Here is a 127,824-nt window from a genome sequence, read left to right on the forward strand (position 1 = left end):
GTTTCCATACACTCAATTAGAATTTGGTAGCATTGCCTTTAAATTGTTTAACTTGGATCAAACGTTTTGGGTAGCCTTCCACAAGCTTCCCACAATAATTTGGGTGAATTTTGGCCAATTCCTCCTTACAGGGCTATTGTTACTGAGTCAGGTTTGTCGGCCTCCTTGCTCGCACACGCTTTTTCAGTTCTGCCCACAAATTTCTATAGGATTGAGGTCAGGGCTTTGTGATGGCCACTCCAATACATTGACTTTGTTGTCCTTAAGCCATAACTTTGGAAGTATGCTTGGGGTCATTGTCCATTTGGAAGACCCATTTGTGACCAAGCTTCCTGACTGATGTCTTGAGATGTTGCTCTAATATATCCGCATAATTCTCCTTCCTCATGTAGCCATCTATTTTGTGAAGTGCAGAAGGGTCCTTTGCTGCAGGAGGGACCTCCTGCACCCCCACAACATGATGCTGCCATCCCCGTTTTTCACGGTTGGGATGGTGTTCTTCGTCTTGCAAGCCTCCCACTTTTTCCTCCAAACATAACGATGGTCATTATGGCCAAACAGTTCTATTTTTATTTCATCAGACCACAGGACATTTCTCCAAAAAGTACGATCTTTGTCCCCATCTGCATTGGAAACCGTAGTCTGGCTTTTTATGGCGGTTTTGGAGCAGTGGCTTCTTCCTTGCTGAGCGGCCTTTCAGGTTATGTCGATATAGGGACTTGTTTTACTGTGGATATAGATACTTTTGTACCCGTTTCCTCCAACATCTTCACAAGGTCCTTTTGCTGTTGATCTGGGATTGATTTGCACTTTTCGCACCAAAGTACGTTCATCTCTAGGCGACAGAACATGTCTCCTTCCTGAGCAGTATGATGGCTGCGTGGTCCCATTGTGTTTATACTTGCGTACTATTGTTTGTACAGATGGTACCACATGGTACCTTCATGCGTTTGGAAATTGCTCCAAAGGATGAACCAGACTTGTGGAGGTCTACAATTTTCTTGGCTGAGGTCTTGGCTGATTTCTTTAGATTTTCCTATGATGTCAAGCAAAGAGGCACTGAGTTTGAAGGTAGGCCTTGAAATACATCCACAGGTACACCTCCAATTGACTCAAATTATGTCAATTAGCCTATCAAAAGCTTCTACAGCCCTGACATCATTTTCTGGAACTTTCCAAGCTGTTTAAAGGCACAGTCAACTTAGTGTATGTAAACTTCTGACCCACTGGAATTGTGATACAATTGTTGGAAAAAATTATGTGTCATGCACAAAGTAGATGTCCTAACAGACTTGCCAAAACTATAGTTTGTTAACAAGACATTTGTGGAGTGGTTGAAAAACGAGTTTTAATGACTCCAACCTAAGTGTATGTAAACTTCCGACTTCAATTGTAAATGTAGCTACATAAAAATATGAAATAATTGATTTGGGAAATATCCAGTCTTTGCTCTTTTCTTCATTAACATGCGGATGATTTCAAGTTGTATTGGATTTATTTGTATCTGTTAAGACATTGAATGCATGTTTATAATATTTACTAGATTTAAAATGTTTCGTTTTTTCTCTGAGAAGTAAGTTCATTTAAAGATGTGAGATTTGGTTTACGTAGATACAACATTTCAATGTTGCACATTTGCGACAAATTGGCCAAAGGTTTATTTTTTTAGGGAGTAGATCAGCTTTAATATTGCAGATAGATTGTGGTTTCTATTGGCCAAAGGTTTACCACAACTGCTTGCCAGAAACCCGTTTTATCAGTAAGCCATTTAATTCGCTATAGAAATAACACCCTTACTGATCCAGTTCTACTGTTTTGCCTGTGGCTATAGAACCCTGACCTGTTCACCAGACGTGCTACCTTGTCTCGGACCAGCTGTTTTCCTCTCAACCTCTCTCGACCTCTGAATGCTCGGCTATTTATATGTATTATGGATCCCCATAATAAATGCCCCTCTTCAATTCAATATATTCACAGATTTCACAACACACTGTGTGCCCTCAGGCCCCTACTCCACCACTACCACATATCTACAGTACAAAATCCATGTGTACATGTGTGTATAGTGCACATGAAAAGCCAAGTGACATTTGTTCCTGAGGGGCTGACCTCTTGCACCCTCTACACTGTGCTGATTATTTGACCCTGATTGTTTGTGCATTGCCAGTCAGGGGTGCCAGTAATTTTGGAGCCCACTGTACATAGAGCATTAATGTGAATCACACTGCTGCTCTCTCATTTAGCTATTTGCGCCTTACGGATTGTGGTTGTTGTGGATGGCTGTTCACAAATCTAAATGTGTATTTGAACCCAACAATGGTTGAATTCAAGAAGTTCAAGCTGCCTATCAATCATTGTTTGTGAAACCAACAGACATTCATTGTGCAATTGCAACTAGGGTTAGACATTTTTGGGGAATATTCGGAGGTGGAAATTTTCCGTAGGAATTAACGGGAATATATGCAAATTAATATGAATACCATTTAAATGTAGATGTTTTTTTTGCATTGGATATATTTACCATATCATATGGAGACAGAAATATAAACCATTTACCTTATCATAAGTAGAGGTAATTCCAAATGATAATCCTCTAATATAATTTTTTTTAAATAAATTTGGTGAAGAATTGAACTTTAATAAAACGAGTTGACGCTTCACATGGGATGATTTCACTGAACATTTCGCTGTCCATATCGGCAGACTGTGATATGGCCATTTCTTAGAGAGACTCCTACCCCTCCAGGAGACTGTCAAACATGATGACAACACCACCCCAACGGGTGTTGCTGGGCAGCTTCAATGCCGTGCTCTTATTCTTCTCACTTTGCTTGGTGAGGTAGATTGCTGCTATAACTTGATGACCCTTCACATACATAACCATTTCCGTGGCTCTCTTGTAGAGTGTATCCATTGTTTTCAATGCCATGATGTCCTTGAGGAGCAGATTCAATGCATGAGCAGTACAGCCAATTGGTGTGATGTGATGGTAGGACTCCTCCACTTTAGACCAAGCAACCTTCATGTTTGCAGCATTGTCTATCACCAGTGCAAATACCTTCTGTGGTCCAAGGTCATTGATGACTGCCTTCAGCTCATCTGCAATATAGAGACCGGTGTGTCTGTGCTCTTGTAGAATACTGGTTTAGGGGTGGAGATTATGTAATTAATTATTCTTTGCCCACTAACATTCGACCACCCATCAGAGATGATTGCAATACAGTCTGCTTTCTCTGTGATTTGCTTGACCTTCACTTGAACTTTGTTGAACTCTGCATCCAGAAAATTAGTAGATAAAGCATGTCTGGTTGGAGGGGTGTATGCTGGGTGAAGAACATTCAGAAATCTCTTCCAATACACATTGCCTGTGAGCATCAGAGGTGAACCAGTTGCATACACAGCTCGGGCAAGACATTCATCAGCATTTCTCTGACTATGTTCCTCCATTGAGTCAAAAAAACTCCAGGAGGGCCATGAGCTGTTGCTATCGATAAGGTGTCCGATTCATCATTTTCACCTCGAATAGAAGTAGAGGGACTTTTGTCAGAGGTTGCTTGATGTGAGCGCTGAGGGAACTTTATGCACTTGGCCAAATTCTGTAATCTTTGTTGCATTCTTCACATATGATTTTGCACAGTATTTGCAAATGTACACAGCTTTTCCTTCTACATTAGCTGCAGTGAAATGTCTCCATACATTAGATAGTGTCCGTAGCATTTTCCTGTAAGATTAGGGGGAAAAATGTTTTTAAAAAACAAAACAATTCCATGTACAGATAAATAGTGAAGCTGTTAGATTAAACAACTTCTGGGATGTCGTTCTGCCCCTGAACAAGGTAGTTAACCCACTCTCCTAGGCCGTCATTGAAAATAAGAATTTGTTCTTAACTGACTTGACTAGTTCAATAAAGATATTCATCCCACCTAGTACTGTAATCAAAACTTACCAAAAAAGCATATAGTCCTGGCTCAGACAGTATTGTAATGTGGGCTCAATAGCATCTCATTAGTGTGCAAGATCTTGAGAATCAGTGACGGAAGAGTGCACTGCACATGTGATGGAAGAATGCACTGTGCATGCAGAGGGTTGCAATTCCATTGAATTGGGGATAGTTTAACCAAAATATGCCACAAGACCACTTATGTACCTTTGTGTGTATTGAGCATGTGTCTTGCACGTGTCTGCATTTGTGTATGTGCACATCTGTGTGTGTGTGTGTGTGTGTGTGTGTGTGTGTGTGTGTGTGTGTGTGTGTGTGTGTGTGTGTGTGTGTGTGTGTGTGTGTGTGTGTGTGTGTGTGTGTGTGTGTGTGTGTGTGTGTGTGTGTGAGAAAGACAGTCTGTGTGTGCGAACACGTGCACAGTGGTGTTGCCTGCCAAGTGAAGTAGTTTGATTCATCTGTTTGGTCCATGGCAATGTGAGGGCTTATTAATACCCCTGTTGTTTCGCCAGCTGGAGTCTAAACATAATACACGCACACACGCTCACACATGCAGGGTTGGAGAGTAATGGATTACAACAACAAAATAACACTAATCCATTACGTTACCAGCAAAAATATTGCAATCAGATTATAGATCTTTTTAAAACTAGATGATTACTTCTAGGATTACGCCTACATTTGACACCTTTCTGTTTTTAATAACATTCAAATCACTGTTGGAATATGGCGCAAGTTTACATTTGTTGGATACAAGCTTTATCATTGATATCTACAGTACCAGTCAAAAGTTGCCACACCTACTCATTCCAGGGTTGTTCTTAATTTGTACTATTTTCTACAATGTACAATAATAGTGAAGACATCAAAACTATGAAATAACACATATGGAATCATGTCGTAATCATGAAAGTGTTACACAATGCAAAATATATTTTATATTTGCGATTCTTCAAAGTAGCCACCCTTTGCCTTGATGACAGATTTGCACAATATTGGCATTCTCTCAACCAGCTTTATGAGATAGTCACCTAGAATTAAAGGTCGACCGATTATGATTTTTCAACGCCAATACAGATTAATCGTCCGATTTATTTATTTACAAATATATATTTGTATTAATGACAATTACAACAATACTGAATGAACACTTATTTTAGCTTAATATAATACATAAATACAAATCAATTTAGTCTCAAATAAATAATGAAACATGTTCAATTTGCTTTAAATAATGCAAAAACACAGCGTTGGAGAAGAAAGTAAAAGTGCAATATGTGCCATATAAAAAAGCTAATGTTTAAACTTCTTAGGGCTAGGGTCTATGCATATAATTGGTAACATTGGATAGAAAATACTTTGAAGTTTGTAGAAATGTTAAAATAATGTATGAGACTAACACAATTGATATGGCAGGTGAAAATCCAAAGAAAAACCAACCATGAGGACCACCACAGGAAAGGAAGACCCAGAATTACCTCTGCTGCAGAAGTTCATTAACTGCATCATTAACTGCATCACAAATTGCAGCCCAAATAAATGCTACAGAGTTCAAGTAACAGACACATCTCAACATCAACTGTTCAAAGGAGACTGCGTGAAATCAGGCCTTCATGGTCGAATTGCTGCAAAGAAACCACTACTAAAGGACACCAAGAAGAAGAAGAGACTTGCTTGGGCCAAGAAACACAAGCAATGAACATTAGACCGGTGGAAATCTGTCCTTTGGTCTGACGAGTCCAAATTTCAGATTTTTGGTTCCAACCGCCTTGTCTTTGTGAGACGCATAGTAGGTAAACGGGTGATCTCTGCATGTGTGGTTCTCACCGTGAAGAATGATCACCCGTTAAATAAAGGTTAAATAAATAAATACAAATTGGAGGACGTGTGATGGTGTGGGGGTGCTTTGCTGCTGAAACTGTCAGTGAATTATTTAGAATTCAAGGCACACTTAACCAGCATGGCCACCACAGCATTCTGCAGCGATACGCCATCCCATCTGGTCAGTGCTTAGTAGGACTATCATTTGTTTTTCAACAGGACAATGACCCAAAACACACCTCCAGGCTCTGTAAGGGCTATTTGATCAAGGAGAGTGATGGAGTGCTGCATCAGATGACCTGGCCTCTGCAATCACCCGACCTCAAGCCAATTGAGATGGTTTGGGATGAGTTGGACCGCAGAGTGAAGGAAAAGCAGCCAACAAGTGGAAAAGCATTCCTTGTGAAGCTGTTTGAGAGAATGCCAAGAGAGTGCAAAGCTGTCATCAAGGCAAAGGGTGACTACTTTGAAGAATTAAAAATATATTTTGTTTAGCACTTTTTTGGTTACTACATGATTCCATGTGTTATTTCATAGTGTTGATGTCTTCACCATTATTCTACAATGTAGAAAATAGTAAAAATAAAGAAAATCCATTGAATGAGTAGGTGTGTCCAAACTTTTGACTGGTACTGTATGTAGAACATTGATGTGAATCACACTGCTGTTCTCTCATTTAGCTACTTGCCCCTTACAGATTGTGGTTGTTGTGAATGGCTGTTGACAAATGTATGTGTATTTTAACCCAATAATGGTTGAATTGAAGGAGTTTAAGCTGCCTATCAATCATTGTTTTTGCGACCAGGGATGTATTCATTACGGAAACCATTTACTGTATAAGAACCAAACGGAAGCGAACAGAGAAAAATGACATTGGACAAATTCAGGTAGGTCTCTCCCAGTTTCGTTCCGTTGGCTTTCATTTAAGAAACGTTTTGCAACAGAATCGGCGTAATGAATATGCCCCAGTGGACAGCCAGTTAAAAATGCGCCGTTGCAACAGCTGCAGAGTGTGGATCCCAGCCTATGTAATAAAAATTGAGTTCCTCCCTTCTAAACTCCTCCATGGTATTGTGCTCCATACTGGGGATTTTAGAGCTCAATCTAATAAGTGCTGCCAAAAAAAAATCCATAGGCCTAACGGACACATGCTCAAACTCGCACAGCTGCAAATTATCGAGATATCAAAGTGTCACCAACAAAAACAAACAGTAGGCCTGCAGCAAATGGAATACATTTTTCACATGCAAATAGCACTTTTCAGTAGTGCTCAAAGCACCCCATTTCGAGAACAGCATTTATTTTCAACTCTAATGCAATGAGCCCAATCAGTACTCCATGACAACAAAACCATAAACAGAGTAGGCTAATTAGTCCTTAGTTTTTGGGTTATGATCAGGTGAAACAATTTGGCTAATCTATATTTCCATATTTCTACATCCTATTTTTAAAGATCAATGGGTCTTGAATTAATTGGAATGACTAAATCTGGGCCCGTGTTTTTTTTAAATGTAAAGATATAGCCTAATGATATTATTGTCTGTAGTACAAAGCAATGGGTTAGAAGAAGCCTACATTACCAACCCATAAAGTAAAATGCAACAACTAATTTATAGCCAGCTATGTAAACTCAAACATTTATTTATCCTGCTATAGATGTTCAATTGGTAATATAACTTTTTGTCTTCTAATGCCTAAGCAGGTTTACGTTTATTGAGATGAGTCCTGTCCTTGAGGCAGAACTGAGTGATTTCCGCTAGATGGGCCACGCAACATGTAGTGTTGGTCCCATGTTTCATGAGCTGAAACAAAAGATCTGAGAAATGTTCCATACGCGCAAAAAGCTTATTTCTTTCCATTTCAATTGTTTTCCACCAGACTGGTGCGGCAAATCAAGAAGCTGATAAAACATCATGATCATTACACAGGTGCACCTTGTGATGGGGGACAATAAAAGGCCACTCTAAATTGTGCAGTTTTGTCACACAACACAACGCCACAGATGTCTTAAGTTTCGAGGGAGTGTGTAATTGGCATGCTGACTCCAAGAATGTCCACCAGAGCTGAGAATGTAATGTTAATGTCTCTACCATAAGCCGACCTACAATGTCGTTTTAGAGAATTTGGCAGTTCGTACAACCGGCCTCACAACCGCAGACCACGTGTAACCACTCCAGCCCAGGACCTCCACATCTGGCTTCTGCACTTGCGGTATCGTCGGAGACCAGCCAACCGGAGAGCTGATGAAACTGGGTTTGCACAACCAAAGAATTTCTGCATATCCATGTGCTCGTCGTCCTCACCAGGGTCTTGACATGTCTGCAGTTCAGCGTTGCAACCAACCTCAGTGGGCAAATGCTCACCTTCGATGACCACTGGCTCGCTGGAGAAGTGTGCTCTTTACGGATTAATCCTGGTTTCAACTGTATGGCAGACAGTGTGTGGATGGCGTCGTGTGGGCGAGCAATTTGCCAAGGTCAACATTGTGAACATAGTGCCCCACCATGGTGGCGGTGGGGTTATGGTTTGGGTAGGACTACCGGACTCACGGTAATTGACCGTTAATTAACATAAACACGTTCATAATCTCCAGGCCTCCACACGTTGAAGCCACTGATGCACGCCTTTGGAACATCTACATTTCAAAAAGTATAATAAATCCATTTAATAGACACCATTACAATAAATTCAGGATTTATTTTAGTCAGGTCTAAAGAAGCATAATATGAAGAAAATGTATTTCAGAGGAACAGAATAGGAGTTGGCCTACTGAATGGCTATATTCCATGCCATAGGCTGTAGGCTTGTTCAATATATGCTTGAGTTCCACGCTATTATTTAATTGTATATGATTTTATAGAACAAAGAATATAATTGATATTTTTCCCATTACAGAGTGAGTATGCATATGACGTGGCTATATTGAGCGCAAAAGTGATAACTTTAAATCTAGCATATAGTACCCGTCTCAAGTTATTTGGCAACTTTAGATGTGAATAATACAAACCTTAAAATGTCTTAGAAATCAAAACATATAAAGGCTGCACGGTGCGACTATAGGCTATTGATGATTTGAGAAAGAAGCAAAAAATGCTTGACCTCTGATCCTTGCCTCAGGCTGCACAGCTGTTCTCTCATCAAGTGATTGTATTTTCACCCATCAGACTTTTCTCAATTTAATCTCGTCTTTACTAATATGTCAAATGTATTTCGATTTACAATGGGCCATTATCAAATGGGAAGGAACAGGGGCAGGGGAAAAAAACATGTCATCTGTATGCACTCCAATAGGGACTGGAGGCAAAGAGCTTTCCCGCCAGTCCGTTTTGTTGTCTACTTCCGTTTTATAGCGGCGCATGTGCTTAACATGAGCAGCTGAGGAATAAATACAACACTACCTATTATACTCCACGGATCAACCACTGTTTGAGGAGCATGCTCTCGCTGCCCGAGAGATGATATTCCACCCAAACGTTGTATGCCATGGGCTCTCCAACCTTGTTCCTGCAGCTACCCAGCGCTTAACTTGGGAAACCAAGTGAAATCTGTTCAGGACAGTGGCAACCCGTCATTCGGGGAAGGTGGAGCCCCACCTGTTTTGAGACCCACAATTTTAGCAATAAATAAATAAATCAATAAAATTGTACTTTTTGAGGGGGGGGGGGGGGCTTGCCTGTTTTGCATGTTATTTTGGCATTAATACATGTCACATATCAGTTCACAAACAATGTAACAAATATATATCATGGAGTTAAAACAGCCTCATACAAACGTGGTGTTTTTTTTGTTTTGTTGAGTAAGACAGCTCCAAAATGCAGGTGTTTCAGCCTAGCTCAGTGGTTTCTGTGGTGGAGGGGCAAGCCAGCAGAAAATACAGAGCGTTGTGCCGTGATTGGCTCAGTGTTCTGTCACTAATGGGGACACTATGTCACCGCCAAGTAGACATCGAAAATTCTAGCCCTTTCGGTCCTGCCATATAGTTACATTAGAAGTGCCTTTCCAAGAAGGCTCAAGGTTGTTGGTCACAGATAAAATTATGTCAAATCACATTATATGTACAGTAGCTTTGATTGGACTAATCATGTCAACATCATATTTTCAAAATCTTAGCTAGCGGTCATCATCATGAATCAAGTCGACAAGCTACTGGCAAATCCTTCTTAATCCTTGTCATATGAAGTGAAATAATGAAGAGAAATTACAGATAAAACGTATCGGTGCTCATCGGCCATTGGACAAAGATTACACAACAAGTTGGAAATGGCAAATTCAACAATGAGTGGTTTGGAAGGAATTGGTGACAGTGGCATATTGCAAGCATTGCAACTAGGAAGTCGGAAATAAACAAACTCAAACTGGGAAAATACGATTTGAACAGTCATCCAACTGGGAATTGTAAATCCAGGCCTCTTTCGCTTTCTTTGATGAGAAAATTTGCTCACGAAGGACCGCCGCACCACTTTCCTGTTCAAGTGAGCACATCACAACAAGGTGAGTCCAAAAATGTCTTATATGCTGCTGCATAAATGATGTAATATGCCAGGGAGATATATACTGTAGCTAAGAAAGTAATACTAAGTGTATGTTGTGTCGTAAGATGTTAGTAGCCCATATGCCTCACCCTAATAATTTGGTCTATTTTCCCCTCTTAATTTTGCCTAATATTCTGACTCAGTGATGCACATGTAGCCTATAACCTGTTTTTGAAAATGTAATCATTGAATATTGTAAGAGCTTTCATTGTCTGTTTGTATTCCCCCTTTATTTATCCTACTGTTCTGACTTGGTGTACAGGGAAAACACTAAGAACGGCCCATGTTCTGAATTCTGTCGCTGTACATTTCAAAAGTGCTGAACAAATAGTTATATTGACGACGTCCGTCCTACCTTGCTCATTAATGTCTTAATCGAAATTACGGATTGCCTCTTATCTGCTTGTCGTCCCCTTATGCCAGAGTTTGTACATTTCAATTGTCAGTAGAAACCACATTTGTTAAAGCAAGTCAGCCATATCAGCTATATTTTTTTTAAAGGCAGTAAATGAGGCTGAATAAACAGTTTCTCTGCCAGAGGCTCTGCTGATAGCCAGGTATAGCAGTGGTAAGATGTTGGGACAGCTTTATGTAGGCCCTAACAATTTGTGGGCACTGTTTGTGACCGTTATAGTGCAATTAATGTATTGTTTAGTGTTGTGTAGTGGCTATGCAGGCATGCATCTCACATATTTTATTTTGGGCCTCACCAAGATTTACATGCTAAAATCACCACTGGTTAGGGAACATTGATAGTAATATGTTTTTGCAACAAAACATATTTCACGAAACTGTTGACAGCCCATCTGTGCGCTCGAGAAAGGAGAGAGAAGAGGAGATGGAAACGCATGGTGGTGAGATATTCTGTATAGCTAAAAAGGTCATGTGTCACCGAATTAATTATGAAAATATAAAACATTTCCTACTACTAGGCTATTCAAATACAAAATTCACTAAAATGTAAGGAGCACTGCACAATCAATGAACCAACAGCATCGCCTAGGGATATACGTTCTCACCCACACTCATGCATATACATTTTGGAGCGTAGCATAAGGTAACCAGTCCATTCAGAATGCATAATAATACAGTCCACACTCAAAGGAAAGATAAATTATATATTAAAGACATCTTAAATCAGTTTTGTTTTATGTTTTTCCTTGCATATGTAATATGCGGTAGGTTATGTATTGCATAATGGCTCATAATCCATCAGCCACTCCTGGGCTACAATCACCTATCCGGACCCGTTTTACTGCCGATGCGGAGCCCCACCGGGCCTTCACGACTGGACTACCGACGTTATCTGCCCGAGGGAGTTATCCAACTGGTCCCTCCGTCGCGACGTAACCTGAACGCCCATCTGCGGCCCGCTAATCGTTAGCTGTCTTATCGGCTGCTATCTGAATAGGCCTATCGGACAATTTTCCTGGGCCACTATTACTATAACTATTTTTCTAATTGGATTGGCCCCCTCTACCACACGGAACCCCAATAATCTACCAACGGAAACACACGAGGTGGCTAAAAACAGACCTCCATCTTCTGCCAGTTTGCTACCCATAGCCCGGCTAGCTGTCTGAATCGCCATGACCCCAACCAACCTGACTACTCACTGGACCCTTATGATCACTCGGCTAAGCATGCCTCTCCTTAATGTCAATATGCCTTGTCCATTGCTGTTCTGGTTAGTGTTTATTGGCTTATTTCACTGTAGAACCTCTAGCCCTGGTCATTATACCTTATCCAACCTTTCAGTTCCACCACCCACACGTGATGACATCACCTGGTTTCAATGATGTTTCTAGAGACAATATCTCTCTCATCACTCAATGCCTAGGTTTACCTCCACTGTATTCACATTCTACCATACCTTTGTCTGTACATTATACATTGAAGCTATTTTATCGCCCCCAGAGACCTGCTCCTTTTACTCACTGTTCCAGACGTCCTAGACGACCAATTGTCATAGTTTTTAGCCGTACCCTTATCCTACTCCTCCTCTGTTCCTCTGGTGATGTAGAAGTGAATCCAGGCCCTGCAGTGCCTAGCTCCACTCCTATTCCCCAGGCGCTCTCTTTTGATGACTTCTGTAACCGTAATAGCCTTGGTATCATGCATGTTAACATTAAAAGCCTCCTCCCTAAGTTTGTTTAATTCACTGCTTTAGCACACTGTGCCAACCCGGATGTCCTAGCCGTGTCTGAATCCTGGCTTAGGAAGACCACCAAAAACTCTGAAATCTCCATCCCTAACTACAACATTTTCAGACAAGATAGAACGGCCAAAGGGGGCGGTGTTGCAGTCTACTGCAGAGATAGCCTGCAGAGTTCTGTCCTACTATCCAGGTCTGTACCCAAACAATATGAACTTCTACTTTTAAAAATCCACCTCTCTAAAAACAAGTATCTCACCATTGCCGCCTGCTATAGACCACCCTCTGCCCCCAGCTGTGCTCTGAACACCATATGTGAACTGATTGCCCCCCCATCTATCTTCAGAGCTCGTGCTGCTAGGTGACCTAAACTGGGACATGCTTAACACCAAAGCCATCCTACAATCTAAGCTTGATGCCCTCAATCTCACACAAATTATCAATGAACCTACCAGGTACCACCCCAAAGCCGTAAACACGGGCACCCTCATAGATATCATCCTAACGAACTTGCCCTCTAAATACACCTCTGCTGTTTTCAACCAAGATCTCAGCGATCACTGCCTCATTGCCTGCATCCGTAATGGGTCAGCGGTCAAATGACCTCCACTCATCACTGTTAAACACTCCCTGAAACACTTCAGCGAGCAGGCCTTTCTAATCGACCTGGCCCGGGTATCCTGGAAGGATATTGACCTCATCCCGTCAGTAGAGGATGCCTGTTTTTTTTTTTTATGCCTTCCTCACCATCTTAAATAAGCATGCCCCATTCAAGAAATGTAGAACCAGGAACAGATATAGCCCTTGGTTCTCTCCAGACCTGACTGCCCTTAACCAACACAAAAACATTCTGTGGCGTTCTGCATTAGCATCGAACAGCCCCCGTGATATGCAACTTTTCATGGAAGTTAGAAACCAATATACACAGGCAGTTAGAAAAGCCAAGGCTAGCTTTTTCAAGCAGAAATTTGCTTCCTGCAACACAAACTCAAAAGAGTTCTGGGACACTGTAAAGTCCATGGAGAATAAGAACACCTCCTCCCAGCTGCCCACTGCACTGAGGATAGGAAACTCTATCACCACCGATAAATCCACTATAATTGAGAATTTCAATAAGCATTTTTCTACGGCTGGCCATTCTTTCCACCTGGCTAACCCTACCCCGGTCAACAGCACTGCACCCCCCACAGCAACTCGCCCAAGCCTTCCACATATCTCCTTCTTCCAAATCCAATCAGCTGATGTTCTGAATGAGCTGCAAAATCTGGACCCCTACAAATCAGCCAGGCTAGACAATCTGGACCCTTTCTTTCTAAAATTATCTGCCGAAATTATTGCAACCCCTATTACTAGCCTGTTCAACCTCTCTTTCGTGTCGTCTGAGATTCCCAAAGATTGGAAAGCAGCTGCGGTCATCCCCCTCTTCAAAGGGGGGGACACTCTTGACCCAAACTGCTACAGACCTATATCTATCGTCCTCGAAAGCCAAGTCAACAAACAGATTACCGACCATTTAGAATCCCACCGCACCTTCTCCACTATGCAATCTGGTTTCAGAGCTGGTCATGGGTGCACATCAGCCACGCTCAAGGTCCTAAACGATATCTTAACCGCCATCGATAAGAAACAATAGTGTGCAGCCGTATTCATTGACCTGGCCAACGCTTTCGACTCTGTCAATCACCACATCCTCATCGGCAGACTCAATAGCCTTGGTTTCTCAAATGATTGCCTCGCCTTGTTCACCAACTACTTCTCTGATAGAGTTCAGTGTGCCAAATCGGAGGGCCTGTTGTCCGGGCCTCTGGCAGTCTCTATGGGGGTGCCACAGGGTTAAATTCTTGGGCCGACTCTCTTCTCTGTATACATCATTAATGTCGCTCTTGCTGCTGGTGAGTCACTGATCCACCTCTACGCAGACGACACCATTCTGTATACTTCTGGCCCTTCTTTGGACACTGTGTTAACAACCCTCCAGACGAGCTTCAATGCCATACAACTCTCCTTCCGTGGCCTCCAACTGCTCTTAAATACAAGTAAAACCAAATGCATGCTCTTCAACCGATCGCTGCCTGCATCTGCCCGCCCATCCAGCATCACTACTCTGGACGCTTCTGACTTAGAATATGTGGACAACTACAAATACCTAGGTGTCTGGTTAGACTGTAAACTCCCCTTCCAGACTCACATCAAACATCTCAAATCCAAAGTTAAATCTAGAATTGGCTTCCTATTCCGCAACAAAGCATCCTTCACTCATGCTGCCAAACATACCGTCGTAAAACTGACCATCCTACCGATCCTCGACTTCGGCGATGTAATTTACAAAATAGCCTCCAATACCCTACTCAATAAATTGGACGCAGTCTATCACCGTGCCATCCGTTTTGTCACCAAAGCCCCATATACGACCCACCACTGCGACCTGTACGCTCTCGTTGGCTGGCCCTCGCTTCATACTCATCGTCAAACCCACTGGCTCCAGGTCATCTACAAGACCCTGCTAGGTAAAGTCCCCCCTTATCTCAGCTCGCTGGTCACCATAGCAGCACCCACCTGTAGCACGCGCTCCAGCAGGTATATCTCTCTGGTCACCCCCAAATCCAATTCCTCCTTTGACCGCCTCTCCTTCCAGTTCTCTGCTGCCAATGACTGGAACGAACTACAAAAATCTCTGAAACTAGAAAACACTTATCTCCCTCACTAGCTTTAAGCACCAGCTGTCAGAGCAGCTCACAGATTACTGCACCTGTACATAGCCCATCTATAATTTAGCTCAAACAACTACCTCTTCCTCTACTGTATTTATTTATTTTGCTCCTTTGCACCCCATTATTTCTATTTCTACTTTGCACATTCTTCCACTGCAAATCTACCATTCCAGTGTTTTACTTGCTATATTGTATTTACCTCGCCACCATGGCCTTTTTTTGCCTTTACCTCCCTTATCTCACCTCATTTGCTCACATTGTATATAGACTTATTTTTCAACTGTATTATTGACTGTATGTTTGTTTTACTCCACGTGTAACTCTGTTGTTGTATGTGTCAAACTGCTTTGCTTTATCTTGGCCAGGTCGCAATTGTAAATGAGAACTTGTTCTCAACTTGCCTACCTGGTTAAATAAAGGTGAAATAAATAAAATAAAATAAGCCTATACATAAGCTCTAATATGCATATGCTTGTTTTAAATTAATCATCACCTTAGAAACTGCTGTCCATTTTGTTTACACTGTTTCAACCTGCAGTTTCACTTCTTTCTTCACAGTGAGGTGAGTTTTAAAAGTATGATGTTGGCTGATGTAGGCTGTTTTGATTGTATTTGCATGGATGTCAGAGTGGTTAGAGGGACATTATAAACTGGGTAGTTAGAGCCCTGAATGCTGATTGTCTGAAAGCCGTGGTATATCTGACCCTATTACCATGGGTATTACAAAACATTAATTTTTACTGCTCTAATTAAGTTGGTAACCAGTTTATAATAGCAATAGGGCACCTCGGGAGTTTATGATATGGCCAATGGATCACGGCTAAGGGATGTGTCCTAGCACTCCGCGTTGCGTCATATGTAAGAACAGCCCTTAGCCGTGGTATATTGACCATATACGGTTGAAGTCGGAAGTTTCCACACACCTTAGCCAAATGCATTTAAACTCAGTTTTTCCCAATTCCTGACATTTAATCCTAGAAAAAAAATTCAGAATAATAGTAGAGAGAATGATTTATTTAATATTTTATTTATTTCATCACATTCCCAGTGGGTCAGAAGTTTCCATACACTCAATTAGTATTTGGTAGCATTGCCTTTAAATTCTTTAACTTGGGTCAAACGTTTTGGGTAGCCTTCCACAAGCTTCCCACAATAAGTTGGGTGAATTTTGGCCCATTCCTCCTGACAGAGCTGGTGTAACTGAGTCAGGTTTGTAGGCCTCCTTGCTCGCACATGCTTTTTCAGTTCTGCCCACAAAATTCTATAGGATTGAGGTCAGGTCTTTGTGATGGCCACTCCAATACCTTGACTTTGTTGTCCTTAAGCCATTTTGTCACAACTTTGGAAGTATGCTTGGGGTCATTGTCCATTTGGAAGACCCATTTGTGACAAAGCTTTAACTTCCTGACTGATGTCTTGAGATGTTGCTTCAATATATCCACATAACTGTCCTTCCTCATTTAGACATCTATTTTGAGAAGTGCACCAGTCCCTTCTGCAGCAAAGCACCACCACAACATGATGCTGCCACCCCGTGCTTCATGCAAGCCTCCCCCTTTTTCCTCCAAACATAACGATGGTCATTATGGCCAAATAGCCTTTCATGTTGTCGATATAGGACTCATTTTACTGTGGATATAGATACTTTTGTACCCGTTTCCTCCAGCATCTTCACAAGGTCCTTTGCTGTTGTTCTGGGATTGATTTGCACTTTTCGCACAAAGTACGCTCATCTCTCTAGGAGACAGAACGCATCTCCATCCTGAGCGGTATGATGGCTGCGTGGTCCCATGGTGTTTATACTTGTGTACTATTGTTTGTACAGATGAACGTGGTACCTTCGGGCATTTGGAAATTGCTCCCAAGGATGAACCAGACTTGTGGAGGTCTACACATTTTTTTCTGAGGTCTTAGCTGATTTCTTTTGATTTTCCCATGATGTCACAAAGAGGCACTGCGTTTGAAGGTAGGCCTTGAAATACATCCACAGGTACACCAACTGAGTTCTGCCCATTGACTCAAATGATGTCAATTAGCCTAACAGAAGCTTCTAAAGCCATGACATAATTTTCTAGAATTGTCCAAGCTGTTTAAAGGCAGAGTCAACTTAGTGAATGTAAACTTCTGACCCACTGGAATTGTGATACAGTGAATTATAAGTGAAATAATCTGTCTGTAAACAATTGTTGGAAAAATTACTTGTGTCATGCACAAAGTAGATGTCCTAACAAACTTGCCAAAACTATAGTTTGTTAACAAAAAATTTGTGGAGTGGTTGAAAAACGAGATTTAATAAGTGTATGTAAACTTAAACTTTCACTGTACCATACCCCCTCGGGCATTGCTTAAATAGAGCCCTTATTACCAGGCCATTAGAACCTGATGGTAGTTAGCAAGTTGGGTACTACCAAAACATGTCCAGAGTGCATAAAAGGAGATTACGTGACTCAACAGTCACCGCAACAGCCCAAGGTATGGGCAGGCATATGCTACAGACAACGAACACAATTGCATTTTATCAATGGCAATTTGAATGCACAGAGATACCGTGACAAGATCCCGAGGCCCATTGTCGTGCCATTCATCTGCCGCCATCACCTCATGTTTTAGCATGATAATGCACGGCCATGTCGCAAGGATCTGTAGACAATTCTTGGAAGCTGAAATGTCCCAGTTCTTTCATGGTCTGCATACTCAGGCCCATTTAGCATGTTTGCGATGCTCATGATCGACATGTACGACAGCGTGTTCCAGTTCCCGCCAATATCCAGCAACTTTGCACAACCATTGAAGAGGAGTGGAACAACATTCCACAGGCCACAATCAACAGCCTGATCAACTCTATGCGAAGGAGATGTGTTGCACTGCATGAGGCAAATAGTGGTCACACCAGTATTCCCTGTCATGTGAAATCCATAGATTAGGGCCAAATTAATTGATTTAAATTGACTGATTTCCTTGTGAACTGTAACTCAGTAAAATCTTTGAAATTGTTGCATGTTGCATTTATATTTTTGTTCAGAGTAGCTACACTATATATACAAAATTTATGTGGACACCCCTTCAAATGAGTGGATTCGGCTATTTCAGCCACACCCGTTGCTGATAGGTGTATAAAATCGAGCACACAGAAATAGTTGTGAAAGGGCCTAGTCAATATGACCTGGTGACTCCCCCAGTCCCCAGACAAGACTCCGGTAACACTGAAACAAGAAAAGTCTAAAACCTACTGGTCGGTAAATCCAGAGATATTACAGACCATGTAAAAAACTGTTAGTCACTAAATCCAGCTAGAAGAACCACGTAAAAACAGTTGGCTGGTATGCCCTCACCCATCTGAGGGGTCGGCTGTGAATGTCCTCACCCGTTATATACTTAACTGATTAGTTTGGTTCTGCCCTCTATAGTTCTGTCCGGTTAGAACATGATGTTGAGGCCCATCACTGTACTCTTGATCGTCACACACAGACAGAGCTGTTTCCATGACTTGGAATATTGTTGGTTGGTTGGTGTTGTTTCAATACACACACACACACAAACACTCAGAAATTCGTGTTACTGTCGACAATAAAAAGTATTCTCCCTTCGGACGACGATACCACTCTGATCTGAGTGGGCGGTGCAGTGTACAGATGCGCATTTCCAATCGCTCTGATTGGTTGGGAATGGTAGAGCAATGATTGGTGAGGGATACCATTGATATGCTGAGCAGCCAAACTAACTGGACTTAAGGGAAACTGAAGGGACTGACTGTGAGGGGAAGATAGGTAGAGCGGAGAGGAGCAGGACAGCCTTGTTTACAAAAATATAAGCAGCTGCAGCCAGAGAGCGGCAGGACCCAGTCAAAGGCAAAGAAGAAATGATGGGTGCATGTAGACTGTATGCGAATGGTCAGCATCTATGGCGACACCACCGTCAGATCTCGGCCCTGGGATGGAGTAGGTAGAGTTGGCTGATGGCACGCGGGCTGACGCGCATTATACCGTGTCAAAAACTACCTGTGAAGTGTTAACAATAGGAAGGCGGGAGCTAACCTCTGTGGTAAGCAGAAATAGACCAAAAGGGGTGACCCGGGTTGATTAAGCGGAGCCCAGGGCTAACTCAGCCTTGGGTAGGAAGACCGGTAGGCCCCCCTCACCGGCGAAGAGGAGGGAGTTGACCCACCCCTGTGTGGTCAAGAGACTAGCCACTGGCAATGACTACCCGCGCGTTAGTGAACCTAGAAGGACCGTCTGGGAGGCGGTCCGTACTAGTCACCTCGACACCAGACAATCTCCATAGACAAACATTGGCAGTAGAATGACAATACTGAAGAGCTCAGGGACTTTCATCGTGGCAGTCACAGGATGCCACTTTTCTAACAAGTCCTTTTGTCAAATTTCTGCCCTGCTAGAGCTACCCGGTGAACTGTAAGTGCTGTTATTGTGAAGTGGAAACGTCTAGGAGAAACAACTACTCAGCCGTGAAGTGATAGGCCACACAAGCTCACAGAACGGGATCGCGAGTGCCGAAGCACGTAGCGTGTAAAAATCATCTGTCCTCGGTTGCAACACTCACTACAGAGTGAGTAAGGCAATAAATAGGCCATAGAAGCGAAATAATTACAATTTAGCATTAACACTGGAGTGATAGATGTGCAGATTATGTGCAAGTAGAGATACTTTGGTGCAAAAGAGCAAGAGGGTAAGTAATAATATGGGGATGAGGTAGTTGGGTGTGCTATTTACAGATTGGCTGTGTACAGGTACAGTGATCGGTAAGCTGCTCTGACAGCTGATGCTTAAAGTTAGAGAGGGAGATATGACTCCAGCTTCAGTGATTTTTGCAGTTCGTTCCAGTCATTGGCAGCAGAGAACTGGAAGGAATACCTGCTGGAGCCTGTGCTACAGGTGGGTGTTGCTATGGTGACCAGTGAGCTGAGATAAGGCAGGGCTTTACCTAGCAGACTTATTGATGACCTAGAGCCAGTGGGTTTGGCGACGGACATGTAGTGAGGGCCAGCCAACGAGAGCACACAGGTCGCAGTGATGGGTAGTATATGGGGTTTTGGTGATAAAACAGAGGGCACAGTGATAGCAAACTGGATGTAGTTTGAGTAGAGTGTTGGGGGATATTTTGTAAATTACATCGCCGAAGTCAAGGATCGGTAGGATAGTCAGTTTTACGAGGGTATGTTTGGCGGCATGAGGGAAGGAGGCTTTGTTGCGAAATAGGAAGCTGATTCTTGATTTAATTTTGAATTGGAGATGCTTAATGTGAGTTTGGATGGAGAGTTTACAGTCTAACCAGACACCTAGGTATGTGTAGTTGTCCACATATTCTAAGTCAGAACCGTCCAGAGTAGTGATGCTAGTCAGGCGGGAGGGTGTGGGGCAGCAATCATTTGAAGAGCATGCACTTAGTTATACTAGCATTTAAACGTAGTTGGAGGCCACAGAAGGAGTGTTGTATGGTGTTTTGGAGGTTTGTTCATTTGGAGGTTTGTTAGTACAGTGTCCAAAGAAGGGCCAGATGTATACAATGGTGTCGTATGCGTAAAGGTAGATCAGATAATCACCAGCAGCAAGAGCGACATCATTGATATATACAGAGAAAAGAGTCGGCCCGAGAATTGAACCCTGTGGCACCCCCATAGAGACTGCCAGAGGTATGAACAACAGGCCCTCCGATTTGACATACTGAACTCAATCTGAGAAGTAGTTGGTGAAGTAGTTGGTGAAGGCGAGTCAGTCATTTGAGAAGCCAAGGCTAATGAGTCTGCCGATAAGAATGCGGTGATTGACAGAGTCGAAAGCCTTGGCCAGGTCGATGAAGACGGCTGTACAGTACTGTCTTTTATCGATGGCGGTTATGATATCGTTTAGGACCTTGAGTGTGGCTGAGGTGCACCCATGACCAGCTCGGAAACCAGATTGCATAGTGGAGAAGGTACAGTGGGATTCTAAATGGTCGGTGAACTGTTTATTAAGTTGACTTTCAAAGATTTTAGAAAGGTAGGGCAGGATGGATATAGGTCTATAACAGTTTGGGTCTAGAGTGTCTCCCCCTTTGAAGAGGGGGATGAAATGCATTCAGCCTCTTGCAAATTGAAGGAAAATTATGGAACAGAGACAAAAGCTAAATTTTTATTTCGAATTTTTTTCTTGGTACATTTTTTGGGTAAGCCTGGCTTCAATGAATACAGGCCATCGTTTCCTGTAGGGTTTACTAACTGCATTCAGGTCGCGAATGCAGTCCGGCAGTGTCAATTATGCGTGTGAATTTATGGCGACTTTATGTGAATGAAATATGCTAGGCTAAAAGCTTCCATGTGACAGCCTGATTGGATAATATGCTATTATATTTTTTGCTAATCTACTGCGTATTTTGTGGAATTGCATTAGTGCGACATTGGCAAAATGTGAAGTGTTCCCGGGACAGTCCTGGATCCCTGTTACCCATGTTAATCCCTATGGCAAGCATATCTGTGCCCAATCTGCTCATGAGTTTAAATAAACATTTTGTCTGTGTGGGGAGGGGGGGGGGGAATTCCCACCAGTTTATATTCATTAGGCTATCCCTTTGGATAAACTCTCATTGTAAGAAAAACATTAAATGAAAAAGCACCTTCTGATCATCACACAATATAATGAGCCAAAGTTCTGTGCTGTTCACAACACTATCCTCACTGTTTTTATTCATTCAAAAAGGTTGACACATTTTTCCCTTTCTTATATTCCCTCTCTTCTTGCCAGTACAATCTTTTTGCTTCCAGGTACATGACAGCAACTGCTTGCATGCAGCTTTACGCCTTTGTTTCCATGGCAACCATGCAGTGGCTCTGGAAAGATTTTTGCATCTAAAATGGACACAAATGCTCATTCTGATTGACACACACACACTGCAAACCTGGTTTCTCTTCACTTACGTAATGGGTGGGTGGAGTGGGCTCTGGCTTGCAGTGCTCATCCCTGTAATAGCTTCTCCTCTCCAGGGAACGACAGCGATTATTCCGGCTGCCTCCACTTCCTACAACCAGCCCTCCTCCACTTCCTACAACCAGCCCTCCTCCACTTCCTACAACCAGCCCTCCTCCACTTCCTACAACCAGCCCTCCTCCACAGCAGTGGTTTGTCACACCCATTATTTCAAATAAGATTTTAAAATCACCCATCAACATAGCACGTTTCACCCTTTCTCCCTCTCAAAAGAGACACCACAATGTTACTTAGGAGGCAGATTCATGAATCCATTTTGGTTCCAAAGATGAAGAGAATTGAGTGTATATGATTTTGACCAAACAAAACAAACACGTACACTTCCAGGTTAAAACATGCAATAAATAATAGTAATATATACAGTGCCAGTCAAAAGTTGACAACTACTCATTCAAGGGTTTTTCTTTATTTTTAAAATTTTCTACATTGTAGAATAATAGTGAAGACATCAAAACTATGATATAACACATATGGAATCATGTAGGAACCAAAAGTGTTAAACAAATCAAAATATATTTTAAATCCTTCAAAATAGCCACCCTTTGCCTTGATGACAGCTCTTGGCATTCTCTCAACCAGCTTCAACTGGAATGCTTTTGCAACAGTCTTGAAGGAGATCGCACATATGCTGAACACTTTTTGGCTGATTTCCCTTCAGTCTGCAGTCCAACTCATCCCAAACCATCTCAATTGGGTTGAGGTCCGGTGAATGTGGAGGCCAGATGCAGCACTCCATCACTCTCCTTCGTGGTCAAATAGCCCTTAACACACCTCCAGGCTGTGTGAGTCAAATCAAAATCAAACTTTAAATTTGTCACATGCGCCAAATACTTGTAGACTTTACCGTGAAATGCTTACTTACAAGGCCTTAACCGACAGAGCAGTTCAAAAAGAGTTAAGAAAATATTTACCAACTAGATAAAAATAAAAAGTAATAATAAAAAAGTAACACAATAAGAATAACGAGGCTATATACAGGGGGCACTGGTACCGAGTCAGTGTGCAGGGGTACGGGTTAGCTGAGGTAATTTGTACATGTAGGTGGGTATGAAGTGACAATGCACAGATAATAAACAGCAAGGTACAAAAGGGAGGGTCGATGTAAATTGTCCGGTGGCGATTTTATTAATTGTTCAGCAGTCATAGCTTGGGGGTAGAAGCTGTTGAGGAGCCTTTTGGTCCTAGACTTGGCGCTCCGGTACCGTGCGGTAGCAGAGAAAACAGTCTATAACTTGGGTGACTGGAGTCTCTAACAATTGTATGGGCTTTCCTCTGACACAGCCTATTATATAGGTCCTGGATGGCAGGGAGCTTGGCCCCAGTGATGTATTGGGCCGTTCACACTACCCTCTGCAGCGCCTTATGGTCAGATGCCGAGCAGTTGCCATACCAGGCGGTGATGCAACCGGTCAGGATGCATCACCATATCTCAGACTGGCCAATAAAAAGAAAAGATTAAGATGGGCAAAAGAACACAGACACTGGACAGAGGAACTCTTCCTAGAAGGCCAGCATCCCGGAGTCTCCTCTTCACTGTTGACGTTGAGACTGGTGTTTTGCGGGTATTATTTAATGAAGCTGCCAGTTGAGGACATGTGAGGCGTCTGTTTCTCAAACTAGACACTAATGTACTTGTCCTCTTGCTCAGTTGTGCACTGGGGCCTCCCACTTTTTATATTCCAGTTAGAGCCCGTTTGTGCTGTTCTGTGAAGGGAGTAGTACACAGTGTTGTGCGAGATCTTCCGTTTCTTGGTAATTTTTCACATGGAATAGCCTTCATTTCTCAGAACAAGAATAGACTGATGAGTTTCAGAAGAAAGTTATTTGTTTCTGGCCATTTTGAGCCTGTAATCAAACCCATAAATGCTGATGCTCCAGATACTCAACTAGTCTAAAGAAGGCCAGTTTTATTGCTTCTTTTATCAGAACAACAGTTTTCACCTGTGCTAACATAATTGCAAAAGGGTTTTCTAATGATCAATCAGCCTTTGAAAATGATAAACTTGGATTAGCTAACACAACGTGCCATTGGAACACAGGAGTGATGGTTGCTGATAATGGGCCTCTGTACGCCTATGTAGATATTACATTAAAAATCAGCCGTTTCCAGCTACAATAGTTATTTACAACATCAACAATGTCTACACTGTATTTCTGATCAATTTGATGTTATTTTAAATGGAAAAACAAAAACAAGGACATTTCTAAGTGACCCCAAACTTTTGAAAGGTAGTGTATGTATTTTTAAAATCCTGCAGTTTCGATAATTAGCAATTCATATTTTTAGTAATGTAGGCAATTTATGCAAAGAATTTTTAACTCTTACCAGTATCGCCATTACATTATGGCAAGCAATTATTATTTTAGCAAACAATTATTGTTATTCATCCTATATTGTGGGCGGCAGGTAGGCTAGTGGTTAGAGCGTTGGGCCAGTAACCGAAAGATTGCTAGATCGAATCCCTGAGCAGACAAGGTAAAAATCTGTCGTTTCGCCCCTGAACAAGGCAGTTAACCCACTGCTCCTAGGCCGTCATTGTAAATAAGAATTTGTTCTTAACGGACTTGCCTAGTTAAATAAAAAATAAATAAAAAATCCCTCGCAACAGTTGTGGGACACACACACACACACACACAACCCCTTTCCCACACAACAACCATAGACTCAGATTCTCAGTTGCACCATTCCAGAGCCCAACTCAAGAAAGATCTTGATTTACAAATGCATATACAGTTGCAGCTGTATGAGAAGGCCTGCAAAAATGGGCAGAAATGAGGAGATTTGATTAACCATTTTCACATCCTAGGTGATAAATCAGATATATCCCTTCCCCTGAAACACATGGTCCCCTGTTGTGACCATATTCCCAAGCATCTCTGTGCAGTCAGACTTTTGATTTTGTGCCACAATAATATGCCCCCTCCCTGAACTTCCAAGTTTGATCCCCTCTCCATGGGCCACTGCAGCCAGTGTTGCCAGCACTGCCACCGCCTGGGTGGGGGCACCCCACCGGCTAGGTACAAGGTCGTCAAGGTTCTCACCAGCAGCTTCGAGAACTTCCTTGTATATTATGCTCTCCCATCAGGGGGCTCTGGCTTTGTAGGACCAACCCTGCCAGGCAGGCTCAGAAGGTCTCTGACCGCATTTTGGCTGCATACAGTCTGCTTACAGCAGGCCCATAAAACAGATAGGGACTTCTCTTTAGTATCTGGGTCATTCAGGTGGGTGTCTAGGGTATAGGGTTGTGGACCGTTCCGTCAAGATGGGACCATAAATAAATAAATGAATGTATCATTTATTTAAAACATGTTGTTCCCCATGATAGGACAATGAATAAATTAGATGTATAATTTATTTGACAAAAACACAGTTTGAGCTGTTCTTGCCATAATATGGACTTGGTCTTTTACCAAATAGGTACTATCTTCTGTATACCAACCCTACCTTGTCACAACACAACTGATTGGCTCAAATGCATTAAGAAGGAAAGACATTCCATAGGCCCATAGACTCATCTCTGCAACTCCTCAATGGGCTCGGGAGAGGCGAAGGTCGAGTCATGAATCAAACTAAACATGACCCACCTGGCCATCTACTTCTTATCACACTGTTTGCTTAACCCGGATGTCAGCCGCACAGTGTCTGAGCAAACACATTTCAACTGACGACCGGAGTCAGCTTACAGGCGCCCGGCCTTGTTACTAGAGCACGTTGAGCCAAGGAAAGCCCCACCGGCCAAACCCTCTCTTACCACGGACAGTGCTGGGCAAATTGTGCTGCGTCCTATGGGGCTCCTGGGCTGTAGTGGCACCTCAGCAGTGCTTTTGACCGCTGCGCCACCCAGGATCCCTATTAACATTTTGTGTTAAGTATGACACAAAAAGGCAGAGACCACCAGCTTCAGGTGTCCTTCCATTAAAATGAACTGACATCTGGTATTTTGACATCCATATTTTTACAATATTTTGTTTCACCCATTTTAATATGCTTCAAAACATTTTATTTTGTGCCTACTAGACACGACCCAGGCTTCCATTATGTGAACAAGAAATCTCAATATTACACTGCAAGAACATCTGGATTAGAGGTCGACCGATTTCAAGTTTTCATAACAATCGGTAATCTGTATTTCTGGACGCCGATTACTTTGCACTCCACGAGGAGACTGCGTGGCAGGCTGACCACCTGTTACGCGAGTGCAGCAAGTAAAGCCAAGGTAAATTGCTAGCTAGCATTAAACTGATCTTATAAAAAACAATCAATCTTAACATAATCACTAGCTAACTACACATGGTTGATGATATACTAGTTTAACTAGCTTGTTCTGCGTTGCAAATAATCAATGGCACCGCATTGTTAATGTATCATCGAACCACAGCCTACTTCGCTACTACTGCTGACTTGCTGCACCCTCGACAACTACTGTGATTATTATTATTTGACCATGCTGGTCATCTATGAACATTTGAACATCTTGGCCATGTTCTGTTATAATCTCCACCCGGCACAGCCAGAAGAGGACTGGCCACCACTCATAGCCTGGTTCCTCTCTAGGTTTCTTCCTAGGTTTTGGCCTTTCTAGGGAGTTTTTCCTTGCCATCTTCCTTCTACACCTGCATTGCTTGCTGTTTGGGGTTTTAGGCTGGGTTTCTGTACAGCACTTTGAGATATCAGCTAATGTAAGAAGGGCTATATAAATACACTTCATTTGATTATTACAAATATATACAAAAATTAAAATTACATTTAAAAAATGTATTTAAAAAATAATAATAATAATAATAAAAAAATTGGCCGATTCATCGGTATCGGCTTTTTTTTGGTCCTCCAATAATCGTTATCGGTACTGAAACATCATAATTGGTCGACCTCTAATCTGGATTATAGTGTCTTCGTGTGTGTGTGTAGGATGGGTGGATGGGAGTTAGAGATACAGGCAGTCCTTTGCAGAACGTCTTTATTTCATGCTCTGCTGAGCCAGAGCCTTCAGAGCGGCTCTTCACCTACACAACCACGAAACTACTGCTGATGGAGAAACACTAAGGAATGGAGAGAGCGAGGGAAGTTCCGGATAAAGCAGAGCCGGAGTGAAGAGTGGGAGGAACATTACCCTTGAAGGGTAACACTGAATTGATGGGAGTTTAGAGACTATTTAATGCTCCTACAGTGGGTGAACTCTGACTTTAAACTTGAAGTCACCGCATACAGTCATTCAGCGTCATCGGAACTGTGCCATAAACGTGTGGAAGTAGAAGCACAACTATATTCTTAACATCAACATCAGAACAACAAAAACATACCTGCCAAAAAACAGAAGTAAGATTTCCCACTCTTAGTATTTTTGTGCATTCAATTGAACAGATAGGACAGTGAAAAGCAGACAGGAAAAGGTGGGAGAGCTGCTAGTCAGAAGGGTTGGATTCCAACCCATGCCTACTCTGGTGTGTGCCGTGTCTAAAACAAAAGCTATATTACAAGGTTGTCAATGAACAGGAGTTAAAACAGCAATCTGCAGTTCAACAAAGTGGTCACGCTGTGTTGGGGCAGGAGAAATACAACCACTTTCAAATTCATAGATTGACTATCATGATATCAAAATGATTGTTGACACATTTTTTTAGGCTATACAGTGTTGTTTATAATTGCAATGATTACAAACAATGGAGTAAAACAAGATTATATGTTGGGTTCTGATGGGAAACGACAGATTAACTAAACTCATTAGGACTTTTTAAGTTTACTCCACAAGAGTAAAACATACTTTTTAGAACGCTGGGTGACGCTGTTAATTAGCATTTGTACAGCTAATTAACATTTAGTAATTATACGGTCCGGCTGTTGTTGTGTGTACAACTTCCTGAATTACAACTGGTTCTCGTTTGTGAGGTTGACAGCAATAGCAAAAACATTAGCAATACGAAAACCTTAACACATCCTGGTTTTGGGGATTATTATAAGGTAAGAAGCAGTACTAAGCCATGTTAGGCATTTCTAAGCAGTATCCTTCCAAAAAAAACATGGAGGGAAAAAAAATCTAATATGGCTAAAATGCAGGGATTGTTCTGGAATTAAAATCATTGGGCAGGCCACCTCAAAAAATTTTAGGACGCCTAAATCCAAACAGTGTTTTTTCTTTAAAAAACGAATCTGGATGGATAAACTCTTTTAGTGCAAATTTAAGACTAAAACCAGACAAAGTGTATAGAAAAGATAATAGACCTATATCTTTTTATGATATAATCTCTGAGAACTAACAATAATCAAAATAAAAGTCAGACAGACATTGAAAATTGAATATTCCCAAAACAATGAATTTAGCACTATTGACTGTGTTATGTTTGAGAAAAATAACATTAGCCATGGCAAAATGTGTATAATTGCAGGAAATTATCTTTAAAAACTGAAACACTCTCTCAGCTGCATGGAGAAATGTGTAGATTTGCAGGAAATTGGCTAAAAAATATATAAATAATAATAAAAAATGTAAAAATCTCTACACCACCAAGATGGGATCCTCTAAAATTCTCTAAAACCCAGTCGCACCGACCACGCCCATCACATAAGTCCCTTGATGATCCCGAAAACCATTTGAAATGTTACATGTAGCATCTTTAAAGACACAAATGGAATGGATGATAGAGACTTTGTGGGTAGTTGGCTGGATGTCCTTTGGTTGGTGGACCATTCTTGATACACACGGGAAACTGTTGAGCGTGAAATATCCAGCAGCGTCTTCTGTCTTGCCCATTCACCCTCTGAATAGAACACATACACAATCCATGTCTCAATTGTCTCAAGGCTTACAAATCATTCTTTAACCTGTCTCCTGCCCTTTATCTACACTGACTGAAGTGGATTTAACAGGTGACATCAATAAAGGATCATAGCTTTCAACCTGGATTCACCTGGTCAGTCTGTCATGAAAGAGCAGGCGTTCCAAATGTTTTGTACACTCAGTGTGTGATCTGAACTTAGGAGGACTAGTCGGTCTTCCTCACACAGAGGCCAGGGCCTGTCTACACACACTGCCTCTTGTGCAGAGGACAGATGCCATACGAGCATAGTCAAATAACACATTTGCTCATATGGCCAGGTGCACACACACGCATCAGAACTGCCTCGTTTATGCCAAGTGATAAAATACAAACTCTCATCAATACACACACACACGTGAGTGCAAGAACAGACACAGGCCAGCTGAGCAATGTAACTCTAATGGCATATGTGAGATGAGAAGTGGTGGTGATCACAGAGTATAAGGGGGAAAGTGAGAATCAAAACTTCTGCAACACAGCGAAGATATTTACATTTTATTAACCTGGACACTTGCTTTCCATAAAGCTTAAACTTTCCACACTCATGAATAATTATTGAATTACCTTTCTTAATTACTGTACGTATCAGTTGTGTTCAAATAACAATTTCGCACTAAAGCAGGAAACAAAATGATATGGTCTGCCTCATCTATCCAGGTGGCCATTGTGTGTAGTGAAGCGAAACGATCTGGGAAAATACACAAGGTCTCACGAGCCCGCGGGCTTTCCCGGTGTCGATCAGCCGCATGGCTCCCTCCTGCCATCTCCATGTAAACAAGCAAAGACCGCACTTTCTCATCTGAAGAGCTAATGCGGTTCACTCATCTCCCCAATGCCAAACCAGTCCCTCACCCCTAGCAACTTGGAGTCCCTCTGTTGTCACATGTTGCTGACAAAACTGAGGGTCACTTTCAGAGCTAAACATTTTGACGAGGAGATACGTAAACCCATCAACTTTGGGACACGCATTCAGTGTCACTTCCTTGAAATCAAACGTGATTTTTTTTTTTTTTTATAAATACCTTGCTCTATTGTTAAAATGGAGGCAATCGAGGATGCAGTCCAGCTGAAGCACTAGGTCTTCTAACTTCCAACCCAACAACACTGATAGTTACACAATAACGTTAGGCAACATCTACACGTTTTGAATGAGACCTGTCATTTATTTGAACGAGGACCCCACTACCTACTTGTGCGACGGCTGTATGGAAGTATTCACATAGCACTGCTGTTTCAAAGTGTAGCTAATCGGATATAGGGGCTAATTAGACCCTCCGATTGCCACTTTACCACAGTCAGCAATCCAGAGCACGCAAACACATGTTTGCAGTTTGCGCAATTTAATAAAAAATTCCATACATAATTTAAGTGCCTAAAGCTTGGTATCCACGAGATCAAGCAATATGGCAACAACAAAAAAAGAAGCATTCAAAGTGTAGCTAACATCTATTATTTTCAATCCCTCAGCTTTGGGACATTGCTGCATATGGTAGAGAAGTGCGCAACCACGCAAATCGAGGGAAGGTACTGGCTTAATATTGAACACGATCACTAACTCACTGAAGAAACTGTTTTCAGTTTTGGCCCACCATGGTGTGGGAGAGGGCACTCAGAGATGCAACGCCCACCCCCAACCATACCACAAACAGTCATGTCCATTTATGACTCACATCCATCTGCTTTATGTAAATACATATTGCCCTACGCTGAGCTTAGAAGAGAAATATTCAACATACAGTGCCTTTGGAAAGTATTCTGACCATTTAACTTTTTCCACATTTTGTTACATTACAGCCTTATTCAAAAATGTATTATATAAATATTTTTCATCTACACACAATACCCCATAATGACAAAACGAAAACAAGTTCAGAATTTTTTGTAAGACTTAAAAATCAAAAACAGAAATAGCTTATTTACGTAAGCATTCAGACCCTATGCTATGAGACATCCTTGAGATGTTTCAACAACTTGATTGGAGTCCACCTGTGGTAAATTCAATTGATTAGACATGATTTGGAAAGCCACACGCCTGTCTATATAAGAGCCCACAGTTGACAGTGCATGTCAGAGCAAAAACCAAGCCATGGAGGTCGAAGGAATTGTCCTTAGAGCTCCGGGACATGATTGTGTCGAGGCACAGATCTGGGGAAGGACACCAAAAAACGTCTACAGCATTGAAGGTCCCCAAGAACACAGTGGCCTCCATCATTCTTAACTGGAAGAAGTTTGGAACCACCAAGGCTCTTCCAAGAGCTGGCCGCCTGGCCAGACTGAAAAATCGGGGGAGAAGGGCCTGGGTCAGGGAGGTGACCAAGATCCCGATGGTCACTCTGAAGGAGCTCCAGAGTTCCTCTGCAGAGATGGTTGTCTTTCTGGAAGATTCTCCCATCTCTGCAGCACTCCACCAATCAGGCCTTCATGGTAGAGTGGACAGCCGGAAGCCACTCCTCAGTAAAAAAGGCACATGACAGCCTGCTTGGAGTTAACCAAAAGGCACCTAAAGACTCTCAGACCATGAGAAACAAGATTCTCTGGTCTGATGAAACCAAGATTGAACTCTTTGGCCTGAATGCCAAGCGTCACATCTGGAGGAAACCTTGCACCATCCCTACGGCGAAGCATGGTGGTGGCAGCATCTTGCTGTGGGGATGTTTTTCAGTGGCAGGGCCTGGGAGACTAGTCAGGATCGAGGGAAAGATGAAGGAGAAAAGTGCAAAGAGATCATTGATGAAAACCTGCTCCAGAGCGCTCAGGACCTCAGACTGGGACAAATGTTCACCTTCCAACAGGACAAAGACCCTAAGCACACAGCCAAGACAATGCAGGAGTAGCTTTGGGACAAGTCTCTGAATGTCCTTGAGTGGCCCAGCCAGAGCCCAGACTTGAACATCTCTGGAGACCTGAAAATAGCTGTGCAGCAACGCTCCCCATCTAACCCGACAGAGCTTGAGAGGATCTACAGAGAAGAATGGGAGAAACTACCCAAATACAGGTGTGCGAAGCTTGTAGTGTCATATGCAAGAATACTCTAGGTTGTAATCGCTGCCAAAGGTGCTTCAACAAAGTACTGAGTAAAGGGTCTGAAAACTTATGTAACTGATATTTCAGTTTTTCATTTTTTATACATTTGCTCAAATAAAAAGTGTTTTTGCTTTGTCATTATGGGGTATTGTGTGTACGTTGATGAGAAAAAAAAAAATGTAAATCAAGTTTAGAATAAGGCTGTAATGTAACAAAATGTGGAAAAAGTGAAGGGGTCTGAATACTTTACGAATGCACTGTATAGGGACTCTTCTGTGTGACTGCATTTTTCCGTTTAATAAAGAGTTAGGCCAATAGGCTGTGCTTTTTACAGTATAATTCAATCCAGAAGGTCAACTCAGTGTGTGTGCGCTAATGACCCTGAAAAAGAAAGAGGTGTACCATTTTTCATAAAGAGACAAATTCAATCACATCAGAGACAGCCATTAGTCATTTCTACGGATGAGTCACGCATTCTCCAGACTCTTGAGTGGTAGGGCCATTAAGGCTGTGAAATGGTGCAGAGCATAATCCTGTGTGGTCTCTGCTGAACAGTTGAGTTGCACATTGAGTCGAACAGACCTACCATCTTCTGGCCCTAAAAAAAATATAAAAAAATCCAACAATACCAGATTACATCGGAACGGTACAAGAGGTGACTCATCCCTTACTTCTGCAATCTAATTAATGAGGCACAAGCTCCTAGGCTACAATTATTTGTGTATGCGCGTTGTTGATTGGTCCTTTTATCAATGGTATAAATATGAATTTAGATTTAGGCATACGCCATTTGAATGCTCATGGTATTCAGTTTGCATTGACTGATATGTGCCAATAAATGTATTTGATGAGGCTCCTCTGGAATTACAGCACGTTCAGACCATCTGGAAGTGGATGCTCCACTGTTGCTGTATTCAGGAAGTGTGCCATCTTAGCAATGTCGGCCTAACACAGATATCACCTTTCTGCTGTTCCCATCTGTGGGCTCCAACAGAGATCCTTACGTGGCAAGGACCACAGAGAGACATATAAAATGCACAAGACCCTTTGGTAGTAGGATTGTCGCGTGTATCTAATCCTTATGGTGCCCTCTATTGGACCTGTGGCAGCATTATCAGCAACATCGTATATAATAACAATATGTACAAAATATATACAACGCTGCTGGGTTTTTCATGCTCAACAGTTTCCCGTGTGCATCAAGAATGGTCCACCACCCAAAGAACATCCAGCGAACTTGACAAAACTGTGGGAAGCTTTGGAGTCAACATGGGCCAGCATCCCTGTGGAACGCTTTTGACAACTTGTAGAGTCCATGCCTCAATGAATTGAGGCTGTTCTGAGGGCATAAAAAGGTGTTCCTAATGTTTTGTACACTCAGTGTACATTTTTATATATAATCTGCATTTATAAATCCAACTAACGTTATTCACATATTGTTTCAGTACATGTTGTTCATGGTTTACAAAAGGGTATGGATTCATAAGGCAACTGACATTTTCTACCTTTCCATATTCCACTGTTTTTCTATTGCTAGTTTCCACAGATCCTCTAGCACTACCGATTTAGCTGCTGCCCCGAGTAACAATTGTAATCTTCTGTTTGCCATACTTTAACAGATAAAAAATGTCCACCAAAAATGGCTCCTACATTATTTTGAAGGCATGGTTGCACAATGGTCAAATAACATACAAACTACTAGAATAAAATAGTATACTCAATCCATAGGGAAATTGAGGAAACAACCTGATAGTTACCACCATCATGGGGGTTACAAGCACCAACACCGAGCTGTAATGCTCTTGGTATCCTCTTTAACATGTAATAGATTTCATTGCATGTCATGCAGACTACAGAAAAGGAGAGGACATTGCAAAATGTCATGTTTTCTGTCAAACCATAAATAAACAGTGCTCCACGGTCTCAAGATAAAGTAGTGGGAAATGAACTGCTGCAAGTCTAACATGCCACAAGATGGCAGTCTCCCTTCCCATTTTATTTAATCCCTTTTATTATCCATCAAGTTTGTAGTCTATAATAATGATCATTACAAATCATTAGCATGTTTGCCTAGCTTACGTGTGGCATTGCTCCTCTTCCCATCAAGACCCTGGTGATAAACGCGCACCCACCTACCCACACTTCCAATCAAGACCCCGGTGTCTCTGTGATTCTGAGGGAGATGTGTCATTTCTCCCCCCTCCTACCAGTCAGGAGTCGTCCTGTGAGAGAAGAGATTCAATTCAAGTTCAGCTTTGTGGTAGGGGGCCCGGGGTGCTACCAGAAAGAGGATCTCCATGAGACAGGAGAGCAGTGAGATGCCTTCCCTATTAAAGGAGGCTGGCGTACAGCCTTTTTTCATCTGAATAACAAATAGAGCCCATTAAAAACCTCTATGGAGCAAATTGGCAGACTGTGGTCTGCTTTTGCGATTAGGCCACTGGAGCTAGTCTGTGTATCCCACTGATTCAGATGAATAGATGTGATAAGACTAACTTAGATAATACATGTGCAGGTAAGATGGTCTTTAAAAAGTCAGACAAGCCTTGTGGTAGATGGATCTAAAGGGGGCAAAGGGCACATCTAATGGAACAATCATGCTAGGTGAAGTGAAGCTACTGAATTTGAAACATAATTGCTATGCAGTGTTTCACATTCACAACAATGCAATGGACCATATTCACACCAGTCTTGCCTTTTTAAGAGGTTTTAAACAACAACAACTTATTAGATGTGTAATGGTCATTGAGCTTCAGGGACAAATTTAAAATCAGCAGGAACATGGCCTTCCGAGACTGGCATGTGTAGACTACCCCTGGTTTAGGGATCCACAGGGAAGCGGACAAGTGAATCTTTCCTTGCCCTCCCTCTCTGTAGATGCGTAGCTGAGTGAGAGGCCTCTAGCTTTACTCCCTTGCCTGGTCCTGAGAGAAATTGGTCATGGTGAACAAGTTAAACCATCCACAGTTCCACTCTGCTGTGATGGGTTTCAGCAGGTTGCACATGCCCTGACCAGATTAGACAGCACCTAGGCTAATGCTTCATAAGATGATTACATCTATTTCAGGAGGCATTAGTTCCATAGCAGAGTTGGCAGAGAAATGGTGATTGATAGACAATTTACAGAAATCAATAGATCTAATCCCCCAAACATACACTACTTAACCAAAAGTATATGGACACCTGATCGTCAAACATCTCAATCCAAAATCATGGGTATTGATACAGAGTTGGTCCACTCTTTGCTGCTATAACAGCCTCCACTCTTCTGGGAAGGCTTTCCACTAGATGTTGGAACATTGCTGTGGGGACATGCTTCCATTCAGCCACAAGAGCATTAGTAAGGTCGGGCACTGATGTTGTGCGATTAGGCCTGGCTCGCAGTCGAGTTTCCAATTCATCCCAAAGATGTTCGATGGAGTTGAGGTCAGGGCTCTGTGCAGGCCAGTCAAGTTCTTCCACACCGATATCAACAAACCATTTCTGTATGGAACTCACTTTGTGCATGGGGGCGGTGTCATGCTGAAACAGTAAAAGGGCCTTCCCCAAACTGTTGCAACAAAGTTTGGAAGCACAGAATTGTCTAGAATGTCACTGTATGCTGTAACATTAGCCCAAACCATGAAAAACAGCCCCAGACCATTATTCCTCCTCCACCAAACTTTACACTATGCATTGGGGCAGGTAGCGTTCTACTGGCATCTCCCAAACCCAGATTTGTCCGTCGGACTGCCAGAAGGTGAAGTGTGATTCATTACTCCAGAGAACGAGTTTCCACTCTTTGCTGTGTTATTCTTATCTCTTACTTCTGTTATTTTTTTGTTATTGTTATTTTCTTAAAACTGCATTGTTGGTTAAGGACTTGAAAGTAAGCATTTCAATGTGAGGTCTACACCAGTTGTATTTGGCGCATGTGACAAATAAAATTAGATTTTGACTTGATTCCACTGCTCCCGAGTCCAATGGCGGCGAGCTTTAAACCACTCCAGCCAACGATTTCCTGGTAATGTGGTCGGGAAAAACTTGCAGTACCAATCATTAAATCATGCAAGTTGAGTCATTTGTAAGACCAACAACACACACAAAATTAAAATGGCAAGGATTATGACCCTGTAGATAAAGTGGTTCATCCTTATATGTATAAGTAACTGCAAGTCTATGCTACAAATAGGTCAAGTGAGGGATTAATCATACATCAACAGTCACTCACACCTTCTGACCAAACTACATCTCAAAATGATGGCCTATATAGTGGTTGTTCTTCTGTAGTTCAGCACGTGAGAAACACTATAGTTAGAGTGCCCACATATAGTTATCTGTATTCCAATGATTACCCATGAATCAGCATTGCACAAGAATCTTGACGCATGGAAGCGGATCAGCGCAAGATATGGGTGTGCTCCTATATAGCCTAACATCTGTTGCGGGGCATTACGCAGCACTCGAAGAGCACGTTGTAAAAGATTCAATGTAATCCCCCAATATTTTGTTTAAAGGCTCCTAGCCAAGCTTGGCAATGTGGAAGCTTCACCATGCATTAAGAGAATTACAACTTGCCCCAGCACATTTCAGTATGAGGGCGTCCAATCCCTTTTAGATTTCATATTCCAAAAGGCCACAAAATCTTAACATTATACTCCTACTCGACAGTTGGCCAACCTTTAAAAGCGTTGTATAAATATGGAGGCAGTTAAGCAAATACGCCTTGTTAATTACATTTCAAACTACTAGACCGGGGCTATGGTAGACAAATGTTAAATGTTTTTGACAGTGGCAGATACATTAATGTAGTGAATGACCATCATAAAAATGGTATTAGAACTAGAGGTCAACCGATTATGATTTTTCAACGCCGATACTGATTATTGGAGGACCAAAAAAAGCAGATACCGATTAAATCGGCCGATTTTTTTTATTTATTTGTAATAATGACAATTACAACAATACTGAATGAACACTTATTTTAACTTAATATAATACATCAATAAAATCAATTTAGCCTCAAATAAATAATGGAACATGTTCAATTTGGTTTAAATAATGCAAAAACAAAGTGTTGGAGAAGAAAGTAAAAGTGCAATATGTGCCATTTAAGAAAGCTAACGTTTAAGTTCCTTGCTCAGAACATGAGAACATATGAAAGCTGGTGGTTCCTTTTAACATGAGTCTTCAATATTCCCAGGTAAGAAGTTTTAGGTTGTAGTTATTATAGGAATTATAGGACTATTTCTCTCTATACGATTTGTATTTCATATACCTTTGACTATTGGATGTTCTTATAGGCACTTTAGTATTGCCAGTGTAACAGTATAGCTTCCATCCCTCTCCTCGCCGCTACCTGGGCTCAAACCAGGAACACATCGACAACAGCCATCCTCGAAGCAGCGTTACCCATGCAGAGCAAGGGGAACAACTACTCCAAGTCTCAGAGAGAGTGACGTTTGAAACGCTATTAGTGCGCACCCCGCTAACTAGCTAGCCATTTCACATCAGTTACACCAGCCTAATCTCGGGAGTTGATAGGCTTGAATTCATAAACAGCAGAGCTGCTGGCAAAACCCACGAAAGTGCTGTTTGAATGAATGCTTACGTGCCTGCTGGTGCCCACCGTCGCTCAGTCAGACTGCTCTATCAAATCATAGACTTAATTATAACATAATAACACAGAAATAGGAGCCTTAGGTCATTAAAATGGTCAAATCCGGAAACTATCATCTCGAAAACAAAAAACATTTATTCTTTCAGTGAAATACGGAACCGTTCCGTATTTTATCTAACGGGTGGCATCCATCAGTCTAAATATTCCTGTTACATTGCACAACCTTCAATGTTATGTCATAATTACGTACAATTCTGGCAAATTAGTTCGCAATGAGCCAGGCGGCCCAAACTGTTACATATACCCTGACTCTGCGCGCAATGAACGCAAGAGAAGTGACACAATTTCACCTGGTTAATATTGCCTGCTAACCTGGATTTCTTTTAGCTAAATATGCAGGTTTAAAAATATATACTTCTGTGTATTGATTTTAAGAAAGGCATTGATGTTTATGGTTAGGTACACGTTGGAGCAACGACATGCCTTTTTCGCGAATGCGCACTGCATCGATTATATGCAACGCAGGTCACGCTAGATAAACTAATAATATCATCAACCATGTGTAGTTAACTAGTGGTTATGATTGATTGATTGTTTTTTATAAGATAAGTTTAATGCTAGCTAGCAACTTACCTTGGCTTCTTACTGCATTCGCGTAACAGGCGGGCTCCTCGTGAGGCAGGTGGTTAGAGTGTTGGACTAGTTAACCGTAAGGTTGCAAGATTGAATCCCTGAGCTGACAAGGTAAAAAATCTGTCGTTCTGCCACTGAACAAGGCAGTTAACCCACCGTTCCTAGGCAGTCATTGAAAATAAGAATGTGTTCTTAACTGACTTGCCTAGTTAAATAAAGGTATATATATATATATATATATATATATATATATATAAATAAAAATCGGCGTCCAAAATTACCGATTGTTATGAAAACTTGAAATCGGCCCTAATTAATCGGCCATTCCGATTAATCGGTCGAGCTCTAATTAGAACAGGGCCAAAAGAACAGGGTGACAAACCCTATTTGCAAAGGACTCTTTATCATAATCTGTCAAAGTTATATCATCAACTTCCTAGACCCCAGGAAGAGTTGCAGCTGCCTTGGAAGCAGCTAATGGGTATCCTAATAAAATACAAAATGTTATAACATTTTGGTAATTTAGCAGATGCTCTTATCTAGAGCGACTTACTTGGGCAATTAGGTTTGCTCAAGGCCACATCGACAGAACGTTCACCTCGTCAGCTTGGGGATTTGAACCAGTAACCTTTCGGTTAGTGGTCCAACGCTCTTAACCACGAGGCTACCTGCATGAATACCTATAACCAACGCTCGAAATGAAAGGACTTGAAATTAAGCATTTCACAATGGAGTTAACGGTCCCACAAAAACTAAATCTTGATCTGACAACCACAGGAGCCATTGTAATCTTATTAAAGGGATATGAATACAGTTGTGGCCAAAAGTTTAATATTAATTTCCACAAGGTTTGCTGCTTCAGTGTCTTTAGATATTTTTGTCAGATGTTACTATGGAATACTGAAGTATAATTACAAGCATTTAATAAGTGTCAAAAGCTTTTATTGACAATTACATGAAGTTGATGCAAAGAGTCAATATTTGCAGTGTTGACCGTTCTTTTTCAAGACTTCTGCAATCCACCCTTGCATGCTGTCAATTAACTTCTGGGCCACATCCTGACTGATGGCAGCCCATTCTTGCATAATCAATGCTTGGAGTTTGTCAGAATTTGTGGGTTTTTGTTTGTCCACCCGCCTCTTGAGGATTGACCACAAGTTCTCAATGGGATTAAGGTCTGTGGAGTTTCCTAGCCATGGACCCAAAATATCAATGTTTTGTTCCCAGAGCCACTTAGTTGTCACTTTTGCCTCATGGCAAGGTGCTCCATCTTGCTAGAAAAGGCATTGTTCGTCACCAAACTGTTCCTGGCTGGTTGGGAGAAGTTTCTCTCGGAGGATGTGTTGGTACCATTCTTTATTCATGGCTGTGTTCTTAGGCCAAATTGTGAGTGAGCCCACTCCCTTGGCTGAGAAGCAACCCCACACATGAATGGTCTCAGGATGCTTTACTGTTGGCATGACACAGGACTGATGGTAGCGCTCACCTTGTCTTCTCCGGACAAGCTTTTTTCCGGATGCCCCAAACAATCGGAAAGGGGATTCAGAGAAAATGACTTAACCCCAGTCCTCAGCAGTCTAATCCCTGTACATTTTGCTGAATATTAGTCTGTCCCTGACATTTTTCCTGGAGAGAAGTGGCTTCTTTGCTGCCCTTCTTGACACCAGGCCATCCTCCAAAAGTCTTCGCCTTACTGTGCGTGCAGATGCACTCACACCTGCCTGCTGCCATTCCTGAGCAAGCTCTGTACTGGTGGTGCCCCGATCCCGCAGCTGAATCAACTTTAGGAGACGGTCCTGGCGCTTGCTGGACTTTCTTGAGCGCCCTGGAGCCTTCTTTACAACAATTTAACCGCTCTCCTTGAAGTTCTTAATGTTCCGATAAATGGTTGATTTATGTGCAATCTTACTGGCAGTTCTTGATGATCCGATAAACGATTGATTTAGGTGCAATCTTACTGGCAGCAATATCCTTGCCTGTGAAGCCCTTTTTGTGCAAAGCAATGATGACGGCACATGTTTCCTTGCAGGTAACCATGGTTGACAGAGGAATAACAATGATTCCAAGCACCACCCTCCTTTTGAAGCTTCCAGTCTGTTATTTGAACTCAATCAGCATGACAGAGGGATCTCCAGCCTTCTCCTCGTCAACACTCACACCTGTGTTAACGAGAGAATCACTGACATGATGTCAGCTGGTCCTTTTGTGGCAGGGCTGAAATGCAGTGGAAATGTTTTTGGGGGATTCAGTTCATTTGCATGGCAAAGAGGGACTTTGCAATTAATTGCAATTCATCTGATCACTCTTCATAACATTCTGGAGTATATGCAAATTGCCATCATACAAACTGAGGCAGCAGACTTTGTGAAAATTAATATTTGTGTCATTCTCAAAACTTCTGGCCATGACTGTACACCAATCTAGCTCCCCTTAGTTACATTTTCTACTGATCACAACAAAAGTCAAAAACGTCTGCATCGTCTTTCGAAACAGAAACTTTCATTAGACTATGTGATTTTTGTTTTGACATCTTATTCTGGTTCATGGAAATGAAGGAAGAGCGAGGGTTGTTCTGATTGGAGTGATTTGAGGAGACCCTTTTTTTACTGGTTTCCCCTAATAAGTTGTGTAGCAGTATGATATTAAACTTTTGAGTCTACAAATGAAGTTGCAGTGTCTATGGATCACTCTTATCAATTGTCCTTAGGCTACATATTGGTGGAAATGAGATTCGAACCCACGCCTAGAGACAGTATGTAAGGCCAACTATGAGGGGAAAATAATAAAACAGGGAGCAGCAGAGAGTTTGGCACCTTACTCTAAACCCCAATCAGCACTTACTCTTCCTCCTAAAACCATAACTACAGTTGTCAAAATCCCAGTACAGTCCCAAATAAAAAGTATCACATTACCATAAACGTTTACTGCAACAGCTCATGTTAGTACAATGACTCTAGGGATAAATAAACATTGTCAGGTTTGTAAAATCTACATGAATCAAATCTGTTTATTATTCGTTTTACCAGTGACTGCTAATCCTCAAGTTTCAAGCTTCAAAAGGGAACATGCCCAAAAGTCAGAGAGTGCAATATTCATGTTCAATATTTAAATAATATTTCTACTTAGGTTTAGAGATCAATCTATTTAAATGCATGTTAAATGTTTTGAAATTTCCGCTCTCCTTATCATTGTTGCGTCATTGTTTCCCTTTTTGATAGCCAGTGGGGGCTTGTGCCAGAAAGAGTGAAAGCCCATTCTCAGATAAGCTAAAACAGCATTAACCTGATTTGGAGGATAGAGATTCCAGGTGGTCAAGTACAACATGGTCTGATCGGTATGTAAAAGGCATGCCCAGCCTTTGAATGCCAACTCACAGGGAACAACTATGTATGATGAACTCCTCTCGTGTTACTACGTTAAGGTGCACTTACATTTCTCGGAATTTCATGTCACATATAATAATACAGAGATTGTAGCGTGCTAGCATTCATTTCATCTAGGCTTTGCCACTGCTAATTGCAGAGAAGGCTTTGGGAACAACAATGCGTGGCCCGAGCAATAAGTTTCACAATACATTATCAAACTCAACCTGAGAGCTCAGATTGTAGGTTTTATCATTTGGAAAATGATCGTGTCATGAACCTTTGAATGATGAATAAGAATCATGCATTATACCCATCTCCAATAATGCATTGAGGAGATACTTGTATGCCCTTCAAATCATTGAAAGGTGGTGAACGATCAAAGATGCAAAAATCCTACATCAATATGCTTCGTTTGAATCCTTACGAAGAGTACGAGGAGCACCTTAACAATACTGCAGGCACTGAGAAGCATCTACTGCAATATCAGCAGAGTTCAAAATAACTATATTTCAGAAAAAACACCTGCAGAATGTGCCCACTTGCTCAGGAATAGCAAAATGCAGGTTGAGCAAATATGACAATAGACAAATCTCTAGTGTTGTATTGTGAATCCCAAAAAGTACTGACTATAAAAGATTATAAAAGAGGTATTACTTTCGTGCATTTTTGCAGACAAGACATTCACTGTGTCTATCAAAATCCATACTGTATGAAATAGTGTATAATGTAATGAAATAGAATAAGGGTGAACATGGTTAGACAGTTGAAGAGGGGCATGCCTCTGATTTATAATGACAGGTGAAGCATTTGACATACTGGAGTCAATTAAAAGAATGGATGGATTCCAATATCCAGCTGACTTACCAAGCAGTGCTTGGAACAGGCTGCTTTTGAAGACCCCCATCACTCTCTGAATGGCAGTTTTGAGCTGTTGTTCCTCTGGCTTCCTCAGTTTAGCACAGTAGTCTTCCAAAAGGCCTAGGGCCCTAGCTGTGTCTGCAGGAGGGTACGGATTGGAGACCAGTTAGAATGTTATTCAAAAGAAAAAAGTCATTTTAGTTTATAGTTAAACATACAGTCAAGTGATAAAATAGCAAACATCAGACAAGCACTGCCAGGACTAATTTACAAAGCCAATTTGTTTGAATAATGTTTACAGTAGCTTGAGCTTCTGCCCACATTTTTGTCCCCATTTGTGAAAACGATTCTAAAAAAACAATCTTAAGCATGTAATGACAACTGCATGTGCAAAAAACGATGAGGTCACTTGTATGGTTTATAATTAGCAACCATTTTCACTACTAATATGAAGCAGTTTTGTAACGGCACAGAAATGTGGAGCATGGATAGTGTCCCCGCTTGGCACGGGTGTCAGGGGCGAGATACCACTCAGTCACACAGAGACATCATCCTTGGGCTCAGACCCTGTCACCAAGGGAGACCACAGTACACTAAACTATGACTTGTTTCAAAGAAACTCATGAGAACAGACTGTAAAATGGTCTTTACTTTACTGTTATTGACTTATAATTCCTGTTAATTTGATGTGACAGTCTGCTGTCTAGTTCGAGTTTCCAGAAGTAAAAGTAAGTCTGGAAGGTTGAACGATCTTGCATGACTTTATTTTTATTATTTTTTTATGTTAACCCCCGTTTTCGCCCCAATTTTGTGGTATCCAATTGGTAGTTACAGTTCTGTCTTATCACTGCAACTCCTGTACGGACTCGGGAGAGGCAAAGGTCGAGAGCCGTGCGTCTTCCGAAGCACAACCCAACCAAGCCGCACTGCTTCTTGACACAATGCCCACTTAACCCGGAAGCCAGCCGCACCAATGTGTCGGAGGAAACACTGTGCACCTGGTGACCGTGTCAGCATGCACTGCACCCGGCCCGACACAGGAGTCACTAGTGCGCGATGGGAACCCTCCCCTAATCCTAACAACGCTGCACCAATTATGCACCGCCCCATGGGTCTCCCGGTCACGGCCGGCTGCGACAGAGCCTGGACTCGAACCCAGAATCTCTAATGGCACAGCTAACACTGCGATGCAGTGCCTTAGACCACCACGCCAATTCGGGAGGCCTCTTCCATTACTTTCATTGTACAGTAGAACAACTCGGACAGCATTTATTTTTTATTGCTGCACAATTACAGACCAGTGGCTGAGACTATCTGAGGTCACGCCAGGACAAGCCTCATTACACATCTATTTATATGGAGTTGCTTTGTGGACTGAACTTACACTACAATCACCATGTATAAAAAGGATATAAAAATCCTTTACTGAATATGATCACACAATTCCCATAAACACTAGACATAGTTGGGCTGGAAGTTATCTCCATTATCCACGATAGGCCTTATGTATAAGGCTATTCCCTGCAATATTCAATTAAAATAATGCCATCACTTTAATGAAAAAGGCTTCATAAATTCTTACAAATAAGTATAAATGCTGTATAACTTATACATGCTTTAGAAATAAGGAATTACAGTGCATTCGGGAAAGTATTCAGACCCCTTGACTTTTTCCCACATTGTTACCTTACAGCCTAATTCTAAAATGGATTAAAATATTTTTTCCTCATCAATCTACACACAATACACCATAATTACAAAACAAAAACAGGTTAAGAAATGTTTGCAAATTTATAAAAATAAAAAACAAATACCTTATTTACGTAAGTATTCAGACCCTTTGCTATGATACTTTAAATTGAGTTCAAGTGCATCCTGTTGCCATTGATCATCTTTGAGATGTTTCTACAACTTGAATGGAGTCCACCTGTGGTAAATTCAACTGATTGGACAGGATTTGGAAAGGCACACACCTGTCTATATAAGGTCCCACAGCTGACAAAGCATGTTACAGCAAAAATCAAGCCATGATGTTGAAGGAATTGTCCGTAGAGCTCCAAGACAGGATTGAGTCAAAGCACAGATCTGGGGAAGGGTACCACAAAATGTAAATAAATCACATTTACATTCAGACCTTTTACTCAGTATTTTGTTGAAGCACTTTTGGCAGCGATTATAGGCTCGAATCTTCTTGGTTATGACACTACAAGCTTGGCACACGTGTATTTGGAAAGTTTCTTCCATTCATCTCTGCAGATCCGCTCAAGCTCTATCAGGTTGGATGGGGAGCGTCGATGCACAGCTATTTTCACGTCTCCCCAGAGATGTTCGATTGGGTTCAAGTCCGGGCTGGGCCACTCAAGGACATTCAGAGACTTGTTCCGAAGCCACTCCTGCGTTGTCTTGGCTGTGTGCTTAGGGTCGTTGTGCTGTTGGAAGGTGAACCTTCGCCCTGAGCGCTCTGGAGCTGGTTTTCGTCAAGGATCTCGCTGTACTTTGCGCCGTTCATCTTTCCCTCGATCCTGACTAGTCTCCCAGTCTTTGCCACTGAAAAACATCCCCACAGCATGATGCTGCCACCACCATGCGTCACCGTAGGGATGGTGCAAGGTTTCCTCCAGGCGTGACACTTGGCATTCAGGCCAAAGAGTTCAACCTTGGTTTTATCAGACCAGAGAATCTTGTTTCTCATGGTCAGAGTCCTTTCTGTGCCTTTTTGACAAACTCCAAGCAGGCTGCCATGTGCCTTTTAATGAGGAGTGACTTCCGTCTGGCCACTCTACCATAAAGGCAAAGGCCCGATTGGTGGAATGCTGCGGAGATGGTTGTCCTTCTGGAAGGTTCTCCGATCTCCACAGAGGAACTCTGGAGCTCTGTCAGAGTGACCATCGGGTTCTTGGTCACCTTCCTGACTAAGGCCCTTCTCCCCCGATTTTTCAGTCTGGCCGGGCAGCCAGCTCTTGGAAGAGTCTTGGTGGATCCACAACTTCTTCCATTTAAGAATGATGAAGGCCACTGTGTCCTTGGGGACCTTCAATGCTGCAGAAATGTTTTGGTACCCTTCCCCAGATCTGTGCCTCGACACAATCCCGTCTCTGAGCTCTATGGACAATTCCTTCGACCTCATGGCTTGGTTTTTGCTCTGACATGCACTGTCAACTGTGGGCTCTTGTATATACAAGTGTGTGTGTGTGCCTTTCCAAATCATGTCCAATCAATTGAATGTACCACATGTGGACTCCAATGAAGTTGTAGAATCATCAAGGATGATCAATGGAAACAGGATGCACCTGAGCTCAATTTCAAGTCTCATAGCAAAGGGTCTTATGTAATTAAGGGTATGTAATATTTATGTAAATAAGTTATCGGTTTATTTTTAATACATATGCAACAAATTTCTAAACCTGTTGTCGCTTTGTCATTATGTGGTATTGAGTGTAGATTGATGAGGGAAACAAATGTAATACATTTTAGAATAAGGCTGTACTGTAACAAAAATTGGAAAAAGTAAAGTGGTCTGAATACTTTCCGAATGCACTGTATTAGGCCTAGTACTTAAAATATTTATAAATGCTTATTCATGAAAGCTATAAAAAGTGTTTGTTACCCAATATTCCTATCTATAATAAACTACAGGTAACTGCCAAAATAAAGGAAACGCTTGAGTAAATGAGATACAAATATATTGAAAGCAGGTGCTTCCACACAGGTGTGGGTCCTGAGTTAATTAAGCAATTAACATCATACTTAGGGTCATGTATAAAAACGCCCAGTTGCCCATTATTTTGGCTACCACTGCTAGAAGAGATCTCAGTGATTTTGAAAGAGGGGTTTCAAAGGAGCATAGAGGGTTAAAGGGGGTGTGTGTCACCAGATCTCCCCCCAACTGAACACTTATGGGAGATTCCGGAGCAGCACTTAAGACACTTTTTTCCCACCATCAACAAAACACCAAATTACAGATTTATCGTAGAAGAATGGTGTTGCATCCCTCCAATAGAGTTCCAGACACTTGTAGAATCTTTACCAAGAAGCATTGAAGCTGTTCTGGTGACAACTATCAAGACACTTTGTTGGTGTTTCCTTTATTTTGTTACCAATGACTGTTCTGTTTCATAGGCCACATTAGGCTTACATTACAAGTTATGGGTCATTTTTTCTTTAATTTGCCATTAGATTACCTACAGGAACGTAGGCAAGCCTACACGCCAACGTGGGTCTAAAAGTGCTGAATGAAAAAGAGCCATTGATGTTTTTTCACTTAGTGAAACTGCTTAGTGGCGAGACACCGGTTGTGCCAACTACGTTTCTGCTCACCTTTTTTTCTTACAGGCATAGTTGAATCCTGGATCCGTATTGGTGATTTACTCCTGCTATCAGTTCTCTTCAGTGCATCATTAAAAGTTTCCGGCAGTGGTAACCGCTAGGTAGGAACCCACATCATTGGCGAATCAGTTGTGCTATAACGTGTGTGCCCCTAGGTTCAGTTTTGAAAACTATAGGATTTTGCTCCAACAGAATCAGTGGGCTAGACTATAGCATAGGGCCAAACAGGCCACAAACAAAAACTATACTTGCAATGTAGTTCGGCATGCTTGTTCAGTTAATCGTCAGCAAAGATGTAGCCTAACCAATGCTTCGCCGTGATGCAGTCAGCCCGAAAGTGTTCAAGTAAATACATAAAATTCCACATCCTATTTTCTGTTGTCCTGTGAAAAGTATCTTGTCTGTAGCTTGTGTGGGCTATGGTTCCGATGAAGGCATGCTGCTGTGCTGACAGGTGCAACGGCTGTAGCGCGCGTTCTGATGTTCCCACACAGACAGTTGTCAGGGGATAATATGTCATGGACATTAACTATAGCCTAGGCTAAGTGGTCGGTCGGTATATTTCCTCAATTGACAAACTTTTCTTGAGCTCGGCTCAGTGAGATTTTCCGCGTTTCTATCACTGTCCTTGCAGTTTGATGCTGGCATTGAGTCAATGGCACTCCCATGTGATGACCTGGAGATTTAAAAAAAAATCAAAACCAATGGCAGTCCAAAGAAACGTTAAAGGTGGGGTAACGTTAATCGGCAGAGTGAAATATGCAACCATTGCTAAATAATTAAATGAGTAGGGTTAACGTTAGCCGCCTTGTTGTAGCCTAACACTAACATCACATCAAGTTTAATTACGCTACCTTGCAGCAATTACTCAGCCTAATAATTTTTTCTATGAATTTGGGGTGGCCCAATTAGTCAAACGAACCAGGTGTGCAGATATATGGCAATCAAAATACATAACATTAGCTGGCCAAAATGTATTGCAAGTCATACCACCACGAATACAATTGATGGGCTCCATCCAATATCTCAGTTAGCTAAGGTTATGTAGCTGGTGTGATTCTCCGTCGTTTTCCTTTGATTTAGGATATGACATGCTTTATAGCCCAAGTCTATTCAACCATTCACAAACTGAAATGAACCCAATGCTCACAAACACATGCATCGTTGTTGCTCAACCTGCTAGGCTACCTAAAACGAAAGCCTGGACAGTGTAACTGGAAGTTGGCAAAGCGTTAGGTTAACGATAGCCTTTCCTGATGTCAGTGCGCTCGCGCATGTAGGAAAATACCTGCCTGTCTGATCTTGCTGTAAAACGTATGTCTTTGCAATAACCCGTCTATTTTACACATTTCATATATTATTTGCGAAATATCTGGAACTTCCTCATCCTCTTATTTGCTGTATCACATCACCACGTTTTTATTTCCAAATCTACAACCACGGAGTGGAAAGCAGTATCAGTTTTAGCTTAGCAACGGAGAGGTTTGTTACTAGCTACACCTTGATTGACAAAACTTTACAACCAATGGCTTTGCGGTGCTTTTTGTCCAGGCTCGGGAGTATTAACCAATACAATTTGTTGTGAAAGGTTCAGAGTTCATTCTGGTTCACGTGGTTTAAGATGGCTGCGCCCTTCACTAAATAATGATACAGAAGAAAATATTGAAACAGCTACACGTTAAACCCCACCAAAGAAGAAGAAACAGCTAAACGTTTACAGCACATAGCTACACTAGAGCTGAAACATCGCCAAGGTAAGGAAGGAATACTCGACAGTACAGCAATACATAGACTGGCGTTATTCCAGTGTAATCGTGATTAATAATATATAAATGTTTTGCTCTCTGAACTAGGCTACTTGGACTGGGTTTTATAACATGTAATGTTGGCTAGGTAAAGTTAGCAGTCTTATCGAACGTGTTGCATACACGTTTACTCAGCCCTGTCAATGATAGCCAACATTATTGATAGACAGTGACAATTATTTAAAAAATGTAGTCATGCATTGCAGGGAATCTTTCTGAAGATGTCAGAAAACAGCAATGTCGTTGTACAGAAAGGCACCAGCCGCACAGTTCCCAGAGCTCTGATCATTCAAATGATGGCGGAAAATTTCGAACGGTTGCCTGAACTTGACAGGTACGTTTTTGTAGGCCTATGCCAAAGAGAATGATAGAGGCCTCTAGTGGCCAAAATGTTGTTAGCATGGACAGCGCCACAGAGGGCTTAGACTATTTTAATGTAGTCAACTGACTGATCCCTCCAGGTGACCGTTGGAGTCATGTCCAACCAGTTCATCAGGAGGGATCAGCCAATCTTGAAGAAGAAAATGTACTACTTCAAAATGGAGATGGCTTCAATGGCACTGTCACAGACACTTTTGATTGGTCAGCTAAGGGTTTCCCAAACCTGGTTCTGGGGCCCCACCTGGGTGCACGTTTTGGTTTTTGCCTTAGCGCTACACAGATTGTTCAAATAACCAACTCATCATCAAGCTTTGGTTTTAAATCAGCTGTGTAGTGCTAGGTCAAAAATCAAATCCTGCACTGGGGTGGACCCCATGCTTCAATGGCGCAGAAGTCCATGTGTTGTGATTCTGGATGGCCAGATTGCTTGCAATAGTGATGGGGGAAAAGTAAGCTTCCTGAAGCATAGTTGAGCACGTCTGTTTTGTTGCTAAACAACCAACCTGTCTAATGGAACAGGTACAAAGATGAGTCATCCATCTCTATAGCCTAGACATGTTTTCATTTCCTTGACAGCCCTAGCCCTACTTGTAATTGACAGCCTTTTGCATTTTGCTCTCATAACATTAACAACCTATGAAATATCACTGTTGTTCTACAGGAAAATCTTCACCTATGGCCCCATGTACCTGGGAGGTAATGGGGCATTTGCAGGACTGATTGCCAACAGCTTATACAGGAGAGCACTGAATGTCACTCAAGGGCGTTTTACATCAAATCTCCCAATGGCTGTCCTACCATTCTTGACAACAGTGGCCATGTATAATGTAGCTGTGTCCAAACCATTATTGTCTGGTGAGTGTTTAATTGTTTCAGTTGCAGTTGAAGTTTGACAATATTTTAATTGTTTTTGATATTCTTAAACTAATTTCAGGTGACCTTAACTGTCCAACCTGTGTCCTGATAAGAGGTGCCCTTGTCGGCGCAGTTGGTGCTGGTGTATATCCTATTCTGTTGGCTTTGCCTGTGAATGCAGGCCTTGCAACCAGGTATGTGCTACTCTTTGCAGTCAGTTTCATCAAGATGCTTGGCTGACTGAATTTGCATAATTATGCCATTGTAATTATCTGACAGGTACAACACTGCACCATTGCCAGAAAAGGGAAACGTCCTCCGTTTTTGGATGAACATTACCCAACCCATCTTGAGGAAAATGGGTGTTGTGATAGTACTACAGGTGTTCTTTGGAACCTACCTAAGCTCCAGACACTTTGACAGCTACTTGAAATTGATTCAGTTGTCCGTCTCAAATGGCGAGGAGCTTCAGGATTAAAACAGTTTCTAACAAACCTAAATGTTCTGCATTATTTTCTTCAGTCCTTGAGTTACACGTACAAACATCTGGATAATCATAATGTAATGACTAAATTATATCGACGCCATCGCTGGAATAAATATTTTATATGCAATGTCAAAGGGCAAAACAAAACCATGGGAGTACTGCAGATAGTAATTTTCCCCCGCTGTTTGCAATGAGGTCGTTTACGGCTGTATCGGAAAGTAGAGGCCCATTCATAACTAATTCCAAGTAGATGATAGCGTTCACACTGCAACGATAAAAAAAACAGGCTTAGACATTTTTCCAATCACATAAGTATTCAGACCATTTACTCAGAACTTGGAAACACCTTTGGCAGCGATTACAGCCTCGAGTCGTCTTCGGTATGACGCTACAAGCTTGGCACACCTGGATTTGGGGAGTTTCTCTCAAGCTCTGTCAGGTTGGATGGGGAGCGTCGCTGCACAGCTATTTTCAGGTCTCTCCAGAGATGTTCGATTGGATTCAAGTCCGGGCTCTGGCTGGGCCACTCAAGGACAGTGAGACTTGTCCCGAAGCCACTCCTGCGTTGTCTTGGCTGTGTGCTTAGGGTCATTGTTCTGTTGGAAGGTGACCCTTTGCCCCTAGACTGAGGTCCTGAGCGCTCTGGAGCAGATTTTCAAAGATCTCTCTGTACTTTGCTCTGTTCATCTTTCCCTTGATCCTGACCAATCTCCCAGTCTGCCGCTGAAAAACATCCCCACAGCATGTTGCCACCACCATGCTTTGCAGTAATATTTCGGTATCCTTCCCCACATCTGTGCCTCGTCACAATCCTGTCTCTGACATGCACTGTCAACTGTGGGACCTTCTTATATAGACAGGTGGGTGCCTTTCCAAATCATGTCCAATCAGTTGAATTTACCACAGATGGACTCCAAGTTGTAAAAACATCAGATTGATCAATGGAAACAGGATGCACCAGAGCTCAATTTCAAGTCGTATTGTGTGGGGGGAGGGTCTGAAATAACAATGTGGGGAAGGGGTCTGAAATACTTTCTGAATGCACTATATACATACATACTGTTCTCACTCAAAGCTAGTCTAAAATTCAACCCTGATTTTGAAGAATGTGCCTTATCTTAATGAGATGCACAACTGTCTTAGCTCAATTATCCTGTCAAATTATACATTCAAAATAAATAAAATATTCCAAAACATGCATCCTGTTTGTAACAAGGCACTAAAGTAATACTGTAAAAAATGTGATAAAACAATTCACTTTCATGAATACAGTTATGTTTTGGGCAAATCCAATACAACTGACTACCACTGTATTTAAGCATAGTGGTGGCTGCATCATGTTATAGGTATGCTTGTAATTGTTATGGACTGCAGTTTTGCCAGAAAAAGAAAAAAAAAGCTCCATTCCATTTCTAAGCACAGACAAAATGCTAGAGAAAAACTTGGTTCAATCTGCTTTCCACCAGACACTGGTAGATGAATTCACATTTCAGAAGGACAGTAACCTAAAAAAACAAGGCCAAATCTACACGAGTTGCTTAGCGAGAAGACATTGAATGTTCCTGAGTTAAATCTAAGTCAAAACTATAGCAAAACCTGAAAATGGTTGTCTAGCAATGATCAACAACCAATTTGACAGCACTTGGAGAATTTAAATAATAAAAGGGCAAATGTTGCACAATCCAGGAGTGGAAAGCTCTTAGAGACATACCCAGAAAGGCTCAGCTGTAATCGCTGCTTGTGAATTCTTAATTAATTGAGAGTTCTGTATTTCATTTGATATATTTGCAAAAATGTCTAAAAACATGTTTTCACTTTGTCATTATGGGGTATTTTGTGTAGATGGTGAGAAATCTATTTAATCCAGGCTGTAATGCAAAAACTGAAATAAAGGGTATGAATATTTTAAGGCACTGTGCATGCTTTAATTTCCATTAGAATTAAGTGATTATCAGGTTGTACAACAGTTCTGCATTTTGAATGTTTTAACTTGGCATATCGCACATTTGAAATCAAAGGTATTTTGAAGTGAATTTGTGACGCATGCGCCAATTTTAGTGATAGGAAGTTAAACCTCCGAATCAGGATCTCAATGAAATGGTTGTTTCTTTGTTTAAATACCTCACAGCTGTGTGTTAAATGCACAAACTGATATTGGGTTCTAAAATGGATGCTCTTTTAACACAAAGGTCATAAAAAAATATTCAACATGCGCATGACTATCAGGTGTGGAATATTTTTTTTTTTTGGAGTGGCCCTACATGGGAAAAGGTTTGAAAGTGCCATATCCTAGGGTAATGCAACTGATAAACAAAGCAAATATGATCCAATTGCGATCCAGTCAAAATAGCATAACATTTACATTTAAGTCATTTAGCAGACGCTCTTATCCAGAGCGACTTACAAATTGGTGCATTCACCTTTAGTTATCAATGTCAAGCAATATACTTGATGAGAAACATTTGCTTTGTATACTGATATCAAAATGTATAATGGACATTGGCTGGTTGACCTGCTAGTAAATGGCCAAATCTAAATATTAGCTGAGGATAGTTTTGATTTAAGTTAGTCGGGCTATATCAAATTAATGGATTCTCAATTTGACCAGTGTAGAAAACATGTTTTGGGGGAAAACCACCATCACCCCCATTGACTTTTGGTTAGCAATGGCTAAAAGTTTAAAGTGGCTGTTTTAAAGAAAACCAAATAACACATTGCACTTTCAGTGCGAGACACCATTTAACTTTGTTCTTAAATACCAAACTTATCCTTTAAAAGGCACTACACATATTCAGTCAACAGCAGCCCCACCACTTGGTTTGCAAAAAGGGTGCGGGATCACAGGGCTTCTGAAATGTAACCACTCAAAATTCATAGGAGCTGTCCACGTGAAAATGATAGTTTAGAGCATATTTTGAAGCTATAGTGTTTATAAACAGACATTTACACCATAGATGCTTCTCTGGCTAAATATGCCATAGTTTTCATTAAAAAAAACTTTAGTTTGCATGCCCAAATAAGTGGCCTTGCATGCAACGTATACCTGTGATTTTGGGACACACACACACATCAATATATACCCAGTGATACTTGGAAGAATATAACTTATAATGCCCAATGAGCTTAGTACAACTGTGTTGCCCAAAATATAAGGTTGTTTAAAACATTTAAAACATAGTATTTGTAAACTATGATTTTGATCTCATGTACTATCAGTCCTTTCTTGCATAGCTTCATCTATTCATTTAAAGGTGGTTACATAACATTTCTCCAACCCATCCTTCAGCTTTATATCAAACCAAGTATTTGGGTCTGCCATTTGGCTGAAAAAATTAATTATGGATTGTACCTTTAACAAAGTTAATGTGTATTTAGCTAGCAATTTATTTTTCAGATACAAAATGCCAAGTAAAGCCTTGTGGATACTTCACATTAAATATATTCACTGCCATGCCATCCAGCTCGACAAACGTACGAGTGACAGTTCCTTACATTATTTGTTGGACATTCAGACCTCAAATGGTCTGTCAAAAAGAGTCAATGGCCTACGCTACCAGGTGTGTAAATCCTACTATATGCCACAACTCAAAATTAAATGGGAAAGATAAGTGCTATCCAAAATTACTTATATTTATCATTTTGAACAGCACCTGTCTTATCTATTAATTTGTGTTTCAGGCATATAGCTGGACATGAACTTCTTCAGTCAGACTTATTTTGAGGTCTGAAAACACCTGAAGCCAATTTAAGAGTAAACTATTACATTAAACCTAAATGCAGCAGCATTATGTTAAAAACAAGTACACCAGACTAGTAGGTGTATGCACATACAATATGCTTTGAGCTCTCCACTCAAATGAAGCCTCACGTGTTTGGGAACCATTACCAATTCCTCCTCCCCCCCCCCCCATTTTGTTGAGGAATTGATAGCTCTGTCTGCAGAAAAAGCTTGCTGTTTGAAAAGAAAAAATAAAGGTTAATATCAATGACATACAGCAACATTCAAGACAAAATACATAACTGAAGCATGTATAATCAAAATAAGATTTATTGTCAATTACTTTATCAATATCAATCTTCCTGAAACATTGTTCTCTCGTTTAGAGATTTTGGCACAAAATCTTGTATTATACATAATTCTTCAAGACATACTGACTCAGAAATGGACTTCACCAATGTTGTATAAACTATCAGGATCACCACATCAATAACAAAATATACTTTTACAACTGGGTTACATTCAAAAGTGTCAACACAAGTCAAGTTAAACTTGTGAAGAAACTATTATACGACCTCTGATATTGTCAATGCAATAGGTAGTGGAACACTTGTCATCCACAAAATTCTTAATTCACTCATTTTTTCAAAGGTGTGGTGGGATACTGGTAAAATGTAGTCACTTACACTATTTGTTATACTACCTTCAAAAAAAAATAACAGGCCAAGTTGGCAGCAGCGGGTTCCGCCTCTTCAGCTTCCCCGACAGCAGAATCCACTTTAGCAATAAAGAAAAATAGGGCCGCTAAATAAAAACATCCTTCAGCAGAATAGTAATGTTTCACAAAGAGACCATTTCTAACCAAACCGTGGTAACCAACTATATGTGTTGTTTCTTCCCCATTCTGGTTAGAGCCAATATGAACTAATAATATTCTACGATTAAACTCTTTGTGAAACATCACCGTACTCCATTTATTTTTTCTTCAATTCCAATAAAACTTGACTGCTAAATTCAAAAAGGCCCCATTTCTTTATATTTGGGCGTGAAATCAGTTAAATTTGTATATTTACAGGTTAAATTCTTAATGCACAGAGCTTAATAAAAGAAAAGTTGAATATAAATTGAACAAATTGAAGTAATTACTCAACTCAAACTAACAGAGAAACATATGTTCCAGTGTATACTATACCTAAAGTTATTTTAAAACTTGAAATAACCTTGATAAACATCCGAGAAGGTATCAAATCAGCTTTTCTTGTTAAGAGATCCTTACCATGGAGCCAAGCAGACAGGGATGTTCTGTAACCCATTCATCCAGCATGGTTGAACAATCATCACCTAGAAGAAAACTGGCAACAAGGTTTAACGAGTAACGAGTTCTTATATCATTGGTTTCATAAGATTTCACAAATGCTCATTCAACATTTCTTAAGTAATGATCTCAAAACAGTTTTAAGTGTTCATAAATTCCCCTGATATTTTTTTTTACTCTGAAGTTAAAGCAGGTTCAGTCTCAACATCTGAAAACAGATAAAAGTACTTGACCCTACATTTTGAGTGATGAGCTTGCACTCTCTGCACACTTCATGCAGAACTCCACTGAGACGTGGTTCTTGTCCACGTGCAGACAGATGCCACCAGAAGTCTCCATCTTCACAAGTTTCCTAGGCAAGGCATAATCATGGTCTTCGTTCTTGTTGGACTCCTGGAAAAGTGAGGAAGATAATTTCATGCCGTTCACACCGCTCAGCCTTGACAACAGCTGGGCTAACATACTCTCGTTGGCCAACACAGCTCTCAGGTACCTCGACTCATCTTCCAACTCTTCCACCCTCTTATTCAATTGGACGTTCTCCTGTTTAAGTATGTGGTTTTCTGACGACAGAGACCCGACTTTATTCTCCAGCCCATTGACGTATTCCTTCTTTTTCAGACGATTCATTCTTGCAGCGATGGCGTTCTTGTTGATCATGCGCCCAGACGGGTTCTCTCTCCACTTCCTTTTCTGACCAGCAGACATTCCTTCTGGCGATGGCGTCCTGGACGCGTTGATTCCAAAATCTTGATCTGTTGTGTCACCCACACCTAATTCGGTCAATCCAATGTCGAAAAGAGGGGAGACTGCGTCCTTCTCAAATGTCCAGTTTAACTTGTCGATTCCAAATAAACCATCAAGCTCTAATCCAACTGTACTATCCCCATTCTCTGAGCTCATGTCTTCATAGGGACTCGTTTTAAAATGTATAGTTTCAACAAAGTCAGGGACTTCAATTTCAAAAGGACAATTTGAGATCTGCACCTCCACATCGGTGTTGTCTGAATGACCTCTTCGTCTGGTGATCATTTTAGCTTTTGACGACGGGGACCACAAATGTATTTCCGCTCCAATCTGGACTCTGCATAGATTTTCTGTGAGGATACACAAAAGGACATTGATTAGTAACATTGTTTTTAATTAGGTCGGTCTAAAGAATCTGTTGGGTCTCAACAGATTAGCAATGAAATAAATATTTGAGCATTCAGTGAGTAAGTTACGCCTATTCTTCAGATTCCCTCCATTATCTCAATCCCCATTTGGAAGGGCCTTCTGTCTTGAGGCCATGCACGTTTCCTTTACCAAATATAAAATCAGGTTCTTGTGATGCAACATTTTTGTATCTAGTTAGTAATGTGTTCTTTATTGCTATGTCTGTTTGTGGCAAGGCTTGCCTTCGCTAACTAGTTAGGTTCTAAAGAACATGCTCCTGATAAATATAAGCTAACGTTTGCTAGCTAAAATTACCATCCCTAGTGAATAAGTTGTCCTCGTCAAATCTGTGCAGTAGTGTAAAGACACTTAAAAGTACTACTTAACTATTTTTGGGGGGTATCTGTACTTTAAAAGTTGTCCAAAAAATGTATTACTTTACTACATTCCTAAAGAAAATAATATACTTTACTCCTTTTCCCTGACACCCAAAAGTACTCGTTACAGTTTGAACGCTTAGACCATTTTCCTGTCCTGCTAATTCACACACTTAACTTACTACTAAAGTATATTTTAGCAATTACATTTACTTTTGATATTTAGAAATCAATCATTTTACTCAAGTAATATTTTACTGAGTGACTAACTTACTTGAATAACTTTATTAAAAAAGGTATCTATACTTTTACTCAAGTAAACTCATTCAAAAAGAAACTTCCCTTTTTCAGGACCCTGTCGTTCAAAGAATTCGTAAAAATTCAAGTAACTTCACAGATCTTCATTGTAAAGGGTTTAAAAAAAAATCCCATGCTTGTTCAATGAACCATAAACAATTAAAACATGTACCTGTGGAACGGTCGTTAAGACACTAACAGCTTACAGACGGTAGGCAAATATGGTCACAGTTTGAAAACTTAGGACACTAAAGAGGCCTTTCTACTGAGTCACACCAAACACCAAAAGAAAGATGCCCAGGGTCCCTGCTCATCTGTGTGAACGTGCCTTAGGCATGCTGCAAGGAGGCATGAGGACCGCAGATGTTGCCAGGGCAATAAATTGCAATGTCCGTACTGTGAGACGCCTAAGACAGCGCTACAGGGAGACAGGACGGACAGCTGATCATCCTCGCAGTGGCAGACCACGTGTAACAACACCTGCACAGGATCGGTACACCTGAACATCACACCTGCGGGACAGGATGGCAACAACAACTGCCCGAGTTACACCAGGAACGCTTAATCCCTCCATCAGTGCTCAGACTGTCCGCAATAGGCTGAGAGAGGCTGGACTGATGGCTTGTAGGCCTGTTGTAAGGCAGGTCCTCACCAGACATCACCGGCAACAACGTCGCCTATGGACAGAAACCCACCGTCGCTGGACCATTCAGGACTGGTAAAAAGTGCTCTTCACTGACGAGTCACGGTTTTGTCTCACCAGGGGAGATGGTCGGATTCGCGATAATCGTCAAAGGAATGAGCGTTACACCGAGGCCTGTACTCCGGAGCAGAATCGACTTGGAGGTGGAGGGTCCGTCATTGTCTGGGGCGGTGTGTCACAGCATCATCGGACTGAGCTCGTTGTCATTGCAGGCAATCTCAACGCTGTGCGTTACAGGGAAGAAATCCTCCTGCCTCATGTGGTACCCTTCCTTCAGGCTCATCCTGACATGACCCTCCAGCATGACAATGCCACCAGCCATACTGCTCATTCTGTGTGTGATTTCCTGGAAGACAGTAATGTCAGTGTTCTGCCATGGCCAGCGAAGAGCCCGGATCTCAATCTCATTGAGCATGCCTGGGACCTGTTGGATCGGAGGGTGAGGGCTAGGGCCATTCCCCCCAGAAATGGCCGGGAACTTGCAGGTGCCTTGGTGGAAGAGTGGAGTAACATCTCACAGAAAGAACTGGCAAATCTGGTGAAGTCCATGAAGAGGAGATGCACTGCAGTACTTAATGCAGCTGGTAGCCACCAGATACTGACTGTTACTTTTGACCACCCCTTTGTTCAAGGACACATTATTCCATTTCTGTTAGTCACATGTCTGTGGAACTTGGTCAGTGTGTGTCTCAGTTGTTGAATATTGTTCTATTCATACAAAAAAAGTACACATTTTATTTAAGGTTTGCTGAAAATAAACGCAGTTCACAGTGAGAGCACGTTTATTTTTTTTACTGCGTTTATAACAATTGGGTACTTTTTCCACCACTGTAGCTGTGAGGGTCTTTGTCGAAAAAAATGAAAGGCTGTTTTATATAAACATTTCTTGTGCCGCTGTTCAAAGCAGGCTGCATCTAGACGCCAAAAGTAGCTACACAGTGATTTGGGAATGATTCCATACCGCAATACACAGGCTGCGTTTCAAACTAATAAAATATACACCCTCGTCCACTTACCCTGGCCTTATGCCCTAGGGGGAATACCCGTCACCATCTTGGATGTCGATCCAAACAAGGGAAGTTCACAACGTAAGCCCCTCAGCCCTTGTTTTTGATCGTGATTGCGAGTGTACAATTATGTTCACTTCAGGGCCTGAAACACCCCATAATTCAATTTGCGATGATTGTACATCCGCTAAGAAAAGTCACACAAAACCTAAAACGTCAACGGCAATATGGAGAAGTCAACATACAAGTGTAAGTAAAAAACGAATGTAAATAAATTAGAAATTGTGCTACTAATGCACATGACAGCTCAAACACGTCTAGTAAAAGTAATTATGTTTTTGTTTGGTTAGCTTTTGGACATTTTTGAAATACAAACATTTTCCTTCAGAAGTTCCAGCTAGGCAGGCTAAAGTTAGTTAGCTAATTCATTTGCTAGTTATTAAACAGTAGGCATATATTAATAAGTATATAGACAATGTAAGTAAACATGCAATCATAATGGACTGTTGCGCATATAGTGCAAGGTACCGGTGGCTGAAAATACAATCATCGCGGGATTAACGCATTTCCGGGCAAGGGCGGTCCATTTAAAAAGTAATTCCTTCCTCACACTGCAAGTGTATACTCGTCAGACTTCATGATACGTCATCAGAAGTGTCCACTTAATTTGAGGGATGAGGGGATACAGTGTGTCTTTTAAGTGTTTGGAACGCTACCACAGTAGGTAGAATATCACAAATTCGGTCCTGGGGCCCAGTTTTGGGTGTTTGCCTTAGCAATACACAGCTAAGAATTTGACTAACCTTAACTTGGCGATACTTCCTCAATTCCCGACTAGGAAGACATAACACCCATAAACGTCCATGTATAGTTGCATGGGGTTCGATTGAATTTAGAAAATGCTCCGTTACTAAATTATATAAAATGTTTTGGGCCATGAAGTAAACCAACAATGTGTGCGCCCTGTCAATGAAAATATTTGAAATGGACAAGATGGCAGCGTACACATTTGATTAAGTGCTTCACGGAGCAACACATGCATTTCATTTAATAATGGTGCATGTTCTTAATTCAAACGAACCCCATGCAACTAACTTAAGTCATGGAAGTTTAGAACAATTGTCTAAGTATCCCCATGTAAAGGGTTGTCACGAGTTACCATCAGTCAATGGATATAGTATATCGTTAAACTATTTGCTTTTTGGTCTTAATTTAAGGTTACTATAGCAGTGTGGTTACATTTAAAATCCGATTTTAAGATGATACATCGCTGAAATGGGCTGGGTTTATGGCTGTGGTGGGTTACCTCATTAACATAGCTAGCTAACTTTAAATAAAAATTACGTTGGCGAAAACACCAACTACTTAGTAACGTTAGCATTATCTCAATTATCACATGAGTACTTGCATGGATTGCTAGGATGTTCCAACAAATATGTTGACAAGCTAACTAACTAGGCCTAAAGACATTAGCCTTGCTAGCGTTAGGTAGCTAGCTACACTTAAATCTGAGTAGTGTAAAGCATACCTAGCACAGAATCTGACCAACCTTTACTTGAGTCGTAACAGGTTAGCGTTACTTAGACAGCCATTGGCATTGCGCACAATGTCTGACACGGCATTTAAGTAATATAACCACACACTTACCGTCCGTCAAGCTTTAAGTAGATCAGATTGTATCTATTTGTTTGCAGTATTCTTCAGGTTCTTGTAGGAAAATCTAAAATGTTGTTTGAAAGTCGGTAAACTTACTGACCACACAAACTGATAGAACTTCGAAACGTACAAAAGATGGCGACTCATCGGTGGAAATTCAGAACGTTAACACTGAGGCGCCATGCAGTTAGTATTTATGACGCGTCCAAAACAACTCTGAAGTGTGCGACTTCATGCTTTCACGACAACTGGTAACTCGAAAACAAACCGAGCTCCGACTGGGAAAAGTCGTTTTGAACTTTCATCCAACTCAGAATTCCAACTCGGGAACTTGGGCCTCTTTATTATTATTATTATTATTATTTATTTTTTTATTAACAACAAATCAATACAGAAAGTACATAAGGGAACACACGTATATATAGATTATATATAATGGACAATCGAGCTAGGGGGTACAATATCACATTACAATTACACAAGGACCTTTAAGGGACATACATACACTTACAATTCTAACAGCTTTTTTGTTAGAGTATTTAACTGTCTTAAAATACAGTTACATTTATTTTTGTAGGGTAAGAAAATGTGTTTTTTTGTTAGTAAATTTACATTTGTGTATATGAAATTTGGCCAAAAGAATAATGAAATTACATAAAAATGTTTCAGCTTATTTTTATCATATGTAAAGAATCCAAGCAGTACATCTCTCCACAATAGTGTAAAATCTTCATAAATGTGTTCAATTCTAAATCTACTGATGTCTTGCCACAGTTTTCTTACATGTATACAATGCCAAAAAAGATGCAACACTGTTTCTGGGTGGTCATTACAAAAGGAGCAATTTGAGTTGATGTTTTCCTTAAACTTCTTCATATAGTGGTTGGCAGGATAATATTTATGAATAATTTTAAAGGAAACTTCCTTAATTTTGTTAACAAGTAGGTATGTGTGTGGCAACATCCAAACTTTTTTCCAACAGATATTATCAATAAATCCATTCCAATAAGGCATGACATAAGGTATAGATACAACATCCTGCTGAAACAAGGTTCGTATCGCTCTGTTGTTGAATGGACCAAAAGAGAAACAAATCTTTCCTACTGATGAGTCAACAGGGTCAATAGAAGGTAGGCTCTGAGGGTCAGGTCTTGACACGTTCCTGAATAACAGAGCAACACCTGAGGGAATGGAGTCTAAAACAATTGCAGAATCTTTAGGTGTTACAGGGACCTTGTAAAGCACAGGTGTCAAACTCATTCCACGGGGGGCCGAGTGTCTGCGGGTTTTCGCTCCTCCCTTGTACTTGATTGATGAATTAACATCACTAATTAGTTAGGAACTCCCCACACCTGGTTGTCTAGGGCTTTATTGAAAGGAAAAACCAAAAACCTGCAGACACTAGGCCCTCCGTGGAATGAGTTTGACACCCCTGTGTAAAGTGATAAGAATTCCTTATAACTGAGTAAAAGACCCTCTGCATTTACCAGTTGGCTCACCAATAGGATATTATTTCGGAACCAATATTCCAAAAACAAAGAAGTATTTTTATACAATATATCCCGATTATTCCATATATAATATCTGTGTGGAGAAAAAATGTGTTTATAAATTAAGGACCATGACAAGAAAACCTGCATGCCACGCAGCCATCATACCGCTCAGGAAGGAGACGCATTCTGTCTCCGAGAGATTAACGTACTTTGGTGTGAAAAGTGCAAATCAATCCCAGAACAACAGCATAGGACGTTGTGAAGATGCTGGAGGAAACAGGTACAGAATTATCTATATCCACAGTAAAATGAGTCCTATATCGACATAACCTGAAAGGCCGCTCAGCAAGGAAGAACTCACTGCTCCAAAACCGACTTTAAAAGAAACGACTATGGTTTGCAACTGCACATGGGGAAAAATATTGTACTTTTTGGAGAAATGTCCTCTGGTCTGATGAAACAAAAATAGAACTGTTTGGCCATAATGACCATCGTTATGTTTTAAGGAAAAAGGGGGAGGCTTGCAAGCCCGAAGAACACCATCCCAACCGTGAAGCACGGGGGTGGCAGCATCCTGTTGTAGGGATGCTTTTCTGCAGGAGGGACTGGTGCACTTCACAAAATAGATTGCATCATGAGGAAGTAGAATTATGCGGAAATATTTAAGCAACATCTCAAGACATCAGTCAGGAAGTTAAAGCTTGGTTGCAAATGGGTCTTCCAAATGGACAATGACCCCAAGCATACTTCCAAAGTTGTGGCAAAATGGCTTAAGGACAATAAAGTCAAGTTATTAGACCATCACAAAGCCCTGACCTCAATCCTATAGAAAATTTGTGGGCAGAACTGAAAAAGCGTGTGCGAGCAAGGAGGCCTAGAAACCTGACTCAGTTACACCAGCTCTGTCAGGAGGAACGGGCCAAAATTCACCCAACTTATTGTGGGAAGCTTGTGGAAGGCTACCCAAAACGTTTGACCCAAGTTAAACAATTTAAAGGCAATGCTACCAAATACTAATTGAGTGTATGTAAACTTCTGACCCACTGGGAATGTGATGAAAGAAATAAAAGCTGAAATAAATCATTCTCTCAACTATTATTCTGACATTTCACATTCTTAAAGTAAAGTGGTGATCCTAACTGACCTAGACAGGGAATTTTTACTTGGATTAAATGTCAGAAATTGTGAAAAACTGAGTTGAAATGTATTTGGCTAAGGTGTATGTAAACGTCTGACTTCAACTGTATATATATATATATATTGTTACATTGTTTGCAAACTGATATGTGACATGTATTAATGCCAAAATAACATGCAAAACAGGCAAGCCCCACCCCCATTAAAAAATATATATCTATTTTTTGGGGGGGCTAAAAATGTGGGGCTCAAAACAGGTGGGGCACTGCCCCCTCTGCCATGAAAGACGGGTTGCCATTGCATAGCCCTAAATAAAAAAGTAAACAGACTATTAATTACATCATTTTTTTCACATGGTTGGGGTGCGAGAATTTTTAGATATCAAAATGGTGTCATGGGCAAAAAAAGTTGGGCTTCCACAAAGTCAAATTGGCATATTGTAAAAAGTCATGAAAACAAACATTTGCTTTTTGGTCATAATTTAAGGTTAGGGTTAGCAGTGTGATTACGGTTATGGTTAAAGTTTAAAATCACATTTTAAGAAGATAAATTGTAGAAATAGAATGAGTTTATGACTGTAGCTGCGGTACCTAGTGACGACCAACATGCAGGAACTGCCCGAATAGGCCCACAGTTCACTTTCTTGAAGCTGGGGGGCAAGGTTGAGTCGATCTATAATGTGGGGTTTCCATGGAAATAGGGGAACGCAGACATCTCTGTCAAACAATCATCAGCTGTTTTGTGAAGTTTTAGCTAGCCAACATGGGTAAGAAGTCATCCGATGAAGACAAGACTACGTTGGCGGAGGCCTTTATCAATTTTCAGTAAGCACTGTTTTATTAACCTTATTAGCTAATAAACTAAACCAATGTTGCAACGCTGGTTTATTGCAAATATCACTCTCTAAAGTCAGTGAACTAACGTTAGCTAGCTAGTAAGCGACACAGTTTGGTTAGCTAGCTAGATTTGCTTGTCAGTTTACCAAGCTAGCTGCGATCTGAATTGAAAAGCCGTACATGTAAAGCCTACTTTTTTTATGATCCATTCATTCAACTAGCTAGCTATATAGAATGATGCAGAAATTCACGAGGTATGTTATAGCTAGATACATAATAATCTAGAGGAAAAAGAAACGCACACCTATTTAGGCGAGGTGCTGGCTATCGGAGAACACTTGTAAAATTAAAGGAGTGCCGCACACTCAAGGAGCTCAGACGCAATAACGTAATAACCAACGTTTCGTTATACCCTGATGAAGACAGCTTGTCTGTCGAAACGTTGGTTATTAGGTTATTCAATTATTGCATCTGAGCCCCTAGTGTGCGGCTCTCCTTTAATTGATCATAGCTAGACACATAACCTTTGAAATAGACAGAAACATTAAGCCTCTCTAGCTTGATAGACCTTAACGTTTTGAGCAACAGAAATTGAAAGTGCCAGCTTTTTGACATTGACTCAAACCACACATTCCCAGACTATGACTTACTTGTGTGTTGTATTTAGGCTCCAAGTTAAGAGAAAGGAAATACATGAGTGCCAGGAGGAGGTCAGTCAACTCGAGACAAAGAAGCAAAGATACACAGAATTGGTGAGAACATTAAGCAATTGTGAATTCACAGGGTCTGTATTCATTTTCCATTCCCCAAAACATCAGTAGTTTTATTTTGCAACAGTTTTATTAGTTTAGGACAAAGTTTCCCCAAACACGGTCCTCCCCCCCCCACACACACAGTGGATTCAAATAATCAAAGCTTGATGATGTGTTGGTTATTTGAATCAGCTGTGGAGTGCTAGGTGCACATTTGGGTTTTTGCCCTAAGGTCATTGACTAGACTACCTACAGACTCCTTGAGTGAGAGAATATGCACTATAAAATGATTAAGTGTTTTGTGCTCACAGAGGGAGCAGTTGAAAGAGGAGCAGTTGGGGCACATAAAGGTCTTGCGGAAGCAGGCTAAAGAACAGGAGAGTAAGCTGGAGCAGAGAGAGGTGATCAACAAAGAGCAGGTGGAGCAAGCTCTGCAGGAGAACTTGGAGCTAGTCCGCAGCCAGGAGAAAGAACTGGCAGGTAGTCTCTCGGCTCTCCAATACGATATAACATAATCATAAAGCTACCTGTCAATAACTGTTTTTACCATCCACCGGTACTCCCCACCTGGAATATTATGAATGTGCAATATTAATGTAACATGAATACAAATAGTTTGTCCCTGTGCGTGAGAGAGCTGCGCGCTGAAGTCAGCCGCCTGGAGGAGGACGTGCTCGTCTTGCAGGCCGAGAGGCAAATCAGGCAGGAGTATAAGATGACCGGAAGCCAAGAGCACCAGCAGCAGATCCAGCACCTGGAGGCCGAGCTGGCTCAGATGCAGAAGGAGTTTCAGGAGATGGCAGGTACATGCACTCACAGGCTTGGCTCCTATAAGGGATGGATAACTAGGCCTATATTTTCTGGGAAGTCAACTCTTATTCGGACCCCTGTAACCCTATACAAACCAGTAACTGGTTTTAGGAAAACTTTTCTTGCGAAGCGAGATTGAACCTCAAAATGATTTAATCAAAGAAATAATATTTACAAAAACAAAAGTCAATTAATTTACAAGACAGAGAGAGACAGATGTCCTCACAGCTTTTCCTTGACCGTGTCTCTTACTTCTACAGACAATATTCAGCGCTCTCTTGATGTAACTTTCAATGAAATTGACAAGAAGACAGTGCATCTCATAGATGAAAAAAAACAGCTAGCTACAGAGGTAAGACATAAGGCACATCAGCAGAACAGATTACTTGAGTTTTGATGATAACACACTTTTTCCTCAGAGGGCCATCAAACACCTTGACAAGCACAGCCGACAGGAGATCAAAGAAAATGAGTGGCTGAAGAGAGAGGTATGGCGTATGTGTGGTTGAAAATATAAACAGCACATTAGGTTTGCTTTATTTTACAGTTCATAATCTGGTAGTCATCATGATTTGTTCTAAAAGAAAGCATAAGAAAGCACAGTAAGACCCATCATTACATACCATAATAATATGGTACCAATTGGGTTTTTGTTTGTGTGACCCTATTGTTACACAGTATACACTGTACAAAACTTTAAGAACACGCAACACTTAAAATGTAGTCCCCCCCAGAACAGCCTCAATTCAACAGGGCATGGACTCTACAAGGTGTCGAAAGCGTTCCACAGGGATGCTGGCCCATGTTGACTCCAATGCTTTCCACAGTTGTCACGTTGGCTGGATGTTCTTTGGTTGTTGAATAAAGTGTTACCAGACATGATCAGAAAGCACATCCCCTTGCTCCAGGCGTCTGTAACAGAAAGATGGATTCATGAGTATAAGTTAGCCAGCTAACTGTCCAAAATAATTTCATGTTTTTGAGAAATATAGATTTAAAATTGACAAGGTATAATTGACTGAACAGCAACAACCAATATACAAGTTCTCTTAATCAACCAGAAAATCAAGTTTGTGTGGCTGTTTATCAAATTTAGTTGGCTAATTTAATAATCCTGCTTTCTGGAATACCCCACAGCTTGCTATTTACACAAGAGAGGTATCCATTACAGCATTGGCCGTCCAACAACTGGAGGAGGAGAATCTTGAGCACATGAGTCAACTGTTTGAGCGTCGCCTGGAGGACCTACACATCTCTAGGTCCCTCACTTCAACATAACTCTTCACCCACATTCATATACTGTAGATGGCCATTTGCCCTGATTTCACTGTCACATTGTGTGACATGACATGTCAATGTTACTGAATTAAGCTGGACAGCCTGGTCCCAGATCAGTTTGTGTTTCATAGCCAACTCCTATGGTCTTTGTCATGCCATTTTTAGGCAAGACAGCCCAAACAGATCTGGGACCCGGCAATCAATTATATGCAATGCTATTCTATTAATCCACTCACCTGTGGTAAAACGGCACTCTCCTTGCTTTCCATCTGTGGTCTCACCCATCTCTGCTCTCCTGTCCACAGAAACGTCTTCCTGACTCAGGCGGCAGGACTGGGACCCTCTGACTCCACAGTACAGGAGACCATTATGAAGAGTAACGCTCTCAAATCAAATAAAACATTTTTTGTCACATGCGCCGAATAGAACCGTTGTAGACCTTACAGGGAAATGCTTACTTACGAGCCCCTAACCAACAATGCAGTTTTAAAAAGTACAGATAAGAATAACAAACAAGAGTAACAAGTAATTAAAGAGCTGCAGTAAAATAACAATAGCGAGACTATATACAGGGGGGTACCGGTACAGTGCGGGGAGCACCGGTTAGTTGAGGTTATATGTACATGTAGGTTGAGTTATTAAAGTGACTATGTACAGATGATAACAGAGAGTAGCAGCGGTGTAAGGATTGGGGGGGGGTTGGGGGTGCAATGCAAATAGTCTGGGTAGCCATTTGATTAGTTGTTCAGGAGTCTTATGGCTTGGGGGTAGAAGCTGTTTAGAAGCCTCTTGGACCTAGACTTGGCACTCCGGTACTGCTTGCCGTGCAGTAGCAGAGCGAACAGTCTATGACTAAGGTGGCTGGAGTCTGACAATTTTTAGGGCCTTCCTCTGACACCGTCTGGTATAGAGGTCCTGGATGGCAGGAAGCTTGGCACCAGTGATGTTCAGGGCTGTTCGCACTACCCTCTGTAGTGCCTTGCGGTCGGAGGCCGAGCAGTTGCTATACCAGGCAGTGATGCAACCCTTCAGGATGCCCTCGATGGTGCAGCTGTAGAACTTTTTGAGGATCTGAGTACCCATGCCAAATCTTTTCAGTCTCCTGAGGGGGAATAGGTTTTGTCGTGCCCTCTTCACGACTGTCTTGGTGTGCTTGGACCATGTTAGTTTGTTGGTGATGTGGACACCAAGGAACTTGAAGCTCTCAACCTGCTCCACTGCAGCCCCGTCGATGAGAATGGGGGCGAGCTCCGTCCTCTTTTTTCTGTAGTCCACAATCATCTCCTTTGTCTTGATGACGTGGAGGGAGAGGTTGTTGTCCTGGCACTACACGGCCAGGTTTTTGACCTCCTCCCTATAGGCGGTCTCGTCGTTGATCAGGCCTACCACTGTTGTGTCGTCGGCAAACTTAATGATGGTGTTGGAGTCGTGCCTGGCCGTGCAGTCATGAGTGAACAAGAAGTACAGGAGGGGACTGAGCACGCAACCCTGAGGGGCCCGTGTTGAGGATCAGCGTGGCGGATGTGTTGTTACCTACCCTTACCACCTGGGAGCGGCCCGTCAGGAAGTCCAGGATCCAGTTCCAGAGGGAGGTGTTTAGTCCCAAGGTCCTGAGCGTATTGATGAGCTTTGAGGGCACTATGGTGTTGAACGCTGAGCTGTAGTCAATGAATAGCATTCTCACATAGGTGTTCGTTTTGTCCAGGTGGGAAAGGGCAGTGTGGAGTGCAATAGAGATTGCATCATCTGTGGATCTGTTGGAGTGGGTCTAGGGTTTCTGGGATAATGGTGTTGATGTGAGCCGTGAGCCATGACCAGCCTTTCAAAGCACTTCATGGACTGTGGCCAACCATCAGGTTATGATGATGATCAACTGTATTTTTTATTTGACATCCTTGTACAAATGTCAGCAACAAGCTGAATTGAAACTACAACTTAATGACATTATTAAATACAAATTAACAAAACACCATAATATACAAACACAGCTATCTTCAACTGTTTAGCAGGCGAACCAAAGCTGGAACGGCACTGCAGAGATAGTTCTCGGTCCTGCAGTGTAGATCCTAGGTCTAGGATGTCTTTCAAATTGAAACTATTGATACATTTTTATTGCTGACAAGTGATGACATTTGTCCAGTGTTGCCAGTAGTGCAGCTCCTTGACTAGAAGCAGGGAAGACCACAAGAGGGACAGAGTAGTGATTCCTTGTCACTTTTGGAGTTTGTGCAACAGTTGCTGCCTTAGACTGTATTGACAAGCATATATCACAAATCTAAATATGTTAGCCTTTCTGAAATACTCACGTTTCTTAATCATCTGTTATTGCCACTTACAAATGTCAATTATCACAATCGTCTGACAAATTTATTTATTTATTTGTCACATGCTTTGAAAGCAACAAGTGTAGACTAACTGAAATGCTTACTTATGGGACCGTCGCAACAATGCAGAGAAAAAAAAGAGAAATAAAATAATAGAAAAATGCACAATTTCACATGAAATGGGAAGCAAGTAGAAATAGACATACCTGATCATTTTCGATCTACGATTAAATGTTTTCGGAGACGACGACTTTCCTTTGATGATTGGTTAGTAAAACAATCTTCCACTAAGTGGGCACCAGTGTGCCACTGAGAAGGGTGCTGTGATCAGTATCGTCTAACTCTAATGGGAGGCCCGCCCGGGCACAGGAAGCCACTGAGTCACAGCTCCCTTCCCAAGACTATTTGGCAACATGGCAACACTCATTTCCGTCTAAGACGGCATGTCCTCTCAGCTCAACTCAAGATAAAAACTTAAACTAACAATGGCTACCAGCACGTTCCTCTCTTGGAATGTGGCATTTTCTTTTACTGAGCTAATTCTTTTCACCCCTAACCCTATCCAAATTTCCTCCATATTGGATACTGTACAGGCTTTTATCTTTCAGTAAATCACTGTAGTCATTTTAACCCCCCCTCCCAATTTCTAATGATTTTCATGATTCCCACCAGACGGGGTAAGCAGCAGCCCCGTACCTCCCCTCCACCCAGCAACGGAAGCATGGCGGGCTCAAAAGCAGGCCAAAGAGTTGGAGAGGGATGAAACAAGCGGCAGCTGCAGTGAGGTAGCCTACAGGCCAACAGAGGACCCCCTTCAGGACCTCAGTGTGCTTCTGTACGGCAACCAGACCTACCTGCAGGTAAGACCCATCTCAGGCTATTCTCGGATTCAACACATCCGTTAGAGTTGAAATAGAACTGAATCTCTATACGTCTATGGGCATATCTCAATAATCAAATGTGGTTTCCTCGACTCCTTTTCTCCATCTGTGCCGACATTAAAAGAGGCATCTTATAACACAATTCAACTCAGCTTCCCTCGACCAAGGGTATAAGCTCTGTTTACAGCAGTTGTCTCTACGTGGCATTCACCTTTGGCCGATAGTTCTTCCATTTGAGGGTGGCTCAGGTCGAATAGAAAGCAAAAACATGGTCCAACACATTTTTGTTTCTTAGCTGCCAAAGTTCAGTAGAAAGATAAAGCTGTACTGGCAGCCTCCATCGTCATCTGTCGATAGATATATAGGTCAGCCTCAGCTGAGCGACAGCACAAGCAAGAGCTCGTAGCTACACTGAACAAAACTATAAAAGCAACATGTAAAGTGTGGGTCCCATGTTTTATGAGCTGAAATAAAAGATCCCAGAAATGTTCCATATGCACAAACACCTTTTCTCTCAAATGTTTACATTCCTGTTAGTGAGCATTTCTCCTTTGCCAAGATAATCCATCCACCTGACAGGTGTGGCATATCAAGAAGCTGACTAAACAGCATGATAATTACAGGTGAACCTTGTTCTTGGCACAGTAAAAGGCTACTTTAAAAATGTGCAGTTTTGTCACTTAACACAATGCCACAGATGTCTCAAGTTTTGAGGAAGTGTGTAATTGACATGCTGACTGCTGGAATGTCCACCAGAGCATTGAATGTTAATTTCTCTACCATAAGCCGCCTCAAACGTCGTTTTAGATAATTTGGCAGTATGTCCAACCGGCCTCACAACCGCAGACCACGTGTATGGCGTTGTGTGGGCGAGCGGTTTGCTGATGTCAACGTTGTGAACAGAGTGCCCCATGATGGCGGCGGGGTTATATGGGCAGGCATAAGCTACAGAAAACGAACACAATTGCATTTTATCGCTGGCAATTTGAATGCACAAAAATACCATGGTGAGATCCTGAGGCCCTTTTTTTTTTTATTAAAGGTATCTGTGACCAATGGATGCATATCTGTATTACCAGTCATGTGAAATCCATAGATTAGGGCCTGATTAATTTATTTCAATTGACTAATTTCCTCATATGAACTGTAACTCAGTAAATTTTTCATGTTGCATTTATATTTTTGTTCATTATAAATATTACAGCAGTGTGTGGCTTGGGTGTTCCTTATGCCCGCTGCTAAATCACAGCAATAATCTGTATCCAAACCATGTGCCCACCTGATTCAATTGGGAATTTCATTTTACCACAGTGTTGAAGAGAACATGATTTCAGTAAGGTGCTAAACAAAGTCATGAATGTGACATTGAACTTGGCTATCCTTTTAACAGATGCCATTCGTTTTAGATTCAGAAGGTATTGAATCCTCCTAAAAAATATTTGAAAAAACCAGGGATAGAGGTTTGAGTGAAGAAAGGGTGCGAGAGAGAGCGCCTTAGGGATTATCCGCCTCTGTGCCACCTCTTGGCAGTGGATGCAATCGAGACAACTTAGGGATCTGAGAGTAACAATCTCTCTCCTTGTTGCGATGGGAAATCTTGGGCCAAACAGGATGCATCTCTTATATGGGACTACTCCCTTCCCCCTCTCTGTGCTGGCCAGCAGGGAGACATGCACCTGGGCCCTCTGGAGATGAAGCTGCTGACTGTGGTGGGCCAGGCCCTTCCCCTGCACCCTGTGCCATCCGAGACCCCCGGCTTTGAAGGCTCCTCCTCAGCTCCAGGGATGCTCCAGGCTCCCGAAGACTGGCCCCTCACTGCCCGCATCATCCACAAGAGGTTCAAGTAGCCAGGCCCAAGCACTAATACACACACTTTTGTAAAATCTAGCATTGGCCTCATGTTGGGATCAGAGACATGTATTACCATTAAACCTGCAATGATACTACAAACGCAAGGGTCTAAGAATGTTTTCTTAAGGAACAATTGTGCCACATGATGCTTCACCGGTTTAAAGCAGCTCAGAGTAGAAGTATTGATCTAGGTTCTGTTCATATAAAATCTTATTCATTAAGATCTATAAAAAGACTCACATGTAACTGATGTTAAAATGTGGATATAGACCCAGGTTATAACCCGGGGGAATTAGTGATTCACTTGTCTTACTCTTCGCCACATATAAACCCTTACCTCATTTATACCCAAATGGGTATAATCCCCCCATACTTCTGTAATACAGTTGATTACAAATCATTATCATCAAATCACCCACACAAACTCAAGATAGTTGCAAAACACTTTGTGGAAGCTGCACTTTATTGAGAAAAAAAAATCTACCAAATTCTGCATACATTTATTTATATATTTAATATAAACAAAAATATAAATCTGCAGGTACAATGCCGTTAAAATGCTAATTTGATGAATAGAATAACCTTCATGTTCTGACCATCCTGCACATATCCCACCCACCACCATGATGGAAATGATCCATTTTATATACACAAAGCACCGATCAACAGTGCTCCATTTCCCCCCCTGCTCAACTGGACCCTACTGCCCACTTACCCGACATTTATTCAAATATTAAATCATTTAACATACTTTATCTGTGCTTGATTGATCTTGTATGGCTTAATAGACCAATAGAATAGTCCCAAAACTGCTAACCCAGCCCTTCTGGCACTGTAGACAAGCTAGAGCAAACAAAGTATTTAAAAGAGTTCAAATAGTATTTCAACCCAGATCCGACACTTAGAGCTGACCAGTGACAACCACAGCTCTTTCCCCTGCCTCCTGTGACCACCACCTTTCCCCCAACCCCAATGCTGGTCTATGTAAAGATGGCCTGAGCATGAAGGACACTCTGCACATTCATTTTGGAAAGGCAGCCATAGAATTGTTCCATGTAAAATAAATTACATGCCAAGTGTAAAGCATAAATGTGGATCGTTCCCAACGCAATGCCAGCAAATCAAACGTAGTGCTTTGCAAGTGAGTGAAAATGTTCCCTTAAGAAAAAAAAGACCCTAGCTCACAGAATTGACAGTTGAATCATTACACTTGTTTTATGCCAATATCACCCCAGGGTAGTGACTGAGCTACTAAAAACTGTGCTTGACATTATGCTGGTTCAGTCGGTTACATTTTTCCATCTTTATATTAACTTTTATTTTTAATTTTTTTTACTCACACTCAAACTCCAATTATACAAATCAAATCATACCCATGTATACACCTGAATACCTCCCACAAAGAGTTCAATGTCATTCATTTTTTTCTATTTCATATCCTCCGTGGGTATAAATAAATAAACAATGCACAAGGAATGTCTACTGCAAATGTAATACATAATTTTTTTGAAAATCATGGTATTAAGAGGTTAGCTTTACTAATCAGTTATGGTTAAATTAGATAATGTACGATTGATGATCGGATCAAGCAATTCTGTGATAAACCACTATTATCCATACATAACAGCAAAGTCAAAATGTCTCCCTTTCCACAACCATTTGTATCTTTTACAGAAGACAAATGGGATGAGTGATCCCTGTAGAGAGGTTAGAATGGCAGCGCACACTGTTTCTCGGAAGACAAATTACAAAATGGGATCCGTGTCCTATACTTGACGCCTCTTGGACATGGTTTCCCCTCGAGTCCTTATTTGTGCTGATATTCTCGACGAGGAGTATAACAGCTAACTGGATTTTGCTTGAAAGTTAGTCTCGCTGCTTCATGGTTTGTCTTCGGAGGGCAAAAGCCTCCTTTTTAGGTTACATGAACTGCATCTGCTGAGAGAAAGATAAAGGCCATATTGAATGTATTTATTTAAGTGCCAAACATTAATACTCCTTGTTTCCCTTGATAACAAACCAAGTTCCTTCACAAAACGTAGGCCAGAATACAATAGAAAAATATTTGTAGATATTTTTTCTCCAGCACTTGCGTTCTCGGATGTGTGTTTGATCAGGACAACAGTGAATCCTTGACACGATTCAGTTAATCGCCAGTCCTGTGTCATGACTAGCTGAGAAGTCCTCCGGCACAAAACAGGACATATGATTCTTAGATCAAAAATGCCTTCCATCCAGGACATACTGTTGGCCAAATCAAACACACCTGAAAGCGTAGTGCAGAACAAATTACTATCTATTAAATACATTCTGGCCACATTGATTTAATGCAAATGGAATGTATTGCAATGAAGATGACAGCCCCCCCAAAAATGGGGAAAATGATTATTTGAAGCAGGGGTTGAAACCGGTTCAGGGAACAGAACTGATAATCGTAAAATAACATTTTTCAATGAACAGAAACAGAACCTTTACTTTAAAAGCATGGGAACCGGTGAATAACCTTACTTTACGTTCCAGGCATTTTTTTTCAAGTCCCACAACAAAACACCCATGCAAAGCCCTCACTGTCACTCAAGAACTTATTCCAGTGTCTGCCTGCAAGCTGAAAATCTTTGCCTGTGCGATTTTAGGCTACCTGCCCCTCCGAAGCATAGGCTACTGTACTGACGTTAGTTACAAGCTTGATTCAGAAGATAGGGAGAAAGATTTTTAATTAGCCTGAAAAGGGAGAAAGATTTTTAATTAGCCTGAAAAGAATGGATTCACTTTTAATGCTAGTTAAGGATACTACAGGCCTAGTTATCACGTTTCAAGTTGGATCTATTAACTAAAAAAAGGTAAGACGCGTTAAATTCTGGTGCCACTCTGCACACACGAGCTTGCTAGCTTCCTCAAACGCCTTAGCTAGCTCAAACTAAGGACATTCAAAATTGCTCCTCCTAGGTATAATTCTGTGGACCTAATTCGTATAATGCATGTCATAAGATGCCCAGCACTTAGCCTCCTCAATGCTCTCTCCCCACCCACAAAATTTCAGTCACATTTTACACCATGTAAACAACTAGCTTGCCTGCTCTATTAAGTTATTTAATGAGCTAAATGTAAACAATTTTTTTTTTTGATTTCACAGGCTAAAAATAAGAACAATATAAACCAGTACTTTGAGGGATTTGAACCAGTTCAGAACATTATTTTGCTGGTCAGAACAGTGGAACAAAATGAAGTGGTTCTGTTCAGAACAAATCGATCGGAATATAATTTTGGTTCCACCCCTGGTTTGAAGCTTGAATTGCAGCATGATAAACAAACATAGGGCTGAAGTCCACTCTAGAGAAAATAAACATTTAGCAGAATTGTCACAGAATTATCTCAAAGGGCTCCATTTTGTAAGCATAGACGAGTGTCAAAAGAAACCATATTAGTGGTGACATTTATTTTAACGGTCAACTTCCACAAGAGGCTGCTGATAATTTATGCACATGCATGTAAATGTTTGATGCACACCAATGTGGCTTTGTTTTCAAAATAAATGTCTCAGCTTATGAAGTGATGCGGTCTGTTAACAGCGCTGCTTTCATTACGTCGTCAAAATGTCACATGGGCCAATGTACTTTTCGAAAAGTGTTGTTTCGCAGTCTAGGTCAGACTTCCGTGCAGACATGCAAGGCAACGGAGCAAGCGACATCTTACAGGTGGTTGAGTGATTATGAAGGGAAAGACTGGGCCATTCAGCTTTGAAGCACAAATAATTATCAAACCCTAGAGACATTGGTGTGTTGGCAAGCGGAGCAGAAGTGTGCAGATATAAGCATGCAACACACACACACACACACACACACACACACACACACACAGGACATGTTGTACCTAAAGAGGTTCTACAAGAAATCCTTGAGAGAGAGTTGTGCAAAGGGGTCCTTTCCTGGTGCTCTGAGAGGACTCTGACTGGAAGGACTAGAAGCTGCCGAGGGCTAGTTCAGAGAGAGAATGACAGGGTGAGGGGAATCGAGGAACGGCTAGAGGGAAATTACAAACAAGAGGGGAGAACCTAGCTACAGATATAAAGGGAGCGGAATGGAGAGAACAGGTTCAGGTCCAGAGTGTAGCGCCCTAACACGGTCAGTGTGGAGGTAAAACCTTACAGCAGATAAATCGTGTCAGAAAAAAAACACGCTTCATAAGATATATTCTCCTAAGGCAGCTACCGTTCTGATTTAGAGCCTACTGAAGAGATGAAAGGAGGATGAGGGTGTTATATCCTATTCTAAATACTATGTTGACATGCCAGGCATCATTCAGAATAATAGCTAAAATGGTACAAGGGTGAATGAAAGCTCGTTCTGAATAGAAATCCCAAAGCGCAGAATTCCTATTGACCTCCAGAATATAATTCCTTCAGTCACTTGCCACATTAAACCATTTACCAGTGATATATGAAATAACCATGTGTATATTACAATACCACTTTTATGGAGAATGAGTTGTGGGGCTGGACAATGCATCCTGCAGATAGATTTTTCATACAGACAACAGGCATACCACCTCAGAGGGTGTTGAAGTTGGCCACAGAGTCAGACTTCATTCTATTGCAAAAGGCAATAGAGAGCATGGTTGGGCTCAAATCCATTTCAAGTCAGCAAGTAAACTGAAATAAACTTGCCAAATTGCAATGGAATCGACTCCATTCTGAAAGATACTAGTTTGAGGACGTGAACAATCTAACCAGGCTCCTCCGAGGGCAGGGAGAGTTTGTAAACGCTCCGGGGGGGGGGGTGAAGTTTCCCCAAGGTACAGATCAAGGATCAGCTTCCCCTCATCTGTTCCTAAACTTAAAGCGGAGATCCGCATTAGGGCGAAACAGCTGAGAATCCAGCAACGTAATATATGATCAATTCTAGTACATACTCTGCTGTTCTATCGCACATGCATTGATGTCAGAAGGAATAAAAACAGTGTTTGAAATAATGTACATGGCAGTTTCACTGCAACGGATTCCTACTTTAGGGCGGAAAATACTAAACTAACCCAAGATCAGCGTCTACGGGGCAACATCACCTTACTGCTTGGCATCTGTTCAGAGAAAAGCTACCAGGGAAGGGAGTAGAATGGAGAGTCCAGTACCTGTGCTCCTGGGGCCGAGCCAAAGGGGTTGGCCGGCCTCATGACTGGTTGGCTGTACATCATAGTGGGCTGGGTCATCATGCCCATGGAACCCATCTGGGGAGGCTGAAGGAAGACAAAGAAAAAATGAAATTGTGAAAATCAAAACGTCAAGAAAGTTCTGCTTGCACCAAATTCTTTACTGCTGAAGAAATGGTGATAACATGAGCAATTCTGTCAATTATTTCAGCGATATATGACGGGTTACATGGTAGTACGATGTCTCAGTTCAAGCACAGTCGCGTTAACAGAACAAAATCATTGTACATGTTGTCCTCGGCTGATTTGACACTGGTTACTGATTAACTATAGTTCAAATATAGCTCCATAATGAGACACGAGCACTGGGATGTAAAAGTTAATGGCTGAATCAGCTCGTCTTGATGCATATCAACAGCTTGCATTGTCAATCATTACAATGTCTTGGTCATTTTTCCATTTGATTCGTCATGGACCTTTTTGCTAGTCTGTGGGTGTAGAAATGAATACCTGTTTTTGCGAACATAGTCTCACAAATTGGTCCTAGTGTCACATTTTCAAAAGCCTAACATAATATTCCCCACCAAGATTCCCTTCCCGATAGAATTTAGAACCCCGGGAAACAGGGTCATGTTCATAACCGCACGCAATGGAAAACTTTTGCAACAGAAAACGAAAATGTGCATTTCTTATTGGACATTAGGGTTTTTCACCAGCAATTTCTAATAACCCATCCAACCGCAAATATAGAAAATGCGCTATAGGATACAGTCAGACTGCAGAACAAAAACATTTTTTACCCCTTTTTTCTCCCCAATTTCGTGGTATCCAATTGGTAGTTACAGTCTTGTCTCATCTCTGCAACCCCCGTACGGACTCGGGAGAGGCGAAGGTCGAGAGCCATGCGTCCTCCGAAACACAACCCAACCTAGCCGCACTGCTTCTTGACAACGCACATCCAACCCGGAAGCCAGCCGCACCAATGTGTCGGAGGAAACACTGTACACCTCTGCGACCTAGTCAGCGTGAACTGCGCCCGGCCCGACACAGGAGTCGCTAGTGCGCGATAGGACAAGGATATCCCTGCCGGCCAAACCCTCCCTAACCCGGACGACGCTGGGCCAATTGTGCGTCGCCCCACGGGCCTCCCGTTCGCGGCCGGCTGCGACAGAGCCTGGGCTCGAACCCAGAATCTCTGGTGGCACAGCTAGCACTGCCTTAGACCACCGGGAGGCCCGTAGAAACATTTTTTGACAGGGGGTGCAGGATTTTGTTTTGCCATTTAAATATATGTTTCTGCTTATAATTTGTACAGTTTATGCTGGTGAAATTTAACATTTTGATCATTGCAAGGAGTTGGCCCTATGGCTTCATTGAAAGCACAGGGTTGGGTGCCTTTCCATCGGAAGATCTAGTCATAAAATGTCAAATAGGGCTGATCTAGGATCAGGCCCCCTCCTGTCCATTCCTTATAATCTAAAAAGGCAAAACTGATCCTACATTGAGATGTTTTATGAACCCGGGCCCTGGAGTGAACCAGAGGCAAATGTATAATCTTAAAAAAAAATAAAAAAATAAAGTAAACCCAGCAAACAATTGTTATTGGTTCAAAGTAAAAGTGGAATTCTCTTTGTCAGCTAAAAATAAGGTTCATAAACATAATTAATGTACTGAGGGAGGCATTCACAAAGCTCCAGAAGTCAGATATGGTTGCACATTCTCAGAAAGATTGAGGCATGGCTGCAATAGCTTGAAAAGAAGATCCACCCCCCCAAAAAAAATACTTACCATTCCATATGCCATCATTCCCGTCGGCGTCGTTGCAGGGAAGGCCATGACAGATGGTGCCTGAGATGACAAGCAAAGATGGTCACTCTCAATAAACCAGGACACTCCGTCACTTTTACCCAAAGTTAGCATATAACCAATTGTAAATAATGACCGTTTTATATTCATGTTTATTTAGTTCATTAATCACTTTAGCAAAATAACAGGTGCAAATGCTTAGTCATTTTGGTCCGTATAGTTCCCTCTCCAGAAACAACCCACCTGAACAAAGTTGTCTTTGTTCATCTCTCAGACAAGCTACAATTGTCTCATTCACATGCAACACTTCAGTCTCATTGCCTGCCTGCTTCCACTTTGGCAAGACTAATGGCACATCTGGGAAACATTTGGCATGCCTGTCCTTATTCCCCCTAGTTTATCCTTAGTGTGTGTTAGGGTGAGAGAGAGAGAGCGAGAGAGCCCTGAAGCAAGAAGCTGTTACTTGCAGGTGCAGAGCTGCTCTTCTGAAAAATACAGAGGGGGGCTTTTATAGAGAAACTACTAGACTCTCAAACAGCCCTCAGAGTAGTAACAAACCCCGATTTGTTTCATCATCACAGGCCTTTCAGTTGAATGAAAAGGCACCCTCGGGAAGGAAATATTTCATTAGCAAATCAACCCATTGAAAAACGGACAGAATGAACAAGTGGACGTATATAAAACATAAATGTGGGTTTCATTACATACTCAGCACTTGTTTCGATAGTCCAACAACCATTTTTCAACTTCTCACATTCATCACAAATGCTTTGCATAAAAGCATACTCGGCAGACAATATAGGCCATGCAAAACGATTGCAGACATTTGCTTGAATAGGAAAATATGGAGGTAATTATCAGGTTCCGGAGAAGCTCACTCTCTGCTACTGCACCTCTGCAATAGTCATCATAGCCCAGCACCTTCTGACATTTCACAACAACACTAAAACACAATGTTGAGAATTTAGGCCAGGGAGTCCACTGTGGAAGCTTAAACCCTGGAACTTGTCCAGGGTGAGGTGAAAAAAAAACAAAAAAGTTAAATGTTGCTTAAAACATTATTTTAAGTATTTGCGTTTTGGAATCCCGTTTTGATCATGTAGCCCAAAAGGTTAACATCTTAATCAAACATAATGCTTACAAATATTGGTGTAGGGCAGTTTGTTTTTTTGGATGTCAAGTATCAGGGAGACGGAACATCCAAACATCCAACAAGACAGCAAAAAAAATGTAAATCTGTATTTCCATTCAAAACAAAGGCCGCTTTTAACGGCTTGGAAGGTGATCGTCATTATTCTTGATGACCAAGGTAACCACCGTAATGATTTTTTTTTTGGTGATCGATTTTACTACCATTAATAACCTTCCACTGAATTATCAGTTAGAATGTGGAAAATCTTAACTCCGGGTTTTCACCAGATACTATTTCTAATGCCCAAACAGAAAGCAGTCATTTTCAATGAAAGGGAGGTGAAGTGCAGAGACTTTTGACGATGCCATCAGAACTTTATGCAAATCATGAGCAGTCGCTTTGCGATAATAACCAAACATGCTGTTTTGCACACTGTTCAGAAGAAACAAGGGAAAAATAATCATAATAATAAATAAAATAAAAATCGAAGAGATGCCTTACGGTAAAGTGATATCTGGGTAAAACATAGCATAAAGCGTGTTAGTTGTAGATCATGCAGCTACCCAAGATGTTACCTCAGTTTCTTGTCCATCCACCCATTGGCCTCGACAGTATCAATAGACAAAGATACCATGGTCTTTCAGCATATTTCCATAACAGTTGTCACTTGATAATAGCTGACTAGGCTTTTGTTGTTGTAAGAATGCTTATTTAACATTCTTATGGAAACACCATACCCACTCACAAACCATTGAAACTTTTTTGGAAACCCTTCACTTGAACCTTCAGTCATGAGCTTGGAGAACACCGTCTTAATAATGACATTTGAAAGTGTTGTGAACAGGCGAGATCAGCTTATGGAAACAGGTCTTGCTAACTTTTACCGAGTTGGAGTGGTCTAGTGGTTAACACCACCACCCTCAAAACATACAAGGGCACACAGTAGCAAAAGGGGTGTTCCTGTTGTAGAAATTCAGATAGTTACAAAATGTTTCACCCTACTAAACCCCGTTGTCATGTTATGACTGTCATGGTGTCACAACAGTTATGTCCTTATTATACAGGTATTATGTGACCCTTAATGCAGGCTCAGAGTAAGGTGTGACCAGAAGTTCAATAAAAAAGACAAAGGAGTATTAAATCAAATGAATAATACATTTTTAAAAATATGTACAGTAGGTGTAACGACGGTCCATGGATGTATTCTTATACACTGCTCAAAAAAATAAAGGGAACACTTAAACAACACAATGTAACTCCAAGTCAATCACACTTCTGTGAAATCAAACTGTCCACTTAGGAAGCAACACTGATTGACAATAAATTTCACATGCTGTTGTGCAAATGGAATAGACAAAAGGTGGAAATTATAGGCAATTAGCAAGACACCCCCAAAAAAGGAGTGATTCTGCAGGTGGTGACCACAGACCACTTCTCAGTTCCTATGCTTCCTGGCTGATGTTTTGGTCACTTTTGAATGCTGGCGGTGCTCTCACTCTAGTGGTAGCATGAGACGGAGTCTACAACCCACACAAGTGGCTCAGGTAGTGCAGTTCATCCAGGATGGCACATCAATGCGAGCTGTGGCAAAAAGGTTTGCTGTGTCTGTCAGCGTAGTGTCCAGAGCATGGAGGCGCTACCAGGAGACAGGCCAGTACATCAGGAGACGTGGAGGAGGCCGTAGGAGGGCAACAACCCAGCAGCAGGACCGCTACCTCCGCCTTTGTGCAAGGAGGAGCAGGAGGAGCACTGCTAGAGCCCTGCAAAATGACCTCCAGCAGGCTACAAATGTGCATGTGTCTGCTCAAACGGTCAGAAACAGACTCCATGAGGGTGGTATGCGGGCCCGACGTCCACAGGTGGGGGTTGTGCTTACAGCCCAACACCGTGCAGGACGTTTGGCATTTGCCAGAGAACACCAAGATTGGCAAATTCGCCACTGGCGCCCTGTGCTCTTCACAGATGAAAGCAGGTTCACACTGAGCACATGAGCACATGTGACAGACGTGACAGAGTCTGAAGACGCCGTGGAGAACATTCTGCTGCCTGCAACATCCTCCAGCATGACCGGTTTGGCGGTGGGTCAGTCATGGTGTGGGGTGGCATTTCTTTGTGGGGCCGCACAGCCCTCCATGTGCTCGCCAGAGGTAGCCTGACTGCCATTAGGTACCGAGATGAGATCCTCAGACCCCTTGTGAGACCATATGCTGACACATGCACATTTGTGGCCTGCTGGAGGTCATTTTGCAGGGCTCTGGCAGTGCTCCTCCTTGCACAAAGGCGGAGGAAGCGGTCCTGCTGCTGGGTTGTTGCCCTCCTACGGCCTCCTCCACGTCTCCTGATGTACTGGCCTGTTTCCTGGTAGCGCCTCCATGCTCTGGAACCTACGTTGACAGACACAGCAAACCTTTTTGCCACAGCTCGCATTGATGTGCCATCCTGGATGAACTGCACTACCTGAGCCACTTGTGTGGGTTGTAGACTCCGTCTCATGCTACCACTAGAGTGAAAGCACCGCCAGCATTCAAAAGTGACCAAAACATCAGCCAGGAAGCATAGGAACAAAGAAGTGGTCTGTGGTCACCACCTGCAGAACCATTCCTTTATTGGGGGTGTCTTGCTAATTGCCTATAATTTCCACCTTTTGTCTATTCCATTTGCACAACAGCATGTGAAATTTGTCATTCAGTGTTGCTTCCTAAGTGGACAGTTTGATTTCACAGAAGTGTGATTGACTTGGAATTACATTGTGTTGTTTAAGTGTTCCCTTTATTTTTTTGAGCAGTGTAGTCTAGAGACATGTCATTAGACCTAGTATAAACCAGCCTTTGGAGAACAAAGGGCTGAGCTGAGGAGGAGAGGTCAGTCATGACAGATCATGCTGTGGCATCGGTGTTAGATTGAGGTCAGCAGGTCGTAAGGCGCCCACGGGGCAGACCGCAGGGCGGGTGATGAGTGACCCGGGCCTCTTGGCCCACAAGTCAGAGAGAAGGCGTGGCTGGGTGAATGTGTGGGGTTAATACCAGGCATGCCAGCTTTGGTCAAAGAGCAGGAAATGGTACGACCATTGAAACTTACGTATTGTGGGAAATGCATTCCGTTCTGTATTTTTTCCCCCAGGAGAACAATTATACAATGCAGCAGACATTTGAGACAGAGATTAGAAAATATTGAAACAACAAAAAAATACACATTCAGTTAACACAGTAAAAACAAATACACGCTAACAAAGGCAGTTGGTGCTTTCTGTCCATATGATCCGTATGCACCAGGAACTTAAACCAAGCAGCATTTGGGTTGGATAAACAATTCCAAAAGCAGATGAGGAAATGGCACATTTCCTTTCATAAATTGTATAATTTATATTGATCAATTCAATCGATTTTTGTGATCAGAACTTTGAAAACTATAAATAATTAAGACAAATACCGAACAAACTTACCATGGTGGCAGGGTTCCATGTGGTAGAGGGAGCAGTCTTTGGTTGCCAATTGTTTCCACCCGTCAACTTCTTCTCACCAGGCTGACTCCAATGAATATCACTAAATTTAAAAAAAAAATGGAAATGTTAATTATTTTTCTTTTAACTGCCACATCAGTATGGGGGAAAAAAAAGAAAAAAGTGATTCCAGTTTAGTTAACATAGCATTCTTACTTTTTTGCCACGCCATTGCCAATTCCCAAATCTGAAAAGGAAAGAGAATGCATTGACAGTTGAGTGCATAGAGCCACTGACTTGACAATGTCCAACAGAGCTGGCACGTGACACGTCATCTGGAAGCTGGTCTGCTAAAAATGTTGAGTATTCATCAATAGCATATGCAGTTGAACATTACAGTAGAGTAGGAGAAAGGCCTAAGGAGCACGTTAAATGATACATACTGCCCACAAGGTTGGCCAAGGACGAGTCCAGGTCGTCGGACACCAGCTTCCCAGGCTGCTGCCCGCTGGGGATTAGCCCCTGGCCGGGCAAGGAGGCCACTGTGGGTTTGAGGATGCCACCTAAAACATTGTTTTAAAAGAAAAGGGGGCAGGGTGGGAGGGAGTGACGGAGGGAAAAAAACAAGGTAGTAAAGGAACGCCAGACGACACAACAATGACACACAACACCAGAGACGAGACAGGTAAGAGGAAATGGTTAACGTGAGCGAAATGGGAAGCGGGTGTCGCATGTGAAAATGACATTTCTGGTGGTCCGGGACTAAGGAGTGTGTAGTCAACTCACCCAGTCATGCATGTGCCATGCAAAAGCCAAGGCCCAAAGTGTGTGTTCCACCCAACGGACAAGGGAGAGAAACAAAAACAACGGTGAGGTCGTGAGCGAAGCGCCCCAGAAACCACACATTACATACGTGTACATTCTCCCCTCTTCACTAACACTTTATTGAGCACCAACGGGCCCTTCGCTGACAAATGCTCCCATCGGTGACGTGCTTATTGACGTCATAGGCACAACTACTCAGGGGCAGTAGTCTATATTAAGAGAGATTGAAATAGTGCCAATACTCATTTCCTAAGCTCTTCCATTTTCCTTAAAGATCATGCAAGATTAGAGAATGTGAAAGGAATAAAATGACTAGATGGACTTTAAAGGAATACTACACTAAAAAAAACGTAAAAATCATGTATTTTACATCCTATGATGGATCATGGAATGTTTTTGCTTTCCAGAAAGTGCTTTATCTTGAAAACATGCAAAAAAAAAAAAGTGGGGGGTTTTATTAACAGCAGAAAAATTGACAAAGTACTAAAATATGTTTTTTTAATGTAGTATTCATTTAAAAAGAGACACTTTAAAGGAATACTATTCTAAATGCATCATACTGGCTGTATTTTGAAAGTTGTACATCTTAAAAACTTGATTGCTTACATGCAAAACATTCTGGGACTATATCAACAACGGAATAATGAAACAAATACCAAAACATAGTTTTTGGGTAGTTTTCCTTTTAAGTGTTATTTTACAGTGTGATGCTGAGGAAAGCACTACCCAGAGTCTTTGGGTTCTATTCATGACAAACTGCCATGTTGCAGGCCCCAGCAGTGCAAGAGTTCAAGTTTTCACTAAAGAAGCTCAAAGGCACCAGAGCAGACCTGAAACCCACCATGTCTCGAATGACAGACAGGTAACTGAAAATAGTGCATATGAATCCCCGAGGGAAGTCTGTGCTTTCCCATCCCCCAAAATATAAAAATAAGATCAAATGAATGCTTCTTTTGGAACACTTCAAAGCAAATCATTCATGCCCATATTTCATGGTGGTAAATTTTCTCAATCATTGACCAAGCACTCACTGCAAGTATTTTTAAGTCATTTCCAAAACATCCAATCCCCAAGCACTGCGATGGCCCATGAGGTGAGTTGCCCCCAGTGGGCAGCAGAGGATGTAGTGCCCATGGGAGAAGCATTATGTTGCCCCTAAACACTGTTCTAAGTTCAGCTTTGTGATTCCCCTCTGATGGTTCAGGTTAGAATTAGGAGAGGGTAAGCTGATCCTAGAGATGTGCCGAAGGGTAACTTTTATGTGAAGCGAGGGAACACTTCAAAGCAAATCATTCATGCCCATATTTCATGGTGGTAAATTGGGAGAGGTAGGGGGATATGTGATCTTTACCAGCCGAGTCCACGTTGTTGCCAAACACAGAGTCAAAGTCGACATTAAGGCCTCTGGCAGTCTGAGGCTGCAGTGTGGGAGATGCTGAGAACCCTGGGTCAGAGGAAACAGAAGAGTGTTGGGGGCTGATATTAGTTGAGGCATTAATCAAGCCATTAGGCTTTCTGGTGCAAAATGGAAGTAATTTATTTCACTTGTTAACTTAAGTAGGATGGTTCCACCATCTTCAGCCATCTTGCAGAAACCCTTCTTGTCCAGTCAAATCTATTCTGTACACCCAAGTTCTCTTTTCAGACCAGAGATAAGACAAGGAGACAGTAGGAATGGCAAGCCCCAAGTACTTACCTCCAAATAGACCAGCTACAGCAGGGGGCTCAGATTGAAAGAGAGGGGTGGTAGGGTAAGATTCTGGCCCACAGAAGGAGTCTGACACACAACCAGAGGCAAGCAGGAAGGATGGACAGCAAAGAGAGGCAGTTTTAGAAGGCACGTTGAGAAACAAGATTAGAAATGAAAAACAAATGAAAAGTATAGCTCCAGAAAAGTGCACAAGAAGATGGTCAAAATGGAAAAGTAAAATCTAGCAGAGCAGTTTGCGAAAAGGAAAGAATTCTTCAAAACGCTTAAACACAAAACCCTAGTACTAAAAGCAAAATGGCAATCAGGAAAGCAACTAGACTAGAGCAAACATGAACCCGGGGTAGGTTCAGGGTCCTAAGTTTCCGTGGTTTCCAGAAAACATAGGTCAGTTGGGTTCCCCATCATAGTACCTGAGATAAACTGCTCTAAAAACAAAATGACAGAAGTCTTATGTTACATTATATGCTATGAACCTACATCGGTGAGCAAACAGAGTCAGCGGCATTCCAAAATCGCCTGTGTCATCACTGCACACAGTCAAACAAAAACAAATAATATACTGTCACAGCAAGTGTTTTAGGTAATGGTGCTAGCAATTGACAAAGACCACACGGTCGAAATGCATCATCTTTTTCAAAATAAAAGCACACCATGAACTTAAAACCTTGTTGGTGTGGTCATTTATGGGAAACGATATCACCTTTCCTTATTTGGAATACCAAAGACCTACAGCAACCCAGATAAGCACCTGATTCCTGAAAAAAACCGTTGGTAGCGCCAGCACATCTAACTACAACATCATATACCCCATGTAAACACAAAATCACACACTCACACAGCTTGAGTTGTAAAAACTAGGACAAAGAAGGCAGAATGGTGCGTGCAGGCTGAATATGACAAATGGGGACAATTTGACAACACCCCATAATAGAGAAATAAAGAAATGTTGTTTACCACCAAACATTTCATGACTGGGTGTCCTAGAACTAACACCATCGGAAGATTCAACAGGTAGATGGACAGCATCAACAACAGGATGTGATAGGAAAGGGTTAAAGTTTGGAATGGAGTCATCGACAGCTTCTGTAGAAGAGAAAGGATCTACACAGGCAAAGGGAACAAACAGAAGAAGAGAGAACCGGGAGGTATTAGTAGAGGACGATGAGTCAGGTCAAACGAAGCATGCAGAAACACAACATAGGGTGCGGCAGAACATAAAACCCATGCCAGAATTACCCAGACAGAATTCTTCATGAACTGAGTTCTCTTATCAAAAATACTCAACGTATCATTGCAAGGAAACAAAACAGCCTTGTTGTCACCCAGAGTCACAATAATTGTATCTAAGCAATATTTGACATGAAGCAGGTTCTTCCATCACATGCATCTCACCCCATAATATGTTTACACCAAAGGCCATATACTAAATTTGTGCACCAGTCCAAAATGGTCACTTCTTCACATGAAACAAACAGAGCCTTAAAAGGGATACTTCGGAATTTTGACAATGAGGCCCTTCATCTACTTCCCTAAAGTAAGATGAACTTGTGGATACCATTTGTATGTATGTGTCCAGAATAAAGGAAGTTTAGTACTTTCGCAAGCCAACGCTAACTAGTGATAGCACAATGACTGGAATAAAACACAAAATAACAACATTTTAGTTGAGGGACACTAAACTTGGTGTATTTGTAAGTGAAAAGGCAAACAGTTAGGTTGGTTTGTATCTAATCATTTCAATCTTATCATTATTTACTTTCCATTGACACAAGACCCTGAATTCCAAAGCACACAACATTACAAGGCACTCAAGATAAAGGTGCCTCTTAATTTGCCACCTCCATCATGAGGTTTAACTACCAATCCCATGAATGATGGACAGAAGGTGTCATAGCAATCAGATGGGGTAAATTAATAACTTGAATAATACTCTGAATGAATATCTGCTCAGTCATGATACAGACCAGCCGGAGTTGCTGACAGTTTGTCTAGCAAACTACCCAACTGATTTAACTGTTGATCGACTTTAGCTGATATTGAGAAGTCTTACTACCCAAATGTTATTTTACCCCTATTTCTATCTTGTCTCATTGCTGCAACTCCTCAACGGGCTCGGGAGGCAAAGGTCGAGTCACGCGTCCACCAAAACATGGCCCGCCAAACCGCGCTTCTTAACACCCGCCTGCTTAACCCAGAAGCCAGCCGCACCAATGTGTCGGAAGAAACACCGTTCTACTGACTACATAGGTCAGCCTGCAGGCACACGGCCTGCCACAAGGAGTCGCTAGAGTGCCGTGAGCGGAGTGAAGCCCCCTTGGCCAAACCCTCACCTAAACCGGAAGACGCTGGGCCAAATTGTGCGCCGCCCTATGGGACTCCCGATCACGGCCGGCTGTAATACAGCCCGGGATCGCACCCGGGTTTATAGTGACGCCTCTAGCACTGCGATGTAGTGCCTTAGACTGCTGCGCCACTCAGGCGGCCTCCCCACTCAATTTCTAATTCAAGTTCACCAATAGCTTTCAGGAGTTGTCAAATACACAAGGTATATCCCCCACCAGCAAACTTACTGAGTTAATAAGCCCTTTAATTAGGCACAGGCTTGCTTGAACATGTATGACTATGATGCATGTACAGGCCTATCACATTAGTTTACACAGAGGAATACAATGAAGAGTGTGTATATGTACAGTATGCTTGTCAATAAGGCTTGTAAAACAGGCGTCCACAGTGTGATGGGAGCTTTCACCTCCCCATGTGTTGGCTGTCGGCAGGCCAGTGGAGATGGGCAGTGCCTGCTGCTGAAACGCAGGCTGCAAGTCCAGCAGGTCGCTCGCCGCCCTGGAAGTGCTTGAGTGGAGAGGAGGAAGAGAAGTGTAAAAGATAAAGATGCATCAGTCTCCCAAAAAGCTAAATCCCCAACTCTTCCGTAGCCTATTCAAAAGGTTTTCATAACGGTCAAGGTAAAAGTTGCATCTAGCAGAGGACGGGGGGGGCTTCCTACCTATTCCTTACTCCCACCCCTCACCTACAAACTTTTTTTTCTCCAAAACAATCCCAAACATTTCAAGCACCCACACTGAAGACAAAGGTTGCAGTCTTGTTTGAGCAGTCGAGCGGGAGAAACAGTAGTCTCTCTGAAAGTCACATGCAATCAATACCCTTTGTACAGCCAGAGGCGCTCCTTGAACAGCTACCCTGATCTGATTCGAACATGGGAATGCAATGCGTTCTAGCGGTGCCGTTAAGCAACAAGCACTCTTGCTATCCACCTTAATGTTGGAGATACAATTATATAATTATTTGTAATGCTTACATTTATGAATGAGATTATTTTTTAGAAGCACATTGACATTCATGCAGCTGTGGCACGACAGATACGTTCCACTGGCATCGGTTTCTTTAGGTGGGCAAAGGCACAGGAAGGAGTGTGTAAGAATAGATGGGCAGGCCTATTAATAGCAATGGAGTGTTTGAATCTATGGTTACATGGCACTGACTGTCTAGTCTGGCTTCTCTTGGAATAGGCCCTGAACTACTGAGCAGTGGCTTGCTAGTGTGGAATGAGGAGGTTTGCTCAGTCTAAATTCAACAACGAGGCTATTATTAATGCCCCACTCAAAGATCTGAAATAACTGGATGGGTAAACAAACGTAAACATTGGGTGCATCCCAAATGGCACCCTATTTCCTATAGGGCTCTGGTCAAAGGTAGTGTACTTTATAGAGAATAGGATGCCATTTGGGACACAAACAAACTCCATAAGGAGTTTTGTTCACATCAGTGCCTTGGCACTATGCACGTAACCTAGTTTTTTGGCCAACTCCGCCACTTTTACATTAATGTGCACTGAACAGAATGGAATTACAATAGTAGACGCGGGTACATAAAACCACTACAGAAAATAGAAAACAGCAACATAGTGTCTTAATAGGGCGTTGGGCCGCCACAAGCCAGAACAGCTTCAATGTGCCTTGACATAGATTATACAAATGTCTGGAACTCCATTGGAGGGATGTGACACCATTCTTCCAGGATAAGTTCCATAATTTGGTGTTTTGTTGATGGAAAACACTGTCTCAGGCACCGCTCCAGAATCTCCCATAAGAGTTAAATTGGGTTTAGATCTGGTGACAGACAACCATGGCATATGGCCAAACTATTCAGTGACCACTTGTGCCCTGTGGATGTGGGCATTGTCATCCTTTGGGGGCATAGCCATGGTAGCCAATATAATGGCCTGCCCAGCATTTTTATGCATGACCCAAAGCACGATGGGATGTTAATTGCAGAAGCACCCGCTTCAATATAATTTGTATGTATCCCTCATTTACTCAAGTGCTTCCATTCATTTTGGCCGTTTCCTGTATATAAAAAGTACTTAGGCCAGCCAGCATGGCATCTATGTATATTTTAAGTAAAGAAACATAACTGAGGGGTTAGGCTGTTTATTGATAAATGACAGTGCTACCAACGTTTATGTACGAGCTGGCAGCAAAGCAACGGCACCAAACTCATCATTTTGCTCAGCACGAGGTTTATTAGCTAGCCGAGTAACTAGAGTTTGTCTGTATGAACTACTAACATTCCTCAGTCTATGCAACTTCACAGCATTTTGCTAGACAGACCCGACAGCTGTTTGAGTTGTTTGAATATCAGCCTCTGCCTTCACTACTCTGCCATGTTGCCTGCTTAGTGACAGACTCTCCTCGCTCCATCAGTTACACTGGGAAGACACTGGTGTTGATGGTCAGAAGGGAGGAGGCAGTGGGGCATAGATATTGGGTAAGGGCTAGGATAGAAAGGGTGCTCTCACCTGTTTGCGAAGCTGGGCGTGGAGAAGAGGTCGATGGCCGGTGCTGTGTTGATGGTCCCACCGTCCATTGACACAGGGGAGGCAGCCGTGGTGGCAGAGAAAGAAGGCCCCTTCTGGAGATCTTTCAGACGCTGCTCCTAAGTGGAACGGGACAAATTCAACAAAACCCAACACCAGGCCTACCTACTAGCCAGATCAAATTAAAATCCAAGCTCTGAAAATGTTATTTTTAAACTTAATTTGGTGGTGGGGAGTCACTGGAATCATCAGCCAATGACTAAGGACCTCATGAGAGCAACTTATGAGCTAAAAAAAAATGTATCTCAAAATGCTGAAAAACCAGAACAGATTAAACCCAGTAGGGTAATAAGCAGAGCAAACAAGGGCACTAGAAGAAAAATGTACCTTTAGCGCTTTTAGGCGAGCCTGCTCTTCCTCCAGAGCTGCCTGTTTTTCCCTCTCGTCCACTTTGGTGAAAGATATGCCCGTGTTGGCCAAAGAGGAGACAGCGTTGGAGAGTGTGCTAGCCCTTGAGAGACAGAATAAGAGGAAGAGAGACAGGGGTCAGCTGGGGGGGGGGGGGGGGGGACTGTTAACCGGCCATTGTCAAAAGTGCTGTGTTGGCAGAAGAAGAGTTCTACAAGCTCAGTAAAAGAAAGTGGCGCATATTTTTACAACTGCACTTTGATAGATGGCTACAATCCCGTGTCCCGTGTGGCTCAGTTGGTAGAGCATGGCGCTTGCAACGCCAGGGTTGTGGGTTCATTTCCCACTGGGGGACCAGGATGAATATGTATGAACTTTCCAATTTGTAAGTCGCTCTGGATAAGAGCGTCTGATAAATGACTTAAATGTACAATAGTAGCAGGAGGTTTGGCATAAAATAGAAAGGATTTCTGCTTGAGAGGGATAATTCAATTTTATAATACAGGTTTTCTGTTTAGAATGGGAGAAGTGTATCAGCACTGATGATCAGTGCACATAATTATAGTGCATTTAAAGACACAAAAAGGAAACAAAAATCAAATGCCCCTGATATTAGCCACAGACAAGTAGGTCTTTATTAACAATGTAGGACTTGCATAAATTGAAGATAAACACTGCAACTGTAGCTCCCGGAGCATTTGTCAATATTTTCAAGGAAACAACTGGCAAAACACTGAAAGGAAAAGCATACATTGGACCACAGTAACAAAACATATTGTTGGGATTGCTGCCCACCAACAAACACTTCAGCTCCAACTCATACCCACTTGCTAAATTTGGTGCCTGAGCAAACAGGCTTTGTCTGACTGGACTGCATTGGACTGGCAAGTGAGCAAAAGGAAGGGAAAAGGACTACCTGCTGGCTGCTGTGGAATCTTTCACCTTCTTCCCTTCTAAAGAAGCCAAATGCTGCTCCAAGGCATCTAAGAGGCTACTGGGGGCCTATTATAAATGGAAAGACACAGTGAGTTCAAAGTTCAGGAAAAAAATATATAAATAACAACCCGGGTAACAGCAGAAGGAAACAAACAAACAGTAAGGATGCTCAGCTATTTCACAACGCACACGAAGAGAACGTACTTGGCTTACAAACACAGAAAGAGAGTGAAATACAGATACTTACACTAACTGTAATCTGAAGATGGAAAGTTAAGGAAAGATACAGAATATAAAGGTGATAATTGTCAGAGATAATACAATAGGTTTTGGGAGAAAGGTACCAACTAACTAAAGGAATAGATCTATTTAAATCCAAAACAGTAAAATACAAAGCACAAAATGAGGGACCTTGTGAAATACTGCTGGTCTTGGTAAAGCACCATCTGAACATGTTCGTAAAAACAATGTTAAACATGTTATTCTAAGATTAGATAAGTAAGTGAGAGATACAGGTAACTGCCAAAATAAAGGAAACCCTTGAGTAAGTGATGTACAAAGTATATTGAAAGCAGGTTCCCAAGTCCCCAAGAACACAAAGGCTATTTTAGGCTTAGGGTTTAGGTTTATGAAAAATATGAGTCTAAAAAATGTTTTGCTTCCCACAAGGACAGTAAAATATTTGCTGTGTGTGTGTGTCTAAGTCACCAGTTCTATCTGAATTTCACCTATCGGATAGGATTAAATGCATAGCAATAGAATGAATACAGTGGACTAATCGTTGTCTTAAATGGGGACTCCCGTTCTATTAATTATATTTCAATGCATTTAATCCTGTAGGCAAAATCCAGATAATTCATTTTTGAAAAACTGGGCCCAGATTGCAACCTAATTGAACACTTATGGGAGATTCTGTAGCGGCGCCTGAGACAGCGTTTTCCACCACCATAAACAAAACACCAACTTATAGAACTTCTTGTGGAAGAAAGGCATCCCATCCCTCCAATAGAGTTCCAGACACTTGTAGAATCTACATCGCATTGACACTGTTCTGCCAACTTGTAACGCCCTATTAAGACACTATGGTGGCGTTCCCTTTATTTTGGCAATTACCTGTAGCTAACCCCATACAAAATGTGTCCCTTTTTGAAAGGTGACATGTAAATGGTATAATAGCATACCGTGTCTATAATTTCCAATATATGCAAAGTGGGGGTATTATTTTCCTCCTAGTTCTTTCATCTCGGCTCTAGCCTACTCGATATAGCCCTTGACAAAGGCAAATGTTAACACCTTTATGTGCTGTATGCAGTGCAAGGTCAGGGGAGAGCGAGTGAGGCCCTGTTCGAATGCAAATAAAGTGCACCCTTCCTTTCTCCCTGCCTTGATCACAGGTCTAGAAGTGATTGGATAGACGAGAGAAAGGATATCAACCCATTGCTATTGCTTTCAGCAATCCAACCAAATCAGATCTGTGATTATCTGAAGGGAGGACGGAAGCATTTTGAAAGTATTCGGACAGAGACCGAGTCTGGCATTTCCTCTATGATGGGGCCACATGCAGTGTGGGTCCAGCAAGCAATGCGTTATAGCTAGAGCTGTGCAAAGGTACAGAAACCTGGAGCAATTTGGAAGGTCTGAAACGGCAGCGTGGTGAGAGTGGTGAGAGCAGTCAGCACACTGAGGTGGGGTTGAAAGTAAAGTCAAGCTAAGGGGTCCAGCAGGGCTCCGTCTCAGACCCCATGCACTTTCAGGCAGAGAGAGGAAAGCGATAAATACTAAAAATAATTTTTTTGGGGAACGCCTTTCAAGATACTCAAGGACATTAAAAGTAAGCCTACATAAAATCAAGTGTAGTGCATAAAATCAAGTGCATCAATTAAAAGTGCAATTTAAAAATCAAAGGACCAGATTAAACAGGACTGATAAAGAGGGATGGAGGGGTTGGGTAGAGGATATGAACCCAGTTTAGGATAAGGGTTTAGGTTTGGGGTAGAGTTGGGAATAGGATACAGACCCAGTTTAGGACAAGGAGTTGGGGACACATACACATGGGAACTAGGAAGGTGCAGAAGGGGGGGGGGGGGGGTGTAGGGCAGAGTCAATCATGGACACTGGGCTATAGGTTCTCTAAGAGTTGTGTTTTGAATGAGATGACTGTCTGCATGTCGTATGTGTGGGGAGAGTGCTTTCCAGAGCCTGGGTGCCAAGCAGCTGAAGGCCCTGGCACCCATGATGGAGAACTGGAATGTGGGGGTGAAAAGGAAAACAGCAGAGCGGAGGGAGGGGGCATAGGCTGGGAGAAGGTCAGAGAGTTCGGTGGGTGCCAGGTTGTGGAGGGATTTCTAGGCGAGGAGGAATGTCTTGTAGTCAATACGGGATGGATCCCTGCTGCACAGGGAGCCATCGTAGATTGTGGATTATTGGTGTGATGTGTTCAGTTGATCTGAGGATGCTGGCAGCAGTTTGCTTTTACCTCACTTTTAACATCTTACCTGGGAGAGGTCTGGGATGTCCCCTCGATCAATCCCTACTTGCTGAAAAGGAAGAAGAGAGGTGGGTCAAGATGACATGGAGATAAAAGCGAATGTAGGAGTCCGATCACACAGAAGTTTCCAAAAGGTGGGATCTTACCTCTGCTACTTTGAGGAATTCAGAGATTCTTGTCATTCGAGTGAGGAATTTCTTGTAGATGTCAAGGCCCTCCTTGCATTGAGTTTTCTTCATGTCAAAGTACTTCTCTGTGAAATGAATAGACAGGAAATTTATAACGGAGCACTGGAACTAATGCAAAATAGCAGTGATAAAATGCTGGTATTACAGTGCCTTCAGAAAGTATTCAGACCCTTTGACTTTTTTCACATTTTGTTACGTTACAGCCAAAACAGAGGACAAAACACACAACATAGAGACAACACAACATAAAGAGACCTAAGACAACACCACAGCAAGGTAGCAACACAACATGGTAGCAACACAAAACATGGTTCAAACATTGGGCACAGACAACAGCACAAAGGGAAAGAAGGTAGAGACAACAGTACATCACACAAAGCAACCACAACTGTCAGTGAGTGTCCATGATTGAGTCTTTGAATGAAGAGATTGAGATAAAACTGTCCAGTTTGAGTGTTTGTTGCAGCTCGTTCCAGTCGCTAACTGCAGCGAACTGAAAAGACGAGCGACCCGGGATGTGTGTGCTTTGGGGACCTTTAACAGAATGTGACTGGCTGAACGGGTGTTGTATGTGGAGGATGAGGGCTGCAGTAGATATATCAGACCGAGGGGAGTGAGGCCTAAGAGGGTTTTGTAAATAAGCATCAACCAGTGTGTCTGGCGACGGGCATACAGAGATGACCAGTTTACAGAGGATATAGAGTGCAGTGATGTGTCCTATAAGGAGCATTGGTGGTAAATCTGATGGCCGAATGGTAAAGAACATCTAGCCGCTCGAGAGCACCCTTACCTGCCGATCTATAAATTATGTCTCCGTAATCTAGCATGGGTAGGATGATCATCTGAATCAGGGTTAGTTAGGCAGCTGGGGTGAAAGAGGAGCGATTACGATAGAGGAAACCAAGTCTAGATTTAACTTTAGCCTGCAGCTTTGATATGTGCTGAGAGAATGACAGTGTATTGTCTAGCCATACTACCAAGTACTTGTATGAGGTGACTACCTCAAGCTCTAAACCCTCAGAGGTTGTAATAACACCTGTGGGAGGAGGGGCATTCTTCTTACCAAACCACATGACATTTGTTTTGGAAATATTCAGAACAAGGGTAAGGGTAGAGAAAGCTTGTGGGACACTAAGAAAGCTTTGTTGTAGAGCGTTTAACACAAAATCCAGGGAGGTGCCAGCTGAGTATAAAACTGTATAATCTGCATATAAATGGATGAGAGAGCTTCCTACTGCCTGAGCTATGCTGTTGATGTAACTTGAGAAGAGCGTGGGGTAGTCCCTTGGTGACAGGCAGTGGCAGAGACAGCAGATTTTCTGACTTTATACACTGCACTATTTGAAAGAACCAGGCCAAAGACCCCTCAGAAACACCACAAGAATGGAATGGTCTACCGTATCAAAAGCTTTGGCCAAGTCAAAAATAGCAGCACAACATTGCTTAGAATCAAGGGCAATGGTGACATCATTGAGGACCTTTAAGGATGCAGTGACACATCCATAATCTGAGCGGAAACCAGATTGCATATCAGAGAGAATACTATAGACATCAAGAAAGCCAGTCAGTTGATTATTGACACGTTTTCCCAACACTTTTGATAAACAGGGCAAAATAGAAATAGGCCTATAACAGTTACGATCAGCTTGATCTCCCCATTTAAATAAAAGGATGAACCGTGGCTGCCTTCCAAGAAATGGGAACCTCCCCAGAAAGGAGAAGAAGGTTAAAAAGGTCAGAGATAGGCTTGGCAATGACAGGGACAGCAACCTTAAAGAAGAAAAGGGTCTAAACCATCTGACTAAGATGGTTTTTGGGGGTCAAGTATCAGGAGCTCCTTTAGCACCTCGGACCCAGTAACTGCCTGCAGGGAGAAACTTTGTAGCAGGGCAGGGGGAAAAGAGGGAGAAGCATTGGGGAAAGTCGCATTAGAAGGGGTGGGAGATGAGGAAATGTTGGACGGGCAAGGAGGCATGGCTGAGTCAATTTCCGGTCACAACTTGTAGACTTGTTTACGTGCTGCTGTGCGGTTTGTTGCTAACCTTACTTTTCTACCTGCCAACTTCACGGTTTTTACTTTTTAATTACTGTAATATATATATATATATATATTTTCCCCCTGCTCACTTTTTCAACTTACCCAACGATGTTAGGCTGAAACAGTCAGAGGTCACAAAGCGCAACATAGCTTCAGCATGTAAATCAGCTAGAAAGATGTGTCGGCATCGAGTAAATGTCTCTGGCCCCTCCCAGTTAGGGGGAGCGATGAGCTCTACAGCAGAGTCTCACAACACAATCGCTGGTTGAAAACTGTTTTCTGCCCCTCCCAAAAGATAGAATTTGTAGATAATTGGCCCTCTTTCTGGGACTCACCCACAAACAGGACCAAGCCTAGCCTGCTGAGGAGTGACGGACTCCATCGTATTTGGAGCGGTGCTCTCATCTTATCTACGAACATAGACAGGGCTCTAACTCCCCTAGCTCCACAATGAGATAGCCAGCCTGCCAGCTTAGTGGAGTCTGCCAGTCAGTGTAGTCAGCTCAGCTATTCCCAATGAGACCGTGTCTGTGCCTCGATCTAGGTTGGGCAAAACTAAACACGGCGGTGTTTGCCTTAGCAATCTCACTGGAATAATGACTAGAGGTCGACCGATTAATCGGAATGGCCGATTAATTAGGGCCGATTTCAAGTTTTCATAACAATCGGAAATCTGTATTTTTGGACACCGATTTGGCCGAATTATTATTTATTTTTTTACACCTTCATTTAACTAAGTCAGTTAAGAAAACATTCTTATTTTCAATGACGCCCTAGGAACGGTGGGTTAACTGCCTTGTTCAGGGGCAGAATGACAGATTTTTACCTTGTCAGCTCGGGGTTTCAATCTTGCAACCTTACGGTTAACTAGTCCAACGCTCTAACCACCTGCCTCACGAGGAGCCCGCCTGTTACGCGAATGCAGTAAGAAGCCAAGGTAAGTTGCTAGCTAGCATTAAACTTATCTTATGAAAATCAATCATAATCACTAGTTAACTACACATGGTTGATGATATTACTAGTTTATCTAGCGTGTCCTGTGTTGCATATAATCGATGCGGTGCGCATTCGCGAAAAAGGACTGTCGTTGCTCCAACGTGTACCTAACCATAAACATCCATGCCTTTCTTAAAATCAATACACAAGTAAATATTTTTAAACCTGCATATTTAGTTAATATTTCCTGCTAACATGAATTTCTTTTAACTAGGGAAAATGTGTCACTTCTCTTGCAACAGAGTCAGGGTATATGCAGCAGTTTGGGCCGCCTGGCTCGTTGCGAACTGTGTGAAGACTATTTCTTCCTAACAGACAGACAACTTTTTATTTGAGGCAAAATTGATTTTATTGATGTATTAAGTGGATTTTAATTTAATCCATTTTAGAATAGGGCTGTAACTTAAGAAAATGTGGAAAAAATGAATACTTTCCCAAGGCACTGTAACAGACATTTTATCAAATCAGGATAAACTGTATCAAATAATTAAACAGCCTTTACAAATGAATGGGAGATATGTTTAATTTTCTATAGTATAATTCCAGAACTAACTTTTCTCAAAATCAGAAACTTGGCAGTTAAATGTGGATGTCTGCAGGACGTATACAAACTCTTCAGAGTGGTGCATGAATGTCTCACTAGCTTGTAAACCTCTCACTGATGTTTGCGCATCTCCAATTTGCTCCTCTCCAAGGACCTGCTCAGTCCCCTCAAAAGACCCAAGGCTCACATCTGAGTGAGAAAGGCATACATCCTCATAGCAGAGAATATAGCCTTGATATGAAATGACTAGCACTACAGCATAAATATCACATAGCTGCATAAAGTTCGTAAACAAGTGCAATTCTCTAACTCCATTATAATGTCCAACTTTGTGGAGCACACAAGAATGTCAGTGTACTGGAACTTCTATTTCCAACGTTAGATATTATTTTCATTTCCAACAGACAAAAATCACACATGCACTGATGAACATACACAGATCTAACGTTACAAGGTCATTGAATTCAGACTGTGTGGAAGACAGCCAGCACAGAGTAGTTGAAATCAGACTGTGTGCAAGACCAGTCTCTCCACCAGCATTGAGCTCAATTTCAGTTTAACACAGTCCCTTCAGGAAACTCATTTAATAGGAATGAGAAGAATTGGAAACTAGATTTGTTTATGTGTTTCAGAAATCAAATAGAATGGCTCAGTTCAAAAGGGAATTCACCCAACCCCTAAACCTATATACAGACCTTATGTCACCCAGCACAACTAGAACACGAGAGCAAAACAGAGTAGTAGCATAACACACGTCCTTCGTCGGCCCCCGTTAAGTCAGCCAGGCTAGCATGGCAGCAGGCTGATAGTGAGTGGTGGTAAACATTTGAGGCAGGGATACAGTATGAACTCCGTACGACAGGGTGCAAAGGTGTCTATGCATCATCAAAGGTGTTTTTGCATCAGTACTCAATGGTAACGATGACACGGCGATAAGGACTTGGTTTTGGCAGGACAGAGACTCTTGAGAGCCGGAAGGCGGAAGCACTTACCCAGCAGGTTGATAATGCCTTCATTGTAGGCCGCAAACAGTCGAATGGAATCTTTAAACAGAAGCATGAAGGACGCGTTGATCACTCCATTGGTGAGCTCGTTGGCGTTGACCTGGAGATGGAGGGGGTCCAAAGCAGATTAATTGACAGCCAACCTATCGACCACTCATTGGTCTGACTCACAGAGCTCCCAATCCACAGGACAGAGGTAAAGGATCTCGACTACTCAATCGTCGACTATGTTTTTTGCAATACATGAGCTGAAGAGTTTGAGGCCATAGCAATACAACAACGTTCAAAATGTCAAGCATTGAAAACTCACGTTGAAGTCAAGTAGCGCATCCATCTGGTTTTGGATAATAGGTATGGTCTTTAGTAACTTCTCTGTGTTCATGGTTCTCATAACGCCATCCGCCCTTGGGTAAAGATAATATTCCAATCATTAAGGGCCCAATCCTAATGGTTTTGGACTGTCATGAATGTGTGTACTAAGCTGAAGCATGCAATTTAAAAGAATGCATTAGACGCCAAATCAACCCCTAGCCGCTAAACTATATGCACTTGTGGAAGAATAAGCACTATGCCAAAAAAATATCCAAAACACTTCTCAGAACTCGACTGTACAGTATTTATACAATATAGAGGATGCTAGCTGATCCTGATGCTATAAGGAAATGTGAATAGAGAATTAAAGTCCTTACCCTCGTTTAACTTTTGTAAAGTCAAAAGCGACTTGTCGATACGACACAGCCTTCTCATTCAGGTAGCGACTATATCTCCTTATGAACGTTGACATGTCATAGCCTGAAAAAGACAATAGGGGAATTACTCTTTGAGCATCAGGTGCATCTTCATATACAGTACCAGTCAAAAGCTTGGACACTTACTCATTCAAGGGTTTTTCTTTATGTGTACTATTTTCTACATTATAGAGTAATAGTGAAGACATCAAAACTATGAAACAACACATATGGAATCACGTAGTAACCAAAAAAAAGTGTTAAACAAATAACTATATTTTACAAAGTAGCCACCCTTTGCCTTGACAGCTTTGCACACTTGGCATCAAGGCAAAGCGTGGCAACTAGCCTATACTCTTAACTGTTTATTAGGGAAAATAAGGGATGCACTTGAGCTTGAATAAGCCAAGGCACATTCTTCCATTGATTTATGAAAGTTACGACTACTGATTTTTTTCGTAGATTTATGGGCTACTTCCCGTCGGACAAATACACAGGCAAACTTTAGGACACTTCAAGTGTGTGTTCCAGTGTTGCCATGATACCAATGTCATACTATCGTGATACTTGTGAAAGCTTTACATGGAAAAAGAAAACCGACTGAATTGTATGGCCCTTTGAGGAATACCTGTTTTATGTGAAATAGTATGTGCAATAGCTTGAAAAAATAAACAAATGGGACTCATAAGGGTGTCACGTTTATTTTCCAAGCTATTGGACATTCAGTCCGTTTCCTGGTTTATTTATTTTTTTACGCAACTGCAATACTGAGAATTGTGCCAACACTACTTCAAACAAGGTATGAAAATGACCATGAACTATCATAAATACTGTATGTATCGTAAATATAGTCCCATATTTCACCGAAAGCAAAGGCCCACCATCTAGTGGATTTCTGTCATGAGCGCTATACTCCAACCTAAATCCAGTCGTCATCCTTAAAACTGACAGCTCCCTATCCCCCTAATTTATAAGTAACAACTTGACAAAAGGCATTAGGTTATGATTAGGGGCGCTTACTCTGCCTTTACACTCGCCCTTGAAAGTCCCACTGGGTCTGGGCTGCCAGGCATCTTGTCAACATGGGAAACAACTTGGGCTTGATGTGAGCTGGGCTTGATGTGAGCTGAGTCGGCCATGTTGCCATTTCATTGGGAATAGAGTGGAGGGGAAAAGGGTAGGACTGTCTAAAATAATTGTTCTCCGCTTCTAACATAGTTTGGCAGGTCTCAATATCACCTGTTGTCGTGTGTAAACACACACACAGTAGGCAAAAGTTATGGTACGTTGCAAGTTTTGAATAGAGCTGACGTTTCGTTATTCTACATGTCAGATAAGCATGATTGTTCGAGAAAATATATTTATATCTGAACGCCTCAAAAAAAAGGTGCTACAGTACACAGGATTGTTTTAAATGTTTGCATTGTAACTTTAGAAACCATCCATAATATATTTTCCGCTAATAGTGGAATGATATTGTTTCACAGTATTACTTATCTGCCAGTGTTGTGATTGGCTGTGATTGATTACTTCCGCTGGAGCGGCATCTGTTGTCAAACTGGGAAAGCTGTTCTGACTTTGTGGCTGTGTTATCTAGTGGAAATCGCTCTGTCATTCTACACTGTTCCCTCAATTTCAGTTTCTGTGAGGAAACAAGCACTGAATAGTGTAGGGAATCATTGTATCATCTAAATCCCTGAGAAATATCTTTCCATGAACAAATATAATTTTACAGCTGTTTGAAGCTGGTGGACCAAAACTAAAAGTTACTTTCGGTTTTGGTCGACCAGCTTCAAACAGCTGTAAAAACTACATTTTTGCTAGATAACACAGCCAAAGTCAGAACAGCTTTCCTAGTTTAACAACAGATGCTGCTCCGGTGGGAGTAATCAATAGGTGAATATCACAGCCAATCAAAACACTGGCGGGTAAGTAATACTGCGAAACACGATCATTCCACTATTAGCGGTAGATAGATTATGGACATTTTCTGAAATTACAACGCAAATATTAAAATGTGTAGCACCTTTAAAATATTGGAGCGTTTCACCTCATCCAGTTTAGACGATACTGAACCCGTGATAAAATAGAGTACTTCAGCAAAGTTTGTGCAGAGCTGACGTTACTCACCTTGCAGGCCACTTTTGTCCAAAAAGTTACTGAGGTTGAAAAGCGTATTCCTTGAAGCCATGTACTGTATAAATCTCTGCAACACAGAAACATGTGTGTGCAAACCTTCATAGATGGTGAATGCAAATGAAGACAACCACTTTTGAAAATGCATAGCAATGTTACATAAGAGAGCCTCCTCAAAAGAAGAAGTATAATACAAATGACACAATTCTGTGGACTGGATATTGCTGACACTTTTCAAAACCACTAGTGTTAAAAGGATTTCAAAAGACCTTAACACCACAGTATTAGTGTCACTTCTGACACGGAATTTATTTTCTTATACGTGAAATCTTTCATGACATCATATTTAAGAGAGATGGGCATCACCAGGAGTAGAGCATGTTACAATGGTACCATTACCGTATGTATGGAGGGATAGGGGTTGAGTTGGAATTCAGAGTGTCTGGCATGACATGCCTCTCTGATCACCAAGGAGTCAGATCCATTATATATGGCTCTGCTGGAAGTGTTGAGTTGCAGAGCTCTGGGTTGAAAAAAAATCCCCAGGTACAGAATCCTCTCACCCAACCCTAACCATTTGTGCCCCCAGACAGGTTTCACTCACCTCGTTGCCGTAGACCATGGTGTGGTGGGTGGCGGTGAGAGACTTGAAGACCACCACCCAGCTGGTGCTGGCCGTCCTCTCAAACAACGTGTCTGCCAGCTGGGGGATGTTCACATTCATCTCATTGGTGCAGTGGATCAAGTCTGGGGGAGAGAGTAGGAGAAACGGTCACTGTAGGGTCTTAATGGAATATTATTGTGTGTATGTGAGCGAGACAAAGAGTGTGTTTGACTGCATGCGAGTGAGTGTGTAAGCGAAAGCGTTGGCAAATGTTATTTTGAACAACCAGTTCCACAGAATCAAGCCGTTGTGGTGAGCTAACGACAAACTTCTTGGTACAGGCTCTCGTCAGTTGGACCCACCAGGTTTGACAGAGCACTAAGTCCTTATGGTGCTGTTTAGCACAGCCCAGGATAGGTTGCACCCAGTGTTTATATTCAGGCTGTTGTCACAAACGTCTAAGGATAGCGCATCCTGGGCATTATTTAGCCTTTGGCAGGGCTCCCATGCCATCTGGCCTGTAGTGAAAGCCGATGCCTTCTGGCACCTTTCCATCAGTGCCATGAGACTGGTCTCTCATGCCAGAACTCAGCAGGTCATTCATACACCCTCTAATACAGGCCTTAAACAAACAGAGATTTCTCTCTCTCTCTCACACACACACACTGAAGATGGTCCATCACTGAAAGCTCGAGAGGAAATTTGCTGCTTGCACTGATAAGATTTCACCAATCATGTACCGTTCTATGACAACACAGTAGCTGGCTGATCAAACATTGAAATACACTGAACAAAAATATAAAACGCAACACGTAAAGTGTTGGTCCCATATTTCATGAGCTGAAATAAAAGACGCCAGAAATGTTCCATACGCACTAAAAACGTATTTCTCTCAAATTTTGTGCATGTCCCTGTTAGTGAGCATTTCTCATTTTCCAAGATAATCCATCCACCTGACAGGTGTGGCATATCAAGAAGCTGATTAAACAACATGATCATTACACAGGTGCACCTTCGCCGGGGACAATAAAAGGCCACTAAAATGTGCAGTTGTCACAACACAATGCCACAGATGTCTCAAGTTGAGGGAGCGTGCAAATTGACATGCTGACTCTAGGAATGTCCACCAGAGCTGTTGCCAGAAGATTGTTCTGTTCATTTCTCAACCATAAGCCGCCTGCAATGTCATTTTAGAGAATTTGCCAGTACGTCCAACCGGCCTCACAACTGCAGATCACGTGTAACCATGCCAACCCAGGACCTCCACATCAGGCCTCTTCACCTGCGGGCTCGTCTTAGACCAGCCACCCGGACAGCTGATGAAACTGCTGGTTTGCACAACCGAAGAATTTCTCCACAGAAACCGTCTCAGGGAAGCTCATCTGTGTGCTCATCGTTCTCACCAGGGTCTTGACCTGACTACAGTTCGGCGTCGTAACCGACTTCAGATGGGCAAATGCTCACCTTCGATGGCCACTGGCACGCTGGAGAAGTGTGCCCTTCACAGATTAATCCCAGTTTCAACTGTACTAGGCAGATGGCAGATAGTCTGATGACACTATTTGTAACACAATCACTTGAGAAGAGTTCAGTTCAGACAGTTGTCAGCCAAGACATAAAATTCTACCTTCACAGCTTGGGGGTTATTCTATCAAAAGTGGTATACAGGAGTTTGCACACGCACTCTCTCTAGGTGCATTGTAAGTGCAAAAGGCTGATTATACAAGCACCAACCTATCTTACATGTAAAACCAATCGAGACCCTGTTCTCTGATTTTCCTTCCCCGTTTCAAGCAACACTTATGACTTTAGGGGGCTGTTCCCACAATACAATATTCAAAACGATCACTTGCCAAATGGTTGCTTGGCAAATAACATCTATAAATAGTTTTGTGAAATTATTTGTTGTACAAAGCAAATCATTTAACAGATCAAACTAAATATCCATTAACTAAATGTGGAATTTATACACATCACAAAAAAAGTCAGTAATAACTAGCCTGCATTTCACTGTAACAAAGTGCTGCCATGTTGACCTAAAGTTGAAGTCAGAAGATTACATACACCTTAGCCAAATACATTTCAACTCAGTTTTTCACAATTCCTGACATTTAATCCTAGTAAAAATGCCCTGTTTTAGGTCAGTTAGGATCACCACTTTATTTTAAGAATGTGAAATGTCAGAATAATAGTAGAGAGAATTATTTAATTCAGCTTTTATTTCTTTCATCACATTCCCAGTGGGTCAGAAGTTTACACACACTCAATTAGTATTTGGTAGCATTGCCTTTAAATTGTTTCAGGTAGCCTTCCACCAGCTTCCCACAATAAGTTGGGTGAATTTTGGCCCAATCCTCCTGACAGAGCTGGTGTAACTGAGTCAGGTTTGTAGGCATCCTTGCTCACACATGCCTTCTCAGTTCTGCCCACAACATTTGTTCTCCTTAAGCCATAACTTTGGAAGTATGCTTGGGGTCATTGTCCATTTGGGAGACACATTTGTGACCAAGCTTTAACATCCTGACTGATGTCTTGAAATGTTGCTTCAATATATCCATATAATTTTCCCTCCTCATGATGCCATCTATTTTGTGAAGTACACCAGTCCCTCCTGCAGCAAAGCACCCCCACAACATGATGCTGCCACCCCCGTGCTTCATGGTTGGGATGGTGTTCTTCGGGCGTGCAAGCCTCCCCCTTACTCCTCCAAACATAACAATGGTCATTATGGCCATTTTTGTTTTATAACACCAAAGGACATTTCTCCAAAAAGTACAATCTTTGTCCCCATGTGCAGTTGCAAACCGTAGCCTGGCTTTTTTTAATGGAGGTTTTGGAGCAGTGGCCTTTCAGGTTTTGTCGATATAGGACTCTTTTTACTGTGGATATAGATACTTTTGCACCCTTTTCCTCCAGCATCTTCACAAGGTCCTTTGCTGTTGTTCTGGGATTGATTTGCACTTTTCACACCAAAGTACATTCATCTCTAGGAGACTGAACGCGTCTCCTTCCTGAGCGGTATGATGGCTGCATGGTCCCATGGTGTTCATACTTGCGTACTATTGTTTGTACAGATGAACGTGGTACCTTCAGGCATTTGGAAATTGCTCCCAAGGATGAACCAGACTTGTGGAGGTCTACAATTTATTTTCTGAGGACTTGGCTGATTTCTTTTGATTTTCCCATGATGTCAAGCAAAGAGGCACTGAGTTTGAAAGGTAGGCCTTGAAATACATCCACAGGTACACCTCCAATTGACTCAATGTCAATTAGCCTATCAGAAGCTTCTAACGTCAGGACATAATTTTCAGGAATTTTTCAAGCTGTTGAAAGGCACAGTCAAATTAGTGTATGTAAACTTCTGACCCACTGGAATTGTGATAGTGAAGTGAAATAATCCACCTGTAAACAATTGTTGGGAAAATTACTTGTGTCATGCACAAAGTAGATGTCCTAAACAACTTGCAAATACTTATTTTTTTTTGTGTGGAGTGGTTGAAAAACAAGTTAATGACTCCAACCAAAGTGTATGCAAACTTCTAACTATATATTTTTTCTTATATTTATATCTATGTCTGATATTCAATCAATCCATATCCCAGTCTGCTGTTCCCACATGCTTGAAGAGGGCCACCATTATTCCTGTTCCCAAGAAAGCTAAGGTAACTGAGCTTAATAACTATTGCCCCGTAGCACTCACTTCCGTCATCATGAAGTGCTTTGAGAGACTAGTCAAGGATAATATCACCTCCACCCTACCTGACTCCTTAGACACACTCCAATTTGCTTACCGCCCCAATAGGTCCACAGACGACGCAATCACAATCACACTGCCCTAACCCATCTGGACAAGAGGAATACCTATGTAAGAATGCTGTTCATCGATTACAGCTCAGCATTTAACACCATAGTACCCTCCAAACTCGTCATTAAGCTCGATACCCTGGGTCTCGACCCCGCTCTGTGCAACTGGGTCCTGGACGTTGACAGGCCGCCCCTAGGTGGTGAGGGTAGGAAACAACAATCTCCACCCCGCTGATCCTCAACACTGGGGCCCGACAAGGGTTCGTTCTCAGCCCTCTCCTGTACTCCATGTTCACCCATGACTGCGTGGTCATGCACGCCTCCAACTCAATCATCAAGTTTGCAGACGACACTACAGTGCTATGCTTGATTACCAACAACAACAACGAGACAGCCTACAGGGAGGAGGTGATGGCCCTCGGAGTGTGGTGTCAGGAAAATAACCGCACACTCAACATCAACAAAACAATGGAGATGATCGTGGACTTCAGGAAACAGCAGAGGGAGCACCCCCCCCTATCCACATCAATGGGACAGTAGTGGAGAAGGTGGAAAGTTAGTTCCTCGGCGTACACATCACGGACAAACTGAAATGGTCCACCCACACAGACAGCGTGGTGAAGGCGGCGCAACAGCACCTTTTCAACCTCAGGAGGCTGAAGATATTTGGCTTGTCACCTAAAACTCTCAAACTTTTACAGGTGCACAATCGAGAGCTTCCTGACGGGCTGTATCAACTGCTCCGCCCACAACCGTAAGGCTCTCCAGAGGGTAGTGAGGTCTGCACAACGCATCACCGGGGACAAACTACCCGCCCTCCAGGACACCTACACCACCCGATGTCACAGGAAGGTTAAAAAGATCATCAAGGGCCTCCCGGGTGGCGCAGTGGTCTAGGGCACTGCATCGCAGTGCTAGCTGCGCCACCAGAGTCTCTGGGTTCGCGCCCAGGCTGGGCTGGGTTCGCGCCCAGGCTCTGTCTCAGCCGGCCGCAACCGGGAGGTCCGTGGGGCGACGCACAATTGGCATAGCGTCGTCCGGGTTAGGGAGGGTTTGGCCGGTAGGGATATCCTTGTCTCAGTATGTAAAATGTAATAAAATGTATGCACTCTACTGTAAGTCGCTCTGGATAAGAGCGTCTGCTAAATGACTAAAATGTAAATGTAAAATGTAGGGCACTGCATCGCAGCGCTAGCTGCGCCACCAGAGTCTCTGGGTTCGCGCCCAGGCTCTGTCGCAGCCGCCCGCGACCGGGAGGTCCGTGGGGCGACGCAAAATTGGCCTAGCGTCGTCCGGGTTAGGCCGGTAGGGATATCCTTCTCTCATCGCGCTCCAGCGACTCCTGTGGCGGGCCGGGCGCAGTGCGCGCTAACTGAGGGGGCCAGGTGCACAGTGTTTCCTCCGACACATTGGTGCGGCTGGGTTCCGGGTTGGAGGCGCGCTGTGTTAAGAAGCAGTGCGGCTTGGTTGGGTTGTGCTTCGGAGGACGCATGGCTTTCGACCTTCGTCTCTCCCGAGCCCGTACGGGAGTTGTAGCAATGAGACAAGATAGTAATTACTAGCGATTGGATACCACGAAAATTGGGGAGAAAAGGGAGTATTTTTTTAAAAATTATTATTAAATTTGAAAAAGATCAAGAACAACAACCACCCGAGCCACTGCCTGTTCACCCCACTATCATCCAGAAGGATAGGTCAGTACAGTTGCAACAAAGCTGGGACCGAGAGACTGACAAACAGCTTCTATCTCAAGTCCATCAGACTGTTAAACAGCCATCACTAACATTGAGTGGCTGCTGCCAACATACCGACTCAAATCTCTAGCCACTTTAATAATAAAAAATTGGATGTATAATGTAAATGTATATCACTAGTCACTTCAAACAATGTCACTTTAAATGTTTACATACCCTACATTACTCATCTCATATGTATATACTGTACTCTATACTATCTACTGCATCTTGCCTATACCGCACGGCCATCGCTCATACATATATTTATATGTACGTATTCTTATTCAATCCTTTACATTTGTGTGTATAAGGTAGTTGTTGTGAAATTGTTAGATATTACTGCACAGTCGGAACTAGAAGCAAAAGCATTTCGCTACACTCGCATTAACATCTGCTAACCATGTGTACGTCACCAATACAATTTGATATACGTTTGATTTGACTGGCACACCCCTAAGTCTAGGAGAGAGGAAACTGACCATCTATTCACAGGAAGTATTAAAAGCCATAAAAATCCATTTAAGGGCAGAATTCAGAAGATGCTAGTTAACCTGAGCATTGCACCTCGTGGTAGACAAAATACAGATGGTAATTGAGTCTTGCATAGCTGCACACCATAAATCTTGCATTTGCTCTGTTAACATCTGGAGACACTACCGTCAGAAAGTTGGCTTCGGCCGCAGCAGCGGAAGCGGACAAAAACTAGAGCCTACTAAAATGGCTGGGATTACTTTTGGAACTACTAGCGAACACATACTTTCCTTGTTTATCACCATTCTAGTTAATGTAGCGTTTCTGAAACCCTTTGATTCGGACTCCCAACATCTACTAAGCTATTGGTCCTAGTAAAAAAAATGTAAGTGTTTAAATTAGACCAAACTTTTATTGTTAAATAAGCTTGCCAGAGTCTGATTTATAAATAGGCTGAATTGGGCAAAATGCCTGACACATTGGTTCAAAAAGAGAGCCAGGCGTAGCAAAGTCCAGCAACCTAAATTGCAGTTTCACTCCATAAAGCAAACCAAGACCAATTTGCATGTTCTCTCATCTGACCCATGTATTCCAGGCAGTCGGTCTGATTCTTTGAAACTTCCAAAAAAAATGTCACGCTTGAATTCAAATATTTTGTACGTGTACAGTAAGCACTGCAATCATGTACATAACGATCATAAATCTCACACAACAGATATAGGGTCTCATGAGACCAGCCTCTCTAACGAAAATAACACGGTTGGTGATTTGTCCATTACTTTAGTTACCCAACCAAGTTTAAACCACTGGTCTCTTTGTAAAACACCACCAGCCTGAAAATCCTAGAAGGCCTACAGACTTTACTCTAGTGCTAAATCATCACAATGAAAGAGTACAGATTAGACAAGTCAGTCTTGGTGACTCACTATGGACCTGGGGCAAACCAGACTAAAATACCAAAAACAATGGCAGCAAGTGTTATATCAACAGTGTGCAAATTGAGCTTTTCACATCAGCACTGATTTTGGCAAGGATGTCAGCTGAAATTGTAAAGGTCTCGAATCCAAAGCATGAAAGAGTTATGGAGTGCAAAGAACAAGCTGGTGGGAAATCAGACAAGGCTCTATTCTGAATACTTTGTGGTTTGGGAGGGTTGTGTCGAAAGTTTAAAAATGAAAAGCATGACAAAAGGATTCCAGTAATGACAAACCACAATATTTTGGGTAGAGAGAGTGCATTGCCAATGTCTGCAAAAGAGCCTGCATCAGCAGCTGTAGCCACATGTCAAGTCATAATTAAAATATGAAATAAAGTGAAAATGATTACTACACCGTCCTAGAAAATAAAAGCTAGGTCACTTTCATAAGCTACTGTATATCATTTATTTGCAATCAATTTATAAATAATTATAATACATGCGATTCATGAGTCCAGATTTAGTGTGATGACATTAAGTGCTATGGAATGCTTATGCAGTGGTTGACCTGGACCTCCCGTTGAAAGTGTTTCTTCCCCTCACCATTTTCTCAGTGGTCGGTCATTGAGTCACCACACATTTATTCCAAATGCAAGGGTCAAGGGCTTGTACATAGGTGAAACGTACTGTAGATAAGGGTATTTAATAGCCATTACATGTTAGTGATGACATGGTCAGGGCAGCTGACGGGAACTAAAAGCATTAAAATGAACTAAACAGTCCAATAGAAAGTAGAAGCCCCCCCCCCCCCATGCGGAAGTCTGGACAAGTTAGCAATGATTGGAATGCAATGGCAGAGGCATTTCCCTCGCATTCCCTTGAGAGTTCCTTAATTAACAAACCAGATTTCAAGGGCCAAACATGCAAGGAACAGACTGATGGCTTTGGCAAACAGTTCCAAAAAGCTCAGCAGAACACAAGGTTTACAGGGGGAAGATTATAATAATGAAGCCCTTTTGGGTAGCGTTAATTACCCCAAAACACTTCCTGCCTCCGGCAGAACCCAAATCTAGCCTATAAGTACATCTGTTCGACAGAAAAAAACCACATGAAGTGTACAGTATAGCGTTACGAGCCTTGTCAATGACACTATTCATTTTGAAGAGACAGATGCCACCCATAAACATGAGCTTGGAGGACACCATAGTGAAGCTATAGGCCTACAAGGGTTCAACATCTAAATAACGTGTAATTTGTGGTACAACTAATTGCTTGTCGACGACTGAATTACAAAAACTAGGCTTGAGTTTGAAGAACATGTCCCCAGAAGTGGATTTCATTTGGTTGGGAAGGTAGACAAGTTCATTTAGAAAGTTGAGTTGAATCGTTTTGTGGAAGACATTTTCAAATCACACAAAAACTGTGCATACTTGAAATGCCATAAGCCAAAGACCAATTTGTCAAATCGTCGCAGCGCTCTATTCAAATGGTGTGTGGGGAGCAGGGCTGGGGCGATATGGCCAAAATATTATATAGTATTTATCTTTTTTTTTTACGCTATGACAGTATTTTATGATTTTGATGAATAAAAGTTCTACATTTGCTTAAAGAGTAGTGTGTGACCCTAGGGTGGCAACATATATATTCTAAATTATTTCAATGGGTCATTTTCCATTCTGATTGTTTTATACTGTTCAATTCAACTTCAACCTAAATTTCCTGCATTTCCATCAATTTCTGCATTTCCACATTTGAGATCATTTCCACACTGCCACGATATGGGCAAAAATACTAGGCCTTATGTTTAACCAAATATTGCAATTGCATTTTAGATCAAGACACTTGGGTGAACTTTTAGAATCATGGAAATAGAATAGAAATAGTGGGCACTTTGAATACAGTGTTTGACATGACAACGAATGAAAATGCCATGGACGAGTTATTGCTCTGACTCAGTACTTTTATTAGCTAGTTAGCTAGGTAGCTAACACGATTTAGCTTAACTTGCTAAGAAAATATAAACTAGCTGTTTGCAGATGTAAGAAACAAACTAATATTGCAACTATAAAACACTTGTGGATTTATATTAAGATCAAATTGGAAACAACGTTGCATTGACCGAACGAAAGTTTCTCGTGTAAAGTGTCTTGAGGTCAAGCAACAACAAATGCGTTCCTTTAGTGACAGGGGGTGGGACTAGGTCTGTGTGGAAAGCGGCGTGGAGAGAGAGAGCGGCGTGGAGAGAGAGAGCGGAGAGGGATACCCAAGTAGCGGAGTAAACTATAAAAACGGACGTTACACACGGCGTATCACATTTAAACATTTAACAAACCAAACATTCAAATACCGTTATAGAAGGTAAAGTAAAAACCCAAACCGGTCCATGCATCAATACCAGTACATGGTAAAATACGGTATACCGCCCAGCCCTAGTGGGGAGACAGAGTGGACAGACGATACGCTTTCATAATAAATGACAGGAAGCCGATCAAAAGGGTATTACTCTTTTCCTACCCTCCCAAACAATCAGCTTCCTGACATATTTGGAATGCACACATACATATAAAATCAACATCCTGCCCGGCTGTTGACACTCAGGAAGTGAGTTTATTTCCCAAGCCTGCGGTGTAGTGGAGGTTAAAGAACACAACCAATGTTAACGTACCTTTTTTTATTTTACCCATCCATTGCGAATATATGCATTGAAAAAGGCTTTACTTTATTCACTGCAAACGGCGATCAGTGTTAACTAGATGTCGACCGATTATAATTTTTCAACGCCGATACCGATTATTGGAGGACCAAAAAAAGCCGATACCGATTAAAATCGGACAATTTTTTAAATGTATTTGTAATAATGACAATTACAACAATACTGAATGAACACTTATTTTAACTTAATATAATACATCAATAAAATCAATTTAGCCTCAAATAAATAATGAAACCTGTTCAATTTGGTTTAAATAATGCATAAACAAAGTGTTGGAGAAGAAAGTAAAAGTGCAATATGTGCCATGTAAGAAAGCTAACGTTTAAGTTCCTTGCTCAGAACATATGAAAGCTGGTGGTTCCTTTTAACATGAGTCTTCAATATTCCCAGGTAAGAAGTTTTAGGTTGTAGTTATTATAGGAATTATAGGACTATTTCTCTCTATACGATTTGTATTTCATATACCTTTGACTATTGGATGTTCTTATAGGCACTTTAGTATTGCCAGTGTAACAGTATAGCTTCCATCCCTCTCCTCGCCGCTACCTGGGCTCGAACCAGGAACACATCGACAACAGCCACCCTCGAAGCAGCGTTACCCATGCAGAACAAGGGGAACAACTACTCCAAGTCTCAGAGCGAGTGGCGTTTGAAACGCTATTAGCGCGCACCCCGCTAACTAGCTAGCCATTTCACATCGGTTACACCAGCCATTAGGCTGATAGGCTTGAAGTCATAAACAGCGTTTATTCTTTCAGTGAAATACGGAACCGTTCGGTATTTTATCTAACGGGTGGCATCCCTAAGTCTAAATATTCTTGTTACATTCCACAACCTTCACTGTTATGTCATAATTACGTAAAATTCTGGCAAATTAGTTCGCAATGAGCCAGGCGGCCCAAACTGTTACATATACCCTGACTCTGCGTGCAATGAACGCAAGAGAAGTGACACAATTTCACCTGGTTAATATTGCCTGCTAACCTGTTTTTCTTTTAGCTAAATATGCAGGTTTAAAAATAAATACTTCTGTGTAATGATTTTAAGAAAGGCATTTATGTTTATGGTTAGGTACACGTTAGAACAACGACAGTCCTTTTTCACAAATGCGCACCACATCGATTATATGCAACGCGGGACACGCTAGATAAACTAGTAATATCATCAACCATGTGTAGTTGTAACTAGTGATTATGATTGATTGATTGTTTTTTTATAAGATAAGTTTAATGCTAGCTAGCAACTTACCTTGGCTTCTTACTGCATTCACGTAACAGGCAGGCTCCTCGTGGAGTGCAATGTAATCAGGTGGTTAGAGCGTTGGACTAGTTAACCGTAAGGTTGCAAGATTGAATCCCCGAGCTGACAAGGTAAAAATCTGTCATTCTGCCCCTCAACAAGGCAGTTAACCCACCGTTCCTAGGCTGTCATTCAAAATAAGAATGTGTTCTTAACTGACTTGCCTAGTTAAATAAAAGGTGTAAAAAAATTAAAGATATATATATTTTTTAAAAATCGGCCAAATCGGTGTCCAAAAATACCGATATCCGATTGTTATGAAAACTTGAAATCGGCCCTAATTAAAATCGGCCATTCCGATTAAATCGGTCGATCTCTAGTGTTAACCCACAAAAAAAGTTTTGCACTTCCCTAAACATGGCATTGATGTAGCATACAGCTTTGAATCAAGGCTCAACCTCCTCCAGTAAATATATATAAAGCAGAACAGTAGCGTTAACACTATAGTCAATTCAGTCAATTTCCAGAGGATTCCCCCCCTTTTAGAATTTTCATTTAATTTTCTGAAATTGTAGAGGGATATGTTCCAGGGGAGTACAATTAGGTTAGTTCACTACGTGATCTTGCAGTGGACAGATGCAAGATGATTACAGTGCATTGAACAATTTTCATCTAGAGTAGTCGGTGGCTCTTTCAAGGTCTGCGTTTGCATCAGTGGCATTTGTAACCAGTTTCCTTTTTTCCTCTATATTAGGGACCAGCTCATGGATGATAGAGTTGACCATGCTAAAAGAATTCAGTGATCACAACACAGGTATAGTAAGACCAGAGTGGGTCAATCTTTAAAAATCTTGCAAAATACCCTGAACTGAAGGCAAACTGCCCACTTCACTTCATTGTAGACAAATGGCTAATGAGGTTAATCTATGAGATGGGCCAATAGAGATAAAAATCAAGCTCGGAATATGGAGGTTAAAGAATGAGTATTTGATGGTAGTGCCTGGTTCGCAGCTTTGAATCATGACACTGAATCGCAAAGGCTTTTCAGAGTTACAGTGGGCCCCATTCAGTAGGGCAGGCGGTGTCAGCACTCTTTTTGAGGGACTGTCATTCGATGCTACTGCGGTCACATGCTCTGAGTGGGCTGCGTTCTGCGGGGGGGGGGGGGTAAGGTTGAACCACATGCTGCATGTGTTAGTGTGTCCTCTGGCCTGACCCAACTGACTGCATCAGTACCAATCCTCCTTGTCCACATTTTGAATCCATGTAGGCATACTCAGCATGCAATGTCAACTCAAATGCATAGAATTCTAAATGTGCTTCCTTGCTCAGCAGGGAGAATATTATGGTCACCAGTTTGACTGTATATGGTTGTCTCCATTTAAAATACAGACCACAAACAAGAAAAGCGCTATGGGGCACTGAAGTGCTTGAGGGTTCCACTCTACACACTGCTGAGGTTTGAAACCTACATGGATCATGCCCCTTACCCTCAGCAGATTCTAGGGAGCATCATGTTGCAGGATTGACTCACAAGTCAAGCTCCCAGAATAAGCTTGGATCCTATAGAACACGCTTGCTCAGTAATCAGTATTACCACATGCACAGAGAGAAGAGATATCCTCACAACTTAACATTGTTCTAAAATAACATTTTACATTTCTGGTTAATTATCTAACTGAAACCCACTCCTACTCGGGGCCTTAAGTAGGAGGTGGTTGCGTGTTCAAGTGACATAACACCTTGTCCCATGCAGCTAACCTCTACTGTGATGCAAATAGGTCCAGGAACCAAAACAAGTGTTTTGTACAACACAGCTATTGTAGGCTTACATTATAATCAAAGTAACAAGATCAGGTAAACTCGTTCTTCCTAGTTTCAGTCTCACCTATACACCCAGTAATCGGACAACCTTTTTTAGTAAAGTAGCTACAATACAACATGGATACCTGGTATTTGCATTTTCATATGAGAAAAATGATAGGAAAGTCAGTGTTGAGGTTTCCGTCCAAAATGAAGTGTGCTGGCCCTAGATCTGTGTCCAGATCATTTGGACCACTGAGGTACTGTCAGGTGATTGCTACCACGCCACCCAGCTACTGTCGCTGAGGGACTATCGTATCTACTCCCTCCTGTGTGATTACTTTGTTTTAGGGCATGTATTGAGAGATTTATGCCTGAGCTCGAATAAGAAATTAAGACTTCAAAGTAAATTCCTTCTGGAAATAAACAAGGTTTAACTATCATCATCATGTTTTCCCAATTGTAAAGAACTTTGCACAAACACAAATACACAAAGGACGCAATCAAAAGGGAACAATTCCAAATGGAATTTCAGGCATGCTGACTCACTGAAGGAAGGTGACGTTATAGTCAAGTACAAAGGTCCTCATCACAGACTTTAAAAAAAAAAGATGTTTTTACTTTATTGTTCACCAAATGTAGCCATCATATCAAGTGGCAGGTGATGTGGGAAGTTGGGAACTATACTTCATTACCTCATTATGATCACACATCCTGTTTTGGGACGCAAAACAAGTTTAGTGACACAATGACAAAATAAATGTTCCATTTACAGTGGTTGAAAAGTCCCTAAAGCATCAAATAGACTACACTCGCGATTGACCCTTGCACTTTGGGATGGACAGAAATGGGTTAGCGTAAAAGCAATTAAACCATAAAATCCCTAACATGCAATAAAATGACACAGTCTTTTTCCCTCTCTGTAAATAGATGGGTGCAATATTGAGTTGGGTATGTTGCACCGATTAAAACAAACTGAATACTAAAAAATTTTAGGCTATAGCTTATAGATAGATCTATATTTCTAAAATTGCAAGAGCAGTCATCTTGGAGCAAATTTTACACCTGCTCTTAACCAGAGCAGACCAGAAAACAAGAGCAGGCTCATAGCGTGGAAAAGACTACAATTTGACCTTTGCACATTTTTTCCCCCCTCTCTGGTAACTGTTAAGTCTCAAAGTTGTTTGGTGGAGTTTATTTAACAGGCCGTGTTAAAGAATGCGGACACTGGCCGGAAACCCAACCCAAATCAAAGGAGCTAAGAGAAAGGGGCCATATCTTGCGTACAAATCAGACCGGAGGGGAGCTAGACACACCACTGCTATTTCGGTCTGAGGAAACGCCAACTCCAAGTGCTGCCGGCCCTCCTGAAGTACCTCCAACCTTTGTGACATTCCTGCTCCGCTCCTGCCACCCCCAGACGACAAAAGGAGCCTTGAGGCCCTCCCCAGCAGCCTCCTTATCAAGGAGAAGCCAATCAAGAAGCCTTCTAGGGACAGGAGTCAGTGAGGTATGGCCTCTACACACTCTTTTAGCTTCGAGTTTCAGACATGCCCTTCAAAACCCCCGTCAAACACCACACATGACATTTCTTATTACGGAGCCAATGCTAAAAATAGTGCCCAGCAGGAAATTGGTTTCAGTCTCTAGTCACCGAAACCGAGACGTATGCAAATAAGCAGCATGGTGTGAACAGCTATTGATGTGGCGATGTCTGCAGTCAATCTGCTTCAGCACTGATGCTAGGGCGCTGAGAATGACCCAGAATTAAAACCCATTAAAACGGGAGTAACCCGACACGGCAAGGGCAAACACCAGGAAGAGACGGAATAGACTAGATGAAAAACCAACCTAGACTGAGTCTGAACAAATTTTACCACCACCACCATAAACCAGGATACAGTCGAAAAGGGTAATGCTAATGCAAACTTAAAACCTATTCAGTCATTGAGAAGGCTGGCTATTGTAATTGTAAATAGTCACTGTAACGGAAGATGGTTCTGCTGGTTACTAAATCTGTTGGCCATAAATACTTGATACCTCCAGTTTTTCATGAACAAGACTTGATGCACTCTTATGTAGGTGTTATTTTTGTGCGTCAACATCCAATCACAACGTCAGTTTGTTGGAAAGGAAAAGGCTTAGCCACTGCTAATGTCATTTTCATTGAGACCTGCTTGTGCCTTTTTTCTCTTTCACCAGCCACACTCCTTGCAACATTACAAGAGGTTGTTTTCTGGTGAACTAGTTCTCCTTGGAAAATACTTATCACATAGATCTGCAACATATAACAGTAGCACACCAACTTTCCAGGTATCCCCTGAAAAAACAGACAAGAACATAGGTATGTCTGCAAAGCACATGCGTCGGTGGTACGTTGAGGTCCCCTATTGTTTTAATCCAGTAAAAGGTGTGGACAGGTTGAGGACTTTTAAGATTAAGTTCACTTGATTTGTCAATGGCGAAGGTACATGGAGATGTCGGGATTCAGATATGACGTGATTGTTTTAGCACAATCCACAGAGATTTGGCGCTAAGGCGTGCAACATGGTTCAATGCATCAATATATCAGCACAGTCTACTTTCAGTTTTTCAAATTGCCAGCGTTTTATGGCTCAAATTGGGATCATGTATACTGTGCTAATAGCGAAAACATTTTTTTTTTTTTTTATGTGTAGAGTAAGAGCCATGAACAATACAGCGAACTTAGTAAACGAGGCAATTCTAGTAAGTGCATGGAGGACGCCATATTTATGCACCTCCGCCACTGTGATTTAGGGTAATCCCGGGTTATCAGACCCTGCGCTTTCGAATCCTGGTCTGGAGGTGGGTCTGACCCTGGTTTTATCTCAAATCAAATACATTTGTCACATGCGCCAAATACAACAGGTGTAGACCTTACCGTGAAATTCTTACTTACAAGCCCTTAACCAACAATGCAGTTCAAGAAATAGAGTTAGTCAAATATTTTCTAAATAGCCGAAAGCTTAAAAAAATGTTTTTATCTAATCAAAAAGTAACAAATGTACATAACAATAACGAGGCTATGTACAGGGGGTACCGGTACCAAGTCAATGTGCGGGGATACAGGTTAGTCGAGGTCATTTGTAAAAATAAAAATAAAAAAAAGAAGAAGTGAAAATGCATAAATAATAAACAGCGAGTATCAGCAGTGTAAAAATCAAAGGTGAGGTGGTGGGGGGGGGGGGGGGGTCAATGTAAACAATCCAGAAGGCCATTTGATTAGTTGTTCAGCAGTCTATCTGGGTCTGCTTTGGTGTATTTGGGGAGCCCTGGATTTATGGGGCGGCAGGTAGCCTAGCGATTTGAGGCGCAAGCCAGAAACCAGAGGGTTGCCAGTTCAAATCCTAGGTCTGACAGGAGAAATTTGACGGGAAGTGAGCTGGCAACTGGAGGGTTGCTGGTATCAAATCCTGATGCTGTTCTGAGGGCAAAAGGGGGTGCAACTCAATATTAGGTAGGTGTTCCTGTTTTGTACACTCAGTGTATACAGTACATTCGGAAAGTATTCAGACCCCTTCCCTTTTTCCACATTTTGTTACATTACAGACTTATTCTAAAATGTATTACATTTCTAAAACCCTGTTTTTGCTTTGTCATTATGGGATATTGTGTGTAGATTGATGAGGGAACACATTTATATAATCCATTTTAGAATAAGGCTGTAACGTAACAATTTGGAAAAAGTCAAGGGGTCTGAATACTTAGCGAATGCACTGTATATGCGTGTCTTTTGGAGGGGTTTGGTTAAAGTGTAAGTCAAATTTTGGTTGGATTCAGAAGGAAGAACCAGAAAAACCTGGGTAGGTAGCCTGTTGTATTAGGGACTTTAAATAGAGCAAAACATCACTGCAGTACTCTGAGCACACTCATGACATGCTTCAATAGAAAATATTTATAGTGAGAAATCACTTCCATTCCTTTATGTAGATCATTCTCCTACACATACATTGCTCATCAAATATACCAACACATGGTTGGATTAAGTAGAGTTCTAATTTCAGTAATTCCTTCCCAGATGACTTGCCTGATTCACTGTTTATTTTATTGTGTATTATGTGCATGCAAGTTGATTTCACAATGCTCATGAACCATATAACATTGGTGTGGTATAAGGTGTGGTGCACTGTGATCTGGTCACAAAGATCCCATGGTACTTATCTCAAGAGTTGGGGGTGTGAACCTGTGTCCCCGCTTTATTCCCAACATCATGGCCACCTAGGCCAAGGCTAATGGTTCCCTGATCCCTAATAGGCATAAATCACTCCCCACTGTGATAACTGGGTCTTATCCATAGGTGCCAAAAAGGGGAAAAACTGACTGAATGAAAAACTGTGACTCAACTATGGTCAAATGTCAGGAAGTGCATAGGGTATGTCTTTTACATGCCTAGTCAGACCATCTTGCGGGCAATGACACTAAAAGTTACGTGTCTGTCGAGGTTCCCCATTGAACGACTAAAGAACTGAGTCAGCCAAAAATACTGGGAGGAGAAACCCTCTGATAACGTCTAGGTTCGCAGAGCATACGATCATGTAGGCACACTCAATGGACAGTAAATTGCCTGTAAGCAAGTAAAGTCGCGATTGGAAGGAGATAAATGGACCATGCACGTCTCAATAGAAGCCAGCACAAACAAATTAGAGTAGTTATCAGATTTATATTATTAAATAATTGCATTACCTATAACTTTATTAGAAACATCATCCTTGGTGGAAGTCAAACCATTTATTGAAAAGTTTAAAACGTTACAATAAGCCTATAGGCTATGACGTGATTGTAATCCAGTTAATCTCATTGTTTACATGCCAAGCACGTGCCAAGGCTAATTGCAATTGAAAATTGACAGCATGACATCTGACTCGAATTTAGGGTAATTGTAGAACATTTCTAGATAATCTCGCATCATTTCATAGGTAGACGAACATCAGACAAGAACTACTTGATTATAGCCTACGGGTCCGTTTATGTTCGTAGGCCTCAACCAGAGTCCAAACAATTTCTAACGAATACACACGCTTGATCAAACGCAACATTGTGGCAACTCGCCGACATATTGATACTTACAATCTAAATGTTTCTTTTTCGGCCCCATAATTTCATGCGTAGTCGCCTTGCACACAGTTTTTGCCACCGCAGATCCGGTAACACTGTGTTGAGCTGCGGTTATCCTGTCCGTAATGCTTTGCCCAGACATCTTTGCACTTCTGTATTAAGATATAGAACAAATGTTTCAAATCCTGTGGAATCGCTATTGTCCTCTGTAGCTTCCACAGTTCTGCCACATGACACAAAATAAAGACGAGAAAAATGAGACGGCAGGAACGTTACCCTTGTAGCTAAATCCCAGGGTGATATGTAGTCCACATACACGATTTTTGATGGTGAAATTGAAGTTTGGTTGTATATTATATTGGATACAAACCTAGAGTTTTTACTTCTTGTCAATTCCGAATGAGCTCACTCTCCTAACAAAGTCTTTCTCTCGCACTAACTGACTCCCCCTCTCTCTTTCTCTCGTACTGGCTGAGTCTCCCTCTCTCTTTAGTTCCCACTGAATAAGTGTTCTCTTTTCTACTTCGCCTCCCCCTGCTGGCTCTAATGGACTGGAGGCTTACAGGAAAATGGCGGGTCTGAATCCTCCAGGGACAGGCTATAGCCTATCAGAAAGGAAGAGGCGAAGCAGTAGGGTCAACTCCACCCAGAATCTGTCCAGGCAGATTGAGGGCGCGTTCCTGTGCCCAGGGTTATATTAGCCATATTCTAATAATTCTCATGTGCCATCATTTTGCTATGGTGAAACTTGCACTCCAATAGAGAGAAATAGTGATGGCGGTTTATTGTAGGCACTAACTCCTATCATGGTTCGTTGGAAAAAGCTTATTGGGAAAATGAATGGCATTTTTGTAGGGTTTTTGGGTAAACGCCGAAAATAAGGTATGTGGGAAACACGGGGTTAGATTTTATACGTTTTGTTCTATGAGATAATCTTCATCAGCTAACATCACTTTTTGTGAATTTTGAAGAATGTATGTAATAAAAAAAGCACAAAGGCTTCATAATTCATAATGGTAATGTTAAATTACTGTTACTATTTAATAGAACGAAATGTATAAAATATCTTAAGCCTGTGTTAACTTTAGCACTTATTTTAAGCATTATTTTCCCATACATTTTTCCGATAGGGATGGCTGAACCAACCAGAGGTCACTAATTTCCCGGTTTTAGAACTTCAAACTGGTGAGCTCTAGATCTGAAATAATTGGATGGTGAAACTTGCTAGCCAACCAGAAAAGCAAGGCGAAGCTATTAAGGCATTCTTGAAAGTCAGGGCAATCCTTGTCCTGCAAAGACATAATTTTTTATAGTTTACATTTTTTATTTTGCAAGTATTAAGGCATTTAGAATGAAATGTGGAGTGGAGCTTTTAAACTCGGACAAAAGAGATTCTAGTTCTAGGTCCCAAGAAGCAAAGATATTCTGTTGGATCTAACAATTAATCTTGATGGTTGTACAGTCTTCTCAAATAAAACTGAAGGACCTCGGCGTTACTCTGGACCATGATCTTTCTTTTGAAGAACATACAAACTACCCGGACAAAGCACTAAATAAACTTCAGTTAGTGCTAAACACGGCTGCTAGAATCTTGACTTGAACCAAAAAATTAGATCATTTTACTCCAGTGCAAGCCTCTCTACACTGGCTTCCTGTTAAGGCTAGGGCTGATTTCAAGGTTTTACTGCTAACCAACAAAGCATTACATGGGCTTGCTCCTACCCATCTTTCCGATGGGACCGTACGCTATGGTCACAAGACGCATGTCTCCTTATTGTCCCTAGAATTTCTAAGCAAACAGGTGGAGGCAGGGCTTTCTCCTACAGAGCTCCATTTTTATGGAATGGTCTGCCTATCCATGTGAGAGACGCAGACTCGGTCTCGACCTTTAAGTCTTTATTGAAGACTCATCTCTTCAGTAGGTCCTATGATTGAGTGTAGTCTGACCCAGGGGTGTGAAGGTGAACGGAAAGGCACTGGAGCGATGAACCACCCTTGCTATCTCTGCCTGGCCGGTTCCCCTCTCTCCACTGGGATTCTCTGCCTCTAACCCTATTATGGGGGCTGAGTCACTGGCTTACTGGTGCTCTTCCATGCCGTCCATAAGAGGGGTGCGTCACTTGAGTGGGTCGAGTCACTGACGTGATCTTCCTGTTTGTGTCGTGGGGGAGATGTTTGTGGGCTATACTCGGCCTTGTCTCAGGTTAGTAAGTTGGTGGTTGAAGATATCCCTCTTGTGGTGTGGGGGCTGTACTTTGTCAAAGTGGGTGGGGTTATATCCTGCCTGGTTGGCCCTCTCTGGGGGTATCGTCGGACGGGGCCACAGTGTCTCCCAACCCCTCCTGTCTCAGCCTCCAGTAATTATGCTGCAATAGTTTGTATCGGGGGCTAGGTTCAGTCTGCTATATCTGGAGTATTTATCCTGTCTTATCCGGTGTCCTGTGTGAATTTAAGTATGCTCCCTCTAACTTTCTCTCTCTTCTCTTGGAGGACCATGCCTCAGGACTACCTGGCCTGATGACTCCTTGCTGTCCCCAGTCCACCTGGTCGTGGTGCTGCTTCAGTTTCAACTGTTTTGCCTGCGGCTATGGAACCCTGACCTGTTCACCGGACGTGCTACCTTGTCCCAGACCTGCTGTTTTCGAGTCTCTCTCTACCGCACCTGCTGTCTCTAACTCTGAATGATTGGCTATGAAAAGCAAACGGACATTTATTCCTGAGTTGCTGACCTGCTGCACCCTCTACAGTCACTGTGATTATTATTATTGTGCGACTCTGCTGGTCATCTATGAACGTTTGAAAATCTTGGCCATGTACTGTTATAATCTCCACCCGGCATAGCCAGAAGCAGGACTGGCCATCCCTCAGAGCCTGGTTCCTCTCTAGGTTTCTTCCTAGGTTCCTGCCTTTCTAGGGAGTTTTTCTTAGCCACAGTGCTTCTACATCTGCATTGCTTGCCATGTTTGGGGTTTTATGCTGGGTTTCTGTATTGCACTTTGTGACATTGGCTGATTTAAAAAGGGATTTATAAATACATTTGATTGATTTATAGTGATGTGATGACATCAAATGCCCTGTACCTTCAATTATTCAGCAATAATTTATTCCAAAAGCGTTTCCATCATTTGTCGCAAAAAAGAAAGTTAGACAAAATAAAAATCTCACCCTCTCCAACGGATCAAAAGGTTGTCAATCTTTAACAAAAGTTTTCCTAGTCCTGCAGTTTCCATTATACATGCCAAAATGTTTTTGTTGTTGCGACACTGCTTTTGTCTAATAAACCTGGATCAATGGAAACCTGCCTATTGAGTGTCAAATTTGATCAAGATTAGAGGGAATTGCTATTTTGATAGGTGAGGCTTACTTTATCGAATAGAAGTTTCATAATGCTTAGGTGGTTATTGCCATCCACAGACTTGAGAGCAAACTAAAGTTTTTGAAATGAACCGCGACTCCTTCAAGTCGCTATGCAGCTGATACTTCAACATGTCAATTCTTAAACCCTAACCGTGTACCTATATCTAACCTCTGTTACGTGCCTTTGTTTGCTGAGATCCATACGTTTTAATGAAATATTCATCAAATACAACCACCGACTGTTTCCTTGTTGAGAGTCAATTGGCACGTGCATTCGAGCCGAGTTGCCAATTTAGAGAAACAGCAATGAGAAAACAGTTGGTGGTTTTATTTGATTAACGTTTTATGAAAAATTATGGATTTCAAACAAAGAAAAGCACGCAACAGCAGAGGACAAACATAGGTACACAGTAAGAGTTTACGAATTTTAGTTTACGAGTATCGTCTGCATAGACTCAAAGGAGTCGGAGGTTAATTTTAGAAAAAATAAACTATAGCCTGCGCTAAACTCCGTGGATGAAATCATCTTGGAGTTGAGGTCCTTGGCAGTTGTGTATTGATATGTTTTCTACAAAAGACCATTGGCGAGAATGTTCCCAACTGATCTCGCCGCCTTAGGCCTGCCTTTCGCCTTTGCGGACATATATTTACATTGTTAGAAAGGTCAGTCGACCATCTTGTCAACGTCATTTATCATATTTGGCAATATGGACACGCCTGGTGCTCCAATTGATGACGTATGTTGTGCAGCTGGAGACTAATGGGATTTGGTTCAGTAAATCGCAAATGTATTATAGTAAATTGAAATAAAAAAACAAAAACAAATCATGAAAAAACATAAAATAATTTTAAAAAACTACAACTATACTGAAACTATTATCTTTGACTTTTACCCAAAAAATGTTTAACCAACATTAGTTTTAACATTGACATCAGCAAACCTCTCGCCCACACAACACCATACACATGGTCTGCGGTTGTGAGGCCAGTTGGGCATTCTCTAAAACGATGTTGGAGGCGGCTTACGATAGAGAAATAAAAATGTCATTCTCTGGCAACAGCTCTGGTGGACATTCCTGCAGTCAGCGTGTCAATTGCATGCTCCCTCAAAACGTGAGACATATGTGGCATTGTGTTGTGTGACAAAACTGCACATTTTAGTGGCCTTTTATTGTCCCCGGCACAAGATGCACCTGTGTAATGATCATGCTGTTTAATCATCATCTTGATATGCCAAACCTGTCAGGTGGTGGGATTATCTTGGCAAAGGAGAAATGCTCACTAACAGGGATGTAAACAAATTTGTGCACAACATTTGATAGAAATAAGCTCTTTGTGCGTATGGAACATTTCTGGGATATTTTAGCTCATGAAACGACACAATGTGAAGTGCCTGGACACAGCCTTGGTATATTGGCCATTCACTACATGACCAAAAGTATGTGGACACCTGCTCGTCAAACATCTCATTCCAAACTCAAAGGCATTAATATTGAGTTGGTCCCACCCTTGCTGCTATAACAGCCTCCACTCTTCTGAGAAGGCGTTCCACTAGATGTTGGAAAATTTCTGCAGGGACTTGCTTCGATTCAGCCACAAGAGCATTAGTGAGGTCGGGCACTGATGTTGGGCGATTAGGCCTGGCTCGCAGTCGGCGTTCCAATTCATCCCAAAGGTGTTCGATGGGGTTGAGGTCAGGGCTCTGTGCAGGTCAGTCAAGTTCTTCCACACCGATCTCAACAAACCATTTCTGTATGGACCTGGCTTTGTGCACAGGGGCATTGTCATGCTGAAACAGGAAAGGGTCTTCCCCAAACTGTTTCCACAAAGTTGGACACACAGAATCGTCTAAAATGTAATTGTATGCTGTAGCGTTAAAATGTAATTTTACTGGAACTAAGGGACTTAGCCCGAACCGTGAAAAACAGCCCAAGACCATTATTCCTTCTCCATCAAACTTTACAGTTGGCACTATGCATTGGGGGAGGTAGCGTTCTCCTGGCATCCGCCAAACCTAGATTAGTCTGTCGGACTGCCAGATGGTGAAGAGTGATTCACCACTCCAGAGAATGTGTTTCCATTGCTCCCAAGTCCAATGGAGGTGAGCTTTACACCACTCCAATCGACGCTTGGCATTGCACATGGTGATCTTAGGCTTGTGTGCGGATGCTCGGCCATGGACACCGATTTCATGAAGCTCCCGACGAACAGTTCTTATACTGATGTTGCTTCCAGAGGCAGCTTGGAACTCGGTAGTGAGTGTTGCAACCGAGGACAGATCATTTTTATGCGCTACATGCTTCAGCACTCTGTGATCCCGTTCTGTGAGCTTGTGTGGCCTACTACTTCGTGGCTGAGCCGTTGTTGCTCCAAGACGTTTCCACTTCACAATAACAGCACTTACAGTTGACCGGGGAAGCTCTATCAGGGCAGAAATTTGACAAACTTACTTGTTGGAAAGGTGGCATCCTATGATGATGGCACATTGAAAGTCACTGAGCTCTTCAGTAAGGCCATTCTTCTGCAAATGTGTGTCTATGGAGATTGCATGGCTGTGTGTTCGATTTTATACAACTGTCAGCAAAAGCTGAAATAGCCAAATCCACTAATTTGAAGGGGTGTCCACATACCTTTGTATATAGTGTACCACAACCCCCCGAGGTGCCTTATTGCTATTATCAGCTGGTTATCAACGGTACAAATAAAAGTTTTGTCATACCCCTGGTGTACGGTCTGATATACCAAGCATTTAAGTCAATCAGCATTCAGGCCTCGAACCACCCAGTTTATAATTATAATTGAGGGATGATGACAATCGATGACCCTGTTTTTCTGTAAGACAAAGTGCACAGTTGGGTGCCAGACTGATGCTTTGGTCATGAATGGATGCCGTACCTATCAGAAGGAGCAACGTTGGGTATCATAACAGCAATGTGATTGCAATGGTCTAGCGACCTCCAAAAATTATTTAATTCACTGTTCACTTGCTATTTTCACAGCATATCAGGTAAGATCTCAGAATACAAGTGTGTCATGCGACACAAGTACCCTTGTGACACCTTTACCGTTATGAAAAGGACATGCCATCACTACTCTGATAGTGGCCCAAGTTACTGCCCTGATGACACAGATGGCTTCATCAACAACGACAGGTAATGTATGTTATGTGAAAAGTTTTTTTCCAAAATACCCGACTTGATAAACTAGTACGCTAATTTCCCAGCCATGCTAATTTCAAAGTCATTTTGGTTGTTAAGTGCATTGGCAAAAAGCTTTGTCCTTTCTTTAGAACAAAATGCAATTTACCACTTGGCTGTCTATTATAACACCCTGACAAAGGCCTTTTCCAGTCAACACCACCTCATAAAATTGCCTGCTGCAGTTGTGGCTCTCATCAGCATCATGCAGACATGTCCTCGCTGTGTGCATTCCTATGAATGGAACAGTCAGATACATGTTGGCAAGTATCCGGCCAGCAATCGGCACCTGTCAGTGGCATAATTTGTACAAATGCTGAAGGTAACCTACTTCATACTTTTTTTCCATAAAACATATTACCGCGCTAGAACTGATATAATGGCGACAAAGCGCAAGAACTGATATAACAGCAACATGCGCTAAAACTGATTTAACGGCGACAAAGCGCTAGAACTGATATAACGGCGACAAAGCGCTAGAATTGATATAACGGAACTAATATAATGGCGACAAAGCGCTAGAACTGATATAACGGCGACAAAGCGCTAGAACTGATATAACAGCGAAAAAGCGCTAGAACTGATATAAGGGCGACAAAGCGCTAGAACTGATATAAGGGAGACAAAGAGCTAGAACTGATATAACGGCGACAAAGCGCTAGAACTGATATAACAGCG

At 41.9% G+C, this 127,824-nt stretch overlaps 4 protein-coding genes across 14 annotated transcripts; 2 read left to right on the forward strand and 2 right to left on the reverse strand.

Annotated features, from left to right (window-relative positions):
• The first annotated feature begins 48,353 nt into the window (after window positions 1-48,353).
• On the forward strand, window positions 48,354-50,298 carry tmem126a (transmembrane protein 126A). 2 transcript variants are annotated; one of them, XM_038989012.1, is made up of 5 exons: window positions 48,354-48,511; window positions 48,756-48,896; window positions 49,605-49,798; window positions 49,878-49,992; window positions 50,078-50,298. In XM_038989012.1, exons 2-5 carry the CDS (start codon window positions 48,784-48,786, stop codon window positions 50,274-50,276), a joined length of 621 nt encoding a protein of 206 aa, XP_038844940.1. In that variant the 5' UTR covers window positions 48,354-48,511; window positions 48,756-48,783; the 3' UTR covers window positions 50,277-50,298. The 2 variants fall into 2 exon arrangements, with proteins under 2 accessions (XP_038844940.1, XP_038844939.1); XM_038989011.1 differs by having other exon boundaries at window positions 48,769-48,896.
• A 4,013-nt stretch (window positions 50,299-54,311) lies between these two features.
• On the reverse strand, window positions 54,312-60,756 carry crebzf (CREB/ATF bZIP transcription factor). 2 transcript variants are annotated; one of them, XR_005473766.1, is made up of 3 exons: window positions 60,505-60,756; window positions 55,280-56,415; window positions 54,312-54,780 (listed from the first exon to the last, which is right to left on the reverse strand). XR_005473766.1 is itself a non-coding variant. In XM_038977682.1 (2 exons), exon 2 carries the CDS (start codon window positions 56,348-56,350, stop codon window positions 55,553-55,555), a length of 798 nt encoding a protein of 265 aa, XP_038833610.1. In that variant the 5' UTR covers window positions 56,351-56,415; window positions 60,505-60,756; the 3' UTR covers window positions 54,312-55,552. The 2 variants fall into 2 exon arrangements, 1 of the variants encoding a protein (XP_038833610.1); XM_038977682.1 differs by having other exon boundaries at window positions 54,312-56,415.
• Window positions 60,757-63,654: 2,898 nt separating this feature from the next.
• ccdc83 (coiled-coil domain containing 83) lies at window positions 63,655-71,961 on the forward strand. The gene is made up of 10 exons (XM_038989013.1): window positions 63,655-63,967; window positions 64,647-64,731; window positions 65,043-65,211; window positions 65,367-65,534; window positions 65,802-65,893; window positions 65,961-66,029; window positions 66,679-66,800; window positions 67,125-67,195; window positions 69,816-70,003; window positions 71,686-71,961. The coding sequence occupies exons 1-10, from the start codon at window positions 63,906-63,908 to the stop codon at window positions 71,869-71,871; spliced, it is 1,212 nt and encodes a 403-aa protein (XP_038844941.1). The 5' UTR covers window positions 63,655-63,905; the 3' UTR covers window positions 71,872-71,961.
• Window positions 71,962-72,306: 345 nt separating this feature from the next.
• Window positions 72,307-121,144, reverse strand: LOC120031883 (phosphatidylinositol-binding clathrin assembly protein-like). Of its 9 annotated transcripts, XM_038977766.1 has the most exons (22): window positions 120,869-121,144; window positions 120,605-120,744; window positions 102,835-102,977; window positions 102,225-102,300; window positions 100,056-100,158; window positions 99,677-99,770; window positions 99,355-99,466; window positions 94,743-94,849; window positions 94,604-94,645; window positions 92,089-92,174; window positions 91,152-91,275; window positions 90,747-90,883; window positions 88,680-88,780; window positions 85,916-85,996; window positions 85,571-85,663; window positions 83,838-83,957; window positions 83,611-83,641; window positions 83,398-83,497; window positions 78,806-78,865; window positions 77,000-77,104; window positions 75,746-75,849; window positions 72,307-73,810 (listed from the first exon to the last, which is right to left on the reverse strand). In XM_038977766.1, exons 2-21 carry the CDS (start codon window positions 120,732-120,734, stop codon window positions 75,757-75,759), a joined length of 1,938 nt encoding a protein of 645 aa, XP_038833694.1. In that variant the 5' UTR covers window positions 120,735-120,744; window positions 120,869-121,144; the 3' UTR covers window positions 72,307-73,810; window positions 75,746-75,756. The 9 variants fall into 9 exon arrangements, with proteins under 9 accessions (XP_038833694.1, XP_038833650.1, XP_038833640.1 ...); XM_038977722.1 differs by lacking the exons at window positions 75,746-75,849; window positions 85,916-85,996 and adding an exon at window positions 83,034-83,057 and having other exon boundaries at window positions 72,307-73,813; window positions 90,747-90,877; XM_038977712.1 differs by lacking the exons at window positions 75,746-75,849; window positions 85,916-85,996 and adding an exon at window positions 83,034-83,057.
• Window positions 121,145-127,824: the final 6,680 nt, after the last annotated feature.

This window comes from Salvelinus namaycush, chromosome 3 (genome assembly GCF_016432855.1).
Source record: "Salvelinus namaycush isolate Seneca chromosome 3, SaNama_1.0, whole genome shotgun sequence".
Classification (NCBI taxonomy): Eukaryota; Metazoa; Chordata; class Actinopteri; order Salmoniformes; family Salmonidae; genus Salvelinus; species Salvelinus namaycush.

Coding starts and splice junctions, on each gene's coding strand:
- tmem126a (XM_038989012.1), top strand. CDS start 48,784: ATGTCAGAAAACAGCAATGTCGTTGTACAGAAAGGCACCAGCCGCACA. Junction 48,897..49,604: donor CGGTTGCCTGAACTTGACAG/GTACGTTTTTGT, acceptor GTTGTTCTACAG/GAAAATCTTCACCTATGGCC. Junction 49,799..49,877: donor GTCCAAACCATTATTGTCTG/GTGAGTGTTTAA, acceptor AACTAATTTCAG/GTGACCTTAACTGTCCAACC.
- crebzf (XM_038977682.1), bottom strand. CDS start 56,350: ATGATCACCAGACGAAGAGGTCATTCAGACAACACCGATGTGGAGGTG.
- ccdc83 (XM_038989013.1), top strand. CDS start 63,906: ATGGGTAAGAAGTCATCCGATGAAGACAAGACTACGTTGGCGGAGGCC. Junction 65,212..65,366: donor CCAGGAGAAAGAACTGGCAG/GTAGTCTCTCGG, acceptor TGTGCGTGAGAG/AGCTGCGCGCTGAAGTCAGC. Junction 66,801..67,124: donor GAGGACCTACACATCTCTAG/GTCCCTCACTTC, acceptor TCCTGTCCACAG/AAACGTCTTCCTGACTCAGG.
- LOC120031883 (XM_038977766.1), bottom strand. CDS start 120,734: ATGTCTGGGCAAAGCATTACGGACAGGATAACCGCAGCTCAACACAGT. Junction 102,301..102,834: donor CCATGGTCTACGGCAACGAG/GTGAGTGAAACC, acceptor TCTGTGTTGCAG/AGATTTATACAGTACATGGC. Junction 78,866..83,397: donor CATGGAACCCTGCCACCATG/GTAAGTTTGTTC, acceptor TTGTCATCTCAG/GCACCATCTGTCATGGCCTT.